The sequence below is a fragment of the Marmota monax genome, unplaced genomic scaffold, assembly GCF_021218885.2.
Source record: "Marmota monax isolate L192 unplaced genomic scaffold, Marmota_monax_Labrador192_F-V1.1 WCK01_AAM20220418_F8-fsc00024, whole genome shotgun sequence".
In the NCBI taxonomy this organism is placed as follows: domain Eukaryota; kingdom Metazoa; phylum Chordata; class Mammalia; order Rodentia; family Sciuridae; genus Marmota; species Marmota monax.
Window position 1 is genome coordinate 16,996,605 of NW_026695224.1, and position 144,179 is coordinate 17,140,783.

General features: G+C 38.0%; 2 long non-coding RNA genes across 2 annotated transcripts; one reads left to right on the forward strand and one right to left on the reverse strand.

Annotated features, from left to right (window-relative positions):
- Positions 1-26,522: 26,522 nt before the first annotated feature.
- LOC124086693 (uncharacterized) lies at positions 26,523-105,193 on the reverse strand. Its single transcript, XR_006849884.2, has 3 exons — positions 105,026-105,193; positions 91,118-91,185; positions 26,523-26,832 (listed from the first exon to the last, which is right to left on the reverse strand). It is a non-coding gene; the product is annotated as an uncharacterized LOC124086693 (long non-coding RNA).
- Positions 105,194-105,967: 774 nt separating this feature from the next.
- LOC124086692 (uncharacterized) lies at positions 105,968-111,198 on the forward strand. The gene is made up of 3 exons (XR_006849881.2): positions 105,968-106,082; positions 109,130-109,262; positions 110,545-111,198. It is a non-coding gene; the product is annotated as an uncharacterized LOC124086692 (long non-coding RNA).
- The last annotated feature ends 32,981 nt before the right edge of the window (positions 111,199-144,179 follow it).

Below are 144,179 nucleotides of genomic sequence, written 5' to 3' on the forward strand. Positions count from 1 at the left end.
ATTTTCTGCAGTAATACGCATGTTTTGGATCATTGGGTACATGTCACAGTTCCTGAGGGAACAAGATTTTCCTAAACTAATTCATGTCTTGTAAAAACAGCCTATGGACACCTCCCAATTGAGGCATCCTACAAAATACCACACCAGTATCACTCAAAATTGTCAAGATCATGGAAAACAAAGAAAGCTTGACAAACTGTCCCAGCCAATAGCCAAAGAAAGGAGACATGACAGCAGAATGTAACGTGGCATACTGAATGGTCTCGTGTAACAGTAAAAAAGACATTGGATAAAAATAAGGAATAAAGTCCAAATAAAAGATAGATTTTAGTTAGCTAATAAAATGTAATTTGGGGTTCGTTAATTTTAGCATATAGCTTAGGTACCATACCAACGTAAGATGTTAATAGTAGGAGACAAGGGTTGTGAGATACATTGAAGCCTGCATCCTCACAAATTTTCTAGGACTCTGCACTGTTTTAAAGTACAAAACAAAAACAGAGCAATGTTGTGTATTTATTTTTAAAATAGCATCATGAAAAAGCTCCAGTTATCTGCTTAACAACAAATATATTTAAAATTGTATCGTTTGGTACTAAATGGGATGAACAAAGAAGCATAGCAAAAAAGTGATAGGGGAGAGAAATGGATAAGGTGGAAAGGGGAGGTTTTGTGGAGGAAAGGCCATTTAGCAGACTTAAATAGCTGAGAGGGATGCTAGAGAGGGTGGCCATGCAAATCCCTGGAAAGGGAGCATCCTGGGCAGAGTGACAGTAAGTGTGAGAGCTCTGAGTCCAGGATGGACTGGAGGTGAACCGAGAGCAGGAAGGAGCCCACTGTCACTGGCAACAAGCCTAAAAGGGTCAAGCATGGGAGCAGATGACATCACTGATGCACCATAAAGTCCGTAATAAGTAGCTTGGATTTTATTCTAAGTATGCTGGGAAGACGGTGGAGGATTTCGTGCAGGAGGGAGGAGTGATGTTTCCATTTCTCAACATTTTAAATGAAAAATTTCAACCTTTCCACAAAGTTGAGTAAATGATACAGCCATAGCCCATGTGTCCATCACTTATATTCCGTAATTATTCTGCCATATTGTTTTACCACATATCTTTCCATCCATCTGTCTATTATACATCAATCCACTTTGTCCTTTATTGGAGTTTAAATAGTTTGAGATACCAGTATAATTCCTCCCAAATGTTTGATTATAGTATTATTAACTAAAGTTCAATCCTTTTATTTGGGGTAAAATTTATATATGTTGAAATATGCAAGTTTAAATGGATTCATTTTATAGATTTGCTAAATGGATACACCTGTATAGTCAAACCCTTATGAAGGTATAACATATTACATCACCCCAATAAGTTTCCTCAAGACCACTCCCATCCCCAGCCACTTTTCGAGGCAACCTGTGACCCATTAACTCTACTTCTAGGTATTTATCTAAGAGAAATGAAAACATATGCACAAAAAAAGATTTATTCAAGAATTTTTAGAGCACTTTTATTGATGGTGCTCCAAACTGGAAATAGCTTAGTTATCCATCAACAGGTAAATCAATAAAAATAAAAAAGTGGTATAAAATGCAAAAGAATGCTCACAGCATTAAAAAGTAAACTTATGAAGCATAGAAGGATTTAGATGAATCTCAAACACATTTTACTTATTAGAAGAAGCCAGACACAACAGAGTACACGTACCACATAATTCCATTCATATGAAGTCCAAGAGCAAAAAAGCTAAGAGTGGTTAACTAACTAAAAAAAATAAGATTCCAACTGTCTATCTCCTGTAGGAAGAACAGACTTCCTCCAATGAAGTAAAGTCAAGAGATAATTTCCTGCTTTGGACCCAGATCTTGATTCTGAAGTACACAGGGCTCAGTAAGTGCAATGAACTAATTAAAACCAACTGGGAAGTAAAACATATGCTTTGGTTTAGATGTGGTTTGAGCATGTCTCCTCAAAGGTTCCTGTGTTAAAATTTAAATCACCACAGTGATGCATGAAGAGGGTGGCAACTTGATCCAACTATTGTGTTTACCAGTGGGGCTTTTGGAAGGTGACTAGAACTTGAAGAAGTCTTCAGGGTAGAGTCCCATGATTGAATTCTGTGGCTTTATAAGAAAAGGGAGAGAGCAAAAGAGACACGCACACATGCACTCCCTATCTCTTCTCACGTGATGCTATAGGCCACCTTGGGACTCTACCAACAAGGCCTTCCCCAGATTTAGGCCATTGACTTTGAATCTGAAGAACTATGAACCAGATGAACTTGTTTCTTTATGAAGCTACTCAGCTTCAGGTATTGCATTATAGTAACATAAAAACAGATGGATACAACATCCTTCTCCAAAGATGCTTCTCTCTCAGCTGAGTTTGCCCTGGAAAATTGGGAAATTATTCTCCAACCAGAAACTCTAGAGGCAAAACTTACACATCCTGTCATTGAGGCTTCTTGTTCGCCTCTCAAATCTTTACTTAGTGCTTTTGGTTACTGCCATGAAATACATATGCTGATTTCCAGGCAATTTTTTGTTTGTTTTCTTGTTGAGACATTTCATTTGTGTCTTGCTCAAGTACCAACTAGGTTACCAAGATTTGCATTTCAGAGCATTTATCAGATTCTTACAATGTACTGTGTCCTTAAGCTAGCCATCAAGGAGACAGACAGAAACTGTGCGTGTTTATTCCATGGGCTATTGGGACAGGCATAAAATAATTATGTGATAAGGATCTGGGGACATCAGAACAGATTCATTTAAATCAGAACTGAGTTGAGATCACAGGGATAGTGAGAAAAAACTTTTATATTTTTAGCCAGGACAAGCCCAAAATATATTCATTAACACTGATTTAAAAACATGATTCTCATATAGAAATTTAACAAGCAAGTATGCAAGGTACATATATTATGGGACTTAATTAGTTATACTTTATATACGTACTATGTTTGAGAAAATTAATATATGGCAAGCTCAAGTCTCGTTAGATCTTCCTTTGTTCATAGGTTAGGTACGACAAATGTTTATTTTTTTTCTTTAAACTACTCACATATGTAGAGATTTAATATATAACTTTATCACCCAACCATGTATAAACTCTGTGGATATTTTATATGCACATACATGTTTAATTATTTATATGAGAGTATATTTTGTACAAAGCATTTTAGGGAAACTATTATTTTGTATCTGATTAATGTCATCTATATTTTTCCATGCAAATTAATATATATCTACATCATCACTTGAATTAATTATATAATAGTCCACAGTGTGGCTATAACATGATTTATGTGATCTCCTATTGGTATATATTTGGGTTGTTTCCAGTTTGTAACTTTCATGATGTGAACTTATTAATTTTGCTTGAAAATGAAATTTAGTTCCATTATTGTTCCTGAACTATTTCCAGAATGCTATTTAAACAATTTTCTTCTGTTCCCCTCAAGTGGATGTTTGTAAGCGGTATTACTTAGTGAATGGAAAAGCCTTCTGAAAGTGCCTGTGCTATCTAGCATCTGATAAAGTTAGGATTCAGCTCACTGAGGAGAGGGTTCATGAATTAAGGCCAAGGACTCCAACCAGGAAAGAGCAACTAGAGAGAAAGGACCCCTGGCTTTGAGTACTGGCAGCCAGTTATTGCTAGCTCTGTGATCTTAGGTAAGTTTTATTTAGTCTTTCCAGAACTTTTTTTCCACATCTACCAAATGGACATATTAATTCTCAATTCTCATAAAGTTTTTTTGAGAAGATCATAAAATAAGGACAATAGCTTAGTCCACATTTCCAAATATACCTGAGGAGATCTATTGCATATGGTAAAACTGCTGACATAAGTTTATTAGACCAAACAAGCCTCAAACTGTATGACAGAATGCTAGTGTGCTAAGTTAATAGATTTCCTGTAGGGATAGAGATTTTCTACAGGACTTAATGTGCAGAGGTCACTACACTCAAACAGGAAGTTTTTATGACCCACACCCATGTCCCAATGTGAATAGGCTGTGTTTTAGTCAGGTGGTTTTTTTGTTTGTTTGTTTGTTTTGTTTTGTTTTTGCCTCTGTGACCAAAAGACGTGACAATAACCATTAGAGGAGAAAATGTTTATTTTAGGGTTCAGGGTTTCAGATGTCTCAGTCCACAGACAGCCAACTCCATTCCCCAGAGTCCTAGACAAGGCAGAACATCATGGCGAAAGAGTGTCGGGGAAGAAAGCAGCTCAAGACATCACACCAGGAAGGAGAGGGGGGCGGGAAGAGAGAGAGAGACAGAGAGCCCTCATCACAGACAAAATATATACTCCAAGGCATGCCCCCAATCCTCTATCCACACCCTACCTGGCTATAGCTACCATCCAGTTAATCCTACCAGAGGATTAATGCAGTGATTGGGTTAAGGCTCTCATAACCCAACCATTTCACCTCTAAGCTTTCTTTTATTGTCTCATACATGAGCTTTTTGGGAACACCTTATATCTAAACCATTGCAAGCCCAGCACTCAAGAAGGCAAGCCTACATCTAAGTCCCCAAGGAAAGGGGAAACACAGACATTGATGCCAGGGCAGAGGGCTAAGCAAAAGGTTTTGCTATCATATCCTTGAGATGGAGGACTTCTTGATGGTCTTTTTCCTTGACATTTGTTATCATGGTAAAAATGACTTACATTTGATCAATTATCAGCTTGACCTCCGGAGTTAGAATGCTTGCTGGATAGAAACCGGGCCTCTTGTTCATCTCCTTCAACTTAGTGTCTTGCACCAGCCCCTGCACTTCTTAGGATGAAGATAAAGAATGATCAAATGGTCATGTGTCTGAAACCGCCTACAACCTCGGTGCCAGGGACAGTCATAAGTTCTTCTCCTTATTGACTCTCTTTGTTTTTCTTCGAGCTAGCTTCATATATTGATAGGAAGCTTTATGATTTATAAAGAATATTTCAGACACTGTGTCATTAAATCCCACATACATGTATTGTGTGCATTATTGAAGTCATTTTACTCATTGTTACATAAGGTCCAGAGTCCTTACAGGATCTGGATCAGGTCCCTGGACTTGCCTCACTGAACTGATAACTTTTCATATCATGTATGTGGGGATATAGTGCCGTGAACCTCTGGAACCTAAGTGAGCAAATGGGTATCAGGGAGCCATGGGAAATGGAGTCCCTAGAAGGGAGTACTTGATAGGTATAGTTTCTGCTTTGCTGGGGGAAAACATTCCTTTTCACCATCTCTCTAAATTAAGAAAAGCTCTATCTAGGCCATGTTACTCAGTCTTGCACTTTCTCTTGTTTTTGGTGGACATGTTTTCCAAAGATAGCCACAGGCCCATGACATGGCCTGAAGATGAGCACACACACACTTGGAGACAATAAGTTCTGCCTTAGAGATGCAAGGGGAGGACTGCAGGAATCCAGCAGTTGTGAGCAAGCTTCACTCCAGCCCACGGACAGAGGCCTCCGTGAAGGAAGAGAAGAGTAAACTCAGAGAAGCCATAGGGAGGGAAAAGGAGAGGAAATTAGGTGAAAGAAAGAGCCCAAAGAGAGCCTCAACATGTCCCTGTGCCCAAGTTGCCATGAGCACATTGGAATTCAGAATTAATTAATCTAGAAGACATCTGAATACTTTCGGGAACTGGTTTTTCATCTTGATTTCTCTACCTGGGTATATTGCACTTAACTCCTACACTCACCATGTGAAATAATTTGAATGATATTTTAATAAACAAACTAACCTAAATTATCTGCTCGTGTCGATTGCAGCACTACTTATAACATTGCATGAGCACAACTTAAATGACCATCATCAGTGGGCTGGTCATATAAATTCCAGTACTGACTTTCCGTTAAATATAATAACACAGCAAAAGAAAATGTGGTGCTCTCCACATGCTGTCTACCTTATTTTCTTATTATTGTTGTAGTTCATTGTATACCACAGTGATATTATATCTATCATATGCAGTAATATTCAAATATATATTATATGTTTTAATATATAATATATAAATATGTGATTTTATATTTACATGTGGAAAGATATCCAATTTAATATGCATTCTAATCTATGGGATATAATAATAATGTTTAATTTTTCTTTTTAAAAACTTTTCATTTTGTTTGTTCTTTTTAGGTATACATGACAGTGAAGTGTATTTTGACATATAATACATCCATGGAGTGTAACTTATTCCAATTAGAATCTTATTCTTATGGTTGTACGTGATGTGGATTTCACTGGTTATGCATTCATATGTGAACATAGGAAAGTTATGTCCTATTCATTCTAGTGTCTTTCCTATTCCAATCCCCCTGCCTTCTCCTCATTCCCCTTTGTCCACTCCAATGCACTTCTATTTTCTACCCCCTCTTATTCTGTGTTGGTATCCACATATTAGAGAGAACATTTGGCTTTTGTTTTTTGGGGATTGGTTTATTTCACTTAGCATGACAGTCTCCAGTTCCATCCATTTACTGGTAAATGTCATAATTTTATTCTTCTTTATGGCTAATGTAATACTCCATTGTATATATATCCACATTTTCTGTATGCATTCATCTTTTGAAGGGCACTTATGTTGGTTCCATAGCTTAGCTATTGTGAATTTAACTGTTATGAACACTGCTGCATCGCTGTAGTATGCTGTTTTAAATCCTTTGGGTATAGACTGAGCAGTGGGATAACTGGGTCAAATGGTGGTTCCATTCCAAGTAATCTGAGTAATCTCAATACTGATTTCCATAGTGGCAGCACCAATTTGCAGTCCTACCAGGAATGTATCAGTGAACCTTTTTCCCCATACCCTCACCAACATTTATTGTTACTTGTACTCTTGATAATTGCAATTCTGACTGGAGTGAGATGGAATCTCAGTGTAGTTTTAAATTCCATTTTGCTAATTGCTAGAGATGGTGCACTTTTTTTCATATATTTGTTGACTATTTATATTTTTCTATAAAGTGCTTACTCAGTCCCTTTGTCCATTTATTGATTGGGTTATTTATTTCTCTTTTGGTGTTAAGTTTTTTTAGGTTTTTTGTATATCCTGGAGTTTAGTGCTCTATCTATCTGAGGTACAGGAGGCAAATTTTTTCTGCCATTCTACCTACAGGCTCTCTGTTCATGTTCTTGATTGTTTCCTTTGCTGTGAAGCAGGTTTTTCATTTGATGTTTGATAATATTTATTGATTATTTGGGGGGGGGGGGGTGACTGGGAATTGAATTCAAGGGTATTCAACCACTGAGCCACATCCCCAGCCCTATTTTGTATTTTATTTAGAGACAAGCGTTTCACTGAGTTATTTAGGGCCTTGCTATTGCTGAGACTGGCTTTGAACTCATGATCCTCCTGCCTCACCTTCCAGAGCCGCTGGGATTACAGGCATGAGGCATCTGTGCTCAGCCCATTTATTGATTTCTTGATTCTACTTCTTGCATTTTCTTGCATTTTAGGAGTCTTGTGGAAGAAGCTGGTCCTTAGCTCACATGATGAAGAGTTGAGCCTATATTTTCTTCTGGTAAGCCCAGTGTCTGTGGTCTAATGCCAAGGTCTTTGATCTACTTTGACTTGATTTTTGTGCAGGGTGAGAGATAGGGTTTCAATTTCATTGTGCTGCATATGGATTTCCAGTTTTCTCAGCACCTTTTGTCGGAAACACTATCATTTTTTCATTGCATGTTTATGGCGGCTTTGTCTAGTATGAGATAACTATCTTTATGTGGGTTTTTCTCTTTGTCCTCTATTCTGTTTAATTGGTCTTCGTGTCTGTTTTTGTGCCAATACCATGCCGTTTTTCTTTTTATAGCTCTGTACTACAATTTAAGGTCTGCTATTTTGATGCCACCTGCTTCACTTTTCTAAGTAAGAATTACTTTGGGTATTCTGAACTTTATATTTTCCCAAATAAATTTTATGATAGATTTTACTATTTCAATGAAGAATGTCATTGGGATTTTAATAGAAATTGCATTAAATCTGTATAGTGCTCTTGGTAGTATGGCCATTTTGACAATATTAATTCTGCCTAGAATGTGGGAGATCTTTCCATCTTCTAAGTTCTTTTCAATTTATTTCTTTAGTCTTCTGTGGTTTTTATTGTAGAGGTCTTCACCTCTTTTATTAGATTGACTCCCAAGTATTTTTTTATGCTATTGAAAATGGGATAGTTTTTCTATTTTTTTTTTCAGTTGATTCATCATTGGTGATTAGAAAGGCAATTGATTTATGGATGTTAATTTTATATCCTGCTACTTTGCTAAATTTATTTATGAGTTCTAGAAGCTTTCTGGTGGAGTTTTTTAGGTTTCCTTATTATAAAATCATGTCATAAGCAAATAGGGATAGTTTGAACTTTTCTTTTCCTATTTGTATCCCTTTAATTTCTTTCTTCTCTCTCATTACTCTGGCTATGGTTTCAGGGACTATGTTGAATAGAAGTGGTGAAAGAAGGCATCTTCATCTCATACCAGTTTTTAGGGGGAATGCTTGAAATGTTTCTCCATTTAGAATGATATTGCCCTTGATTTTGCACATATAGCTTTTACAATGTTGAAGTATGATCTTACTACACACATACACACACACACACACACACACATATGTACACTAGTGTTCTGAACATGAATGTATGCTGCATTTTGTTAGATGCTACTTCTCAATCTATTGACATAATCACATGATTCTTGTCTTTTAAGTCTATTGATATGATGAATTACATTTATTGATTTCCATATTTTGAACCAACCTTTCATCCCTGGGATGAACCCCACTATAGATGCACTATATTTTTATTATATGTTTCTGTATGCTGTTTGCCAATGTTTTATTAAGAATTTTTGCATGTATGTGTATCAGTGATATTAGTCTGAAATTTTCTTTCCTTGATATGTCTTTGTCTGGTTTTGGTCTCAGGGCAATACTAGCTTTATAGAATGAGTTTGGAAGGTTCCCTCTTATTCTATTTCATGGAATAATTGGAAGAGGATTGGTGTTAGTTCATCTTTGAAGGTCTGGTAGCATTTGGCTGAGAATCTCTCTGGTCCTGGGCTTTTCTTTTGTTGGTAGGCTTTTGATGGTGTCTTCAAGTTCATTTCTTGAAATTGATGTTTTTAAATTTTCTGTGTGGTCCTGATTCAATTTGGCAAGGTTGTTTGTCTCTAGAAATTTGTCAATGTCTTCATGATTTTTTTATTTTATTGGGCTATAGATTTTCAAAGTAGTTTCTAATTATCATCTCTATTTCAGTAATGTCTATGGTGATATTACCTTTTTCATCATGAATCTTAGAAATTTGAGCTAAGAGCTTATCAATTTTATTTATTTTTCAAAGAACCAACTTTTTGTTCATTAATTTTTTTAAAATTTATTTGTTTCAATTTCACTGATTTTGGCTCTGATTTTAATTATTTCTTGTCTTCTAATAATTTTGGCGTTGGTTATTTCTTATTTTTCCAGGGCTTTGAAATGTAATTTTAGGTTATTTATTTGTTGACTTTCTATTTTTTTTAATGAATGAGCTCAATGCAATGAACTTTCCTTTTAGCACTGCCTTCCTAGTGTCCAGAGATTTTATACGTTTTGTTGCTATTCTCATTTACCACTAATTATTTTTTTTAATTTATCATTAATTTCTTCAGCTATCCATTGGTCATTTAATAGCATATTGCTTTGTCTTCAGGTGTTAGAGTAGCTTCTTTTATTTTATCATTGATTTCTTATTTCATTTCATTATAATCTGATAGAATGCAAGGTTTTATCTCCATTATTTTACTTGTATTTGCTAAGAGTTGCTTTGTGATCTACTATATGTTCAGTATTAAAGAATGATCCATGTGCTGTTGAGAAGAAAGTGTATTCACTCACTGATGGCTAAAATATTCTCTATATGTCTGTTAAATCTAAATTATTAATTGTAATTTTCAGTTCTGCAGCTTCTTTGCTTAGTTTTTGTTTGGAGGATCTATCCTGTGGTGAGAGAGGTGTGTTAAAGCAGTATCATTGTGTTGTGATCTATTTGACTCCTGAAATTGAGATGGGTTTGCTTGATAAGTGAAGATGCTCCATTGTTTGGGTCATAAATATTTATGATTGTTATGTCTTATTGATGTATAATTCCCTTAAGCAGTAGGAAATGTCCTTTTTTGTCCCTTCTGATTAACTTTGGCTTGATATGCACTTTATCTGATATGAGAATAGAAATCCCCTTTAGGAGATCCATGTGAATGATATGTTTTTTCCCATCCTTTTACCTTCAGTCTGTGGTTTTCTTTGCCTCTGAGGTGAGTCTCTTGGAGGCAGCATATAGTCTATATTAATATTCAAATACATATTATATGTTTTTAATATATAATACGCAAAAATGTGATTTATATATATTTAAATATACACAATTTAATATGCATTCTATTCTATGGGAAAATAATAATTATGTTCTTACAGAATATGATAGCTTTTATATGTATGTGAACATATATTTAATGTATATAAAATTGTTAAGTGAAACTAATAAAAAATTGCAGTGCACACATAAAACAAAACTTTATGCTTCTGTCTATATGTATGTTCTTATAATACCTATAAATAGATTAGCAATACACATTTCAGATTGATAATAGAATGTATCTCTTAGGAGAATGTTTAAAAATGATTGACCTTCACCTGTATTTCTTAGTTTCTGTTTTGTAATGATATGTATTAAAATTTCTTATATATTAAAATCAATCCAAAAAAGTGTTTCAAAAGAAAAACAAGCAAGTGAACCATAAATTACCTGCTTTGCTTTCTTGTTTTTCCTCCTCTAATCCATGCTGCTCTATATGTATTGAACAGTTATTCTGTGGTTCTTCCCTTGGTTTCTAAAATAAGATGATAAGAGAATAGAAAGCTACTCTGAGGTCTATGTCTGCTGAAATTCTTTTTTTTTAAATTTTCAACAATATGGCCATGGATAAAAATACAACACCAAGCTGAAGACTTCAAGTTTTATCAAAATAGTGCCAATTACAGGATAGTTTTCAGGCACAATGGTCCAAAAAGTGTTTATTTTGTCTTCTGAACATGAAAGCACTTTAAAATAGATTTTAGTAATTTCATTAAGCAAAAATAACAGTGGTATTAAGTGTGTTGTAATGTGCACTATGTATTTTGTGTGTGTGAGTGTGTGTGTGTGGTGTGAGTCTATGTGTACCAGTGTCTTCCTATGGATGAGAATTTCAAAACATTTGAGTTAGCAAAGAAGAAATCCTCAGGGATAGAATGTGCCAACTTAACAAGATGTTAAATTTAACAATTTGAAGATGTTTATTTCCATGTTAAATCCTATATGCCATGGACAACATGGTTTTTAAAAATGTGTCTTATATACAAAAGGGTTCAGAGATTCAAACAGATGTGGAAAAAGTTTTCTTTTTTGTATTTTTAATTGAAGTCATTAACTCATTTATTAAAATAAGCACCCTAGTGCCATTATTTTTAATATACCTGGGCACAGTCGAAGAAACTTAACTTGAATCTTCCCATGAACTTAAACCAGTGAGGTTCAGGGAAGGGATGTGAAATCTAGGAGTCAGGACTAGAGACACAAACTCACTCCTCTCCAGAACAAAACCTGAAAAAAACTGCTAAAATATCCAATGTTTGTCTACTGGACAAGTAGGCAAAACACAGGGAATGTAACCCACAGGCTCTGCAGTAAGGAATTACATACATCCTGGCCCAGGGTCAAAGCTGGTTGGCAAAAGCAGAGTTTTTACTGCATTGTACAAGAGTGGGGTTAAGACCAAGGCTAGGGAGCTTACAGAAAGTGGGTGGCCCTGGAAAAACAAAGGCAGAGCAGAGACATTGTTGATAAAATAGGGGGGATGTGACCTGTGGCTCTCTTTATTGGTCAATAGCGTAGAGGGTAAGCATTAATATTTTGGGGAGCCACAACATTGTTATGGGATCACTGTTAACCAGGCTTCCTAGGTCCCCAGGAGCAGAGTCAAAGAAACAAAAATTATTGATGATGAGAACCACATACTGATGGAAAAGAAGTTGCTCATGCATTTCTTGCGCTGTTTATTCTTAATAATGACATGAGACAAGCTTGCAGGAGGTAGCAAAGTGGACACTCAATAGAAACAATGAATATCACTTTGAGGGCTAGATCTTAGATTTCAGACAGATGTGATATCTGTTATTGCCTTAGCATTTTTTAATTACCTGATTGTTCTGATTAGGAGAGGTCAGTAACCTAATGGGTAATAAAAATAAGCTGTTCCAATTGGAAGGACTTGAACTTCAGGGTCCTCCCCAAGTTTCAGAATCTTAATCACTGTTTCTCAGAGGTTCAAAGGCACTGGCTGGTTGAAAACTCTATAATGTTAAAAGACTGATTAAATTCCAGATCAGTGAATTGGCATGGTCTTGCGCACATGGGCAAAGATGTCAGACCAAGGTCTTTAACGCAGACTTCAGCTTTCAGGGAAGGCTTTGTTCTGCTTGACATTGTCACCTTCCTGTGAAACTTCTTTGTCTGCCACCTCCCTTGTTTATTTTAATTGTGTTGGCATGACGTTGGTAAATTCAACTCACTGGTGACATCTAATTAATTTTTTTAAGGGAGAAAAATGATCACCCGAAACAAAGAAGCCCCTTCTGAAGCTTCATCAAAGTCCTTTGCATCCAACATAATCTTTACAAAAACTGCCACCCTATATAAAGTCACTAGACAAGCCCAGCTTGGTTCCCTGTGTGGTGTAGGGATAGTATGCCCCTGACCACACTCCCAGCCTTTGTTCTTGATTCTTAAAAGCCCTGAGAAGCCAGATCCTCTTGGACCTACATGTTTTCCTAACTACTAGCTTGTCTACATTGAGATTGGTTGTTTTAAGTCACTTCCCTATATGTATTTTTTTTCTAGCTTCCTGGATATCTAATGAACCTGCTTTGGGACCAGGTAAAATATATTTTGGGAACATGATCATCCCACACTTTGCAGGTCATGAATTTCTTTATTATTTGCCATGGCAGGCATTGCTACCCAAAAAGTTATTATCTATTCAATCTCAGTTCTAACCTGCAAGCAAATATGTCTGAGGAGCCAATTTATTACCAATGTAACAGCACCAGGGAAGATGAGTTTGCTTGTTTAAAGAGATGAATAGCATGGGCGACACAATCAATTTTCACATGCAGAAATCCCATACACAGGATTTTTGTAGTTATTAAAAAATCATGCATAGCAATGTTTTTCTCCCTTATCATGCATTTGCTGGGGCTATGCATCCATCACAACTTATTCTTCTCCAATTGGCCTTGTCTTTCAGAAATAGGTAGTCTTGTAGGGTTGTTTTTGCCCAGCACTAACTTGTAAGACTGGAAAGGTCATACCTCTACATCCACATCTATTTTTCCATCTCATGGTGACCTTTATGTGTAATTTAGCTTCCCTGGATATCTGTTCTATTTTATCAATCCATACACACTCTGATTTCATTGCATTAAGCATATCCCCAGGCCCACCAAACTGGGAGAGAATGTAGGACACAGAATGACTGTATGGAAGACAGATCAATGTAACACTGGCAAATACACACACATATATATATGGATATGTACATATATGTATACATGTATACATTCACCTACATATATGTGTGTATGTGTGTGTGTGTATATATATATATATATATATATATATATATATATATATATATACACACACACACATACACACACACACACACATGGGATTAAGCATACAACTTATTTATTAAAACAAACCTGAGTACTAACCTTACTTTGTGTTCACATACTGTAGAAACTTTGGTAAGCTAATTAGCCTCCTATGTCTATTTTTATGTGTTTAATCTATAACAGAGAAAACTAAAACCTACTTAATATGCATGTTCTAACAATTAAATTACATACAAATCATTTAGCATTAAGACCTGACACATTAATGTTATTATTAGCTGATAATATTAAATTATTAATTATAACAAATTAAGGATGGTTTCCTTTGGAAAAATGTGATCTAATATTGGATAAGAGGAGGGCTACAGATATATACATGATTAACTGTAAAACTAGGCAGTAAAAGAGAAAAATTCCAATACAAGAGAAATGAAATACACTCTGCCAATGCCTTCCAGCTGAGGAAATCAATGGAGATCCTGTGAAGAAGTGTAAATTGAGGCAAACTTTGAAAGATGGGTTATTCAGGATTTTTTTTTTATTATTTGCAAGGGAGAAAAATTGAATGCCAACTAAACAAAACCAAAAAGGGAAATGTTGGCTCATAGAACTGGGAAGTCTAAGTCTCGTTCAGACACTGTTGGATCCAGGTATTGAAATGAAGTTTTAAGGGTTTTGGCATCTTCTTTATTTCTGAGCTTGAAATCCATCTATGTCAGAAAAACCACTGCATACTCAAGACTTGAACTTTGTGACTCAATACCCAAAGGAAAAGAGAGCCTTTCTAAGAGTTATGTGATAAATCATAGGGAAGACTATGATTGACCCTGTTAAAGGTCATGTGTTTTCATTGCACCAATTGTTGTAGCCAGGAAAGATGCAGTACCTATCATAGCCTAGGTCCTGTTCCTACTTCTAGGATGAAGTTCAGAGTGTGTGATTGACAGCTTCACCAGAACCTCCTGGAATGATGGCAGATGGCTTCTCAAAAGAAAAGCAGAGCTCTTGAAAGAAAAAGTGGGAAAGGGAGCCACAAGACTAGGAATGTTAAGATAATAGATGTCTTTTTTTTCCTCCACATTTTATTGGTGCAATTATACTTATACATCATGGTGTTATTATTTTTTTTGCTACATATTACTACATGCACACAATTTGACAGTATAATTTGATCTCCAGTAAAATAAAGCAAAGGGACCAAGGAGCGGAAAGAGGGGGGAAAAGGATGAAATGCTGGGGAGGAATATTTGCCAAAGACAACAGGTTTCTATTGCCGTGCAGGTGGAGATCCAGTGTGAGGGGGACTGTATGAGAGAACCTTACAAGGAAAGCTACTGAGAAAGGAAAATTTCACAGATTGAACACATCCAGCAATTTATCATGCATTCCACCAAACGAGGCATTTCGACCTAACTTCCCTCAATTAATAAAATAAGTATTCAGTAGATACTAATCAATTTTGGCTCAATGAATGAATAAATACATAATAAAATTGTTTTATTCCCATTTTATAGATAATGAAAACCGATTTAGAGTTCATCAGTGACTCGCCTGAGATGATGAAACTCAGGACTTGGGAGAATTTCTTTTCATTTTTCTAAGCTCTGACTCCTAGTTGAGTTTCTTGCCACCCTCCCACAACTTTCTCTTCTTCCAACAGTGGCTGTTTCCTGGGGCTGACTCACCGAAACCCAAACTCACAGGATTCATGGGCCAAGTTTTATTTCCAACATATTTCTTTTGTTCCTCAACATTTTATGTAAGACTTCGAACTCAATTACCTTTGTATTCCAGTAACTCACCGACTTCTAGACACTTTTGAAATGGAAGGAAACTAAGAAGCCATCTAGTCCAAAGGACATTGTACGGTAAATGGCAGTTAAGTAACCATTCTTGTCAGAGAAGTGAAGGGTGAGGAGCCAGGTCCCCTCCTCCTGGTCTCCAGTGACTGAGTTACTGCTCTGACTATTCAAGGGATTTCTCCAAATGTAACTCTAATAAATGCACAACAGGCTCTCACTTGAATTGAGTTGCAGGAGTTCAGAGAAATAATGAAAGAACATCAAGCCTCTCCCCCCAAGTGCAAATACAAGAACATGGTTCCCCTGGGCCCCAGGAAGCTGGCAGCCACTAGCATCTGACATATGGAACACCCACATTTAAAAATAACAAGATGGAAGTCTGTTGTGTTGCTTTTACTGCTCCCATCCCAGCCACTTCTTCATATCTTAAATCCCCTTATTTAATAAAGACAGCCACCTGTTTGGCTTAACAGCAACAAGAGCCAGCTGGGCTGAAGTGGACGGGGAGCAGGAGGGTGTTGTGTGGACCAGGAACCACTCTGCATGTGGTCTCTCCCACTCAGAATATGCTAAAGAGAGAGGCAATCTGCTTCTTCTCCCTCCCCATCCTCAACCTCAGTTTTAGGGAAATCCTCACATTTTGCTGCTATTAATGGCATGATTCTACATCTCCTGCTTCAAATGGAGTTCAGGGAAACCTTGTGTTGTCTGATAATGGGAGTGTGTTTAAGTATGTTACGCCACTCCCCTTGCCTCAAAAATCCCTGGGTGCTTGTTAAACATTCAGACTTCAGAAACTCATGCCAAAGCTGCTGAAATACAATCTCTGAGCATCCGAAATGTATTAAAACTCCCCAGGAGTTTCTTTAACGAATTAAAGTAAGGGAACTTTGCTTCTCATTCTTCTGCGTTTTCTTTACTTTGAATGGCTCCTCTACGCAGCAGAGGAGGTGGGAAGAAACTCCTTGAGAATCAGGATGAGCATGAGCCGTGTGCTGGGGAAAAGGCTTCATGGAGCCTGTGGCTGTCACAGACAGCAGGTCTGAGCCCAGAACCAAGGGAGAACTTCAAAGTCACCTGTGATACACCCTTGTTCGGGAGCGTAAGGGATTCCAGAAAGACTTAGGAACAAGCTTTGCTTTGACATGATGTACATGTACCTGGATTGCTTTTTGTACCATTTATGAAATTAGGGTTATTTTTTAAATCTTCAGGTAAAGACTTAACTTGTGAGCATGAAATCAGTTTAGTGGGTCCTGGCCATTTTAGAATATAATTAATATGTCATGATAGAATTGAAGGAAAAATATTTAAAAAGCATTTTTTCTTTGGAAGCATAAAAATTCTTGTCTGAAAATTCTGTTCCAGGTGTACATGAATCCTGGGATGAGATTTGCAATATAACTCTTACTGTGGGTTGTCATCAAAGTTTGAGAATCCTTGACCTGGGAAACTCTGATTATCCTTTAAATCCCCTTATCCATTTAACCAAGACAAATTTGCTAACAGTTCGCAACTATTAACTTATAGACACCCACTTTCCAGATGGGAAAACGGGTAGAAATATAGTGGTTAAAGTCAAGACTCAGAAGTTTTACAAGAGCACCCAGCTACCTAGAGACAGAGGAGCATGGAAAAAATAAACATCATCTCATTGTCATAGATCTACCACTTCTCTATGTTGTTTAAAGTAACTTGACCCTCTCTGTCCTAGCCTCCTGGTCTTGGCCCCATGGTGTCCTAAGTACGTCACTGAGAAGCAGTCTACCCTGTGAAAGATCTTCACATCATTGCTATGCGGTGGTGTTGTGCTTTGGTTGCAGTTTGACAGGAGCTTGTGAGGAGTTGATAGAGTCTTGTTTGTTTAGCTTTTACTGAAGGTCAGACCAAGATTCACTGCCCTCCCTGGAGAACCAGCATTAATATTCAGATCCTCTCTCCAGTTTCAAAAGCTCCTTGTTAAGGGCTTTTCCAGAGACCTTCAATGGCAGCTTTGTTTACATCCTTAAGGATCTCTTCAAAAAATTAACCGACACTTACATATATATAAGATTTAGTTAGTGGCAAGTGACAGAAAACTAGACTCAAACTGAAGTTTAAGTATGGAGAAGAATTCTATTTTTTTCAGATAAATTAAACATGATGTGGAACTGACTAGATTCAGGTTTAGGTCTGAGTGGGAACAAGTGATATAATCGAGATGGCTTTCTACCCCCACTATCTTCCAGTTCTGCGTCCTGTGCCCTCAGTCCACTCCAAGAGATGATCACCCTTGCTGGTTATAAGAGGATTATCATAGCATCACCTACTAAGGCACAGAAATCTTTGGTTCTTATTGGGTATCACTGACTTTGGGTGAGCCACCAATCACATAACAATCGTTGCTATGCAACCTGATGTGCTGATGGATGGAGCTCCACAGAAAAACATTAGAGTAAACGAAGAGTAGATCCCCAGGCTCACTCTATAGAACTATCAGGAAGCAGTTACCAGGATTTAAGTGCATCATGGGTGCCAAAAGTTCCGGCCCTTTGCTAGGAATTCTGGGGTATTACTTCTTGCCCTTGCAAAACCTGCAATTAGGGGTTTGATAATTCAGGGGTTGGTGCATGTGTTCTATATGTGAGTGTGTGTGTGTGTTCTATGCGTGGCTGCAGTTGCCTAGCACCATAGCAGCTCTCTAGAGAAATGTCAGAAGTTCTTCTCAGGGGAACATGCACACTCACATCAGAGAAAAAGCATGTACATCATTTGTAACTTAAACTTAATGAGAAAAATGATAGAGCATAGAAGAGTGTACCCAAGAGGCTAAGAAGGGTAATGATGGAAGGGTTAGCAGGAGTTAGGGGAACAGGTAACAAATGACAGTTCAACAGAAGAAAGAAGTTCTAATCTTCTACTGCACAAAAGGGTGTCTATGGTTTTACGACAATATATTATATTGTAAGGAATAAAGAATCTGAGGTTTTTCCAACACAAATAAATACTAAATGGTTAGGGAACTATAAATGCTTTTTACTCTGATTGGATCATTAAACATTGAATTCCTGTATCAAATTATGACTTTGTAAACCCTAAAGACATGTAGATATTAAATGTCAATTTAATAAAAAATAAAGTATGATTCATTTTGCTATCTGGAGATATTGTGGAATAAAGTTCAAGAAAAGCCTTTCAATTCGAGAAGGATTTGGGTGTGTTGGGAAGACAGGTCTATGTAGGTTAAACAATTTGGCAAGTAGAGGGCAGAGCAGGGGCTGAAATCGCTGCTACATGCAAAAGGACAGTGGCAGGGAACAAGGGAGACCTGAAAACAGAGGGCCAGGGTTCAGGTTACTGGGCTTCCCTGTGTGGGCTGGAGTCGAGGTGGAATAGGTCAAAGTTTTACAACAAGGAACATGGAACCCAATAGTCATGACCATGATGGACTTGAGGAATAAATTCAAGAGCAGAGGGAATTATGCATCTATACTAGAGATTACATGAGCACTCATTTTACAGCAAGGACAGAGGAAAATTGTAACCATTAGGTTACAATTAGGACCTCAGACACAGAGATGGTTGCTTCACAGTTCCTTAGAAATGAGGTGTTTTATTAGCTTTTTCGCTGCTATGACTAAAGGATCTGACCAGAACAACTATAGAGGAGGAAAAGTTTATTTGAGTTCTTACAGTTTCCAATGGCTTAGTCCATAGAAGGCTGGCTCTGTTTCTCAGGGCTGGAGATGAGGCTGATCATCATGGTGGAGTGTGTGGCAGTAGCAGTTCACATCATGGTGATCAAGAAGCAGAGAGAGAGAGATTTCTCCAATTGCCAGATACAGATATATATCCCAAAGCCACAGCCAAATTTCCACCTCCTCCAGTCACACCCTACCACTTCAGTAACCACTGGGTTAATCCCTACCAGGGGATTAACTCACTGATTGGGTTAAGTCTCTCAGAACCCAATCATTTCTCTTCTGAACCTTCTTGCATTATCTCACACATGAGCTTTTGGGAGATACCTCACATCCAAACTATAACATGGGAAGCACTGGTAAAACAGAGTTAAAGTTCTGTTTCCATCTTTTATGATTTTTAAAAGCATGGCACTTTGAGTGGTCCCCTCTAGAAGGGCATGCATTTGGTGATGAACTTCCCTACCTGGTTTAAAATCAGTTAACCTAGTTTGCTTGAGGCTATTTCCAGGTGAGGGGAGGTATCGGGGGAGGCATCCTAGGACAATTCTGCAGAAATAAGTCAAAATTTGACTTAGAAGTTACCTGAAATTTGTAGCTAGTCAGATCCCAATTCCATTCTATTTTTTTTTCAGGCTAATCAGCTACTATCTGTGTACTTTTTAAAAAATGGGTCTTAAAAAACAATACCCAGGGTTACTGAGAAGTTTGAATGATATATATATATATATATATATATATATATATATATATATATATATATAAGCAACAGCCATTCAATAAATAATTGATATTATCTAATTTGTAGATAAATACTAAAAGAGAGCTGGACACTGTCTTCATTTTACATTATAGAAAGGGACCAGAGAAGGAGAAAGAGAATAAGGCAGAATGAGACCTAGTTGAATTCTTTGCACACAGTGAGTGGTACAACTAAGATTCCAAGCCACGTGGGTCTGATGGAAAGGTCTGAGTTCTTTCTGCTAATCTCCATGTCTATAATCAAATATTATACAAAGGACTATAAGTTGCCACTTGAAGATGGACACATGGTCTCAGCATTGTGGTCAAAGTTCAAGGCATGCTATGTATCTCTGAGGTCACTCATGGTTTTGCAACATGACATAAGCATTAGCAATATAACTTATTAACCTTGGTGGACTTATTACAATACTGGAACAGCACCCCTTTCACTAGATGTCAACTAACGTCTTTGTTATACAGATGTTCCAGGATTGAAGGAGAAATATTCTGATTAATACTGCCCCCAAATCCTGGGATAAAAATGAGAGTATTATATTATCCACTTGCTGGCCAGCATAATAAATTAGATTAAAAAAAGGAATGAGAAGCTCTCCCTCCAGGCTTAATGAAAGATAGGTTTAGTGGAGGGAGCTGGTTGAAGCTGAGCTTCCTCATACAGACATCTGTTACCCAACAATGTTTTTGTTTGGCTCTGTCTTCTTTTTACTATTATTATTAACCTCAACTGTGACCCAGAGTTCTTGCTGCTGCCTTTGGGATCTAAAGATATAAAACAACCAACATAAAATAGATGTCATCTCAACAGCTAAACTCTGAGAAAAGAGGGGGACATAAGCAGAGGCAATTTATGGACAGGGAGAAAACACAGCATTCCCTTCGTTCCACAAGAGGCAGAGGGAAAATCTTGACTTTCTTGTTTCAAGGGTTAATATTACTCTGTTACCAGGTAAAATTGTATCAAATACATTTTTGATGGATACATAGAGCTCTGAGTAGTTTGGCCTTCCTCAACTTATGTTGCCTGACTTTCCTGTTCCTTTTCTCTCCCTCAGCAACACTGATCTCTTTTTTCTTTCTTCTTTTTTATTTTTATTTTATTTTATTTTTTTGTGGTGCTGGGAATTGAACCCAGGTCCTTGTGCATGCAAGGCAAGCGCTATATCCCCAGCCCCATTGTTTTTGTTGTTGTTGTTGTTGTTGTTGTTTTTGGTTTTTTTTTTTTGTTTTTTTTTTTGGTCCTGGGTATTGAACCCAGGGGCACTATACCGCTGAGCCACATCCCCAGAACTTTTCAAAAAATTTTATACAGGATCTCACTGAGTTGCTTAGGGCCTCACTAAGCTGGGAGACTGGGCTTGAACTTGTGACCCTCCTGCCTCAGCATCCCAAGCTGCTGGGATTAGAGGCATGTGCCACCACAACTGACCTGATCTCCTTTCATTTCCGTCTCCTGAAGGACTTTGCACATAATATGGTCTCTGTCTGGATTTTTCTTTCCCCATATTTTCACTTGGCTCTCCCCTTCTCTTTCATTCACCCCTTAGACATCAACCTCTAAATCACCATCTTCTTGCCTCTGCCAATTATTCTTTATCCTACAACCCTGTTATAGTTTTCTCTTCCAAGTAATTATTGGTAAATATGATGAGATCATCTGTTTGGTTTAAACTAGCTGAGAGTGATTGAACACAAATATGTGTCAGCCAATTTCTATATACTTACTGCTATTAAAATCTTTGATCCTCATTATACAATCATGGAACAGGTGACATAATTAACACACCTTTTAAATCTTTTAAATCCAAGAATATGAAATGTATAGGTGTTAGGCCTAAGATTTTATTGCTAGTCATTAGAGTGGACAGGATTTGAACCCAGGAAATCATGTTCTGAAATCTGTTGTCTTAATTATAATCCTGTTAGCCTCCCATTCCTACATATTATCTATCTCTCACAATTTAAAATAAAAATGTCACAGATTACTATTCATGCATGCATTATTTCCTTACATCTGCATTTAATATGCAGACACAACAATTCACAAATTTGGGGGCTTCCCAATAACTAACATGTTCACTAACTAACATGTAGCTTACATAACTAACTTCATCCTAGGCACAGTTATGTTCACATATAATCCAGAAACAAAAGGCAAATTCAAAAAAGAAGAACAGAATTTACTGAAGAGTTTTAAGTGACTATAAAGCCATGATCAAATGTTCAGTCTTACTACTCATTAGTGAAATCAGATACTAATTCCTACCTCTCTAATTAGCAAGGATTAAAATAAATAATACTCACCATTGGCAGGAGTACAGAGAAGGCACTTGGTCATACATTAGTGGTGGGAGGTAGAAAAGTTTACAGCCCAGGTGCCATGCAAATTTGCCAATATGTATCCAAAAATTGCAAGATTTCCTTAGCCTTTGATCCCTCCAAAATCCACTTCTAATAAATTGATTTTAAAATAGAAAAGAGACTAATACTTGGGCTGAGGAATTTTGACTGTAGGATTGTGTGTGAGAGCAACTTAGAATAATGGCGATAATGTAAACATCCATCTGTAGTGAGTTAGTTAGCCATCACTTAGGAGGTCCTTACTATTGTGTGACCCTGAATGACATAGAGGGGATATGATGACCAGCCAGTGAGGGGGGTTGTGGCCCTTCCCTTATTGGGAAGCAGTGCCTAGTGAGACTGGTCATCTAGATGCCATTAAATCCACAATGTGGAATGTTATGAACTAACTACAACTGTAACATACTGAGAACTCCAAAAGCATAATTTGTGAGAGTATTTAAATAATGCTGATTTAAAGACATATGAAAAAGAACAGAAATGAAGAAAGATTATAAATGGGTCTAATTTTGCATAAACAGGTTATCGTGAAGTATATAGCAACATATAAACAAACATACAGAGAAAAAAATCATAGATAGAAGATGACCAAAAAGAACCTGGTGACTAATTAGTAGGAAATAGATACAATAGAATCTTTACGGGCTGGGGTTCAGTGGTAGAGCACCCGCCTCGTGCTTATGAGGCACTGGGTTCGATCCTAAGCACAACATAAAAATAAATAAAGATATTGTGTCCACCTACAACTAAAAATAAATAAATAAGTACTTTAAAAAACAAATCTTTGTGTTTTCTTTGTTTTTCCCCAAATTTTCCACTGTGAGCCATCTTTATATTTAGAGAAATAATACGACTGATACTAAAACATTCCAATATAAAGAAGGTATTTACTTTGATTCTCTACAAAGCTTTTCTTTCCCCAAACTGTTAAGATTCTGTGTTCCTCTGTGGAAAATGGAGACATTTCTTCCCATGTGGGTTGGAAGGCATCTCATTGCAGTGAATGAAGCAAACACAGAAGCTCCACCTAAACCCACCCCCAACTCTACCTCCCAGACACAGTGAATTTGTGCCAGCCCTCAGCTCCCCTCTTGACCTCACCTTCCTTCACCCCAGCTTGTCCTGCAGTGTGTCTTGACACTTGTCCCTGTGTTCAATCCCCTCCCCCACATTACTTATGAACTCCTAAAGAGCAACTCATCCTTACTACTCAGTTTTTAGGATCAGGTTAATTGCTAGCTAATAGTTCATAGTTAAAGACTAAAACCAAGGACACTTTTTTGAATATACAAAATAGCACATCATTAAAAGGCAGGCAGACCTGCTTAATGAAAAGGCTCTTGGACTCAGGAGTGAGACACAGCTAGGTTACAAACTTGCCCTAGCATCTTATCTCTGTGGCCTTTGGTAAGTTACTAATGTGCATGAGTCTTAACTTTTCTCTTGTGCAAACTGGCTGCGGGATGGCAGGGGGAACATTGCTAGATAACAGAGGTATTTTTTTGGCATATGGGAAGTGTTTAAAGTGTTCTAGAGGGATGATGTTTTCAAGTTTACATTCATCTTAAGAAATCTCATGTATTTTTTTTCACTGTCTCTGTTTTTGATTTTTAACTTCTAAGTTGACTCATTGGCACTTATTTGACAGATTTTTAAGTATGTGTCTCTGAGAATTTAGTTCTCCAGACTGATTTTTAAATTGCAAAATAGCAAACTTGGCTTCAGAAAGAGGTTAAGTGTATGTGTCTGTGTGTGAGGTTTCGTTTGCTCATCTAGCAGTTTTACTGTCAAATAATATTCTATTGGAACCGGGCTCCTCCATACACAGATAGGAAAATGGAGGAATATGGAAGAAAAAAGAGAGAGAATTTGTTTTAATTACAAAGCCATGTTCCAGGCACTGTGTGAAGCACTTTACACACAGTCTCCGAATGAGTTGCCCTTCTTCACTTTTTATATTTAAAGAAAAAGCCTAGAAGTTTCCAGCAGTTCAGAGGTATTCCCCCTGGTTCTGTATTAGACAATATTAGAAGCTGGAATCAAATTGAGCTTATGTCTGGGTTTCAAAGTCAGTACTGAGAGGGGTGAAGTGAGCCACCAGACACACCATCTTAACCCGTCTCATGTTGGCCCTATGCTCTTGCTTTTCCACAATACTGCAGCAGAAAAGAGTAGCTTGTGACCCCACTCTCCACCCATCTGCTAACTATCCTGTTTGGAGACGTGCTTCCATCTGTAACCCATTGTGAAGGCATGTCATTAGTGAGACACTGGGAACAAACAGAAATTGTGCTTCCTCCCGAGGCTCTGCTACAAGCTGCCTAATTGGGATTTATGAGTGTCTATGATAAAATTTCTGCATAATAAAATCCTGAGATTTCTTATGAACTCAAAAAAAGAGCCAAAACTTCAACAACTGAACAGGCATGTTGCCAGGGAGTGGGGGCACGTGTGTTAATGCACATGTGATTGGGGAAGGTTGTTACTATGAATTAGACTTAATACAGTGATCTACAGCTTGCTCTTTGCTAATTCAGACCGGAGGTCAAGCCTTGCACCCAGTATCTTTGAGGAGCCACCTGCCATACCTGGAGCTTGGTGATCTGTCTCTCTATGTGCCATCTTTAACTCTGATTGCTGAGTCTCTTTCCCTCTGAGCCCATCACCGGTGGCACAAACTGGACTAAATGCCATCACCGTCCACTTTGGTGTGGATGATAACTAATAATGATAGTCACTACAACAATAATAACGGCCACTTACCATTTTTGACCAGTGCTAACCAGGTATGAAAAAGCCTTACGTTAATTAAATTGCTATCATCCAGCCACATAATATGAGAGCTCAAAATTAACTCATTTTGTAGCTGAGCTAAGTAATTCTCAGAAATCGGGAGTGACTCTCTCAAGGCCAGAGAGCTGATACATGGCAGTCAGGATGTGAATGCATGTGTCTTCTGTAGGGAACCTAACACCACGACTTAAGAAACCACAAGCGTGTATTAAAATGTTCATTTAGTTAGAGGTAGGTGGATATCACTCAAACTATTAAGGAAAATCCAAAAGGCCTCAAGGAAGAGAAAGTAGCTGAGAATGGCTTGGATTGACAAGGAGAATTTCAGAAAGATGGCACAAGGAATGATAGAAGCGATGAGTAAGGTAAGGATGTACTGACATGTATGGAAAACCCTGTTTCAGCTTAACATATTACTGACACCCCCTCCAGAATCAGCTTTCCTGGTCTAACAACCTCACAGTCATCTATCTGGTCATTCAGAACAAAGCCCTAGGAGTCATCCTCAGTTCCTCTTTTTTCCTTCCCAGATGCCACCACGTGCTATTAATAGGCCCTGGTCAGTACACAATCACTTCTGAATTCCAAGACTTCACAGCCTCCTGGCAATCTCTGCTGTTTTAGTCAACTCTTTTACTGCTGTGACTAAGGGATCTGACCAGAACAACTGTAAGGAGGAAAAGTTTATTTAAGGGCTCACAGTTTCAGAGGTTTTAGTCCATAGAAGGCTGGCTCCACTTTTCAAGGCTGGAAGTGAGGCTGAACATCATGGTGGGAGAGTGTGGTGGGGGGAAGCAGCTCACATCAAGGTGATCAGGAAGCAGAGAGGAAAACTCCACTCTCCAGATACAAATAGAGACACCAAAGCCATGCCCTGGTTCCCACCTCCTCCAGCCACACCCAAACACTTCAGGTACCAGCCAGTTAATCCCCACCAGGGGATTAAATCATGGATTGGATTAAGACTCTCACAACCCAATCATTTATCTTCTGAACCAGCTTGCATGGTCTCACATGTGAGTTTCTGGGGACACTTGACATCCAAACCATAACATCTGCCTTTGACACCTGGATTGGTACTCAACCCTCATCGGATTGCAAGGTGAAGTTTCTCGCAGGTAAGCCAGACCACTTCTGCCTTCTCCATCAAACTCTCCAACACAGTTGGTGGTATTTTACACTTTTTGTTCATTTTAGGTAGAACAGTGACATTAATGTTATTCTTTAAAAGATGTTGTACTTAGAATCTTTAAAATAGAAATATTTAGAGATGACATTTTATAATGTCTGGGATTTGCTTCAGAGGGGTGGAACAAGTGGCCAGGAACATGGGTACACAAAATTCGTCATGAAAAGCCAAACCATTAATGACATTCACAGAGGGTGATTTATAACTTTTATTTTACCTACTTGATTTTGAAATTATGCATTTTTAAAAAGTTTAATTAAAAAACTGAAAAAATATCATTGAAACAAGAATAGAATTTTCAAATTCCTAACCATAGCCTACAAGGCCATGCACAGTCAGAGTCCAATCTGCTTCTTGGGTCTCTTTACTCCCATTTTTTTCCTAATTATTCACTCTTCTCAGATCCACTAAACTTCTTGGCCTTTGAACATGCCAGGTTCTTCCTGCCTTTAGGGTCTTGGATTTGCTTGTCCTTCCATTGGGGTTTATTTATTTATTTTCTGTTAACCTTCAAGAGACTACTTCCTCTTCAATTAGGTCTCAATTCCATGAAACCTGAAAGAACAGAATTTTTCTTATCACTTCACATAAATTTACACTACATACCCTTCAATCTCCAGTATATATCCTGTTTTATCTCCCATAGCGTTTTAAAGCTACTTATCAGTTTGTTTCAAGATTTTTTTTTTTAATCTACCACATTACATTGTGACTCCCATAAAGGCAGAAACTCAATCTTATGCACTAAGGTTATCTAGTGTTAAAAAACTTCTTGGGGGCTGGGTGCAGTGTCTCATACCTGTCATCCCAGCAGCTCAGGAGGCTGAGGCAGCAGGATCACAAATTCAAAGCCAGCCACAGCATCTTAGCTAGGCCCTAAGCAACTCAGCAAGACGTGGTCTCTAAATAAGATATAAAAAAGGACTGGAGATATGGCTCAGTGGTTAAACAACCCTGGGTTCAATCCCCAGGACCAAACAAACAAACAAACAAAACAAAACAAAACAAAAAACCCCAAAAGACTTCTTGTTGTTTCACAGTCATTCAAAGCATAGCCAAGACGTTTTAACATTTTGTTTACAATGAGGCTCTATCTTATCCTAGTGTTGCAAATTTAGCATTACCCACACAGTGACTGGGCAGGGCCACTGGCATTTACAAACCAAGAAATCAAAGGGGCCAAAAATGTTTACCAAGCATGGATAACTATCCTGTCCACGTGGAACTTCCTTGCCCAAAGTTATATTATTTCTTCTATTGAAAAACCCTGGACCAGAGAATAACATTGAGGTAGTAATGAGAAAGGATCCTGGATGTGGCAGGAGGCAGTAAGGGATTAGTCCTAGAGGAAAATCAGAACTAAACCTGGACAACCCTTCTTTACACCATCATAAGGAATTAGAAATTGATTTCTTGAATGATGTTCGTTTTCTACTGGTGTTACAACACATTAACACAATGTTGGTGACTGAAATTTGCTCAACTCTATTGTCCTATAGTTCTATAGGTCTCAAGTCCTCTGCATAGGGTGTCAAAAGGCCAGAGTCAAAATATTGGCTAAACTGAGCTCTTATCCAGAGGCTCTAGAGAAAAATTGATTTCCAAGATCATACAGGTTATTGACTAAATTTAATTCCTTGTGGAATTGTATGAATTCTGAAGTCTGTGTTTCCTTTAGTGCCATCAGCTGTGGCTTGCCTTTGCTTCTGGATGCCACCCCAGATCTTTTGGATGCTTTCCAAAAGACCACCCCAACCCTCAGAGGGTTGAGTCCCACTTGTGCTTTCCGTCTCTCTGACATTTTCTGCCATGATCCTCTCTCTCTGAGATATTTACATTTCTAAAGAGGCGTAATTGGATTGGGGACACCTGAGTGATCTGGTTCCTCTCATTGTTTTAAGAGTCTGTCCCCTTATTGCATCAGCAAAGCCCTTCCTGACATTTAATGTTAACAGGATCACAGGTTCCAGGGGTGGAGGCATGAAAACCTATGGGAAGTCATTCTGCCTACCACAGGAGTCATAGAATGTTTTAAAAGAGACAAATCACATTAGCCAAATCTCTTTAAGTAACTATTTCTTTCTCTTTGGCTACCTTTTAGCAATAGGGATCTTTCTCCTCCAGGACCTATAGGAGTGATTCCTGCAGGGCCTCTGTTGGGAAAGGCATTAGAAGCCTGCAGCTGCACGTGAATCCAAGTGGTGCTGTACTCCAGCTCACACAGACAGAGCAGAGAGGAAGGGATTGTGTCTGCCTCCACAAATGGTGGGTCTCAGCTGCGTCCCCATTACTGGGAGAATTTATGAGCAGAGCACATGCCAGGGGGCATGGAGAGCTTCTCTCCCAGAAGCAGATGCTGCTGATCCCACATTGAAGCAACCTCACTCTTCAGCACTCCCAGACACTGCCTGCCAGATGGCCACAGCTGAATCCACAGCTGAATAGATGTCTGCTGTTGGCACCAGTGTGCCTCTGTGGGACTGGTTGAGGACCTGAGATGGTGTCAGGGCATCAGACACACGCGAGCAATACAAATGCTTGAGGTGTATCAGGCTGGGTACTAAGCAAGCATTTGCAAAGGCTCAAACACCACCTTCACAATATTCTCACGTGGATGGTGCTATGTTGTGCCCATTTTATACAGGGTGAGACCAAGGCTCAGAAAGAATGCGGAGCTTACTGAAGGTCAGAGAACCAGGAATTACTGGAGTTGGACTTAAACAGAGGCAAATCTTTCCAACTCTCTGTGATCTTAGATGCTGTGCCAGATAAATCTAATGTCAAGAGCTTTTTAGCCCTCTCCCCTAGGCTCCATGGTGGCATCCAGTCTCATTTTGCACCAGCTCAGATATGCCCCAATCTAAGCAGTTGCCATCAGATGAACCATCCTCATTTATAGGTCAGTGGCCCAGAATATTTTTCTCCTGTGGAACGGTATGGAAAACTGGTGAGTGGATAATTGAAGCTGACATCCAAAACGATATCTGTAGTCAAGAGAAACTTAAAGCCAAATAAATATAGGCATGGAACCATAAAAGGGTAAAAAATGCATAGTCGGGCAGGGGGAAGATCAGACTCAAGACTCACCTTTGGGATCCCAAGTACATGGTATGAAATTACAGTTGCATGACAGGCATCATCACCCTGAGCACGCACTGAGTGCTTAATCTGCACCGGGAACTAATTCATGCCAACTACACAGACGATTGCATTTAACTCACATCATCTCTATTGCTATTGCTCAAGGGCAAAAGCTATTGCCCTTCACGTATACATGAAGAACATAAGAATTCATGGTTTAAGTAACCTACTCCATGTATCATGGTAGGTAAAAGGCGGCTCTGATTTTAATCTAGGTAGCCTGACATGATAAATGACTTTTTGATTTCCCTATGCTCCATTCCAAAATGTCATGGGACATTTGCAGTTAATTTGGGGAGTGTTGAATTTACTTATAGAGGAGAAAGAGTCTGTCTTGGCACCACAGTGACACTGACCACAGTAAGTGAGACTATCCTCTATGGAATGAAGGTTAATAGGCGTTTCATGTCCTACCTCAAACATAGATGCATTTCATAAATTGTGATTGCATGAATGGGCTGAATCAACCTGAGAAAAGTGAAGCCACTAGCAAGATAAGAGTGTATCATTAAGTTGCCATATCAGAAAGATATTCATGAAAAACATGTGAAAAAATGCAGAGGTAAAGATGAGGATATATCTTGAGATTAAGTTGCTAATTTTTACATACTCTTAGAAGGAGTCATTCAGGTGTGAAATGGGGCTGTGACTGGGTTACTCCTTCAATTGCTAACATGTCCCAGCATGGCAATATGGAAGTACTAACATTGGATGACTGTCTCACCATTGACCATCAGGTTAGGTCAGGGGCATGTGCAGGGAAATGAAAACAACAGAACACTCAAGGCTTCCCTAGAAAGTTAGAGATCACCGTGGTGTGCACATTGCAGAATATATCTGGATGGGTACATGAAAACTATAACCAACAGAATGGGAATTTTAAAGAAATAAAGCATTTGTATAAACACTGATGGAACATGGGGCACAAACATACAGGTCACTGAATTTATACCCAATCTGGCAAACAGAAAGTAAATGTATAGAATTTCTTACCTAAAAATTGGAAGTCGTGTACTGTCTCCTCGGAGCTATGATAGTTACAAGAAATACACTTAGAAACATGATTGATATGCAGGTAATAAGATAGATAGCTTGAATTAGTATCTCCAAAGGAGTTGCTAGGGAGGCATTCAAAGTTGATTTTCTTCTCTCCCTTTTCTTTTTTCCAGTTCCTTGCAAAATGTAAGAGCTTAAAACAACCATTTTCATCTTTATAGATATGTCGATCACCGACGAGGATAGGTGATAGCTGGGATGGGTTACTTCTGCTCAACAATATCTAGAACCTTGGGGACTAGGGAGCAGACTCATTATACATGCTTTCTCAATCACATGGCTGGCAGTTCAGCATGGTTGAAGGATAAAACTTTATAGAGAAGACTGCCAGTTGGAATATCCAAAGATGGGCTCCTCACATAATCTTTGCTTCCTTACAATATGGTGGTTGCAGCCTGTAGGCAAATATCATGAGAGATAGACAGGTCAAAGCTATATAATAACCCTTGTTCAGAGTCCCATAGCTGCATCCTGCTGGTCAGAGCATTCTGTGCCTACTCAAAATTAAGGGAAAGGAAAATAGTCTCCACCCTCTGGTGGAAAGCAGCATGGTTCTGGAAAAAACATGGTATAGAAAAACATACCCTCTGACATTCAAACCTTCATAAGTATGATTGATCTGAATTATTATATGAAGTGGCTAGTAAGATAGCTTTTTGAAAACCTCAATCTTGCATCAGTATTCTTGCACATCTAAATATTGACAAAATTTTATTCTAAAATTCTAAAGACAGATTGAGTTAAGAATGCGTCCTTATCATTTACCAATTCAATGTCATATACATGCCTAACCTGAAAAATTAGAAATGAAAGGGATGGATTCTTATTAAGCAAGCACAGTATGTCTTCGATGAATCACTACAGTTTTTGCCTAATATGCATTTTATAAAAATTCACTGATGTGTTTAGATACATACAGTTATGTTTTCTTTTTAATTCAAATCCAACATTTAGGAAAATGCATATAACTAGTCTCCCTTTGGCCCAATTCTCTCATCTATAAAAGGGAAAAGAATGAGATGGATAAGCTAAGCAATGTGCAATTTTGGCATGCTAATTGTGGTAACATAGAAAAGTCCTATAGTCAATAATTCAGAATGCAACAAGACTTTTGTGTAAAAACTTCTTAGAGCCTTCAGTATTTTCCTTGAACCTTTTTTTGATCATAGGCTTTTTTCTGCAAGATCCCCTTACAGGGATAAAAGTCCCTGGACTCTACTTTAAAAAATGCTGGATGGATCACTCCTTCTTAATGTGCACTTCTGTAGAATAGAGTTTAGCATAACCAGAGAACTGATATCTTTCCCTCAAAATTCAAGAAGCAACACCCAAAGACAATTACCTCAATTTTGCATGTGGTCCTCCTTATTTATTTTTAACCATTTTGGCTTCTGTTATATCTTACTTTTTTAAAGGAAAAATCCATTTTGAGATGGTATCTTCCCAATCTTGATTTTTATAACATATACCATTATTTTCTGCCACACAGCCCTTATTATGGGTTAGCACTATGTCAAACTCTTCACATGCCTTATTTATTTCTCTCAATGACCCTAAATAGGCAGAATTATTAATATTCCCATTTTCCATGTGATAAAATTGAGGGTCAGAAATGTTAAGGAATTTTTCCAAGGTCACAGAGCAGAGGCAGAGGCAACATTTGAAACCAAATTTTGAGGAATCCACAGACTTATGTTAAAAGCCATCAACATTACCTTTTGTCACACAGCTATCACTACAAAAGGGGCCTTCAAATTCCAGAGATTTTTCACATTATTAATAATGAACCTCATGTTCCAGAGCATCCTGTACTCCAAATCCTACCTATTTTCAACCTTCTCAGACTGTGACCCTGTGAATTGGCTGCTGTTGCTGTTACTGCTGATAACAATAATGGTTTATCTTATTTATCCTTGTTGTTGTTGTTTTGTTGATATTATTATTATATTGTTAGTTCTAGAACCTGACTTTTGACATTGCTTTTCTAGCGTCATTTCTGGGATTCCCTCTTTAACTAAAATACAAACCCATTCTCTTGCTAAATGGCTCTTTGAAGTTCTGGGATCATAATCCATCTGACGCATCTTAGCCCCTGGACACTTCCTCTGCGGTGCAGGCTCTCCACTGTGGTGCTCCTGTTTGGGCCCAAAGTAACATCATTTATATTTAAAGTCTCCATACAGCTAGTTCATGGTGCATTCATATTGGTTCATGATGTCACCAACTCACGTTGCCATGGAAACAAAGTTGAGAGTCAAGTGCTAAGTGATTAACTCAATAAATATTTGCTGATGATCAGTATGATGAGGACTTTCTAGGAGTTCATTGGTGAGTGTCTTAAGTCCGTTTTGTGTTCTTATAACATAATACATGAGGCTGGGTGATTTATACAGAGAAGGGGTTTATTGAATTTATGATTTTCATTACTAGAGAGTCCAAATAGCCCAGCATTTGTGTCCTGGTGAGGGCTTCCAGCTGCATTGCAACATGACAAAGAAGAGATGTGTACAAGTTAGGGAGCAAGAAACCAAGGAGGGCTGAGGATCCATCATTCCATTACAACCCACTTGCTTGGGAACAAATCCACTCCTACGAGACCCAACCCACTCTGTGAGACCTATCTTGATCCATTGATGATGAAAGAGCCCTCATGACCTAATTCCCTTTCCCAAGGCTCCACCACACTAAAGACCAACTTTCTAGCATGTGAATCTTTGGGTCAAACCAAGTCCAAATGATAACCATGAGCAAAAACAGAACCAGTCTTTGCCCTCACAGAACTGGCAGGCTAATAGGGAGACTGGCAGTAAGACTCGTGCAGATAAGTTTGTAGAAACTAGATGCCCTTCAATAGACGAATGGATAAAAAAATGTGGCATTTATACACAATGGAGTATTACTCTGCATTAAAAAATGACAAAATCATAGAATTTGCAGGGAAATGGATGGCATTAGAGCAGATTATGCTAAGTGAAGCTAGCCAATCCCTAAAAAACAAATGCCAAATGTCTTCTTTGATATAAGGAGAGTAACTAAGAACAGAGTAGGGACGAAGAGCAGGAGAAGAAGATTAACATTTAACAGGGATGAGAGGTGGGAGGGAAAGGGAGAGAGAAGGGAAATTGCTTGGAAATGGAAGGAGACCCTCAGGGTTATACAGTGGAGGGGGTAGAGAGAGAGGAGGGGAGGGGAGGGGAGAGGTGGGGAGGGGGGATAGTAGAGGATAGGAAAGGCAGCGGAGCACAACAGACACTAGTATGGCAATATGTAAATCAATGGATGTGTAACTGATGTGATTCTGCAATCTGTGTATGGGGTGAAGGTGGGAGTTCATAACCCACTTGAATCAAAGTGTGGAATATGATATGTCAAGAAATTTGTAATGTTTTGAACAACCCACAATAAAAAATTAAAAAAAAAATAATAAAGTAAAGGAACAGGTGTCCTTGAGACAGTAAACCAAGGAAGCCTGATTTTAGGACATCAGAGAGATCTTATTTCATAGAGAGATCCCATGATGGAGATCTGAAAGAGGTCAGTGAGGTGGGATCATGCAAGATGCCAAAGGATAGAAGATTGGAAGCAGAGAAGAGACCCAAGGAGGAATCGAAGCTGAGACCGGGCAAAACAGACACCAACCAGTGTGGTCAGAGCACAGGGAACATGGCTGTTTCCTACCTATCTCTCCATTCAGAGTCTCTTTTTTGCATTATATCCTAAGAGCCCAGTTTGCTCCAGAAGGCCACATGCAGGAAACGGAAGTGAGTTTATTTGCTTTAAAAACAAAACAAAAAAGACTTGGACTACAACCTCAAGAGAACTGGAGGAAGTCATGGGAGATTTGGTGAAACCAGGGAAGAAGTAGTTGGATGCTATTTCCATAGCTCATCTCCAAAGGCCTTCTGCTATTATATTCCCTGTTCTTATGTTAATCCAGAAGAAATTATAGACATTATTGTCTTGCATTTATATGGAACAGCAAACTTTCTTTGAATTTCTGTACTATTGTTCAGGAGACATACAGTACTTAAAATTGGATTACCTATATTGTGTGTATAGGTAGGACAAACTTCATTTATTACAATGGTTAATCAACTTTTTTTTTTTAAGTCTAATCATTGTGTATATGTGTGTATTCTAGTTTGTAACAGAAATGCCCTTGAGGAAAGATGAAATGCAGGAAAAGAAATGTACATTTTTGAGGCAGTGTCTTATACTCCATCACTGAATAAGTATTTATTGGGAATATTTATTAAGCACTTATTATGAGCTTAACATTGTCCTAGGCTCTGGAATGTATTGGAAAGATGGTAGAAAACAAAGCAGATTTCTGTCTTTCTTTTCCTCTCTTTTTCTCTCTCTTTCACTAAGAACTGAATTTTATTAGAAAGACTTCAGTTTTCAATATACACACAGATCTGACTTTTAATTCCAGCTGCATGACCTTGAAGACGTTACCTTTTGAGATTGAAGTTTCTTATCTGTAATTCAAGAAAAATAATATATAAAGATTTTACACATAATATCTGAGAATCTTCCATGAGTTGAGATAACATATTTCAATCATCCAGCACAGTTTTGGGCACACATTTTCAAAATGAAGATATCTCAAATTTCCTGATTTAGACTCTACCATAATAGTTCTGTGCACTTTTATTCATGTTTGGTAATTATTTTAATGACTCCATGAAAAACACCATACCCGTTTGACTTGGAGATACTTAACACTAGATTATTTTAATATTTTAGAAATTCTCATACCTGGGAAAAAACAATTTCCACTTATGATTTATTCCATATTCAGTATTGCTCTTTCTCTTTTTGTAAACTTGAAGACTATGGTTAAAAAAAATTGCATTTAAATGCATGTAAAAACATATGCAAATACATACCTGTATATATTTGTGTATATATGAGTATATGTATATGTACATGAATATAAATGTAAATATATAAGCATACATAACACACATAAGTACACACACACACATTCTAGTAGGGAGGGAATACCTTTGATATTTGAAGTGGTTTACATTTTGAATGCATTATCAAAGTACTGAAGTAATTTCTGCAGCTTTGAAATGGTGATGCTACTGACAATTTAGTCCCTACTCTTTTGCTACAGGCTGTGAAAAGGCAGCATTGTTCATGGGCAATTTCCTAATCCTTCCTGGTGCTAACAAAATGGATAACTTTCTTTAAACCAAAAAACACAATGTCTAAATTGCTTATTTCAATGAGCAATGGGTTTAATATCATCAAAGTCCCAGCCATGAACACACAGATCACATCCCATCCCTTTGACAAAAGCCTCAGAAATCTCTAATTCTCAGTATTATATTTACCAAGGTTTTTAATGAACTTAATTTTTGGCTAGAATAGGTTCAACATAGTCTGTGTAAACTCAAATGTAAGTAGACCTTCTGTTTGTCCAGAGTAGAAATTTATATATATATATATATATATATATATATATATATATATATATATATATATATATATATAAAATTTATTAATTTAGTTGCCAGTCTTTTATCATTTGAATATAACATCAATCTTTTCTTATCTTTTAAGATCAGGGTCTTTATGTCATTTAACACAATCCTCTAGTGAACATATTTTCACTTCTCTCAAAGTTTTCTATGTGACAGAGACTTTGAATCTGCTTGCTTATACCACTAGGAGCTCTGAATAACCATTTATTCTACTCTCTTCTGTTTTGTATGCCTCTCCATTCATCTTGCAAGCACAAATTTGTGACCTCCATAATGTAACTACTTAACTCTATTTCTTTTTAAAAGTCATCTTTAAAAGGATTGTTTATAATAGCATCTAAACTTGCAATTGTGAGATCAGAGCCCCAGAATAATTGCTAAACTGTGCTAAATTACCTTGTCTTTTTTTTTTTTTTAACTGATTCTGCCAGTGACCTCTTTAAGCAATCCAAACTAATATTGATTGGGGTCCTTTCAGGCTAATGTACAGTTCTTTGTTCAAGCTACTGTAATTGAGAAAGTGCTCTGTAATGTGAAATATTTTATTAGGACACAAATATGTATATTATTTTTTTAGTAGGCTGGGGCGTGATGTGCCTTGGGGGGGAAAACCTTGGTTCATATGCAAACGTTTATGGCTCAATGCATACATGTCAGGAAGCTCTTCTTTGACCAACACTTTTTTGTTGTTGTTTTTATTCATTCCTGGCATTTTTTGTCCTGAGGCTGCCCTGCATCTTCTGCAACATTGCTCTAAAGACAGCCAATTTGGTGAGCTATTCTGTGACTTGCTGCTTTGTTGTATTTATCTGTTTAGCATTTACTGTATGTCAGGAATTGTGATAAATGCTTTGTGTTGATTTTTCAAATTTCACTGGATGCTCACAGTAACCTACAAGGCAAATGTTTCTGCTTTCTTCCTTTTGCAGTTGAGAAAAGTTGAGGCGTAGAGAATTCAGTAACTTGCCAAATATCACAACCTAATCAGGGATATTGCCGAACCTCAAATTCAGGCCTGTCTGTTTCTAAAATTTGGTGTTTTATTTAAATATAATGTAAATAGGCAATCCTATTGAGAAACCAGCCTCTACCTCAGAGCAAAGCCTGTCCAAGGAAGGGGACATGACCCTTGTCCTTGGAAAGACCCACAGAGCACTCCTAGGCACATACCCACCCTGCTACAACCCTGTAGTTGTTTATCTACAAATAACAGGAGAGATCTGCGGAGCCAGGTGCCTCTGACTCAGTCAGTCTAGGTGAGGACCCATAGCAACTCCCTAGCAACCACCAATCAGCATGAGACAGGGAAAATAACTGGGATGCCAGATGACCCTCCCAGTAGTTTATAGTGGTTGATAATATGTTGGGAAACCATGTAGTTCAGCATGTACTCCCCTCGTGGCTTAAACCAATCAGTTCAAAGGAATCCCCCTCTTGTACTAACCAATCACCCTTACCCAACTTGTTCCCACCAGTGAATGTGCTAATCATGTTTTAGAGTTGTTATTTGATTTTCCCGCGGTGTGTGATGATTTGCTGAGAGATGCTATGATGTATGTGAAGTCCCTGCCTTCCCCAAAGAGCGTATAAAACTGCTGCAAACCCTGGGCTCGGGCCTCTCAGCATCACCAGTTGCTGTGTGCGCACAGAGGACCGAGCTAGCTCACAATAAACACCTCTTTGCTGCTTACATCGATCTTGGTCTCTGGTGGTCTTTTGGGGGTCCCGAATTCGAGCATAACACTATCATATGTGTATAGAAGAACAATTGTAGAGAAAGATTGTCTTATAGATAGGAAAATTGTAATGTAATGTCTTAGGCTCCTATTTTTTAAAAAGCAAAGAAGGATGGCCCCACAATTCCATTCCTAGATGTTTACATAAGAAAAATGTATACATAAATGTTCAAAGCATTTTTATTGGTAATAGTCCTAAGCTTGAAGTCACCCAGATGTCCACCAATAGGTAAATTGCTTAATGAATTGTGTTACAGTAAGTACAAAGGAATACTCTTCAGAAATATAAAGGACAAAACAATTGATAAATGGAACAGTAGAGATGAATCTGAGAAACCTATTGCAATGAGCAACAGAAGCGAAGCACAGAAGGAATTGAAGAACTGGCAAAACTAACTTACTTACCAGGCCAGAAATCTGATCACTTACTACCTGGGTAAAGGATTGGGAGTAGGTAGAAAAGAGGCCCCAGGGGACTCTGGGGGAGGTCAAGAATATGCTATATTTGATTATGGATGTTGTTTGAGGGGTAGGTATACTTGTTAAAACTCGATGTGCTATTCATTTTAAATGGGTACATTTTATTTTATGTAAAACATATTTTAATAAAATGGATTTAAAGGTCAAAGAGGGCCTATGATTAAAAGTAGGAAAATTTAATTATTAAGAAATGACTAAGGGCAAAAGTAAATTGGAAGTAACTGTACAGAAGTAATAATGAACCAATGGGGTATATTTGACCTTGAAAATAGATGACTCAAAGGAAGAGGTGTCCTTCCAATATAAGACAGGAAGTTATAAGTGAAAGGAAAGGAGTGGGTGGGGTTGGTAACACTATAGTTGTCCACAGCAGTGGGCTGCCCTGGAGGCAGTAAATTCCAACCCAAATGCTCAATAGAAGGCAGATGAGCAACTATTAGCAATGAGGCTCAGGAGAGTTCTTAACTTAGAAAACTTTGAATAAGTGGTTCTATCTATGAGCCAAAAAATTTCAGTCCTTTTAAGAAAGTATATAAAGTCCAATTCAATTCCAAAAGCATGGATGAGATCTATAATTGAGAGGACATCTGTCTAGGTGCCAACATTTCAAATGATTCATTAAATTAAAATGCACAGAAAAAAGTGCCTTAATTCTAAGAAGGCATTTGGGCCTCTTTACAACGAAATACACTAATTCTGGCCCCCCTCACCCTCCCTCCATCGAAGAAACATTTCATTACATCAAATTTTATGGAGTTCATGATAAAGGCTGAAAAAAAATGTGTTCCGAGTCATAAGGAATATACATATACAGAGGATGTATCAATGTTAATATGATTTTTCTTGAAATGCCAATATATATTATACTTCAGTCAGGCATGAACCCAGAGAAGAGCGAATACAATTTTTTTTGGATGATGAGGAGCTTGCAATTTTCTATTTTTGTATCCATTCTACCCCTTGGCACTGTCCAACAAGATATGAGTGACCATTCAAAATTAACAGTGAAAATCTATCTGAATATCTGTTCCATTCAATCTTCTCTTCTCTTCCTCATTTCAACAAGCAGCGCATAAGTCATTCCTGGAACTTGGACCTGGGAGACACTTTGGTTGCTCACTCCCACTAGAGGCTATGAACCATGAATCTTGCTTATTTACCCTTTCTTATTTTATCCTTCTCATATCTAACCATTTCTTGCTATTCTCACTGCCAATAATAATTTTTGGATCTATGTCTAGATCTACTTTTATTCCCAAATCCATGTCATCTTTGTAGGGAAGACAGAGAGTCATATAAATGGCATTAACTCAATAGATACCTCATATTCTGGGGACATCAATTCATCTTTTCATATCTATCATCATAATCATCATCATCATTATTACTACTACTATTATTATTATTATTACACTCAAAGTATGTCTTTGAGCTAAGTCTTCAGCAGATCATTTCACTACTTCTGGGACATGCACTCTTTCTGTGTAATATGATCAACAAGATCCCAGGATATTGGGACTACTGTTGTCTGTCTTTCACCCTAAAGTGCCTTCACTAGTGAAATGTTCTGTGTTTGAGATCCCATGCTTGTAGATCAGGTACTTCTTAATCCCTAGAATAATGGTGGTGATTGAGGCCCTACAAGTAGAAATAGCAAAACCTTATTTGGAATATGTGTCTATCCCATAAAAACAAATGAATAAAACTTCCAAAATGGAAAAGTCGTGATAAAGTCGACTTTCTATCAAGTTGAAAAACCCTCCTTCTTGAGAAATCGCACCATGGCGAGTGTTCAGAATTGGCCTCTCTTGCCGGCAAATGGATAGTTAGAGGAGGGAGCAACAGATAATTTTGGCAAACTGGAGCTCATGCCTTTGGACCCAGCATAATAACATATTCACCATCTCTTGCGGCCACAGCTACTTCATTGGTATACCCAGCATGTGGGCACTGGGGTGGCCACTGACAAACTAGTTTTAATTTGACATCAGAGTCTTCCACTTGTTTCTTCTCTACTGTGATTGTAAACCTTGTCTCACAACCCAAAACCATAATATGTGTGAGCTGAACCTTCTGAGAAGGCCAATCCCCTTTTAGATTATTGGAGAGGAAAAATGACCACTGGTTGGAGCCACTGCCCGATTTTGGACAAGATTCCATCAATCATCTGATTCCCAAATGACCTCATTATTAAAAAGAGAAACTATGATAATGCTTTGGGTTTCTTAGCATCGAAGTCCAGTTGGAGTCTTTGTCCGAATATCCTTGAAGTACCTGAGTAGTTCCATTTCCCCAGGTTGTGATCACACGAGTAAAATGCTCAGAAGCATCATTGGAGGAAATTATTACAGTATGTATGTGTCATCTTGTTACATGGTCCGGTAGCTTAGAAACCCAGACGTTTCATCAATTGGTTGGTTTCAGATCTAAAATCTTGCCCTGAAATTTAGACACTGAATTATGACATTATATAAGAGAAATCACTTCATCCTCTCCTCCTTGCTTTTTTTTATATACTTAGTACATACAGATAGGAAGAAAGAAAAGGGAAGGGATGGAGAGAGCAGTACCTTTATTGCTTTGCTGGGTACTGTCCCTTTGGCTCCTAGAGATACTGCTTTCCATTGACCATCCCTATTACTCTCCTTCATCTTGGCTGCCACTCTGACCTTGCCAGTGGTTATGATAATTTTAGTCTACTGGCTTTTTAGTAGTTAGGAACCACCACTTTGGCCTTGTCATTGTGTCCCTGTAATTCTCATTGCTGTCAATAAACAACATTCTATGACTATTTTTCTTACTATCATTCCTGGGATGCAAAGAGAACCTCTACAGAACTTAATGACATTGGTGCCACTCCCTAATCCCTTCTGGATGACCTTGGTGAATGGTGTGCACTTGTGGAACACAATCCTCAAATGGGTCTTTTGTCATCATCGAAATGCAGCCACTCAAGTGTGTCTCTTCTTCTTTTTTTTTTCTTTTTTAGCCTTTTAATCTTTCCCCCTGCCATCTGCTATAAAAATTCAGGCATTTTAGACTTGCTCAGTATGGATGTCATGTTTTCAGGGTTGTAGAAGTCATTTTAAATACTGAATTCATAGCACCCCCTGGGATTTATAACAGGTTTTTGAATCCTGAGAGAATGCTCTAAATCAATAAACTCTCTTTCATCCAATGTTCTCCTCCAAAAGCTTTAATTTGATCCAGTACCCTGAGAATTAAGTCTCCTGGGCATTCCTCTGGCCCCTGTTAGTACTCACTGGGCAGGTCTGGAATTCCTTTGGATTATAGTCTGCTTCTTCTCTCAGGCATAAATGATTGGGGTCATGATGTTAATTAACGCTTCTAAGAGGCCTAATGCTTAGAAGAGGTGGTGAGGACATCAAGTAGGCAGAGACCACTTGCCTTGCCTTAGAAAGAATAAACTCTTTGCATTATCTTCCTGCCCAGGTAAACAGGTAGGTCTTCAGAGTGCAGTGAGGCAGGCATCTGTTTGGAATTATAAGTTTGAGAGACATCTGAATAGTTAAAAATCTCTGAAGCGTGGCTACCACCAGCTCTCTCCATCTGACATGTTGGTCTCCCATGTTTTCCCATGTAGGGTGCAGGTTTTGTCATAACAGGCCTACCCTTGCTGAGCATTTGCCCCTCTTGATGGTCAATCACTCTGACTATTCAATACTGAGCTTGCTGTCTGCTTTTTCCTGCCCGGCACTGTGAAAGAAGAGGGCTCCTTTCAAAACTACCAAAGAATACAACTCTACACTTTGTTTTTAATTGTCTATGGCTTGTTCTCAGCATTTTATTATCCATTATTGGATAATAACAAGCATCAAAATCCACTATCTTCATATTTATTCATGCCCCGCCCCCAAAGCCTACAGCATCACACTGGATGGTGTATTCCCCTCCACTGGAGTGTTCTCCTAAGTCATCATCAGGAAGATGTTAACATCTGGATGGCCACCATGTGCCAGGGGATGTTTAGGCTCCATCAACACCAGGGGTAGAATAGCCCAATTTTGGAAATTCATCTTACCTTCTGCTACTTTTTCATTCAAATTGGTAGAGACCAGGTTCTCTAGGACAGCCACTGAGACAGAGTCAGGAGGGAAAGTCTTATTGGGAAATAACATCTATGAAAGAAAATATGATGAAGTAGAGATGGGCAAGGAGAGTAACCAGAGTGGATGCGAATCTGATAGAGTCTCTGTTGGCCCAAGGGAGGAGGATCCCTGGAGGAAAGATGGCTGACATAGCATCTTGTGATGAACAGAAGCAGCTACGCCCTCTTTTACCGTCTCCCACAGAGATGTTTGAGGGGGCTTCCCCAAGAAGAATATGCCACAAACTATCACCACCCCATTCAGTCATTCACCAGAAGTCATCATGTGACTTTGGCTTAAAGGCAAAGGAGAACCTCAAAAGAACTGGCAGAGGACACTGTCCAAGGAGCCAACCCATTTACTTAGCAATGGGACTAAATAGAAGTGAAGAGGTTGTAAATACAGGACCAGGAAACTACAATTTTCTTTATACCTGCTTCTCCTGCAACAAAGATCCTCCTACCCTATTCCATACAAAGATTTCTGATTATCCAGTATTCAATACCTTCTCCAGTGCTTCTTCTAAGACACAGGGCAAGCCAATCAATTTCTTCCTCATCACTGTCTAAGCTCAAACCTCAACCATAGAATCGAAATTACTCATTTTTGTTTCTCATCCTAAAAGGGAAGGTTTTCATTCCAGAAAGATCAGCATATTCTTTTCAAGTCTGGAGCAAACTTTTAATAAGTCCAATTATGAGAAAATGTGAAAGACTCCAGAGAAAGTAGAACTGAAGAAGGGTCTTGGAAACAAAAAGCACAGTAAAAAACATCTTTAATTCCAAAATAATATATTTAAATCAAATTTCACCTAAAATAGTGATGTAACTCATGGGTTAAAATTAGTTCTGTGCAAAGGCAGAGAGTGTGGTTCTGCTACTTTTTTTAATACATATCTAGATAGATCACTTCTCAACAAAATTATTGCCTCTTCTGTAAGGAGAGGAAGATAGACTTGATCACATAAAAGATCCCTCCTCCCTCCAAAACCCTCAACTCTTAACTTCCTGAGATATTAAAGAACTTCTTTGAGAAATTTTCAAGAATCTGTGAAACTCTGAAACAGTGTGATTTTAATGAGTTTTCTTGCACATGTTGTACATCTATATATTGTATTCCCTTATAGCTACATGTTGCAGAGATTTTGTATCACTTTTGAATCTCTGCACATTTGGAAAAAAATGTATGTGAAAACTTGGCTTTTTCAAGATATCTTGCCATTAGGATTCAAAGCAAAGTAATTTTCCTGCCAAGATTTCTCCTTTGTTATCTTGTCTTTCCATCAGAGGCTCCATTCAGTCTGTTATAGAACTGGGGCAGGGCTTAGCTTTGCCCCTTTGCATGGAGTAGGAAATCATTGGCCATCTTTCCCAATGTATTTGCACACAAAGGCCTGGGGTAAAGGTTGAGAATTCATCTTGATATTATCACTTGGGTAATCAAAGAAGTAATTACGAAAATTCTGCTGGAAGGCAGTGTGATTCAGTCATGGAAAAGCAATTTATTTGCTTTTTGTTTTTATTTTTAAGCTGATTTGGCAAGGGTCCATGATTAATTTAACATTTACTCAACACAGCAATGAAGGGGGACCTCTTTTTATTATAGAGAAGTTATTACAATCAAGTTGAGAAATGATTGCATATTTAAGCATGTGATTATATCATAGTTCATATGCTGAATATATGAATTAGTAATTAAGATAACTGTAAGGCTCAGGGCATAGCATATATACCCTAGTAATTTTGTTGTTGTTGTTTTGGTTTCAAATCTTTCTGATGAATCATTTCCCACTAAATCACAAACCCCAAAGAATCACCGGATGGAAAGCAGTAAGAACATCCACCCAAGCAATTTTCAAGGTGTATTTTCCAAGATGGAAACCTAGGGTTCTGCAAAATTGACTCAGGAAGACCTCAAGAAGAAAAAAAAAAAGAAAGAAATAAAGACAAGTACATTCCAGGTCACTGTGACCTGCTTATATTTCAGCCACCCTTTTACAATATTTAAAAGCTAGATGTACTACTAAGAAAGGTCATATTTTTTCTATTTTAATTTTTGAAATAAAAGTCCTTTGTCTCACTGTTCTTCCACATGCTCATTCCATCTCAGCTTGAATTGCTCATATGATAGCTTTTTCTCCACTTTTGAGGCCTTCTATTTTACTTTTTGACAAGTCTCAGAATGATCTTTCCTGACTTGGACGAAAAATGTGTTTCCCTTCAGCATACATTCTGTTCTTGAGTGGGTTACTTGGAATCATTTTCAGAGATTTAATTACATGTATTCTCCACAATTATTGATTTAGGGATGAAGTGCATTGTTCGTCAGTTTAGTGTTACTATAGTGAAATACTTGAGATAGCTAACCTTACAAAGAGAAGAAGTTTATTTAGGTCACCGTTTTGGAGGCTGAAAGTTCAAACAGCATAGCTCAAGCTCTGGCCAGGGCCCCATGGTGGAATATGCAGAAGGAAACATCATGTCTCAGACCAGGAAGCAAGGCTCAGACTCCTATAAAAACACCCTCTTGATAACTCATTCCAGGAGGCCAGCATTCCTTTCCCAGGGCAGCACCCCAGTGACCACAACCTCCTTAAAGATTACATCACCTCCTACTGCTACTCTGGGGATCAGGCCTCCAACACTTGAACTTTTGAGGTAATAGCTGACATCCAAACCACAGCATGGAGTTTACAGTGCAGGGCTTTTGTGGGGGAATGCTCCTCGCATCCATGATGGTGTGTGGGTGGGAAAGGGATGGGAAGGGAAAGAAGTCAGGCTCCACGAGGAGCTCTGGAGTGAAAGGACAGCCACCTTCAGTAAGCAACCTCAGAACCCGATTCTACACATCTATCCCAATGTTTATTATTATTGTGTCCTTTTAGTTGCCTTAAGGAATGGTCTCTTACTTCTTTTATTAGGTTTACCATATCCCAAGCTATTAGAGGTCTAGGGCACAGGAGGTAAGTGAGGAACATGGAGAAGAAACTGTTGGTATCTTCTGGAGGTGAAGGCTGTGAAATGTCTTCAAGCCAACAAGACATGCTACTTTTTAAACATGGAGGGTGCATCACTGCCACAGGCTCCGAAGCTTCAGAGAAATGTGGTAAATCAAGATTCTAAGGTTTAGTCAACCTAGATGTTCCCATCCTATTTTTTCATAACATATATTTTACATTCTTGCAAGTTTAATATCTAATATGTGCTGTGTCCAACCAGGTTTGACACTTTTGCATAGCACAATTGCCTTGGTTTTTAAGTTAACTGTTAAATAAATGTTGTCCTGTTGCTTAGCCTTAGTTGCTGTCTCACCAGAGGAAATGAGAACATCTCCACATGCTGGCAAGGATGCCCTCTGATTTCCATACACACTGTCAATGTATATTATTTACTTTCAGCCTTTTGCTATATTTTTTGAGAGAGATGAGAACATAGACTAACATCCTCTTCTATTGTTCTTATAACTACCGTGTCCCTCCTTTTCATCAAAGGTCCAATACTCTGCAGGAGCTAGAACACTCATGTCCTCCATTGTACATCCCAGTTTGCAATGAGTAAATGTTTGATGGTGGATGACCACAGTGTGCCAGAGTTTTCTGTGCTCCACTTAGCACCAGTAGGTGTTCATTACCAGGCAAGCAGCAAGTGATCCTGCTGTAAAGTTCCAGCTCATCAACTGCTATTTCAGACCCCTCCTGCCACCAACTCTGCAGGTCTGTTACTCTGGAAGCAGACTTGATTAAGGAGAGCTTGGGGGAGTCAACAGCTGTAGAAGGCAGGAGAAGAAAGCCAGGTTGTGTAGAGGGAGAAATACAGCTGAAATGTATGCCCAAGGGCGGCCCTGATTGATCTTCCTGGAGTTTCTATTCTTAAGATGGTGCATGGGGGTTCTCACATTGGTCTGTACTAAACTAGTCTTTCTATTTCTTCCTCAATGGGTATTGATATGAACCACCTCAGGAAGGTTGTGACTGTGGGCAAAGAGTTTCATTAATCTATTCAATAATTCACAAAAGTCAATCAAAATCTTAAAAAATCAAAAATAGATGAATGGATAAACACGTGATATATATACACAATGGAATATTACTCAGCCTGAAAAAAAAAAGAATGAAATCGTGGCATTTGCAGGTAAATGGACAGAACTAGAGAATATCATGCTAAGTGAAATAAGCCAATCCCCAAAACCCAAAGTCCAATTATTTTCTCTGTTTAGCAGATGCTGATCCATAGTGGGGAGGCAGAGAATGAAGGAACTTTGGATTGTGCAGAGAAGACTGAAGGAAGAGGTGAGGCAGTGGGGAAGGGAAAGACAGTAGAATGAGATATTATTACCTTATATACGTGTATGATTACACCACTGGTGTGACTCAGTACAATGTATATCTAAAGGAATCAGAAGTTATGCTCCATTTGTGTACAGTGTGTCAAAATGCACTCTACTGCCATGTATAACTAATTAGACCAAATTTTTTTTTTATTTTAAAAAAATAGAAGGGACATCAGTGAAATAGAAGAAGGGCATCAAAGAGAGAAGGGGAGAGAAATGGAAATATTTGGGAAATGGAGTTGACCTAATCATTCTATGTGCCTGTATGAATATATCATAATTCATTCCAATTTTATATATAACTATAATGCACAATTTAAACATGGATGAATAAATATATGGAAGGCCAATCGAGTGGAGTAGGGGGATCAATACAGTGGAAGGACTGGAAATTGAAATGAAGAAAACTATGTTATATGCACTTATGAATGTCAAAGGAACCCTACTGTTATGTGGAACCATATTGCACTAACAAAAAGTAAAATTTTAAAATATGACAAAAATGTCAATCAGAAAATTAAATTAGAAATATTTTAAAACTTTGAATCTACGAATCTATTTTGGGTATTGCAAACCTGGAGAAAAAATGATCTATTTTTGCCTTCCAGTTTCTGAGAGGAGTTGCTTTAGCTTAGACTTCAGCTGGGTCCTGAAGGATAAAAGCCTACCCATTATCACACCCTCACGAACATCCTCACATAAATATTGGAAAATAGACACCATCAGCTGAACATGACCAAATTAAGTCCCTTCCTCCTCTTCATCTCAGTGATGGAACTCCACCTACCAATTGTTCAGATCAAAAATTTTGGATGCCTGTTGACTCCCATAGCTCTTGCATGCCACATATCCAATCCTTCCTGAAACCATGACTGTCCTATCTTTAAAATGGCTCAGGAATCCAGTCACCCCCTCCCTGCCCATACACACTATATCCAATACTACCCTCCTGGTCTATCCAATTATCTCTCACCTGGACTACTATAGGTTTCTCTAACTTTATAATTTAAAAGAAACCTGCACTGGATACCCATTTTACCTAGAGTGCAAATTAAAACATTGCCCCTGATTCACAAGGCCCAACCGATCTACCTTGCTCTACCTGTGTAATATCCTTGTCTACTTTTCCCTTGCTGGTTCATTTTGCCTCTAGCACACAGCTTAGCAAATCACAGGTGTTGGGCAAGTAAGAAGTGAAATCACTGCTGGAGGGAGCAGAGGAGAAAGGGCCTCCTCTGATAGAGCAGGGCAATTGAACATTTAGTTCTATAGGATGAATGGAAAACATGATGTTAAGCAAAACAAGTGAGGCACAGAAAGACATGCATATCCAGTGAACTCACTCATGTGGAATTTGAAACAATGGTTTTCGCCATCTAGTATAGACATCCAAAAGACACTAATTTAAATATATATATATATATATATATATATATATATATATATATATATATATATATATATTTAAGTAGAAAGCAGAAAGATCAGCAGAGCAGAGGGAAAGGAATAGGGGGAGGGAGACGAAGAGAGAGAGGGGAAGTTCTGGGGACTGAATTAGAACAAATTATATCCCATGCTTGTATAATCTGGTCGACATGAACCCTGATGTTATGTGTAACAAAAATGGATCAGTAAAAATAAATAAATAAATAAATAAATAAATAAATGTACAACAAAAACAAAAAAAAGGTTGAGGGTAGAATGGTAGATAGAGATTATGGAGGAGAGTAAGGCAGAGGCAGAGATGTCAAAAGTTTGACAAACAGGTACTAAGTGATAGTTATATAGAAGTAAGAAATCCTAGAGTAGTATTGTATGCTAGGATGATTATAGCTAGCAATGATGTCCTGTATATTTCAAAGAGCTAGGATAAATGAGTTTAAATATTTCTACCACAAGGAAATGACAAATGAGGAGATAGATCTAACTTTAACATTACCCAATATGTGCATGCTATATACATTTATCAGACTGCCCCATGGTATTCCATAAACATGTACAATTTTATGATTTTTGTCATAAGTTTAAAAAAATCTATTTTTTAAAAAAATAGTGAAAATCCTTTGAAGAATTTCAAATGAGAAAGTAAAATGATTAAACACTTGGTTGGAAAAGATAAGCTGATAGTTCAGAACAAGAGTGGACTTGGAAGGAACACACAAGAGTAGACGAATACTGTAGTATGAAGATAAAGGAAAACGAGAGCCCCAGCAACAGAGACAGGACTGATGATCAGACTGCAAATATTCAGGCTTTAAGAGGTGCTCAGAGTATGTTCAGTTGCTTTCCTTTTTAATTAATTGAATGTTTTATAGAAAATATGAACAGAAGGGATTTTCAGGATGCTGAGTTGAACAATCAGGAAGATACGGGCCCCATCATTAAGATAAACTATTAAGGAGGAGGAACAAATTGGAGCATAAGAGGCTTTCTCTTTAGGACATACTGAGTTGTATTATCTTACAAGTTAGATAGTTTAGGGGAAAAAAAGGCAATCAGACAATAGAAATTATTCAGAGGAATATCTTGAAATAGATCAAAGTTAAGCATACTCAATATAGGTATTGAGTATGCTAAAAGAAAAACTTCAGAAAAATTAAATCGAGCAGAGATCATTTGAGCAAACAATGATTCATGCATTAGGCAGTATTCAGAATTTGAAGAGGGTCAGAGAGCTGAGCACAACACTGTGAGCAGTGAGTATTTTATTTTATATTAGATAAACAGAGAATAAAGGGGAGAAATTACCTGATTAATGACAGTTTGGCATTTATCTTCTTTGGGTATGGTGTAATGAGTTGGCTAAGACCCACCTCTTGCAATTGGTCAAACTCAGTTGCATGTAAAACTCCTAAGTTAGGTTTCGGCTTGTTTCTGTAGTAAATTGGGGTGCAGTTCATTATTTTTAGAGCTCATTATGTTCAAAGTTTGGAGGCAGCCTCAGGCAAATGGCCTCCTGCTATAATTTTTCAGGAGTCAGCAGAGAATGGCAACTGCAAACAGGAGGTTGGTCTTGAGAATACCAATGTCTAGGCATAAGTTGAAGTGGAAGTAAAGGATCACTCACTCAAAATAGACACAAGGGAGCTGTTGAAGTCTGGGGTACAAGTTACTTCCTTGTGACCTCTCCAAGTTATAACCAGGAAAGATAGGCACAGATAACCATGTGGGCATCAATACACCACATTATTCATGTCTTGATAACTCAAAAGTTCAGTTTTCCAAAAATCATTTCCTGGAATATTTCCCATGTCAGCACACCAATGAGCTTCTCCTTGTATCAACAGATAACACTAAGGGAGAGTTGAGGGCATAGGAAGAAAAAGGGAAGTAGAATTTTCCTTTATCTCTGATTTGAGGTACATAATGGCTGAGTTCCCCCAATGGTTTCAACTTCTCACTGAGAATTTTCGTTCTCTGAGGAATAAGGCGACCCTGTCTCTGATTCTAGCTCCCCATTCATGGGTTTTACTACTCTCACCCTCTTCTCTTTGTCTATCCATTCCTTAGAGTGATAGCAGCTTCCCAATATTAGTAAAATCTCTCTTTTTCACCATGTTTCATTTGAGTTATCAGCTCTTCCATCACTTCTGCAACCAATTACCTGTATTAAATTTGAATTACCTAGAATAGTCTCTGTTTTCTTGACTCAGTTGATATTGATTCACAGATTTCTTATACATATATATTTGTGTGTGTGTGTGTGTGTGTGCATGCGTGCATGCGTGCGTGTGTGAAGAAGAGAAGGAATGGCTAACATCTTCCTCCTTTGGAATGTTATAGCTTGGAAAATTATTGCATTTTCCTGCAAGTAACTGGAAAGCCAGGAAAACCTGGTGTGGTTGAGCCCAAGGAGAACGTGATCTTCAAAAAGAGGGAGAGACCAATAAGGTGAAATATTCTAGAAAACCTCAAGTTAAGATAGAAACTGAAAATTAGTTGTTGGATTCATCAGCTAGAGAACTTTGATGGGTTGTGATGGGCCACTTCAAAGAGGCATTAACCAGATATGAATAACATGGAAACTGAATAGTGAGGAAGTAATTCCTGTGTGGCTAGACATTTCTTTCAAGCAATTTAGGAAGGAAGAATAAATATGGTGATTCAAAGAATAGAAATAACAAAAGGGAGATTTTTTTGATGTTATTGTTTTAATTGCAAATATTTGTGTATGTTTTCATATTGGTCGGGAAGAACCACAAATACTGAAGGTGCAGGGGGAAAAAAGTATTTATTATTGAAGCATGACTTCTCAAGGGACAATGTAAAAAAAGAAAAACAAGAATGCAAGATACAGTGTACAGATGAATCATGTAAGATGATTCATTCTTTTGAGACAAGACAGTGAGGTAGAGATAGACAAATATTTGTTGAATTTATTTGAACATCATTAATCACTGTCCCATTTAAATTAATTCAAGACATATATTACTGCTAGTCAAAGATTTCTATTTGCATAGAAAAAAAATCTCATGTTATCTTGCTGATTTAATATAATCTCAGCCAGAGGAAAAATAGTCCCAGTGTTCTCTGGGGGATAAAGTCACTTCTTCCTTCTTCTGTCACCTTGCCTGTCCCCATCATTTCCACCAGTGATGGTAAGTGCTCCCTACCACCACCACCCAAAAATCTAAAATTCTGACAATGCAAAATACTGGCAAGAATGGGAACAACAGGAAGTCTTATTTCTGGTAAGAACACAAAATATTACAGTCAAGTAGGAAGGCAATTTGACAGTTTCTTAGAAAACTAAACACATTCTCACCTCAGGATTCAGCAATCCTATTACCATTCATTTTCTCAAAGGAGTTGAAATTTTAGGTCCACATAAAATCCTGCATATGGATGTTGGCAGCAGCTTTACTCATAATTTCTAGACTTTGGAAGCAAACTAGATGCCCTTCAGTAGGAAAATAGATATAAAAAATATATATTGTTAATCTGTATAGTGGAATATTATCAAAGCAACCAAGTATGATTCTAGCAATATAACATTCTAGAAAAGGCAAAGCAAAAGGGGTAAAATGAAGAGCATTAGCTGCCAGGGGTTTAGAGAGATGGAGGGATGAACAAGTAACTCGTAGAGGAAATTTAGGATAATGTAATTATTCTATATAATACCATAGTGGTGGACAGCTATCATTGTACATTTCCCCTAGCCCACAGAATGTACAACACCCAAAGTGAGCTCTGATGTAAGCTATGGACTCTGGGTAATAATGACATGTCCTCACAGAAAAGGTGCCACTGTGGCAGGTGTTGTTGATGGTGGAGGTTACGGATGTGTGGAAATATGGCCTCTAAGGGAAATCTCAGTCCCTTCCACCCAATCTTACTGTGAACTCGAGGTTGCCCATCATCAGAACCTTTTCCTTTCCCTTAGCTCAGTTTTCAAGATCTATATTAAATGATTAAATAGAGGGTGGAAGAAAAAAAAAAAACAAGAAGATGGAGCAGTGGAAAACAGCCAACTCTGCCTCAGGCATAAGGACAAGGCATAACTTCCAAAGTCAAAAATCTCAGTGAAGTCAACCTCACGACTTTACGGCTACCTTTATTCTGCTAGTTGCCTATAGAGCTTTAAAGTATCAACATTGAAAGATTCCTTATTACAATATTTCTTTCTCAAAATGTATTCCAAGAGCCTTTTAAGTTAGAAATGCCTGGATTGCATATTTTAAAGTAGATAACTCTGGTCCTAACAATAACAGTCTCCGGAAGTAGAGTCCTTAAATCTGTCTTAGTAGTAAATACTCCAGGGTTATTTTGTATAAACTAAAGTCAAATAAATGCCATCAGAAATTCCACTATCCACTTTTCCTCACTTATATTTTATTAAGATATAATATAGTCAGAGAAGAACATAAGTCCATTAATTTTAATAAAGGGAATACATCCTGTAACCAGCACCTGTACCGGGAAACAGACCCAAATTGCAACCCCTGAAAGCCCTCTTGGATCCTTCCAACTTGTGCTTCCTATTGAGAATGACCACCTTTCTCACCTACAACATCATTAGTTTTGTTTACTTATGAACTTTATGTAAATGAAATAAAATAATATGTACTGTGGGAGCATTGATTTTGTTCACTCAATGTTAATTTGTGAGACATCTTTGAACCATTGTGTTTGGGTGTGGTTTAATTTTGGTGCAAAAGTCTATTGCATGAATATGAAAAAAATTATCCTTTCCATTGTCAACAGACATTTCAGATGTCTATTGTCTTTCTACTTTGTGGCTCTTACAAATATGGATGGTATGAACAGCTTTATACATGTTTTTTGGAGCACATGAACATACACTTCTCTGTTGGGTAATATGTTTACAATAGAATTGCTGCATCATAAAGTATGTTTTTTGTTGTTATTTTATAGCTTTATTTCTTTATCTTTCAAACCGAATAGAGCCATATGTCACTAGAGTATGCTGACTTTTATTCTTTTGGATAAATACCAAGGAATATTATAGGTGGGTCATATGATAGGTCATTTCCTAGCATTTTGAGAAAACTTACTGGCAAGAAACCACCATACAACAACCCCATGGTGGTTGTACTAATTTGCAATTCCACCAACAAGGTGTAAGTGTTCTGTTTTCTCTGGATACTTGCCAGCATTTATTATTTTTGTGTTCTTAATGATTGCCATTCTGACTGGAATGAGATGAAATCTCAGCGTAGTATTGATTTGTTAAAGATGTTGAACATTTTTTCATATATTTATTGGACATTTGTATTTCTTCTTTTAAGAAAGGTCCATTTAGTTTATCTACCTATTTATTTGTGGGGTTATTTGATTTTTGGTGTTTTTTTTTTTTTAAATGTATTCTGGATCTTAATTCTGTGATAAGAACAGCTGGTAATCCCCCCCCCCCCATTGTGTAGGGTGTCTCTTTATGCTCTTATCTCCTGTGCTGGGCAGAAGTTTTTAGTTTGATGCCATCACATTTGTTGATTCTTGGTTTTAATTGCTGAGCTGTAGGAGTCTTAGTGAGGAAGGTGATGCCTATGCTTTTATGTTGGAGAGTCAACCCCATGTTTACAGCATCACAATTCACAATTGTTAAGTCATGGAACTGACCTAAGTGTCTGTCAACAGATGAATGGATGAAACACACACACACACCCCACACACACGCACATAAACACACACACGATGGAGTTTTATTTTTATAAGTTTGACTAATTTGCAGGAAAATAGATGGAATGGGAGAACATCACATTAAGTGAGACAAGCTAGACTCAGAAAGTCAAGAGTCACATGTGTTCTCTAATATGCAGAAGTCAGAAAAAAAAGAAAACGGATGTCAGGAAAAGAGAAGAGAAATGAAGAAAGTAGAGAAAAGGGAAGAATGGAGGAGAAAAGGAAGAGAGGAAAAGGGGCAGTACTTAGGAACGAAATAGACCAATTTTGCTATGTGCATGTATGAATGTATCACAAAGAACCCCACTATTATTATAATACACTGACAAAAAGTAAATGTGAATTTAAAATAAAAATAAGCATTAAAAACTTATTATAGGACCAAACCAAACTCTGACCATTCTCCACAACTCACTGAGTATCAACTTTCTTTTCCATTCTACTTGTTGTGATTAGGGATATCACATTCTGATATTAATTATATTTCCCTAATGACTGTCACACCATTGTTTCCTGAGTTAATTGGACATTTTAATACTCCCTTTAATGATATGCTTGTTCAAGTTTTCATACATTTTTAAATTGTGTCATAAGATTTTTTTGCCTGTTGTAGGGGTCATTTATACATCTTGGATTCGATTTCATTGCTAGCTAAATGTGTTGTAAGTAACCTCAAATTGTGTGACTTACCTTTTCATTCTCTAAAGTTTTATTTTTTTTTAAACAGTCCTTCTTAATTTGAATGCGGTCAAAGTTATCCTTTGTCACTTTTTGTGTCCTTCCTAGGAATTATTTGCCAACTGTAAGTTAAAGAAGGTATTCCCCAATATTTTTTCAGAAAGTTTCATAGCTTTATCTTTCACATTAAATTAGCCTACAAAACTGGAATTCATTCTTAAAAGAATATCTGTATGGTGTGCCTGAGGTATCTCCCCTCTTTTTTGTATTAAAAAGAAGAAGAAGCCGAAAGAGAAGGACAAACCCTGTGTCGCTCACTTGGCAGAGAGGAAGCTGGTCATGGTGTTAGAACTCACTTTCCCACTGCTTCCTTACTCTGATAGGATTATTTCAGCCCTAAGCATTGATCTCTCCAGGCAAAATATCATCACCAACTTAGGGTTCCATTCAAGATTTTATTTCTTGACCACCCATTCTGGTCTAACCACCTTGAACTTCTTTTATTCAAGGCAAAACAGAGAAACAGAGATTCCAAAAGAAACTTGGTCCCCTGACACATGATTCACATACCTGGTACCTGTAGTACCATTTATATAACATAACTTCAAGTCATGGTCCCAAAATACTCTGGTTCAGTTCTAGTCTGTGTCACTGTTTGATATTATCTAGAGTGATTAGGAATTTCTCTGTTTAATCAACTGTAAAACAGAGGAGGAGGATAAGAGTGGCTTCAAATATCCTTTAATTGAAAAAAAAAATACAAAAAAAAATAAGCTATGATTCTGCTACTTTACTTTCAAAATAGCCTCTCAGTAATTATGGCAATGTATGACACATTCTCTTCCTATTCATTCATTGCAAACTAAGAAGTGCTGAATATTATTAAAACTTAAGGACATTCTGTGAAAGAAACTCAAACTATTTAAATTCTTGCAATCCATGAAAAGTATCTTATCTCCTCATTGCAGTATGCCAAAGGATTTCCATTTTAAAACCCAACTCCAGTCTGACACCTTCATTAACCACGCAGATGTGTTGTTTGATGTGTTATTCGCTTCTAAAATATCCCAGTATCCAACTGTGCAGAAAAGACAGATCAAGAGTGAGGCCAAAGAATGAATTTTATTAATGATTGCTGCCCAGTTTGTATACATATCTCAGCTCATATCCTGAGAAATTCTTTTGCACTCAATCCATTTCTATTACAGTCCTGTATTGTGTTAGCACCTCATTATCTGTCTGAAAGACCAATTCAAAGTGAGGTTTAACATGCTGAGCATTTGGACAGCAAAGAACAAGATTTCTTTTTTTTTCTTTTTTTTTTTTTCTAGCAGGAAATTCCTGGGAGGTCTCTGGCCACTTTCTTTTTATCACTGACAAGTCGGTTTTGATATTTGAGAATGTAGAGATCAATACCAACTTAGCCGTCAAAATGACTTGACAGAAGAAACTCTCTAATACGGTGCCAGGAATAATACCCCATGTCTTAAGACCCATGCTATAAACTTTTCAACATTGCCCAAGTGTCCCCACAGGGACATCCCCTGTATAATCTCAAGGTGTTTAAAAAGGCATATTAACCTACTTCTGGATCAGACCCACTCATGGCCCTCAGACTGGAGTACAGACTTTATTCAGGCATCATTAGGGATCCAGGATATCGTGCCACTATTTTTAAATGACACGAAGAAGGATGATATCTTATGGGCAACACTGTTGCAAATTTTTAACAAATACTTTTAATTTTATTACATCTTTCACCCAGGTGAGAAGCTGTGATTGGAAGATAATTTCTAGTCACAAAAATATGGAAATGAATTAAATTGAAGACAGTTGTGCTAAAAATTAGTCCTCAGTGTTCTGTTTCTGGATTGCAGAGATGGCTGTAGGTATCTAGGTAGCTGTCAAAATACATTGAGTTTGACATACAAACGCATACATTGCATTTATTGTACATAAATGTTAAAGTTTATTTTCTAGTGAGCCTTTCAAAACAAAGTAGAAGTGACTTCGGGAAGCTCTGGAGTTGAAACAGGATCCCAAGCAGCCACCTTCTTAGAAGGGGCACAGAATGCTTTGTACCAAGGCAACATGTTGGAGGAGAGAGCATTTGGGTTGGAGTACCAGGAGCCAAGGTCTTTGATGGGGAAAGGTGACAGGTGTGTTATGATCACACCACACCTAAGATAGCATTGCCCATTAATAGCTCTGGGGGGAATCAAGGCAGATTGATATGACACCAGGAAGCAGAACTGGAAATGTAGTACCACAGTTGATTAGGGACTAGTGTGGCCAGCTGCACAAAGGAAGCTATGAGGAAACCAAGTAACTGAGAAGGAAGGAAGCAGGTGGTCGAACAGCTGCTTCTGCTGATCTCTGTTCCAGGGACCTTCATACCACCTATTGCATTCAATCCTCCCAGATGCTCTCTCTGCAAATGAGGAACTAGAATCTCAGAGTAGTGAAGTCATTGCTTCAAAAGGTCTCCATGCCTGGTGAGACTGGCACTGGCTCAGAACACAATCCTGAGGATCTGTGGCTCTCTTAGGAAAGCCCAGCAGTAAGAGATGAAGCTGAGGGACTTGAGAGAAAAGTCACAGTTCTGGCCCATGTTCTGGGCACTCATTGGGAGAGTTTGTGATCTGTTTTCAAGACCCTCCCAAGGAATTTTAGAGAAGTAAGAGTAGAATGAAATCCAGGGTTGTACATAAAATCACTCCTTGGTTTTTGTACAGAATTGGTCTTAGTACCCCCAAAGAATCAAAATCTCAGGATGCCCAATTCCTTTGTATAAAATGGCATAGCAATTGCATATGACCTATGGGCTCTTTCCTATATACTTTAAATCCTCTCTAGATTACTTATGATAACTAGTGCAATGTAAATGCTCTGTGGATAGTTGTTGTGTTGTATTGCTTAGGGAATAGTGACAAGAAAAAAAAGTTTGTACATATTCAGTAGAACCATAATTTTTTAAAAAAATATTCTTGGATAATTTGAATCTGCAGATGCAGAACCAATATATATGAAGGACCAACTGCAATTCTGATGCAAAGTTTATAGTTTTGGATAAGAACGAAAAAGCCATTCATGCAGGTCACAGGTAATAACTATGCCTTCTTAAAGAAAGTAATGAGTCACGTCCTTGGAATCACAGGGAATGATAGCAAGAGAGAACTTGAAATAAATATTCTCTTCTACTACACACCTCATAGAATATCTAAAACTCCAAATGCTGGAAGAATGTGGAGCAAAAGAAACTCTTTCTCATTCATTCCTGGTGGGAAAGAAAAATGGTACACCTAGTTGGGGAGAGTTTGGCAGGCCCACCCTATCATATAGCAATCACCCCCTACCTATTTACTCAAATGAACTGAAAACTTGTGCACAAATATTTATTGCGGCTTTATTCACAGTTGCCAAAATGTGGAATCAACCAAGATGTCCTTCAATATGTGAATATATAAACAAATTATAGTATAGCCAGATAATGAAATATCACTCAATGATATAGAAGAAATAAACTATCAAGCCACAGAAAAGACATGGAGTTATCTTAAACGCTACTATTGACTGAATGAAGATAATCTGAAAAGACTGTATGCTATATGATTTTAATTACATGACATTTTAGAAAAGACAAAATTAAGGAGACCATACAGTAATTGCCAGGGACAGATGAATAGGTTCATCACAGAGGATTATTAACTCAGTGAAATCATTTTGGATGATACCATAATAAAGAATACACATCACAATAAAATTTTTAAAACTGATTCAATATACAATGAAAACATTGGAGGCTAATGTAATCTGTGGTGTTTAAAATATTATATCAATATTGGTTTATCAATTGTAGCAAATGTACTATGTTGATGCAAAGTGTTAACAATAAAAGAAACCAAGTGGAGGATGGAAAGAACTAAGTTAGTATATGGGACCTCTCTGTAACTTACAACTACTCTAAAAAATAAAGTGTATTTAATGAAAAAAAAGAAAACAAGAATTAAGATTATAAAAACAAGCGTCAGGTTTCCTTTGGGGGCTACCATAAGCTGTTCACCCTTCTTTTGAGGAGACCAGTTCACAAGTGGTATTTGACTATGTTGGACTTGAAGTTTGTCTCCAAGAATCTCAGACTGGTGAAGCCAGAGTCACTTTGGTATCATTCTGTGTGATGCCCATGAGTATGATTACTTCACAAGGGCACTGAGCTTTCCCACTGGTTAGTGGGCATTTCATAAGTGTATCTCTCCAGTATCTTTCCTCAACCACAAGATTCTGATAGAGATGTCCACCCTGGTTCAGGGCCTTCACACTGGCCTGGGCAATCTTGGTATTACATTCCTTCTTTCTGCATACACTGAAATTGGTCCAAGGAAGTAGATATCAACCTTAGCCTAGCCAATCATAGAGAAGACAAATCTGAATGAAAGGGGAGCAGAAATAGGGGAGAGGATCAAAGGGAAGGGGAGGAGCAAGAAAGAGAGAAAGAATAAGAGGGAGCACTCTTCCCAAGATAAAGATCTGAAAGAACATGGCCAACAGGGAGCTATCAGATCTACTTTTTCTACCTGTCTTGTCTGAAAGAGAATAAAGCTAATCATAAACAAACAGTGGAGAGAAATGGAGAAAGGAAGAAGAGACGCATTTTAAGGAAAAGAAGAAAAAAAATAAGATGATTTTTATAATTTTTGTCATTCTGATTTTGGGGGCTTCTGTTACTTTCTAGGTGTGAGTGTCCATCATTTGCAGTAATCCTACCATGCAGTGAGCAGAGGGCAGCACTTATTCCCTGAGTACATCATTACCCAAATCCTTCCCTGTCTGAGATCCTTGCACAGGCTGGGTGCCTGATTTTGTTCCAAATCTCTACAGTCACTTGTGTTTCCAGTAAAGTGGAAGAAATAGGTTCATTACACCTACTGGGAAGACGTGTTCTAAAGGAGTTTTAACACGTATGGGTTGAAGAAACAAACAAGCAAAAATATAATGTTACCTCAATAGCAAATCCCAAAGATGATCAGAAAAATCAGAATAGAGATTTCAGACAAAACATTGTCATGAAATAGTAGCATGGCTTAGAAAATAAATTAGCCTGGCAGTTGGCTGCACATTCTATGAGGGTTTCCGAGGCAGAGAGGTAACTGAGTGAGGAACAATAAGGTAAGGAAGGTACATGGAAAAGAAGTAAAATTAACCCCGACGAAAGGCCTGTTGCTGCTCACTTTCAAATGCATTTTCTAAATTTATTCTTCAATTGTTTGTTTTGTGGCTGTTTATTCCCCATTTTACATGCGATTAACTGAAGTCACTAAAAAGATTAATAACATGTCCTGCTATTAGGTGGCTGGATCAATGTGCTTAATCAGATTTATCTGAATGATGTTTACTGTCTACCGTTGTGCGGTGGAGGGAGACAATGGGTGGTTTGGGATAGAGTTTTCCTACTATATCATCTCATGAAGAATTTTCCTGATTATTTTATCTCTTGAACAGTTCCTAGCTTTTTTTTCTCAGTTTCCTTCCCCTTTTTGTATCCATGACTGAAATTATTAGCAAACCTTTCTAAAGAGGCTACTGTGGTTGATTGTGAAGCTACAGAAGAAAAGACAAAGGAGGATATGGAGGAGACAGGGGAGGAGGAGGTAAAAGAGGAGGAGAGGAAGAGAAAGAAGGAACAGGGGGAGGAGGAGAATGCTGTCTGGCCCTCCCTTGAGCACTGTACAGTATTTCTGGGGAGACACAGCCAGGAAGAGATTGAGTGGGATATGGTATGTGCAATAACGGAAGCACATTCAAAGAGCCAGAGAGCACAGAGGCACAAATGTCTAGCTCTTCTTGGGATTTGGGGGAAAGGTTTCACAAAGGAAGTTATGTTTGGAATTTGTCTTGAAGGGTGTTGACAATTGGAGAAAATGTGACTTCTTGTGAATTTATAATATTAAAGGAATTTCCTCTTTTGATTAACTTCTCTATGGTGAGCAATTGCATTTTTGTTTCTCCAACATAGTGTCTCTCTCTCTCTCTCTCTCTCTCTCTCTCTTTCTATCTTTACCTCTGCCACTATATCTACCTCTCTCTTTCTTTCCTTACCTCTGCCTCTATCTCTATCTCTCTCTTCATTTTACAAAGTTTTTTTCCTTTGGAACCAAACTACCCCTTTTATTCTCTCATCTCATAAATTTTCTGTATCTTTGACTCCTGCTAATAAATCAGAGTAAGACGTTGATTCATTGAGAGATTGAAGCATGACTAAAGTTTGGCCAACTAAGAATCACACTCATAATTTTTGTTTTTATTACATGTCATAGAATAAGGACTTTCTCAGTGCTTGTCATCTGAGAGGATGTGAGGAGGGCTTGCCTGAGATTAAAGTCAATTAGGGAAGACATAAAAGAAAGATTTTGATGAATTTTTACAAACATGAATCTATTTGCACTAGTGACACCTCTATATTCCATAGGCAAATTAACAAATAAAACTCTAACTTGATAGATAATTTCACTTTAATATGGTGAATTCTATGGAGTAACATATTTATATTTTAGTTTGGACTTCCTAGAACCATATTTTAATGAATATTAAGATGTTTCTACACATAGTAGGCAATCAAAAAGTATTTGGCAATCAAATCAACAACAATCCCCTGTGAGCCTACTATGCATGAATTGCTGACCTTGGCCTTAGGATATAGATAAAGAACAAGGAAGCTCACATCCCTGTCTTTCCTGGAGATAGACATGAAGCCATCAATTTTAAGACCACACAGTGAGATAAAATGAAATAGACTTATGGGAGGAAAATGTAATGTAATAGACAGACGGAGAAGGATGACTGGACAGACCTCAGACTGTTGTAACTGGGGTGAGAAGAAGGAAGAGTGAAGGGAAGGAAGAAGGAGGTTGAGAGAAGAGGTGCTAGGTGAGAAGAGGAGAAGAGAGAATTTTATTCTCTTCATTCTTTCCTCAAATGCAGCTAACATGCCAGGAAGTAGGCAAGTCTGCATGACCTTGACCCAAATGCCTCCAAGTAGCCTACTTGGTGCTAGAGCGGATTCAGTGGCAGGCATTGTTTTGAAGTAGCAGGCACCTTCCTTAAGCAGAGGTCACTCCAGAAATCACTGGCCAGCACCAGTTTTCACATAGAATAAAGGACTATAAATCCATGTATCAGGCCAGGCTCCAGTGGGGTTCACAAGCTTCCTCACTTGACCCACACTCATCATGGGTAAGAGGCTGGGCCACACTCCACCAGTGCACTTTACCACTATTGACTTCCTGTGGTTTTCAAAACTACCCTATGATATGGTCAGTATATATTATCTCCATTTTATAAATGAGAACAATCAGGCTCAGGATCAGTTCACATGTGGTTGTTTCTGTTTTCTTCTACTAACATCATCTTGCATACAGACATCAGAATCTTTAACAAAGATCCTGAATAGGCTTCCATAAGTCAATATAATATTTGGAACAGCTTTATAAGAGTTTAAATAATATTGAGTCTAATCATTTTGGAGGGGGGGGCATTGAATTTGCTTAAATTTATTTTATATTGGAAACACTGCTATCATAAGCATCTTTATTTATAAAAGAATGGATCTCTGGTTCTTCCCCTGCAATGAATTCCTAGAAATAGATTTACTAATATGAGTCATGTCATAGTCATGACATTTTTTTCCAAATTTAGGAAAGGTATTATTTTATAAAGCATGTAGCATCTAAGTGATGCTGAGGACAATCCTTTTGAAAACCAGGGTTCTAGGGTTTCTTGGGTGAAGAGGAGTGCTGGCAATCCCATGCATTTCTTACAGATTCCATTCACCTTTTCTTCTCATCAACACTAAATCATAACGCTGCCTTGAACAAGTGAATCTCACTTCCTAAAACAAAACCGTTTGGCCATATATCAGTGATAGATAGTTAAACTCTTTTTCTCCTTAAGTTATGAATGTGTATATATTTTATTTTACTTATTGATAATATGTTTTAACTGTGAATCTGTGAATACTTCATTGATTTGAAAGTGAAGTGAATCCTGTTAGCCAGAAAATCCCACAGCAATGAAAATGATCTCAAAACATGCTCTCTCCGTAGCATAAGCCTCTTTCAAAAAGAAGTTATTTCCATTTCTTCATGAATTAAAAATCATGTACTTAGAATGAATTTTATCCTAGATGTAAAGGATGAAAATCAGTCTTGAAAATGGTTTTCTTTGGTTAGAATTTCAAATCACTTCACAGTTTACTGGCATTTTTTTTCCCTCATCACCAGAATGTTTGGTTTATTTTATAATTATTCATCCTCAGTTCACCTTGAATTCTTTTCATAAACTTTCTAGTTGAGAAAAAAAATGAATTTATAGAGAAGTTGCACAAAAAGAACAAACTTCCTGCCTTCCCTTCGCCTATTTTCCCCTAGATTAACTACATATATAACTATTTCTCCATACTATGATATTAAGATCTATATAATATTATTAATTGAACTTAACAGACTTAATTTGATTTCCTCCATTTTCCCACGAATGTTCTTTCTCTGTTTCAAAGTCTCATCCAGAGTACTGCATTACATTTTGTATAATTGGGCTTCTCTGATTCTTTATACATCTGACCTTGTCGATGACTTTGTCCCTGTGAAAAAGGGGTCAATGAGGTCTCATACTAGAGTAGTTCCTTCCCCTTTGCTTGCCGTCTTAGTGCTATGTTCCATCCATATTCCCTTTCCGAGTATTTTTAAAATCCATACCTTTTAAAATTAATGAATTTAACCAAAACCACATCACATAATCCATAATTCCACGTCACTCATCAGCTCCAAATGCAGGAGCTCACGACACAAAGGCTAAGGAAGAACAGGACCCTTGTGAAGTTTCAGAGCTCTCACCCTTTCATGGGCTACTTCAAAGATCGTTTAAGATCTAGGACTCTCGAAAGAAAGACAGAGAATCAAATGGTGCCCACTTCAATGAATGAGTCCAGAGCTTAAAAACATATATTTTTAGATGAATGGATATAAATCCCATTTCTATATATGCACATCAATACAAGTTCCAGTAATTCCTTTCCGTATCTGCATAGATTGGCTTCTATAGCTCCTGGAGGGTCTCTGACCCCCTGGGGAGACTCCCTAACTTCGCTGAGGCTTTACTTTTGCTGAGGGGAGGAACGAGGGCACACTGGGATTGGTCCACGGTGCCCTTCCCCACAGCATTCCTGTCTAATCCTCACCCCTTCGGTATCTCTTCCTTATTAAACCAGGTTCAGAAGCTCACTGCATCTGCTCCGAGTCACTGAAAATGGTCCTGAAATATGACATCTGCAGTGTTAGGGGGAGCAGGACTTTGCTGTGTGAGATTTAAACTTTCAGCAGGATCATAGAATGTCTGTTATTTCAAGTTGGACTTGATTATTTTTTCTAAACCGCCAGACTTTCAGACCATACAATACCAGCTTTCTTCAAATGGAACTCTTTAGTTCCTTTTATGGTAAAGTTTAATACTGTGAACATATGGAGGGTCTGAACGTCTGCCAAATGTTTTAAAAGACAAGGTTATAAATACCCCAGCAGCGAGCTTTGTTCCTTAATGTATGGCTCTGTTACTCCAAGTCAACGTGGAAGATAAATCAGAGCACAGAGCTGGCTTGGGCATTAACTTGATATTTCTGGCAAGTATTCATAGCATCTCATTTGGAGAGAGAAAGAGAAGTGGTTGTTCTGAGGTAGCGTTAAGAGAGTGCAAAAAAGAATTAAATTTTATAAAAAGCGAGGAGCAGAATAAGAGCATAATTGAAATATCTAAAATGTAAATACACAGTCTAATTTTCTTACCAGCAAAGGGAAGCTTAAGGAGTTATAATACCAATGTCTATGGGGTTGGGGATTAGACTCTTTGGCCCCTTTCATTTAGATGGTGAATTGATACCTCTCAATTTCTTTGTATTACACTCCTGGCTCAGATCTCTGCAATTTTCTACTGCCTGATTCTCAAGCTCTCTGCCTCAACATGGACTTGACCCTGCATGACTCACTTTGGGACATCATCCTATCATCTCTTTGTCTCTTCCATTTCTCTATAAATAGGGATAGGCTGACCTGCCCTCTGCACCCAGCATCTCACATTGCTGGTCCCATTTGTTGCTGGGCTGGAAGCTGGCAGGATCTTATCCACTCCCACAGCATGTGACGTGGTCTACCATGTCTGTGAGATGCAGCGCTTCGGGTGAATGAACCCCAGCATGGTGGGAGGCAAATTCTGTGCATGAACTTCCCAGGTCACTGGAATAACATTGAATAATTCATGGCGTCTTAACAATAAGTACAAATAGGATCCTGAGTGGTCTGATGTAGCTTCCAAAGGTCCAGGGACTACCTGGACTTAGCTCATTCGTGTAGCAAGATATAATTAAGGGAAGAGGACTAAAAATCAGAAGAACTTTGGTAAGACTGTTTATTTTCCAGTTCTTAAATGAAGATATTTTTTTTCTTTTTGGTATGCTCTGTAAATCTGGACTTCTCTCTCTCTAAATTAGGAATACCAACAAATATTATTTTCTTAGAAAATTGATAGGGGACTCAGATGACAATGCATGAGAAAGCTCATAATAAAATATTCTTAGCATTTGTATGAATGGGTTAGATTCTGCTGATATAACAAAGAAATCTCAATGGGTTACAGAGTACTCTCTTTCAGGAGATATACACTGTCAGTAGCTTGCCACTCGGTACCAAGTATCTTTCCATCTCAGGATCCAGGCTCACCCTTTATCTGGGATATTGTTTTCTGACATTAGAGAGAAAGACCAATAATAGAACCTCATTATGGTCCTTGAATCTTGTTCTCAAATGTGACATAGGCCGCTTCTGTTCAGACTCTGTTAACCAAAGCAAATCATGTCTCCAAATCTGACTTCAGTTAGGTGGAATAGTGTACTCACCCCACAGGAGGGATCCTTAAGAGATGGAACTATCACCCCCTACTTCTAGAGAAAACCAGTGACTATTTCTAATAAATAATACAAACATAAATCCTGGGGTGGAATAAGACACCTGAAGGTCCCTTGGAGGTGTTCCTGGTTACTAGATATCTCCTTTAAAACAAAAAATATATTAAATCAAATAGAAAAACTCTCACAGTTGTTTTTCCCCTGCATTACTTTTAGCCCTTGAAGAGCTATTATGAAATTGCCTAGAAAGAAGAAACATGTCTGCAAGAAAATCTACAGGGAGAGTAGAGGAAGAAGAATCTTATGAAGAAAATTAGTAGGGAGTAAAAAGGAAAGAAAATAAAACATCAAACATGAGAACTCTGTCACCAGGATTAGTGAATAACACAAGTATTAATATGGTACCTCCTCAGTGACACCAGAATTCATACTCTCCATCTGCCAATGAATGTGGCACCTGGGGTTAGACTCTGGGTCCCTGAGTTTTCCTCACTTCCTTCTAACATAAGAAGAACTCAAATGAGTACATTTCATAAGTTTCCATGAAGCAATGACTATGAATCGGCAAATCAAAGAATGTTAGACAAATGAATATTAATGCAACATTTTCAGGGGTTGTAGTCTAACAAAATGATGTTTGACTGCCCCAATAATAACCAGTGTATCTATCCTTCCATCCATCCATCCATCCATCCGCCATCAAGTGACTAATTTAAACTACATTTCCCTACATCAATGCTTTGAAAAAAATACAGAGCTCAATGAAGATAAAAGTATTTTCTGAAATGAATGGCTTATGGTCCATTCATAATTGTACACATTTATGTTCAATGAAAGAGGGTAGTCCTCCACATTTCTATCTGTGGAGTTGATGTAGGAAAAAATACAGAAAATTTGTAGTTCTAGATACTTTTTTCCCCAAAATACACTCTGTTCTCTGTTTGTGGCCTCCCTCAGGACTGAGTTTGGGGTCCTTGTGCTTAGAAAACAATGCTGTGCATTATAAACAATGCACATATATAAATCCATATTTATGTATGTGCATATACACGTGTATATGATTTAATGTATACATAATGTTGCTTCCCTTGATAAATATATATACTCTATGAACCCAAACATTTTGTTCACTGATAAAATTCACAGTGCCTAGAGAAGCATCTGGCACAAAGGAGGCACATACAAAATTCTTTGACTTAAGCTAATTGTGGTTTATTACGTTGTTTTTCAGGTTTGCATTGATCAGCTTTTGCTTAAAATAATGCTGTATAACAAACAACTCCTTGGGATTATCAGTGACTTATACTGAAAGAATACTTCTAATTCATCTGCAGGTAGGCTGTGCAGTCAGATTCACACGTCTCTAATACCAATATCTACACTGAAGATAAACAGAGTATGCTTATTGTATGTTTTTCTCATGAGAGAGGGTAGATATGCAAGATGCTAAGTAAACACACACACACACATACACACACACACACAGAGAGAGAGAGAGAGAGAGAGAGAGAGAGAGAGAGAGAGAGATTTAAACCCTTCTCTTGGATGTTTCATTGATCATGATCAATCAAATTCTATTGGCCAAAAAAGTGTGCACATTGAAGCCTAACTTTAATGAAGTAAAAAATGTATTTCTCACATGAAAAATGGAAAGAAACAGATAATATATGCTAAACAAAGCTAAAAATCCACCAAAAGTATTCTCATTTTATAGGAACATTTCTGCCAACTCCTTTGACAACACTTCCCTGGATTTGAGTCTTATCTGAGTCCAAATTTCATCTGCTTTTCTCACAGCTTCTTAACCTGCCGTCTGTGTCTATGTTTCAGTCTTCTGAATAATTCTTCCACCCATCTCTTCTCAGAAAATTGAATCTCAAGTTGGACTACATTTTCGGCAACTCTGGCTTGATGCTTCTGTCTTGTTGGATTCTGGACTGCGAGTGGTTGAGCCCTCCTCCATCCCACAACTCCTTTATGCAGCAAAGGATATCCCTAGGACACCACCAGAAGCAGCATCTCTGAATCTCCAAACAGTCTATGACAAAATAAGCCATATTTGAGTCAGCTATTAGTGTCCTTTAGTTCCCCTGTTATGGATGAAGCAACTTTTCCATTTCAGAACTTTATGTTTTATGCAACAGGATCAAAAGGTGTGAGCACGTCAGATGCAGAGAGGAAAGAATCCAGAGGGTTGCATCGCATAAGCAAAAAAAACCCAAAAATGCATGAAGTTTGAGAGCCAACCTCAAGATTGGAAATATGCGGGGCTTATATGCACTACAAAAAGAGAGTATGGTGCCTCATTCCTCACAGACTGAGAGAGTGTTAAAGCACCTCAAAGTCTGGTACCAAAGTTGCCCATCTTTAAGAAAAGGGCTAAGAGCCTGTGGTTGGTGACCACTGTGAATTAAGAGGGATCCTCCTTCCATGGAGACATAACTGTTTAAGCCTCTGGAGATCTTTATGTGACAGGGGGAAGGAAGAGTCAAGAACGTCTGATATTGAATCTCCCTCCAAAGTGAAAACAGAAGAGATATCTGAGGAGATAAATTTTGACTTACAAAGGTCAAGCCAGCAGGACATTTCAGCAGACCATGATATAGAGGGAAAAGTGCGCCCACAGATGTCAGGGTTTGGGATGTCACTAATTTCATCCTCATAATTCCCTACTCAGTCTCTCTATCCTTCCTTCTCTTACCTTCTTCCTCTCCTCTCCCAACTTCCCTAACCTCCACTGCTTTGCTCTGTGTATCTCTATTTGGTTTTGCTTTCTATTGATTCTCTCCTGCTGCTCTCTTCCTATATCTGGAAAGATGCTTATGGCCAGCAATGAACCTGTATCCTTCTTATAATGCAGTAAGAAGCCCTTCCGTCTCCATTTCTTGGAAGAACCAGCGTAATTCAGACATTCACCATCCACACTCATCTCTGTAGCAAAACAAATGTTTTAACACCGTGTGCATGCAAGAAGAACACAAGATGGTCCCCTGCAAACTATTGACAGGCAGGTGCATCTCATAAGGGAACAGGAACCACACAAATTGCAGATAGCACTGAAAGTGTCTATGATGTACAGCAGTCATCACTACCATATATGCCCTATGACCAAGAACAATCTCTACTACTAAAAATCACCAATAACTTTGGAGCATGGCTGTTCATTTCTTCTACCACTCACTCCAAATTCCAGGGTACTTCAAATTTGGAACAACCTTAGATTACAATTATCAGCAGAAAGTTAGGAGGAGCCTTGTATTCATGTCACATGGATATTTGGTCATCACCATGACCCCTACAGACTATGAGTTCTTAAGATTAATAAAATATCACTTTAATCTTTTTTATTTCTCTCTGGTCTACTACCATGGGAATTGCAAAAACTTAACAATTATAATTTCCTACATACATTAAAAAATTAAATGCAGAGTAAGTTAGGTTATAGTGCAAGTGTTATGGTGAGAAAGTTATTTTTAAAATGCATCAGCGGCTCCCACACAGTCGGACCTTAATAAATGTTTAATAATGACTATATTACTTTACTTTCCTATAATTGTTTCTGCCATTAAAATGCACTTCTACCTTTTGGAAGAAAACAATAAGTGATTCTTTGTTATGAGAGGGTTAAGGTTTTAGAACAGTATGTCATTAAGATGAAGATAAGAGGAAGGCTAAGATTTTGGAGCAGTATGTCATTTAGATGCATATAAAGGACATTTGACTAGCCAGAGCAAAACAGCTCAGGAATGTGTGCTTCTCAATTACTGGTTTAATCACACATATAATGTATATGTTGGGACTTCAAAATTCAATCAGTGACATCTGCCACCACTACATTCCCATTGTTCTTAGTATGGTGATTTTCAAATAGTCAATGAGAAAATCAATTCATTAAGCATTTTCAGAGATCCCATGAACAAACAAAGGTGTCTTGTGATGTAGATAATGGAGAGAGAAAAATAATGAAAGTTCTGATTTTTTCAGAAAGAAACAATTTCTGTGAAGTTTAATACAGAGCAGGTTACAAATATTTTTGATAAGAGTGTTTTGCATGTGTGTTTGTATATGTTGGTTATAAAGGCATGTAACATACCATTCATGTAACATACCAGACACATGTGTTTTGAAACACACTAACAAACACATTCCAGTTGATGCCACATTCTGAACTTAATCACATTGTGAGAGCAAATTCTTAGGCAATGTGATAGATAATTCATTAAATTGTCATCTCAAAATATTCCAATGTGTCGTTATACATGTGCATTATACTTATGTGTTGACCCACACAGGCAAGTAGTCCTTTTAATTTTTTCTTGTTCTTTTATAACAGCCATGTAACTAACTTTCTGAAACAGCAACTTCCAGAAATTATAAATGGTTAGAGAAACCTGGAAACATGAAGAAATCTTTCATATCTTATCAAGTATTAGTTACAATGAACTTTGATTTTTTTCAGTAAACCATATATGGGATATATTATTCTGTTTCACTTATATTCTTGAAATCCCAAGAGAAATATATTTGTGGTATATATTATTCTCCTGGTTTTACTTCTAATTGAACTGCCTCAGGTGCTAGGGTGAGATTGATCACATTGGTACAACAGGAAGTAAGATCTGAAACCAGAGTTTTGAATTTCAACCCCTACATGGCATGTGGTTGAAGTGCTTGATGTCCAAAGAACCCTATATTGTCCTGTTTGGTAACACAGATGCACATGGAGACCTGAGGTAAAAATGATGGATAAGCCTATGCCAGGAATTTTCCACATTACTTTGTGTAAGCAATGGAGGATTCTAAATGTTGGCATGAACCATTGAATCTCAAATATCACCCTGATGGTACTGGACAAAAGGGATGAATTAGACTGATGGTAGGAAGAATGAATGTTGGCTAAAGACATATATATTCATTTTTATATCAAAGGCTGGAGTGTAGACAGAAAGACAAGGGATGTGGGGTTTATTAAGGAGGTATACACTGTTAGAATTATTGAACAACTGGCTATGGGTCTGGAGGATTCCTGCATGTTGGGAAAAAAAAAAAAAACAGTCATAGTAAGGTGGAACCTGAGAGCTTCCTGTATCATCTTGCTTTCCCACCTCCTCTCAGGAATTCTTAAAAGTAGTGTGATACATGAAAGAGAATATACAGGTAAAAGTGAAAGGAAGCCCATTAAAACCACATCTGCCTGTGGTCAGCAGCTGCCCTCACTCTTACTAAGGGCAAAAGGAGAGATGAGATCTTCCCATAGGTAAAAAGAGAAAGGGAGAGAGAGAGAGAGAGAGAGAGAGAGAGAGAGAGAGAGAGAAGGAAGGAAAGAGGAAGGAAAGGAAAGAACAAGACATTTTAGGCTGTGGCTGGGGCTCAGCGGTAGAGCCCTGAGACACTGGGTTCAATCCTCAGCACCACATAAAAATAAGTACATAAAAAGATATCATCTCCATTTACAACTAAAAAAAATATATTTAACAATAAAAGAAAAAACATTTTGCCTTGTTATTCAAGAAGTGTTTTATTATTGTCCAGTTCAGATTTAAGGATATGAAACTCACCTATTTAGTATTAAAATATAGAAACGTTGATATGAGCAGAAATAAAGACCATTATAACCCAAACTCTATGTGACAGAACTACATTAATATAATTACTCCTTGCAACAATTCTGTGAGTTGGGAACCTGTCTGAGACCATTTTCTATTGCTAAGAAAATACCTGAAGTTGAGTACTTTATAAAGAAAAGATATTTATTTGTCTCGCAGTATTACAGGCTGGAAGTCTAAAATAATAAGGCCGGCCTATCAATTTGGCTGCTGGAGAGGGCCTTCTGGTGGAGGTCATCATGGTGCCAGCAGGGTGAGATTAATCACACTGGTAGGACAGGAAGTCAGAGATCTGGGGTGGAGCTAGTCTTGCTCTTTTTATAGTAACTGGGCTTTCATGGTAACTCTCTCTTTCAAGGGCACAATTCACTCTGCAACATCAGCATCAATGCCTTCCAAGGGCAAGGTCCTCAATGACCTAATTATTTGCCACGAGGTCCCACCTCTTAAAGGCTTCCCCACCTCTCCACATTGCCACACTAGGGCCCAAGCTTAAGCACACACACACATACACACACCTGTGGTGACACACTCAAACCAGAGTTAAGCAGTACTATTATTGGGATAAAACCAACTAATTTCACATAAAAATCTTGCATCAAAAATTGCTTGTCAAGAAACAATTCATCCCTGTGAACTCAGAGGCAGGGTCTAAAATGAGCCTGCTAACTTTAGGACAGGCGAGAGCAAAGGGAAGGAGAGTGGGGAACGTGGGTGTTAATTTTATCTATTTTTGAAATTTGCAGTATTAAATGAAGATAGTGACTCTACAATTTTGGACCTTGGGTTGCTGACTTGAGAAATTAAACTTAATAAAAAAATACATCTTAAAACTTTTTTTCTTAATTTTCAATATTCTATGGTTAAATAGAACTCTGTTTTGGTAGCACAGGCTGGTCATTTGTAAAACTCCTCATGTCTATATCCATTTTACATTATCTTGATTAAGAATAAATCTTCCAAAAGTGAGTCTCAAGATCTTGTTCAACAACAGGGTCATTACCAAGAGACTGGAGCTGCTACGTAAGATGAAAATTACTTTCCAACCAAGTGGCACAATGTGCATCCTCCTGGGTGAAGGGGAAGGAACACAAAAGAAGACCTTTGTTAAGATATATATCACTCATTTAAATCAGAAAAAAAGAAATATATATATATATATATATATATATATATATATGTATATATATCCCATAAATGATTTACTGATAAAAATATATATATTTCTGCAAACTTTTAAAGAGAACAGCTGTAGCAAGCCATGGTGCATACTCAGAAAACTGAGTATTTGCAATTCTGTCTCTAGATGTAACCACCACAACACCCTTTGTCCTGACACTGTTAAAAGATAAAGACCTGAGAAAATTCTCTGCGGAGACAATCTCATTCTGAAGCTGAAGACCTATTTTTAGTGTTGGGGGAATTAATAATAATGTTGCCTAGGCAGTAGGTGTCAGATTAAAAAAAGGAAGTCAGTATCTGAGTGTGTTCATGGGTCAATAGACAGACCTCAGTTCCACTGCTGGGCTTGTCTTCACCTGCTGTTTCTCATGCAGGCCCTGCAACAAGTCAGAAACCAGGTGGAAAAAAAAGAATTGACACCCTTATTGGGTCTCTGATCTCAGAAGAGGTTGCATAGGCCAGGAAAACAGACTAGAAATAGAAGTCAGATAAATAAGGTATATACTGGTTGTACTCTTTGCTACTAGTTGTTAAGGGAATATGGGAGGTGTTTTGAAGCTAAGAAATGAAGCAAATGAGCTGTGTTTCTGAGAAGGAAGTTAACCATGGATCTCCAAAAAACTCATGATTTAGATCTCTGGTTCTCTGGATGGCACAGTTGTTAGGCAGGTCTCATCCAAAGGAAGAAGGTGTCCACCCAAAAAGGTGGGAGGAATTAATTTACCCTAAACATATAGGAAATGTGATCACAGAGACACTTGCTTGCAGTGACTGTGTAAAGATGTCAGGAAGAGAAGACTTAATTGCCCACTGCTCTTTTAAAATGTAGGGGGTCAGAATAGCATTTCTAGAATTCAGTGGCCTTCTTCAAATGTATTCAAATAATATCTTCCAAGAAAAGGGAAGTGTCTCTAAGTTCCCCCAAATGATCTTTTTCTTTCCCTCTTTTTAATTTCTTTTTTTTTAAGTCCAGAAATGCACATTTCAAAGCAAGAACTTTAAACCCAAAATATCTAATTACGAATAAAAGGCTACCTCTTTGCTCTTGAAGAATTGTCCTAACTGGGTTGCTCTAGCAGTAAGAACAAATTCTTTTCATCAAAACTTTTGCCTAAAAGTCAGCATTTTATGCTGACGAGGGCAGAAGAATTTTGAATCCCAAGGGAACCTTCCTGATTTTAATTTTTAATTAAATCTTTTCTTGCTGGCAATAATATAGTTTAGGAAAAGGTCATCTACAAAAATCATGATTTTTAAGTGAAGCCAAGAGAATGAGGATAGAAAATGTTCAAACTCTTCCCTGATTTATTGTGATATTTTTAGAAATTAATGCACTGTTTAGTTGAAGATATCAATATTTATTAATATTTACCGAGTACCTACTGTGACCCAAATGCTGGGCCAGGTACTTAATATGTTTAATTGCTTAATATCAACTCAAACTACTTGTAAGATAGATCTCAGTTTTAACCTTCTTTCCCATGTGAGCAACTGGAATTTGAGGAGGGTAATATCAAGTAACATGTCCCTGGTGGGAAACCTAGATAGGGGAAGACTCAGAAGTTAAAACCCAGATTTGGAAATTCAGCACATAATTATGGAAGCATAATTTTTCTGAGTAAAGCGGGGGAAAAAAAACAGGGAAATAGCATTAACACTGACGCTTAGTAATATGTATATCCAGAACTGGGTAGAAAGAAATTGAATTCAGTATACAAATTTCTATGAAATATTATAATCATCCTTATGTGCCTTATGTAGAAAATGAGAATGTATTGGATTAATATAATTCTCATTTACTGATACTTGATATCTTCCTTTTGTCAGTAAATGTATTATGTTTCAGCATGTGTGAATACATGAATGTATAACATTTGCTGCTAAAACAAAACAGCCTAATAGCCCTGTAAATGCCCATTCAATTCAGTGATGAGGTCAGGTGTGGTGGTGCATGCCTATAATCCCAGCAACCCTGGGGGCTGAGATAGGAGGATTGAAGTTACAGGCCAGCCTCAGCATCTTAGGAAGGCCCTCAAAGATTTATTGGAGATGTTGCTTAGTGGTAAGCTCTCCTGAGTTAAATCCCCAGTATCCCCCAACCAAAAAAAAAAATGCGATGGGGGATAAAAAGTTTGCATGGCTACAAATTTATACATTCACTAATTCCCTTAATGCCAATAATAGTGTCAAAAATAACACTATTAAATCCTTTGTTTTGATCTGGAATATACTTAAATATCATTGCTCTATCAAAATACAGAGAAATTCCACATTACTATGAATGCCATTTTTAAGTTTCCAAGTATGTGGCAATGAAAAATCCATTAATGAAGGAAAGTATTTTTTTCTTTGGGGCAGAAAAGCATACCACTCTAAAATGTATAAATGGAATTCCAAAAGAAATTGAAATACTTATGGAACTTAGAAAGAAAGGCCACATAATTATCATGTAATTATAGTGTTTTGGGAGCACTCAGAAACCTGGCAAACACTTAATATATTAATAGGATCATCATTGTCCCTACTCCAACAGGGTAGCTCCGTGTGAATTGCTTTTATAAACCAATCAGGATCATAGTTATCCTTAGGAAATGAAAAATAGTAGCAATGTCTGAGATTCCTATAGTGCTTTCATATTTTTAAGAGTCTACAGTTTCATTAGTCCTCACAGAAACCCTAGGAAGGGCAATAATTGTTCTTCTTCAGAGAATAAAGCAGAGGCCCAGGGACCTACTTTCGCTGTCTACTTGGACTCTGAGAATGGCAGAACTTTTATGATATTGTCATTTCTGACACCAAGTCTAGTGCCACAACTTCAGAGCACAATGTAGTGTTCCCAGTTCCCACACAGAGCACCGCAGTTCAAGTATTTGACCTAATACTGGACCGTGATTTTGTGCATCACTTATCCATTTTACAGACAAATAAATAAGGGCCCACTCTGTGCCTGGGACAGTGCTGGATACTGAGAATTAACTATATTGAGCCCAAACTTTCTCATCTAAAGGGGCATTTGGATATTAGGCAACACAATCCTGAAACAGATGATGAAAAACAGACTGATTATGGAAAGAAGTTGAATAGTGGAGATCTGAAAAATGAACAGACATTAATTAGGCAATGTGTGTAGAGTGCTTATGGGTCTGTGTGCTGGGGACCAAAAGGCAGATGGCACAAAGACCAGGAAATGACCAGGATGAGTGACAGGAGTGTATGTGAAGAAGTAGATGAAGGCCAGACCCTAAGTGGTCCTTCAGGCATGAGAATTCCTCACGTCTCTAAAACCAGTGGGAGCCAATGGATAATTCTTAATAGGTTTGGAAGGGGAGGAGGGGGTCTATGTTCCCATGATAGACTGACAACTTCAAGAAGATTCTACCAAGCTGGGATCCTCTAATGGTAACTAATGAGATCAACTAAAATTTCCATTGTAAAAGTAAACACTACTGGATCAAAAATCAAGCCATCCATTTTTTTTTTTTTAAGAAGAAGCTAGACTCATCGTTTGCAAATGCTAAGAGAAAGTCACAATACTTATTATTAGCCTTTAAATATTAGGAGAGTATAAAATTGCACACAATTTCAGGAGAGATGATTATCTGAGAAAGGCTTGAGTCCCAGCCCTTCTCCTTTCAGGCAAGGAAACCGAGGGTCAGGAAGTGAGTTATTAGAATTCACAGAGCAAGGGAGAGTCAGGAGGGTGATTTCTCTGGCGCCTTAGCATTTTTCATTACTAAGGAGATGTGAGTAAATTTCCAGGGGGTCTAATCTCCTGCACTCTATGCAACCAAGATAATATGGCACCTTCCGATAACAAAGAGCCACAGCTCTCAGACGCCTGGCAAATATCCATTTCAGAACCAGTGGGAAAATTAAATGCAGGAGGCACACACACATTTGTGTATTTTCCATATCAGAAAATGACCTTGTTAACTGTCATCTTCCCATTGAGGCATCTCCCTCCTCACAACATTTATTAAATTTATTGATAACAGGTATAAATATAGTTACTAACTATACATTCAGCCAGCACCTATTCATCACTTGTGTGTACCGGGTTAATAATTCAATTAAATTCAATTCTCTTTTACAAGTATTTGAAAGGCATCAAGACAAAAGACCACAGATGATATTTTGAGCATTGGTTTTGATGCTTCCTGTGATGTTAGGTGAAACCTGTAACTCCCATAACTTTCAGCTTCCTCATCAGTAAAAGGAGGATCATAAATCATAATGACCTCACCATGTATGGGAAATTGTAAATGAAGTCACCCAGTCCCCAGCATGTGGTGTTTAATCAATGTTTCCTAAATGCATGAGTGACTAGAAAAAACACTGTGGAATTTTTTTTTCCCCTGCTTTTAGGTGATTCCGTGTCTGAACAGGTACTTTGGATATTTCTCTACTTGGGGGCCCGTGTGAAAAAGAGCCTATCTATTCTTTGGGTGCAGCCAAATGATTCCATTACTATAAAATATCCCCAGGGACTATGAAGCCAACTTGAAAGGCTGGGCTGTGTTTTCCCAGGTGCTGGGACATCATTACAAGCAGGAAGGAGACAACAATGACACTGGTTTCTCAGGCACTGAGAGATTCTACTCAAGTGATTATATTTTCACTATAGGATGAAACTCACTAGAAGCCTTTGTTTCACTAGAAGTCTTTGTTTCCTTTCTTCCTGACACACATTGATTTGGTCCAACAGTGAACTGCTAACTGTGTCCTCCGTGAGACTGTGTGTGAACCCAGAACTCAGCTCCGCTGGGGAAGTCGAGGTGTCTAAGTGCATTAGGCTTCACTGCTGGTGACAGAACAGCAGAAGCCAGACGCTGCTGGGGAAACCATTTGTGGGTCAAAGTTCATTGACCATATGGCCAGTTTCCATGTGCACCCATTTCTGGCGTATCCTGGGATATGTCTGACAGCACCCACCTTCAAGATGGGGAGGATACTCGTATTTGATCACCGTGTTTGAAAATTATATACTCTCTTTATGCTTTTACATGTGAAGAATTCCACTGAGTCCCAGTGCAATATATTGAGCTTTTTTTAAAAAAAAATCTACAAATTGATGTAACAGAGAAGACAGAGGGTTCAGAATCAGTTGGATTTGGGATTGATGCCAAACTCCTTCTCATGCCAACATCACGACTTTGAGCCAACTATCTTGCCTCTCAGAGCAGGGCCAGAACTAGGGTGGTAGAAGAGAGGCCTCTAAGGCACAGAATTTAAGGACAGTGCCCTTAGGTTTTATATCTAAGTGGCTGGTTTGCCTCACCTTCCTACTGGCCCTGTCTCTGAGCCTTAGAATTTTGTCAACTAAGACACTGAAAGTCTTTACTATTCTACACAGCACAGGCACCTAGAAAAACGGTGGCTTTCACCAGCAGCTTTCAAAAAACACAAGCTCCTGATTGAGCCAGAATGGCACCCAGATGTTACCCCTCTCTCCCCTTCCATGCCAGGGCAGGGTGGGACTCTGGGACCACCCAGGGAAGCATGAGAAAGCAAATACTGAGGGACAGACAGCCGTGCTGAGATCCAGGGTACACATCAAGACAGGGGGTTTTCTGGGGCAATGGTGGTAAGCCAGTCCATTCTGCTCCGAAGGGAGCCCAGTGAGTAAGGCAACAGCATCCACAATAACATTAGGAATAACTTCTGCTCGCTTGAGTTAGTGTTAGGGAGCAAATTAACTCCATACAACAAATCAGTGTTCCCACAACAGAGAGTCACTGTTAATTTCTGAGTCCGTTATTCACTCTATCATACTCTCATAGAATGAGGACTGCCTTCTGCATAAAGGTTTCTTTTTCATTTCTTACTTAAAATTACATCATGACTGTTAACTCCACATCCTGAAGTGTTCGTAAATGGCAAATTTTAATGTCGGATAAGTAGGCCATTTCATAGATGTGACATATAACTAATAATGAATTTTAAATGCTGGCACACAGAATATTTCGGCAACAATTTTGTACCCATTTGTCCATCCACATGCTTATATGTTAACATTTCTTTTTAAAATTGAATGATAAATCAAATATCATGAACATTTTTTAAGGCTTCTGGTGAAAAAATTATGAATTTCTTTTGGGAAAATTGTATCAATTTACATTACCCAGGGTTGGGTATTATGGACAGTTATACTGTACCATGACTGGCAGTTAAGGGAACAGCCTGGGCCTGATGCTGTTTATCCACACACAAACCCTCTGGTGCCTGTGATGATTCATCTCCTACCGGCCTGTCTTCCTCTCTTGGGTAGCACTACTGAGTGCTGTGAGCTTAGGGACATATTCTCCCTGGGTATAGCCAAAGGAGTCTGGGGCATTCCTTATTTCTCCTTTCTCTTCTCCAAATCAAGCTGTGGTGCCCAAGTTCAGCTGGAAAAAGAGTCAAGAAACTTCTGGGTATTGCATTAATACAGTGAAAGCCTATTCTACATCTCTGAGAGACAGCAAGATTGCTGAAAAGGTTTATCTAGGCCCTTCACTTAAGTTACCTTTTATTAAATGTACTGAAGTCTTACAACATGGACAAGTGTTATTATTGCCTCACTAGATGAGAAAATAGATTTGAGAAATTCAACAATCTTCACAAGAACAATCCAGCAATGAACAACCACGCTGGCTTTCAAACCTAGGTCTGGCCCAGAGACCAGCTTTTTCTTGTAGTGTCATCCTATCTCCTAAGTGCCTTTGGCTCCAGGTAAACTGATTTGGACATTGGACTTAGCACACATTTGTTTTTTCTTTCTTTCTTTTCTTCTTCTTCTTCTTTTTTTTTTTTTTGTGAGTGTGTGGTGCTGGGGATTGAACCCAGGGCCTCATGCACATGAGGGAGCACTCTACCACCTGAGCCAATCAGCACATTTATTTTTAATCCTGTTGTTCTAGATTCTGTTTTAAAATAACTATTTTTTTTCAATCTTTGATTTTCTCTCTGAAGTTTTTTAGTTTGTCTAACTTCCTCTGGTAATCGTAATTGGTAACTCAGTATTTACATTGTCCCTGGAACTTTTCCAAGAACTTTGCTTCTAGGAAGTTGCTTAAACTTCAAACAGCCCTACAATGTAAGTACCAGTATTCTCTGCATCTTTTTGTGGAGGGATATCCTGTGGATCAAACCCAGGGATGCTTTACCACTAAGCTACCTCCCAACTCTTTTTTTTTTTTTTTTGAGACAGGGCCTTTCTAAATTGGGGAGGCTGGTCTCAAACTTGGGATCTTCCAGCCTCAGCCTCCCAAGTTGCTGGGGCTACAGAGGTGCACCTGAAGGCGGTAGTTAGACGTAGGACTTGAAAGTTGCCAAATATGAAGGAAACATCAGTTGCTGCTCTATTACCTTGCACTGAAAATACATTCAAAGCTGTCCATGGAAGCACTTTGCCATCTTTTCTGTACAGGATTCATGAATCTGATCTTCACACACACAGCACCTGCGTGACTATGACCTACACCTGGCCCTGCTGGATTGGGCACATGCTTGACATTAATTGCCCAAATGAGTTCAACCGAAGAATGGAAGATGAATTTAAGCAGCCAACCATCCAACAAAGAAATTTCTATTAATATTCACAGATCTGAGAGTGCAGCAGAGCAGAGACTCAAATTGATGCTGGTTTTAATCTGGTGGTGAATACATTCTACGCTTCTTGGTGTCAGAGTGAGTGCATATAATTCCTCAAGACCACTGAAATACAGTGGGTACCCACAGCCTGTTGTGGACACAGCCAAGTTTGTCTGCAATACCTTCTTCCAGTTAAGATAAGAGGCTATTTTTTTATAAGACTATGGTTTTGTCCACTTGCTGGTAAAATATCTGAATGGAAGTAAAAAATGTGTTTTTTTTTTTCCAAGATGTTTTCCCTGTCAAGTTCAATATCTTCAGGTATTTGGTGTCAAATAGTAAAAGAAAAATCCAGGTGATAGATTAAATCTCTCTTTTTACATCTACACATTTTATGATGCATATCAAATGGTGTGTCATAAGGGCCTATTTCTGGTTTGAACAAACAAACTAACACATAGTTCCCAGAAAAATAGAAAATAGTCACACACCACACAATCTCAGAGCTCAAGATGTTGCACCTTGCCATAAAAGAGATAGGTACAGATAGTATTTGGCAGGAAGAATTCAGACTATGTGTGAGGTAAGGAGAGAGAATGTAACTTCTTTTTAATATATGGAAAACTTTGGAAATAGATGAAAAACAAAATAGAGCATTTTGGAAAGAACAACTTAGAAGTTACATAAACCCTCCATTTACTATCTGTGGTGACCTTGAGAAAATCCCAAAGCCTCTCTGAACTTTTACGTAAGCCCAAGACAGGCTAACATTTCTGTTAGTGAGATGGCATATGTGAAGTCCCCACCGATACTGGGCAATTTATCTTGTCATTCATTTTGTATCCAGCACAGTTTTAAGAATTGTCAGTGAATTATCTCACTTCGAATTTCAAAACATCCATACCCAATAGGAATTATCATCTTAAAAATGAGGAAACTGAGTTTCAGAGAAGTTAATATATTTGGCTTGTAAGTGACACAGCTGGATTTGAACTTGGATAACTGGACTCTAAAAGAATATTCTTCACCATTATGTAGTGCTGCTTGTCATGTGTGAAAAATTATTGACATGTGGATGACACCTCAGGATCCTCAGTTGAAGAGTTGGACAATTTTTTTATGAGTTCCTCTTATGATAACACATAGTATGGTCCTTAGTAGTGGCCCAAGAAGTTTCAGACTTGTGATCTGAGCACTTGATAGACTTTAAACCTGATTCAGCTGGAAGTGGGAAATTGTAGCATAGAACTGGAGCATGTGGGTTTTGGAGACAGCCTGTGTCTTGCCACTCAGTAACTGGGTGTCCCATCCAGAGCATAAATTGCTCCTCTGCTTGTTGTGAGTTCTAATTAGTACCATAAAAATAGCATGATTAAAGTTCAAGAAATATTAATAATTGTGATGGAAGGCACCAAAGTGTTTGTAATCCTGGTAATGGTTGTCAAAATAATAGCTATAGATTCAGTAGAAATCACAGAAGCAGTAGAAATGTATATTTGTCAGTTTACTAGGGCTGCCATGATAAAATACCACAGACTAAACAGTCTTAAGTTACAAAAATTGATCTTCTCACAATTCTGGCAGCTAGAAATCTGAAAGGTGTTTCCATGGTTGATTTCTTTCTTTTCTTTTTTATTGGGGGGGTGGGGGGGTACCAGGGATTGAACTCACAGGTACTCAACTACTGAGCCACATCCCCAGCCCTATTTTGTATTTTATTTAGAAACAGGGTCTCACTGAGTTGCTTAGTGCCTTGCCATTGCTGAGGCTCTCTTTGAACTTGAGATCTTCCTATCTCAGCCTGCCAAGTCGCTGGGATTACAGGCGTGCGTCACCAGACCCAACTCTATGGTTCATTTCTACTGAGACCGCTTTCCTTGGCTTGTAGATGATATTCTTCTCTCTTGATCTTTGCCTGGCTTTTCCTCCTGTATCCTAACCTCCTCTTCTTATAAAGACAACAGGTATATTGGATTATAGACCATCCTAATGACCTCATTTTAACTTGATTACTCTTTGAAGACCTTATCTCCAAATACATTCCCTTGGAGAGCAGAGATTAGAACTGCAACATCTAGTTTTGGGGTTGACATTATTCAGACCATAATCATAGGCCTTCCAAATTTCTCATGGGTTCAGGAGAACTTCAGATTTCCTTATGGAACTTAGGACACTCAGCCTTAGAAGTAATGATCTGCATACTGGGTTCAAACAAGACTGGATTTCAGTCCTCAACCTAGAAAGTACCACACCATTAATGTGCATATTAAAAAGTCCCAGTGGTGGTGGGGGTGGAATTTGGCATGTGTGTGTTTCAAGGGTGGTAGACACTGGTATTTAAATGAGAGATGCAGTGCAGAAATAATCCCGTACAATGAAAAAATTACCTTATATTCCATCTGACTTGTGGAAGTCTACCAGGTATTCAGATAGATCAAAAACTTTATGATTATATATGCCTAGATCCAAGTTCATTTTGCATATGGATGAGTGGAGTTTATTTCATTGCTTAAATATACACTAATTTTTTTCAGGAATATAACTTCTGTATAATTCAAGAAAGACAGTAATTTTTAAAACTTTGACAAAAGCTGTTTACCTTTGGAATAACTTATCAGTATGGAAAAGCCCTTACTGGCATTTATGCTTCCAATACAATAGTCTGTTTTAGTCTGCAGTTTCTATAGTCCATTCATGGTGATTTTGTATATGGATATAGGCATATCTTACTACTTCATTATATCTTCTTATAAGGTAAAGTTGGATTTCTTAAGGGATAGAGTTAGTTACTTTTTTTATTATACTCCACATTCCTTATCTTATTTTCTGTATTACAATTACAATATTGCATTAACTTCTTAAATTATGTATGTGTATAGTTTATATTATGTATGAATTTAATTTCAGGATAATAAAAGGGAATGTTTATAAAATAGTTGTTACAAAAATCAACAGAATTCCAAACAACCACATCCAGCAGTCCCCAGGATTAGGAAGGTGTCATGTGGCTAAGGGTCCAACTTTGGACCACTGGCCTTGAAACCAAATCATCCAAAGCCATAGGAGAAAACATCTTCTAAAAGAGGAAAATAAACTTGCTAAGGTCAGAGTCAGAATTGTGAAATCAGACTGTATGCAGGATATAGTGCATTCGAACCTTAATTCTGGACAGGGCTGTCCCACCCTGACTGGTTGACACAAAAATCCAACCCAAACTATGAGCACAAATAGAAGGAGCTTTGGGTTTGGGGAAGAAAAATAAAGTTAACATGCAAAGTTTGAAGACCCTGCTACATCTCTTCTATTGGTTTCCTTCTGAGGACTGGTGATTTTGTTTGTTCATGGCCCTAAATTAATTTTTCACATTTACTCATTCAGTTTAGAGCTCTATGAAAGAAGAAGATAAAACAGAGTAATTAACTTATTGCCCTGCAATTATTAAAAGGCTATGATGGCAGTCCCCATAGAAATCTCCCCTTTGTGTAACACTCTTGGAAGAAAATATTTTCTTCCACTTTGCTTTCTTTCACTTATTTGGTAGCTAGTCATGTGACTCATGCTGTGAGTGAGCTTGGGCAGCAGCATTCTTCTCCTTAATTTTAGATATGTAAATTGAGTCTCTTAGCTTCACCAGGATTGTCATGGCTCCAAAAAATAGATAAATAAAAAAATTAATTAATTAAAGTCATCAATAGGCAAATCAAATTCCATCAGAATCTACAATGATGCTCCAACACACACATAACAAAATCAAAATTCCCTAGAATGACATTTGAGCTTTGCCTGTAATACCTTTTTTCCCTTCCTTGAGCTTCATCTCCCAACCTATCTCCTCCAAACTACATCTAATCCAACCATGCATTACTATAGCCTATCTCTTGTCTATCATGGCCTGTCATCAAACTATTCTCAATTCTCTGGTTCTACTTGGTGAATTATTGAAGACACCTTCTTACCTACTCCTTTGTATTTCATTGTCTTCCCACCATACCACCTGGTATGTTGGAGTCTCATTGGTGAGCCTCTTTCTGGGGATCCCCACTCCATCCGACTGTATGTTCTTCAAAGGAAACACAGTTTTAGCATTTATCTTGTAGTCTCAGTCACTAGACGAGCACTTGGGAAGCTGTAGCATTGTGAGGTTAAGAATAGAGAATGAGTGATGAGTCCAGAATATTAAGCATTCGATCTTCTAAGGTGAGTGGTTGAATTATCTTCTCTTTTTGGTTGTTGTAGATTTAACATTCTCATCCTTCCAGAACCAAGGGACCATGTCTTTTTAAATATACCATAATTGAGCTGAAATCTCTCCACTTGCATTGTTTCACACTGATGACTCTTTCTCTTATGAATTCAGCACTAAAGAATGAGGGGGAGAGGTGATACTAAAGAACTGGAAGTAGCCAATCAGTATTGCTTATAGAGCCTTGTAAACAGTTTCTTTAATTGAAAGAAGAGTTTCCTCAAAGCTATAAGCAGCTAGGCCATCCACTTGAAGGTAAGTAATTTGAATCTTGGGCAGAAAACTGGAGCAGAAGTCTTTGATGACCAATGACATGGTACTTGAATTGTCCTTCCTCTTCCTGCTAAAGTCACCAAAGCGCCTGGGGGAGGAAGAGGCCCTGGCTCTTACTGGCAGAGCTGGCAAGAGAAGGATGGACTCAAAACTTCCTGGAAAGTAGCGTGTGTTTGTGGGTGGAAAATTTATTAAAGAAGTTATGAAAATATTCATTTTTAAGTTCGTGATAGTAAGTAGCTAATGAAGGCATTAAATGCATAACAGTAGCGATGACACATTGTGGAATCATTAAACACTTGTATTTATTAATTAAAAATAAGAACACCAAAAACAAAAACCACAACTAGGCACACTGTAGACATTAGTTGGTTTTCTGCTTTTATCAAGTTTGTGATATGAGTGATTATCATCCCTATTTTTCCAGACAAGAAATCTAAATTAATAAGAGATATGTAAAGTCTCAATTAACATGACATAGCTAATAAAGAGTGAAACTGAGACTGCGAATCAGTCGTGCCACAGACAAAAGTCAGTGTTCTTCCCACTAGGTTGAATAGCTTATGAAAACAACTTTTAGTGACAAGGGATAAGGCTCAAACTAGAGTTCTGCAAAGATGATCAGATGCCTGGATTAAAGAAAAGATGGAGAGTGAAGGCAAGGAACAGGAAAAAAATAATTAGTTGTAGTTTAATTATATGCCTATTTCTCTTTTCCTTTTATTTTAATGTTCTTCCTAAAAGTTTTAAAATGAGCAGGCATTACTTATACAGTACAAAGATTGGAATAATATAAGAAAAAGAAGTATTTCAATTTTCATATGGATACCCAAACATGACGCCATCCACCTTTCATTCGACAGCATGCTGGTATACCTACCGAGCAGGACTAGGGAGGAAGCCCTGTTCTCAGAAAGAAGCACTGGTATAGCTTATTTCCAGAAGGTTCCACTGCCTTTCTATATAGCATCGCAAATGGAAATGAAGCAGAATGGGTTAGGACAGATGGGGTGGCCAATGTGACAAAAGATCCAATCTAGTAGAAGGGAGTAGCAACAAAGAAACGCCATTTGATTTAGTGATTAGAAGGATATTGGTAGTACGTGCCAAATTCAGTGGGATATCAGGGTCCAGAGCCAGACCACAGGGTGTGAAATGAGACAGAGAGACGAAGAAAATGTCAGCAGGTAGATGCCACTTTCAATCAATGGTAGAGGAATAGCATGTCAATTGAAGTATGCCCAAGTTAATATGAAGGTTGCCTGTTGTGACTTCACAATCACTTCAAATTTCTCAACAGCAAGTCTGAAATTCAAACACATTTGACAGGAAGTAGAAATTGGTGTCTATGGTTTCTAAAGAAGGGATAAAGCCATTTGAGTTGCCATCTTAATGCTCCCAATGTGCATGATAGAGTCCAGTTTTGTTGAGTCTTCCAGGGGTTTTATATTAAAAATGGGGATGTCAGTGTCATTGGTGTGGATTAACCACTGATCTGAATCCTGTGAACTAAACATTCTTGCTCCATGTAGTTTTTTGTTTTTTTGTTTTATTAAGAAAAGACCAATTCAGGAAAAGCAATGCCATTAGCTCAGCCTTCCATGGGACAGTTTAATGAGGAGAAGGAACCTAGGGAGAAAATAGCTTTTTTTTTTTCAGGTAAAAAAGCAAATAGCTTATTTCTACCATGTTGCCCGTCCTCACTTGACTCTTCTGGATCCATTTTTCTCCTCTACCCAGCAAGACTTGCCAGTCTGCTTTCTTTTTAAGTGGCGGCTTCCAATTTAACATACTTATTGGTGTTCTCAAGTGAGCCTTCAACAGAACTGAGCCATTTAAGGGTTTGCCCTCGTCTCATTATAAATTAGTTTTGAATATCTCTCAGTATGCACAACGTTCCTCAGCTACCCAAGTTAGAACTCCTTATTAGACTGGAAAGAATTTGCGTTTTAATTAGTTTTACCTCTGGTGTACGAAGCCCACTGAGATTACTACACTTAGTAAAATTTAATTAACTTGACAAAAGATCCTAATTGTTTTCGTGCCACTGGTCCTTCGAAAGTCTAAAAATAATGCCCTCCAAATTAAGCGGCCAAGACAAAGCTTCATTTTGACTGTTCCATATTTTTTAAAAAAATTATAATTCATAGGAAGTTTTTCGGTGTGAGACCCTGGGATTTGGGTGAAGAAGCAGAGGTCTAAAGATTCTTTTAGAAGAGATAGCTGGCAGTGGGGGTGAGAGGAGAGAGAGAACAGGGAAAAGGGACATCCCTCTCTCATTCATCCTAGTGGAAATGAGACGAGGAATGTATTGATTCGTTCAATTCCTCAAAGACTCAAGCAGACATAATATATCATGTGAATTAATAATGAAGGGTTATAAGTAAAAAGTGCTGAATGAATGAATATTCATTTATTTATTCATTTATCATTTATATTACTCTGTTAATAAGCATTTCTGACGGACCAATTTTGGAGTCAAGTGCTCTTGATGACAATATTCCTTCCATGAGAACCCTGGGATCTTGCAATGTCATTTCCTATGTGTGACCTTCCTTTTCCTCTGCTCTTTCCAGCTAAAGTTACATAACATTCCTTGCTCACTTTTTTGTGTTTCTGAAGCATTTTGTCTTTCTCTTCTAGGAGGGAAGAATATGGACATACTGCGCTGTGGCTACTGGCTTTCCTTGGTTCCTTAGTCACAGTGTTGCAAACACAGGTTTTCACCTTGATATTGTTTGACCTTGTGCAAGAAAAATCTTCTCTGTGTTTCAGCCTTCTAAGTGAAGAAATCGTCCTACTCTCTCCCTGGAGGGAGCTGCTGATGGATGAATGAGAATAAAATAAAACAAATGGACACTTCAAGTTCACCTGAAGTTGAGGTTCAATATGATAATTTGAGCATCACCTCTAAGACCTAATTCAGTTACCTTGACCCTGATCCTACTAAACCCAATTTCTTTACTTTTGTCCCACTACACAGTTTAAGATGTACTGAACAGTGACTGTGTCTGTCTGGCAGCAGTATTTTTTTTTTAAACCTGAGAACATGATCATCCTCATCATCATTAATTGTACATTAAACACAAACTTGTATCTATTGTGCACTTTGGCTTTACAAAAAAATAAATAAATAAAGGAAGAAAGAAATAAAAGTAAATGTTAAAGTTGGGCTGTAACATTTCAGAAGTTCCCAGTGTCACTTTATTGTTCAAATGAGGTCATTCTACTGCAGGCTGGAATCTTTTGGAGATGCCCAGAGCTTTATTTGCTTCTTTCTGCTTCTATCCTCCTACTCCCACCAGTTAAAGAAGACACTGAAAAAAATTTTTGCCTACTTCACTGTTCAATGGGGTGAGCCTCTTAGAAGCATCTTTCCTTCATTTTAAAATGTCACTCTCATTCTCATCTCCCGTTTTGTAAGAGCCACCACCAGACACAGCCCATTTGGAACCTACCCCTCCTCCACTCAATGAGGTGCTACTGAAGCTAAAAATCATGATAGTAGTTTGTCCCCGTGAGTGTGGGCACATGACCTGGATCTGAATATTCACGGTATCCCATCCTCTGACCATAGTGACAACAAATGAATCTGCCCCAACCTGGGCCAGACACCTGCTAGCCACCTTCTCTGGATTGTGTTTTGATGATGTAAGCTCTTTATGTCCTTCAAACTCAGGAAGTTACACTAATGGAAACTAAAGCTGGATAGGCCTGTGCTCTCTTTGCTAGGTATATGAATATGTCTCCCTTTAAGGAGAAAGACCAAGGACAGCCCATTGAAAGAATCAACCCAAAGACATGGACAGAGGGAAAGAAAGAAAGAGGGAAAAGAGAAGTGGAGGGGAAGAGGAGGAGGTGACAATATTCTTGAAGTCACTGGAGACCTTTGACTACAGCCTCATACTCTTGCTTAGGTTAATTTGAGTCAGGGTTCTACTAGTTGCAACTGAAAGTCTTTTCTCCTTTCTTTATATCTTCAACTCCCCTTTATCACACCATTTTTCAACTTTCTGACCTTTTTCCAACCATGACATGAGGAGTTTCAAGGAATGGCCTTCACCAGAGCCTGGTTTGGTGAGAACACAGGTCCAGGGCTGGCGGCCATGAGCGGTGCTATTCTCCACCCTGCCTCCAGCCTACAAACGTCCTTAGCACATGGGACATGGGAAACAGTGTTGTTCCAGGGGCCCACTGCATGCATGCTGATGACTACGATGGGGTCCACCACAGAGAATCTCAGCTGCTCCCAGGTTTAAGACCTTTAACAATGCAAAGGACACCCAGAACGAAAGGAAGCCTCTTCACGTCAGCCGCTTTCACAGTTAAGATTTATAGCTCAGAAACTGGAAAAATCTTCAGAGGCAGGTAGAGCCTCTTTGGCAACTTCCCTTCCATATATAAGATTTCATTTTGAGTCATATTTTAAATTGAATAAAGTAATAATACATTTTTTTTCAAATATCATATATTTCTAAGGTTAGCCATTAGCACAATTAAGTTATATTAAGTCCCACCATCCCAGATATGGGAAAAGTATCAAAATTTAATGAAATAGACATTCTTACTGTATGTATATATGTGACTGCATGACCAATATGATTCTGCAACATGTTCACTCAGAAAAATGAGAAATTATATCCCATCTATGTATGATATATTAAAGGGCATAAATGCATTCTACTGTCATGTGTAACTAATTAAAACAAAATTTTAAAAATTTAAATTGAACATCAATTACAAAAACTATTAAAATAAATGTGTTTTCAGAATTCTATGAGAAAAGTAATAATTAAATGATTAGAGCATTTGAAAAATAATTTGCATTTTTCATATACATGATAATTTCATTGAAACAGTCCCAGAATTGCAAACTTGGGACTGGATGGGTTAATCAACTTTGACAAGCACACACTGAACATAGCAGGGGAAATGTGTACGTGTTTGATAGCTATATTCATAACTTTAGCTACAGCAAGGCCTCTATCACTCTTTCTTATTCTAAACTTCTCAGAGATCGGATCTATAATACTTAGATTATAGTAAAACACTAATTGTCCTCAAGCTTTGTTCAATCTATTCATAATCACTGTCATTCAAAAAACATTGATGATCACCAACTATGTGTTTACAACAGGGCCAGGAAAACAAGACACTGTCACACTGTCCTGCCCCTAAATTTATATGGTGCATAGTCTATCCACTATTTATAGCCATACTTTTTTGCTTATATATTTCCATCTCTCATTAATATACTCTGCTGCCTTATGTATAATTCTCCAAGTCCTTCTCAAACTTCAAAATCAATGAAGTCTTTTATAACATATGCAGATGGCAACTGGGTGTTTTCTTTGTCTTCTAAAATCTCATAGTATATTGGCTACATCTTTCCTTTAACATATAACACACTTAATAGACTTAGTCATTTAGTAGTTATTCATGTTCAGGTGATTTCTTCAAGTCAGTGGTTCTATCATATACATATATATGTATTTGCACACATGTGTGTATATATGCATATAATATATGTAATATATGTATTTTTTTATATATCCTATAGGACCTCTGATAGGCATTAAGTACTAAGTCTGATGCACTGTAGGGTTTAAGGAAACAAACAAAACAATGTTCAAACACTTTAAAAATGACTGACTCAAATTCCCTTGGAGCATAGTACCTTCCAAATAAGAACCTCTCATCACAGAAAGTGATTCTTTGAGACTGTTGCATTTTTCAACAAAAATGCTGAGGTCTATTTACGCTGGACAGAACGAATTGCTTCCCTCTGACTCGGACATCTATTTGACGGTATCATAACAAATTCCTGTAATGACCACCAAAAAGGCTGGTATTGATCTCTGAAATTGGCAGGCACATGTCCTATAGATGGAATATTTGTTTAAGAAAATTACAAGGATCGATAGCTCAGAGGTCATCAAGAGAGATGACAGGTGGTAATTTCGATATATGGCCCACCACCACTTAATGAAAAGGGAAAGGGCCCATTTGTCACATCTGGCTGATAAATCCTCCATGTGCCTCTTTATTGAACATAAAGCCATGCAAGCTGTCAGCTGCCATGGTCTGGGCATCCTCATCTGAGAAATGGGGTAAGGTTAACTTTATTTATCAAAAGGACTGTCCGCAGGGAGAGAAGCACAAGTAGCATTTGTTGCCAATAAGAAGCATGTGCCAAGCCTGGCTAGGCAGATCTATTGTCACGACAGCCCCAGGAGGCAAGTAATGTCTTTATGCTGTCCACTGGAGCTCGGAGGGATGACAGGACCTAGCAAGGTCCTGTAGACATAAGAGGACATTAGGATCAGAACCAGCACCTGACAGGCACAGAGCCCATAGTTTCGCCACACCCTAAGCTATGTGGAGTGAAGTGGCTTCCAGAAGGAAATGGCACCTAGACTGAGCCAGAGAAATCACTATATCCCCACCTGGATCTCCCACTTTCTTCCTTCTGCCTGACATTCAGGTGAGTCACTCTCTCGGCCTCAGTTTCCTCATCTAGAAAATCGGAATCCTAAGGTGTGTTAGAAAGGTGTTAAATAATCACGAGATTCTTGGGGCTGCTGCACGTCCCTCTGTTCAAGCGCCAGGAAATTTTACTTAGTCTTTCAATTAGGAGAATATGTTTATTGTAAAGAAGAGAATAATGCCACATATTAAAGAAAGACAATTTTTATGATTGTTACTCATCTATCTAATTTCATTTGTGATCCAGCCCATTAACTTTAACACTAGCCCTGGGAATATAGCCCTTCTTTGCTCTCACAGAGACAACAGAAATAATTTTGAATTCTTAGTTCTTCTAAAATCCATGGATAAAGTGCCACTTACCATTCACTTATGATGAAATACACAGGCGTCCATCACAGAATGTATCCCAGACATTTTTCTGAGCTGTCCTAGAGGAAAAGGAACAAAGATGAGACTCAAGAAAAACTAAAAATTCCAATTCCTCCTATAAAAACCGTGTGAATGAAAATCGTCAAGTTAATTCACCTGTACAAAGTGCTCAATTTCTTCATCTGTAAAACAGGAGCATTATTTGATTCACAGTTTTAGTCTAAGTGTTCAAAAAGGATGATGTATATAGAATGCCTGCTCTGTAATACGCAGCAATCACCTGCACAGTTGTTCTTGGATGGTTCTCATTGATCCTTAGGTGTCAATATATCTGGGTACCCATGAGAAAAATATCTGGATGGTGCATCTTTGGGGCCATTTAGAAGTTGCATTCCTTGTAGAGACTGATTTCATCTGAACTGTCCCCTACCCAAACAGCAGGAAGAATATCTTAGCAGCTGACATACACCATTGGTAGTAGGGAGATTTCCTATAGACAAAGATGAGAGATCAGGTGAGCTAAGAGAATCTCATTGCAAGTCCTTCTGGTCTTCCTGTGACTGCTATTGTGTACCAAGACAGTCCCTCTAGCACTCTCTCCCACAGCAAGAAGAGTGTGACTTCACTCCATTTAGCTGTCATTAACCAAAGTAATTGAGGGTCTTGCTTTTTCCATGATAATAATAGAGATGTATTTGATGATACAGTAATAACAACCTGCTCATTTGTTGTGCTTATTTGGAGCACACATAGATGAGTGTTTCATGGTCATTAGCTCACAACATTCCTCTATTTGAGGCACTGTTTTTATTGCTATTTTATGGAAAACAAAGAAAACTGAGTCTCAGGGGCTCCTCACATTGCTCATGATATCATTGCTGGTTAGTGGCAAAGCTAGGACCAAACAGAGCTCTGTCTTATATCAGTGATGTTGGACACACTGCAGGACCATGATCAATTTTAAGAAAACAGATGGGATATGTGATTGAAGGGAGGATTGATTGAAGGGAGGGTTGTATTCTCACTCTGAGCCTCCATGTGCTAAATGCTTCCTTGAGAATATTTACCAGAATCCTGGATAAAAGCTGTTATTAGCAATGGTTTAAGTTTAGGGGGAAATTGCTGCTCAGAGAGGCCAACAACTTACCAAAGATACCCAGCTCTGCTAGGCAGAGCTAGAGGATCTCGTGAGATGCTACATCCATATTTGGGGAAAGGTATTTTATACTTATTCGTGTACCCTCAAGAAGCCTCTGCCTTGTATAATTAGTCTGCATCAGCAACAGCATGGCCTTGAAGAGTATTGTTCATAACTAAATATGGGAGAAGCTGAAGTTGATTTGGATCAACAAGAATGTGGGGAAATGGGAGGAAATATCTGAGTGGGGCTCTACAGGAAAGCTTCTGCATATCCTTGCTAAATTAATGAACAAACAATTGTAGCTATAGTGTCACAGTGCTGCTCCAAGTGTTCCATCACTGATGCCCTCAGAGGATAAGAGGAGTATTCTCCCCTTGGAAGGGGAGGCCAGTAGGAAACCAGTGCCGCCAGACAGTGGATCCCAGATAAGGGCACAGAGATGCAAGCCTCAGGTGTCAGGACCTTCCCAGTGCAGGCCAAGGACACCAATCTCCTCCCCAGTGTTCTGATGGCACCAGAAAATGGTCAGAGGCTGCAGAACGGAGAAGGTCGAAGAGAACATTTGGAGAAATGTTGGAGTCTGAGATAAAGAGGGACAACCACACACCACACGGAGTCCTTGATTTGTGCCAGCACACTGCATTGTTACACCATTGATCTGTCCAAAAATCATGAAGCAAACTTAATTTTACACATGAGGCCACTAAAGAGCAAAGGGTCAAGATTTTCCCTCAATTGCGTGATTATGAAAACGGGGAGCCAAGCTTTCTAACATCAACCATATGCTGCTTAGGGCTGCAGAGTTCTTTCCAGGGTGGGAATGTCCCAGCACTTCCCATCTTGGCTCAAGCTGATTGTACTCATTTTTAATTCCTTGGGGAGCTGGCAAGAGGTCAGAAACAAGAACCAGCCACACTGGGGTTGATAAGATGGGAGGGGGGCATGGGGTGTTCATTTCTAGGCAAAAGGCAGTAGGAGGTGTTGCGGTTAGAGGTTAATGCTGCCCTTGGTGGAAAAATAAGGAGAAATGGATGAGCAGGTGTCTTTGATCAGGACTGTGAAACTACTAGAACTGCCCAGGTATCTACTGCTGGCATCAACCCTGGGATCAGTTTCACACAGAGATACACAAGTCCTTCTCTGCTCTCCTGTTATTTCTGGATCCTCCACTTTGGATCCCTCTGGCCTCACTGGCCAGTCTGGCTCCATTATCAATTGATGGAGGTTATTCCTCATTCACCCTCCTGCGTTTTTAAGATACTAAAATATTCTATGTCACAGCATTTTCTTTAAATAATAAATTTACGGCAGCAAAATTGGAACAGCCTTCAAAGCACATTCTTGAGATGAACCTTGGCTTGATGTATTACAACATTTGAAGCAGGAATTCCGCACACAAAGTCCTCATCAGGACCTGAAATGATTAGATACGTATGAAAAGGAGCAGTAATGGCAAAGGCAGGCCTCTGGCTGACCTTTGCTTCCCAGTGTCAATACTCATCTTGTTCCCTTTTAATGACACCCACAGTTCGTGCCTAATGAAAGTTTTCCCATTATGAGATTCTGTCAGAAGAAGCAGCCACCAGAATACTGTGCTTGTCCACCTCTGGGTACGTCCAGGGGTGTTTTAACAAAACTGAAGGAAAAGCAGGCCTTCATGTCCCAGAAAGGGACCTGCGCTGTTCCAAATTTGCATGTATCTCAAGGGCAGAATAAATCACCAGCAAATTGGCACACAGAGTAGGATTCCTTGCCCCTGATTTAATAGTGTAGGGGCAACTTCCGAGGCATATTTCTAAATTGCCCTCTTAATACATTTTAATGCATTAGTCAGACATGGCGAGGGAGTAGATATAATTATAACTACTTTTTGGAGATCATACACCGTTTGCTGGTTGACACTTTAAAGTGAAGGTGGCCCTTTCGAGCAAATTAAGGTTTCTTAATTCCATGCTATTGCACTTTAAGTCACCTTTGAAATTTTATAATAACCTATAATTGATTGGTTTGGTGAATTGCATCTTAATTGAAAAATATAATATCTAAAAGCTATTTTAATTAACCATTATGCAGGCATTTAGCTGTGCAGCTGCTGCAGTCTCAATGAAAATAAATAAATAAATGAATAAATAAGTTCCATAAATGACGTGTCAGCACTGTCTGCTGGTGTGTTCTATTTAAGAACAAAGAGTTGTGGTCTGAGGCTCAAGGGGTAGCTACAGAGGACTAAAAAGGGCATTGCTCAAAGGACTTGAATTTCAGTCTTGAAAAAGGGAGCTGATATTTGACCCCAACCATGGCACCCCATTGAATTTCTGTCATCCATTTACCCAGCTGCTGTTTCAAAAATAAGGTCTAGACAAGGCTCAGTTAGGATGTACAATTATGGTTCTTTAAAAAAAAATGGAAGGAGCAATCTTCACTAGGAAATTTTCACATGACTTTTGGAGAGGGGGCATCTGAAAACCAACAAAAATAATGCTTCAAAGTCCACTTTTCTGGAATCTGATTTTTCTCAATCTGGTGGATAATGGCAGCAGGATAATTATGTCTCAAAAGTTGCTCAACTCCACACTAAAATGCATGTTTATTACATGTGAATTATGCTCAGTTAAATCACTACTAGGGACAATTTGAGAAAAGTCCAGTTTACTTAGGTTTCTGTTTCCCTGACTATTTTAATGTGGTGTCTTATTACACAAGGAGAAGTGGGGTACTGTTCAGAGAGCAGCTAACTCACTAGTGAGTGCAAAACACAAAGTTAAAACTTCTCTGGTACTTCATCTTAAAAAGACCATTATCAGATTTCACCTTCAGTATTCATGGTATTCATTTTTAAATGAACTAAGCAAAAAAATGTCTCAAATGGAAACTCTTTCAATGCCCATGACATGAAATTGTACAACTTTTAGTCTGTGGAATTAAGAAAAGGAAAAAAAAAAAGAGAGTAGGATGAGAATTCAAACCCCAACCAGTTTATAATATTGTTAACCAGCCAATTACACTGTTAGTCCACAATGATAAAATTCTCTCCAAATACGGCTTAGCTATTCCTTGTTCTTTGCAATAATTTTCTTCCAATTTGCCACTGTTTCATAAAGTTTTGTCAATCATAAGCATTTTTTAGAAGATTGAAATGGCAAGTTAATAGTTTACTCTGAAAGAGACAAACACTGGGGGGGAACAGCTGCACCATTGCATAGTGACGGAGAATGCCAATGTAATGAAGGAGCAAGCGGGCAATTAAAAAGAAGGAAATGCTCACGGAATGAATTTCTAACGTGCAGGCTCCCTAATTTGTAAATCTATTGAGGATTGTTTAAACATGTTCCTTTTGATCAATAAAATTCCTAATGGCTGTTTGCATTCCCACTGAATGTCCCTAAACTGGCGTCTGCAAGCTTAGCAAAGTTGAACACAGAGGAATTCAAGGCAAACCCAGAATACTGGTGCCTGCACCTTTCCTCTGAAACTTTGAGCTCAAGAGCAAAAACAGAGGTCTTAAAGACAGAGAACTGAAAAGATGAAAGGGAGTAAAAAAGCCATGTCGGAAGCCAGCTAGTCTGGACTTTTCCTACTCCAGTTCATTTCATTTCTTCTGCAATTTAGAGAAGAACAAAGAAGGATATGGAAGTTGAACACCAATATTTAGGACTCTGCTAGGAAGCTTGGCATGCCCGAAATGCATTTGGAAAGAAGGGTGTGTCTGCTACAATGCATTCGCCAAAAAGGCTTTGCCTACTCTATGCCCTTCTTGTTTATTCTAACTCATTCAAGTTATGAAGTCTGTTCCATCAAATAAAATACTTTTCCTGAAGCTCACTTCAAATTTTGCACAGCATTTGCATTAAATTTCTCTTGGCTTAACTCACATGATGGTTGCAAACCTTCCTCATTCTTCCCATCATTTTGATGGACTGTGTGTGTGAGAGAGAGATGACCCTCACAATTTGTTAAGATCTCTCACTTCACTTCTCCACTGTGATTCCTATTCTTCCTTCCAACCCACTACTATCTTTAACCACCCTAGGGAAAAAGCCCTTCCCTGTGTTTTGTTCCTATCTTTGCATATCTCTTTGAAGTACCTTTATCTGGTTTGTCAATTGAAGAATAAATTCACCCAAGGACATTTATAACCAAGGCTGTTCTCACCCACTTTGGAGTAGAGGGAAGATGGTTTGAAACAAACAGGTAAGGAGAAGAGGTTTAGCAAACAGGGAGGATGTGGCTCAACAGAACAAAAAGAAAAACATAGGCTGGTATTGAAGGTAGGCAGTCAAGGGCTCCTAGGACCCTTTTCATTGCAAGCTGGACTAGCATGGCTGAGTGAAGGAGCATGCACACAGTTGCAGCAAGGCTTATTCTTAGCAGTGGGGGTAAAGCAGCAATTTGGGACTTTGAGTGATTTCTGTCATTTCTTCATTTTAAGAATGATCCTTAAAAGTGAATAATACACACACACACACACACACATAAAAGATGTATATATGTGTGTTTGTATGTATGTGTGTGTGTATATATATATAGATAGATAGATAGATAGATAGATAGATGGATAGATAGATAGATAGATCTTAGATGAAGAAGTGTCCCACAGACTGCAGATTGAAGAATAAAAAAACTCTTTTTTTTACAACCGGAAAACTTGAAGACAAATAAATGTAAATGAGGAGACTTCTAACATACATTATATTTTATATACATGCATCCAGTATCAACACAAACAAAGCATTTCACTTGTGAATGCAGTCTGTGACAGTCCCTGTGCCAGGTGATAGGCAGACATGACCACTGCCCTTGTGGAGCGTACAGATAGTAAGGGAGACACTCATTAGATAGCTAAGACAATGATGTGTCTTGATTTGGTTTTGGCTAGGGTGGGGAAAAGAATTTATTTAAGTACGTATTTGTTGGCACTGGAGATTGAACTTAGAGACACGTTGCCACTGAGCTACATACTCCAGCCCCCCTTTTTAAAATATTATTTATTTTGGGATAGGGTCTTGCTAAGGGGCTGAGACTGACTTTGAACATGTAGTACTTCTGCCTCAGTCTCCCAGATCACTGGGATTACAGGCATGCATCACCGTGAGGGGAGTTTATGTTAATTGTCAAAATTCAGATAGCATAACCATTTTTTTTCTGTTATGGAAGCAATGCATGTTCATTCATAAATATGGATCGCAGGCATGCTGCTCTCCAGCCTGCCTGAATCATTCAACTACCTGCACAACACATTTCTCAATGCCAAAATAGGCTTTTTATCATCATTTTAAAAATGGCTGTGTGTTGCTTCATTGCATGAATGGACCACTTAACCTGCTTTGGAGTTCTTTATCTCTTTAAATCACACAATCCCTATTTATATCAGCCTTTAAATATGGGTCTTCATGGGTTTGCTGTATGATTTGAAAGCAAAGTAGACTAAATGAGAGCATTCTGTAAGCCACTAACCTAATGCAGACGAGGACTTTTGTTTCATATAAACCTTGGTCAAATCTTGGTTCTCCTAGCCAGAAAAAAAAAAAAATGTTTCATTTTGTTTTCACCTCTCTGAAACTTAGTGTCTTCATCTACAGAGGAGGATACCTGCAACTCAAAGTTCTGCCCAAAATTAAAGGTATCACTTCAGGTAGAAAAGTTCAGTCCCATATCTGACATGCAGTACATAGTAGGTGTATCAATTGCTGCTTCTGCTTCTTGGTCTGGACTTCCATTGTTCCTTCATAATGCCCCCTGGTTGGCCTCTCCGCTGGGCAATCGGTGTCTCTTCAGTGTAGAGAAGTTTATAATGCTCATAAGCACACTTTGTTTGCATGAATTCATACGCAACAACCTTCATGTGATGTTGTGAACTTTGCATCTCACAGGGAAAGAGGCTCAAAGAAGCTCAATACATTGTCTAGTGTTGCCTTGCCTGTGGATAGTTCTTCATGACAGTGTATAAACCAGGAGAAGGGAAAGTCATGGTAAAAGACTGGAAATGGGGCAGGGGACAAAGAACATACAACAGCTTTTCCGCTGCAAAATGGATCATGAGTTCAAAGAGTTCAGCTCTAGTACAAGAGCGGATAATGGGTTTCAAATATAGTCACCCAATAGTGGTGAGCATATAAGTCAGGTGAAGTACAGGGTGGCTGAAAATCATGGCCAGGTCACCAAGCCTTAAAGTGACCTGACTGACACCTGAGATAATACCACTTATTATTTTTTGAACATCTGTACTGAGCACTGGTAGAGCTGGAGATAGAATTAAGAATGAATAACATAACTGAGCTAGACTGCAAAACTTATAACACATGCCTTAAATGGCCCTGTAGGATATACATTTGTGATTCTAAAACAGAAAATCCATTGTGGTCTCTTTGATTAGAAAGTTCAGTAAAGGAAGAGAAGGAACCAAACCCCTGCTATTTTATGTTATCCACATCCCTGCTTTTAAATTCACAGACATTAAAAAAAAAATCTCTTCCAAATATATCATGTGTTTCAGATCCCTTCAAGAAAGACAAATGCCAAGATAATGTAATCATATGTATCAGTGACTTGATATGTAGTAAGGGAAAGTCTATATATTATGACAGAAGACAGCATAAGGAGGGGAAATTCCTTTGACACATGACAACTTCTGCTTCTCATGATATATTAAGGCCCATTGAGAAATCCCCAAGGAGTGTGGTTTGATGGGTTGAGGTAGAGGAGAGCCCAACATAAGTAACTATTTGTATATGAGATCACATACCAAAGAGATAGTTTTCATTAAGACCGAAATGGCTGACCACCAGCCCATCTGACATGAGAATGGAACAAACCCTTCATAATGCATGTGTGTGAGTGGGGGTGTGTCTCCAGGGGACCCCAAGATAATGTTCTTAATGTAGTTTCCGAGAAGGGTGATAGCAACTTTACCCTGTAGGAAAGCCAGAGTCGCAGAAACTGGGTTTCCCACTTTGCATGCACTGATTATCATCAAGAAACATTTGATTGTGTTTTAAGATGACTGGTTAGGACTGGGATGAAAATGTTATAAATTATTATGGATTCTTTCATGATGGATACAAGTTGGCAGAAAAACGTCCCATGAATTCATTTGCTTCTTTCAAAGAAGATTCTGAAAATGATCAAGAACATCATCCCACTCTGCTGTGTAATGGTGAATGTTGTCATTCTGCTATTCCTTACCCAATATTGTCTGTGCCTAATACTGAAGATTATCATAACTGAAAAGATCCAGAGAGAAGTCAGAATTTATTTTTAAATTCATGTATTTATTCATTCATTCGTCAATTTGAATATGTCCTTGATGGAAAAACTGTGCCCTACAGCGTGGTACACAAACATGATTAAAACTGCCTTTCATGCTCTCAGGGAATGGGAAGACCCACAAATTGACGGTTATGATGGAATGGGATTGGTTCTAGAATGTCTGTATGTATGTGCACGCACTCATATATAAGAGGAATAATAAAGTTTATCTTGAAAAGCAAAGGATAAAAGAAGATAAGATCACAGACTATGGAGTCACTGAGGTCTGGGTTTAGAATAAACAAACTTGAGTACATCAGCACAAGGGAGTTGAATGGAAGTATTTCAAGACAGATAAAAGGAAGGCACATGTCAAAAAACAGCTAGTAATTCTGAGAAAAATTCCTTGCTCTAAAATGTGATACTTCCTGAAAATAGAAAAAAAAGCTTCACAAAAACACCACCTCCTTCTCAGAGTTGTGAAGACACAAGGAAACGTGTATAACTCCCTAGCAAAGTGTCTCATGTACAGTGTATGACTGATATTTATTTCATTTGCTTGTCTAGGATCCCTGCACCTATCAAGTGACTTGGCCCCATGGTAAAACTAAGCTTTTTAATGGTAGCTCTTTCTCCAAAAAGGGTAAAGCTCTTCAGCATCTTTTCACCTCTATGACATTCATATTCTATCAATAAGAAAACTCTTTCAATCCTGTATCCCTTATATTCTGAGCCTACTTATGTCACCAGATCACCAGGTTTACCTTTAAGAATCATGGAGTTCCCAAATATGCTTTTCTTAAAAATGTGAGCATGTTCTACGTCTGTGAATGTCACTTCCTTAAGATCAGCACCTTTTAAATTGTTCAACATCATAGCACATTTACAGAATGAATGGTCCCTTTAGTTGAAACACATCATCTGTAGCTTTTCTTTTTAAGACAGTATTGTGATCTAAATATGTGTCTCGCTCCCTAAAATTCATATTTTGAAACTTTATCCCCAATGTGATTGCATAAACAAGTGAAGGCTTTAGGAGGTGATTATGGAGAAGCATTTGGGATTTAGACGTGTTAGTGACAATACAGTGAAGGTGGAACCAATCATGAATGGGATCAGGGCTGAAGGACCTAGTTTTCCCCTCCCACCAAGAGAAGATGCAGTTACCTTCTATGAAACAAAAGATAATGGCCTTTACGAGACACAGAATTTGTTGATGTCTTGACCTTGGACTACGAGAAATAAATTTATTTTATAAGCTTTTGCCTCCAAGGTATTTTGTGTATTTTGTTACAATAGCCTAAAATATGAACACATTATTTTTTATCCCAACAATTTATAATGAATCAGTACTTACCTGCCCTGATCAATGGTCAATTGGTATTATTCTAAGATCCGCTAATATCTACTGGTATTGATTTACAGCAAAGTTGTGGATAATTACTTCCATTTTTATTAATGAGATAATAGATTCGGAGGTATAAAGGTCAAACCAGATTTAAAACTCATCTTGACCAGACCTCAATGCCTGTGCTCAACCACCATACTGTCTCTTACAGCTCTGAAATCAAAATGATTGTCCAGTAACTTGCCTGTTCTCTAAATGGTCTTTCTGATGCCATGCTGAGTAACCTAAGGTCCTCTCGGCATCTCCATTTGTGTCACATATTTATGACAGTGGCCTAGTATAATATAAAGGATGGAAGGAAGGAAGGGAGGAAGGAAGGAAGGAGGAAAGGAAACAAAAGGAAAGAGAAACAGAAAAAGAAATATAGGTCGGGGGGAACCACTGAGGAATCCAAAGTCACTCTCATTCTCCACCAAATTGCTGCAATAACGTAATTCCAACAGAGGAGTTCTTTGTACCCTTAGCCAGCTGCCAGGTATTATAAACTAAGGGTCATTTACTTCTCTACTTAGAACACTGCTGCCACTTAAGTTTGCAGGTAACTTTTCAAAACCAAAATTAATATGGAAACTGGAGGAATTAGGTATCAAAACCCATAGATTTTAACTTAAACTCTCTGTTTCAACCTTGTTCTTTATTCAAGAAAAAAAAATACTGATTTTTCCTAAAGACACATCTTCCATACTTGTAGGAGATCCAAGCCTAACAAATCCTTTTAGTACTGATCTTAAAATATTATCAGGCAAAAGCTTGAAAGGTCAAGAATACAGAAGAAATTACTAAAATCTTAGATTTTGGGTGAGCTTTTAAAAACAACTGCTCCCATTCTCAAAACAAGGCCCTTTCCATCATTACTAAGACAGTTTTCTAGCATTAAAAAAAATCCAGATGCAGGGGATCCTGTCACCTCCCAAGACAGTGCATATAATTTGCTGGTCAACAACTGTTAGAACGTTCTTAACTTCTGTTGAGATGAGGGTTATCTCTTGCAGTTCTAACCTGGCCTAGAAAGAACATTACTTCTTTTGATCATGAAATACATTCAGTAGTACAATGTGGACATCATCCTCCTTCCCCTGGTACTCCCAAGTCTTCTCTGAAGTCAAGTAGAAGGTTCTGGACTATTTCTTGGAAAAGGATGCATCTGGGAGGTAGGGTGGGAGCAGACTTCAGGAAATAAACCTGAGAGGTCATTACTTGGACAAACCTGGAAGGAGCTGAAAGTAATCACATGTCTTTCACTATGGTTTGTATGGAAAAGCAGCTCAATGGCCCCAAAAGGTGTGTCAGTCCAAAGACAGATGTCCCAGGAGGAGACTTTCATGAGCCCTGTAGTGATGAGACAAATGGTGTTCAGAGGAATCACCGTGCCGATAAGGATAATGCTTCTCCTGCAAACGCATGCACTTAAACTCTTCCTGTGCTTTTCTGGTCTTCCATGCATAAATGTTTAATTTTCCATTTTGCCACCAATCAGCTGGCTGCCCAGGGACGAGAGTCAGTGGATAAAAGCGGCCCAGTGTGGTCTGCCCAGACCTCCAGAAGCACTCAAGGCACCCGAGAGCTTCTAAAGAGCTGATGTCAGGATGGGGCCCTTGATTAATGTTTCCCTGGGACACTCTGACACCCTTGTACTGATAGGAGAGATAAGAGCCTGGCTAAGGCTGCCAGAAAGCCCTGCTTGAGAGGAATGAGGTCAAGGTCAGAAACATCAGGACATCTGCCCAGAAGCATGAGGCCTGGTTTCCTCTGGGGGCAGCGTGTTGGCCTGCAAAGGCCAGGCAGAGAGCAAAAGATCGTTTTGTAGTACTGGAAGACAAACAAGAGATAAGACAGATGGTGTGAAAGGGGAGGCTGGAGACCAGAGGAAGAATCCACAGATAACAGACTGAACGCATCTGGGGATTTGCTGTGGAATGTATGACTTCATTTATCAGCGGAAGGACTGGCTTGTGTCGCCAGCCTCTGGGTCTGCCTACTTGGGAAGGGGGTGGTGTGCTGTACACAGCAGCACCGCAAATCACAGGGCTTTTTGATATGTTGCAGTTCTAAGTTTAATAACTGGCAACAATAGTCTCTATGTCAGTTCCTCACTAAGGAAGTTTCTCTGGACTCTCAAAGAGTGTTCCTCAAGCCAGGTACTGCACTGTCACGGACCAGCTCAGGTACAAGCTACTCCCAAAGAAGAATGCCTCCTGGATGTCACTTCCTGACTGTCTCTCTAATCAGAAGCCTTCTCTTCACACCTTGGCCTGGGCTTGGTCAATTTCAGCTACTGTGATCAAAAAGGGCTTCTGACTGGCCTGCTATCCTCAGAGCTAAGTCTCTGCAATCAGTGATCCTCAGAAGTGAGCCAATGCACCTTGGGAGGGAGGGAGGAGAGAAGTCAGGAAGCATTCAGTGAGTATTCTAGAAGATTCGTATGAACCTGTGCTTGTTTGTTTGTTTAAACACACTCAAGTGCACACACACTTGTATATAAGGACAGAGTGTGTTTATAGGCATACCTATGTGTTGATTAGGATATATAGAGGCATTAAGTCCCATCATCTATCTGTTCACCTATCTCTCCTATTACTCTGATGCACCAAATGACTTTAGATGCTTCTCCTTGTCATTCTGGATATCCATCTATAAAAAGACATCATAGAATTTCTTAAAGGTCCCTCCTAAGTGTCACCTTCTCAGAACTTTTGCCTAACTGAGATTACTTATTTGTCAGAGGAGAAAATGTTGACCCTTAACTATATTGTCAGCGGCCTGGAACTATAATCAATGTTTCTTCATTCATTCATTCTCCCTTCAGTCATTATTTATTTACACGTTAGGCACTGGGTGAGATATTAAAGTTCAAATGATCAAAGTGGTTTCTGCCCTAAGGGGTTCCCAGTTTATTGGAAGATACAGGCAAGTAGATGAGCAAACTTCAACACAACAGGATAGTTTATATAGCACAGGGATGCTCAGGATACTTAAAACTCCCCCTAAAAAAAAAAAAAAAAAAAAAAAAAAAAAAAACAGACCTAGAACATACTTTCTTATGTATGGAAAATGAAATAAGAAAGACAAAGATTGATTGATGGATTTTGGAAGTTTGTTTGTTTGTTTAAGAAAATAAGTTGTAGCAGCAGGTAGTTTAAACCAAACAACTAAATGTGCTTTGATCCTGATTTTTTAATTTGTTCCTCTTAGTTCTACATGACAGTAGAATATATTTTGACATACTTATACAAACATAGAGTATGTCTTATTCTAACTAGGATCCCAGTCTTGTACATGATGTAGAGATTCACCAAGGCATGTTCATATATGTATATAGGAGAGTTATATCAAAATCAGTGAAAACTGTCTTCTTAGTCCTGTCCTTTTGAATTTTTTTTTTAATTTTGGCTGAGTGGGCACCATCTCAGCTAGACCACCTGGAAAGATGGGACAGAGGGAAACAGTTCTAGTCAAACTTGTGAAAGTGGCTAAGCAGCTGTGCTTTGAGTGTTCTGAGCCCCCTGTCCAATGGTGCAGATTTGGTAAGAAACCCTATTTAAAGCATACCACGAGATACTATAAAGCTCAAAGGGGGAAAGTGTCAGATGTGCTACTCTGCCATCCATTCCCCATAGAGTGGACAGGTAAGGCCCATTTCTAAAGGATTCTATTGGACAAGCCACTAAAGCAACATAGAGCCCAGCCCTAAACCATCCTGTCATCTGCTACTTCTGGCCTCAGATGTCCCTGCTCCCATCCACAAGGAGTAAGAGGATAGGAAGGCAGGTGCTCTCTGACACTAAATTGAAGATACCAGTCAATTCCTGATGGAGCCCCTAACCTGCTACGGTTTGGTGTGAAGGGACAGTTAAAGGCAGATAGAATCAGAGTCATATTCAGAACACAGAGCTGAGCTCCAAGCTCAGTTTCATGATGCTTAAATGTTGACTGCAATATGCCACTCTCACCAACCCATTGCAAAGATGAAATAGTGATGTATATAAAACCCATATTACACACTGCAAAGTGTGTGAAAGTAAGCAATAGCCAACTGTCCTTCCAGCAGAATGATGTGTTCCCCTGTGCGATTTAAGTGCTCCTGAGGATGTTCTTTTGGACTCACCCTTGTTGGATCCTGCAGTCCTGGTCTCATTCTCATCTGACTTATCTGGTCCAGCTGAAGCAGGAGACAGCTCAGTCCTCCCATCTTAGTTGCTCCTCCCCTCCAAGTGGGAGCAGCTAAGCCAGGAGGAATCCTGATCCCAGGGGAGCTCTGAAGGAGCTGAGTCAGTGCCCACACAGCTACCAGACAGGAAATGCATCAGACAGGCTTTCTCTTCCCAAGGGAACCTGGCTCACCAGCAGCACTGAGTGGAAGGGTCCACACCCAGCTGAGGATAAGACAATTGGCTGTCCCGGGCTTCCTTGCTGCTTCGCTGTGAGTTTCAAACAATCGCCACTTCTTCTGAAGGTACAACTGAGAGCCTTTGGTTCTTATCATCATCGTGAGCACAAAGCCTGAGATCCCGGTAACAACACAGAGACAGAAGTGAGCAATGAAGCAACATGATCCGGTTGGGAGAAGCACATTCTCTGAGCATGAAAGAAAAAAAAAAACACTAGTCAACAATCCCTTTAAATCTCAGCGTCCCTGAAAATCACGAAAATTAATGGCAGATATGATTTGGTTCTGAAATTGGCAAGTAAGAGTGAGAGAATACATGAATAAGGGACATGGTACCCAGTGCTGGTGAGAGTGTGAATGAACAGACACTCGCATATACTACCTAGGAGCAAAAAGGACATGACTTAACCAGTAATGATACTATGGTTTAGATGTGAGGTGTCCCCCAAAAGCTCATGTGTGAGACAATGCAGGAGAGTTCAGAGGTGAAATGATTGGATTATGAAAGCATTACCCTAATCATTGCATCAATCCAATTGAATGAATTAACTGGGTGGTAATTATACGTAGGTAGGATGTAGCTGAAGGATGTAGGTCTTTGAGGGTGTGCTTTTGGGGTGATTATTTCGTCTCTGGTGAGTGAGCATTCTCTCTCTGCCTCCTGGTGCTGTGTTCTGAGCTGTTTTCCTCTGCCGTGCCCTTATACCAGGATGTTCTTCTGCACCTCTGGCCCAGAGCAATAATCTGCCATCTGTGGATGGAGACCTCTGAAACTGTGAGCACCAAATAAACATTTTCTCCTCTTAAATTACTTTTGTTGGGTCTTTTGAGCACAACAGTGAAAAAAGATGACTAAAACAACTAACATTTTGTAAAAACTTAAAAATATATTAATATGTATTATTAAGCAGAAAATCAGACTATAAAACATGTACAATCTGTCCTATGGAGAGCAAATATATATATTTGTATATCTGCATAATAAAATTATCTAATTATATAACAAAAATGTACCTCATACTTCATTCAGGATGATGTAAAGCCATAGGTGATTTTTAATGCTTTTTAATATTAGAAATAGAGGTATTACACAACAGAAACAAAACATAACTCTTAAAAAAGAAGAAAGCTCATTTTAATAGTTGATCTAACGGAAAAGGAGAATAAAACAGTGGTTACTACAGGGTGAGGGGAGAGGGGAAGAGAGGGATGGGGGAAGACTTATGAATGGGTACTAAGTTACAATAAAATAAGAACAAGAAATTCTGTTGTGTTATTGCACAGTAGGGTGACTAGAGATAACAATAATATGCTGTATATTTCATAAAGATAGAAGAAAGAATTTTGAATGTTTTCATCATAAATGATAAATGTTTTATGAGAGAGATACATTTAACCTGTTTAGAACATTATATAATGTATACGTGTATTGACACTTCACATGGTATCACATTTATATGTCTAAAGTTTTAGTTTGTATGTATTCTGAAAATTTTAAAAAAGAACATTTTGTTAAGAAAAGAGGTAACTGAAAATAAACATTTGTTTACCTGCTACAACAGGCCAGAGATTATGCTAAAGAATTTGCATGCATCATCTTAGTTGAGCCTGACAGCCTCTGTGAGGGCAGGTATGATTAAATATTATTATTATTATTATTTGTATGTAACCCAGACAATTTTATTATCCCTTCCCACACATTTAAAAAATTAAGAATTAAAAAATCTACCAACCAACTAAAAAGAATTCAAGTGATTTATTGGAGTTTCTTATTAATGTGGAAAATAAAAATACAGATGGTGATGAGGAAAACATATTCCTAAAACTTTATAGATAGCATAATCTTAATTGTGTAAAATACCCATATGAACTCATACAGAAGAGATCAAAGAATTAAAAATTCCACCAAAAAATTTATAGGTGTCTCTTTCAGCTGTGAGTTGGAGTGTTTCATTCCTGTTCTTTTGAAACACCAAAATTGACACTCTAATAAGATATTACAAATTTATATTATATATTATTATTTTATAATATAATTTTATAAACTTATAATAAACTATAGTTTTAAATTTAAGAGTGTAAATATACAAGTATATAAATAAACACAAAAGTAAATATTTGCTCTTATTCTATTTTACTGGGACCTAAGTTAGTCTTGTTTTGGGGTCTATTTTTGTTCAGGGAGAAGGAAAGGAGGGGGGGGTCATATTCTATATACCTGAGATTCTAGAAGAAACTTATTGATATTTCAAATGCATTTTTGATATAAGCCTGTCAATCTTGGCTGCACATTAGAATCACTTGGGTGCTTTTAGAAGGTATTAAAGGCTGGGTTTCATCTCCAAGAAATTCCTATTTTATTGGTTGAGGCTTGCATCTACCGCAGTCATCAGGATTTTGTTTCACCTCTCCTAGTTGATACTACTATGTAGCCAGGGCTGAAAATACTTAGGTTATAGCATTTAAATGCCAAAGCCTGTCTCCAGAAACCAAAGCCAACATCTCTGAGAGTAGGTGCTATCAATAAATGCCTCCCCTGGAGTACACCCCATGCAAATACATTCCAGGCCTGGAGCTAATCCTACTTCCAAATGTAGCAATATTCTTTCTTTGTCTCCACTCCCTCCCCTATTTTCCTTTATACATTTCAAACCATGCTCCAAAGAACATCTGGGGCTTTTTGAATTTTAATCCATTGACTATCTTCCTTGATATTAATTTTTTTGATTAGAGCTTCAAAGGATTGAATATTTTTATGACTCTTGATGGTTCCTATATTACTTTCCAAAAGGCTCCTACTGCTTTTCATTATCCCTGATACGTAACAATTTACTTCATTAAATTATTCCATTTTTCTGACTTTGGTGACTATAGCAGGTATAAATATTCTATCTACTTCTTCATTTATGATCGCTACCTATTCTCCCTTACTTGGAAAAATTACTTTACAAATGTATCTATTATCATCTGCAATAATATTATTATGAATACATATAAATCCTATAAATAACTTAGACATGATCACTTTAATGAAAACTTTAAGCATTTTTCCTGTCTGCTTTTTTTATTGTTTTTGTTCCTCTTTACTATGAAGATAGATTTCATGTAATGAAAGATAAAACGGTTGAATTTAAAAATTTATCACTTCAAAACTTGTAAGTATTTTTTCTTCCAATGATCTCATAAAGTGTTAATTCTATTTTGATATGTGAGTGTGTATATAAGTTTTTTATCCAACAAGGATTTATACCAGTTTGTAGATGCAAAGGAGCTACTGAAATTTTCACTCTTCAAAGATTAGGTAATTTTGCAAAAACTGTTTATACACTGGCCCCTTCCCTTCAAGTCACATGAGCAAGTGCACATACAGGTTTTCCCTTCTGTCTCATTGATCCACCTGTCTAGTTTTGTGCAAGTAACATGCTGAGTTAAATCCTGCTGCCACATAATATCGTTTTATATCCAAAAGAGCTGGCATTCCCTAATTCTTTAAGATATTATTTGACATATGCTCAAATATATTTTATAAAATTCTAATTTATTGCATGATATTTCCTTTTGATCTTTTGCTAAGGATTAAATAAAATGTGTAAATTAATTTGTAAACCAAAAATATTTTAATCATATTTTTGGATGCATTGAAATTTCCTAATACTCACAGCCATCTCTTACGGATCAAAGCAAAGGACAATGACCCCATTTCTCTCTTCTCAGGACCTAATTCTTTTACTTTCCTTTTAGCAATAAGTTTCTTGCCAATCACAGGTCCAGGTTTGAGAATTATGAGAAGATCCTAAGATTTTTATTTCTACTTCCTGACAGTGGCACTAAGTACCCAGAAAAATAGCAAATCAATGTCCAGCATTGAATTTAGACTTCACCTTCAAACAAAGCAAGAAGCGCCATGCTGAATTTGGGTGCACAGTCTGGCCTTGGGAACAAGAAAAGGACCAAGGTGATTATTTAGGGCTGTCATGTTGGGCATCCAGACTTTAACCCTGTTCAGTAAAAAAATATTGCTTTTAAATGTATCATATCACCACTGTAAGCATGCATACTTATTTAAAATTTCTCTTCCCTCAGCCATTTCAAGTGGATATCGTTGAGCTTGATATGTGCATAAATTTTACCCAGAACTCTAGCCTCAGTGCTGCTTATATAAGAGATAATCGGTTCAAGAAGAGAATTAACTTCAACTGAACTCCTAGTGCAGGGGAGGTACCTTGTCACACTCAACCCCTGGGCACATTCTGTGAGGGAGGGATGTTTCTAAATCCCCCTTTAAAATCCCCATATTTTAAATGATGAAATTATATTTCAGACTTTGGGGATTGAAGTTGGCCTTATAGGACACTCAAGTCACTGCCTTGACTATTGGCACCTTTTGTATCTTGATAATGTTCCAGAGAGATCTGTCAGAACACACGTCTGAACCCCTTTGAAGATGCAAAGCTCAGGTCTCTTCTTTCAACTCTTCTTTCAACTGTGTCTGGGTTTATTATCAGATGCCTCTTGTCTGACCAGTTAAAACAAGATAAACAAAACAGAATTCCTTTAGATCCAACTTCCTTACAATTTATGACTTTAGGGTATTACTTGAGTACTCGGAAGTCAAAGAGAAAAGGGCTTATCTCTTTACTCAACTAGTTCCAAGAATTTGGAGGGACTATCACTCCCACTCAGTGACAAGTAACACAGAGAAATTGGCATCCTCATAGTTAGGAACCCAAAGTATGGTTGTTTTTTTCAAGGAACCACATTCTTCATAACTGGGGATATCAAGAAAATCTTGTTTTTCTCTCAACTGTCAAAGCTCTTGCAGAAATATCCCTGGACCCTCAATCCAAAGGAAGCTGTACCCTCAACATCCATTTATAATAACAGTGTCACCTTTTCTATTTCTGGGAAAGTGGAGCGAAGCCAGGATTTTTAAATCCTCATTCATTGATCTCCTGTACAACCTCTCAGCTTATACTGTTTAATATCTTGTTTGATTGACCTTTGAGTTTCTGAAAGAATGGATAGGTAACTTGTCCCTTAGCAGGTTTTCCTGAAATCTCATTTCTCTTGGCTTTGCTTGAGAGAAGAGTGAGACACCAGGCCAGGCAAGGTTATGCTCTCTAATGAGGACCTGGAGTAACAGGATGGGGAAGGGGATTTGATGTCAGGAACCATCAACATCCAATCAGGACAAAATTATTTTCTGATTCCAGCTGACCATGCACTTTTCTTTGCAGCTGCAACTTCATTAAATGGAGCACTGAGTCTCCCACAAGAAAAGGTCAACATTTCCATTTGGGCATTCAAACATCTCAAGACGGGTTTGAGGCCTCAGTGTTCTATTGATTCAACCATCCCCACGCTGAGCACAGAACTTTGCACAGAATAGATGGGCGATGTCAATCAAAGCTCACCGTTGGGGTTATTTATTTTCAGCTTGACTCACAGGGCTATCAAATATTGAAGTTGAAGGGGAAGAAAGGTAATTCTACTTTAGTACATGTGTGCAAATAAAGCTTTCACAATTGATGCATTCCTGAAACTGAAATTCATGAAGAACACTTTGAATAAGAAAGTGTCTTTCTGCCTTCATTTGGCCTGGGTTTACTAAATACTCATTGACCATAAAACACAAAAATAGGGGTCTTCAGAGGAGACACTGACTCTAAAACAAACTATTGTAATTAAGTGCCAAGTGACATGGAAATATAAAGCACTGATGATCAAGAAATAGGAGGAATTTTCTTTGGAGTACAAAAGAAATTGGTTGCTTTAACACATGGAGAAAATTATGATATTTTCCTGAGAAACTGTATACACGGGTCAAAAGTTTGCTAAAATTATAATATTAATGATAGCAAAATTGAAAATAATTTTTTTATTTCTTTGAATATTTTATGGCATTAGTTGCATCTTGATAATGTTTTTTATTTAAAAAGTCTAGTTTTGTATTATACATTAAAGCTTCTCTGCTCAACAATACAAGCTATGGTATAGATGTTGTTTATTAATATTTTATGAATGCTATATTATTGCAATTTTGTTTTCCCTCAAGTTTCCTCCTTTTCATCTCCACCAGGTGCACTTTGCCCCTTGAATGGATCATATCCTTTTCCCACATACTCACTTAAAACATGTTGGTCATGCTGGGCACGGTGGTGCACACCTGTAATCCCAGCTGCTTGGGAGGCTGGGGCAAGAGGACTATAAGTTCAAAGCCAGCCTCAGCAACTTAGGGAGGCCCTAAGCAACTTAGTAAGAACCTGTCTCATAATAAAAAATAAAAAGGGCTGAAGATGTGGCTTAGCTGTTAAGTACCTCTGGGTTCAATGCCTGCTACAAAAAATAAAAATAAAAAAATAAATGGTCTTTCTGATTTTTCAAATAGTCTTGTTTCTCCAAATTTGTCTTTGAAATTCCCTTCCAAGAAAACTAGCTTTAATTTTAAAAATATGTAATAAGCAGAAAATAAGTCAAATCAACATTAAATAAAATGATCCAATCACTGTATCACCCATGATAAAAGGCTATCTATAATTTTTTTTTTAATAAAATGCCTCCCTGGCCCTCTGTAAATGTGTTCAGATCTCTCCCATCTCTTCATCTCCAGCATCTTGGTTAACTGGTCTCATAGGTTTTATATTTTACCTAAAAAAAAAAAAAAAGGATGAGGGTTCAATTACTCCCTTTTTCTTAAAAAAAAGATTTATTTATTTTATTTGTTTTGATTAGTTATACATGACAGTAGAATGCATTTATGCACTTTGATATACATGGATGGGATATAATTTCTCATTTTTCTGAGTGCACATGTTGTAGAATCATATTGGTCATGCAGTCACATATATACATACAGTAATAATGTCTGTTTCATTCTACTATCTTTCCTATCCCCACACTCCCTCCCACCCTCTCCCTTCATTTCCCTCTACCTAATCTAAGGTAGCACTATTTTTCTCTAGTGTCCCCGCCTCATTGTGAATTAGTATCTGCACATTAGAGAAACCACTCGGCCTTTAGCTTTTTTTTTTTTTTTTAATTCTATTTTCTTCAAATTTTTCTGTATAGATGGCTGTATTCTACCTTTCCTAACCCAGGATTTAATATGATTTACAGATAAATCCTGTCTTTTCATGAAAAAAATGAGTGAATCTATAAGGAACCTGAGAACACTAAAGCTATATGTGTGAAGGTACTAGAGTGGGCTCATCTTGTCCCCAGCCCATGGCTGTTCAACAGGAGCTACAGTGGTGGCAGCACCTTCCACCTTTTATGGGTTGAAAGCTGGCCATGTCTAATGTCACCAGGAGTTATTCTTGAGTCATCCCCAAGGTTGTGCTTCAAGAGCAAACCCTGACCTTTCCTGCTTCTCTTCTTTTGTTGACTTTTATTTACTCTCCCACAGCGAGTGACCATTACGTAGTCCCCATTTACCTGGTCAAAACTCTATGGTGACTCTATGCTCATCACCCTTCTGCTCTACTCTGTTTCCTTTCTTCCCGTCTTGATAGGCTCTTTCACTGAGAACCACAGAGGGCCACAGAGACCTGGTGTCTGAATGTGTATGAAAATGTGGCTGAAGATTCCTTCACAGTGGAAAGAGATACAGCATCCTGTAACTCAGGCCACAGTGACTTGGCTTTACAGAAATCAGCCAGGTGTCCTACCCTTGTTCTCTTCTACCAAAGATGACTTCTTCCCAGAATGATTCACAACTAAAGTACTCATGGCCTCTAAGAAACACTCTCCCTATTCCCAGCAACATCTACAGAAGTATGATCTGGATCAACCATCCCTCCCCTGACCCTATCAGATTCACAGACATACACAGTCTTAGAGTTTGAGTTACTCGGTCTTATATCCTTGCCCATTGAATGGAGGACCTCATCCCCATTCAAAAGCACCTGTATCAGTTCTTTTCAATTTGTCCCTATTAATGGCTTCAGAAAATGTCAAAACAAATCATTATGACAAAAAGAAAAGAAAAGCTTTCACAGTCAACTAAATTCCTAAGTTCATCTTCTCTCTGCCTCAGGATCCCCAGATCATCTTTTCTCTAACTCTCTTTCTTTTCATATTCCTATGATCTACATGCACATACATCAAACTCAGGGAATATTGTCTAAATACCTGTGATGAGCCTGGGCATGAGAGATGTCTATGGGTAGAACCAATGTTAGCAAAAAGTGGGGGGAGTGTCAGAGGACAGTTTCCAAAGGGATAGCTGTGAGGAATTCCTGATTTCCCACTTCACAGGGAATAACCTGGGAAAGCATTGTGGATGTGGTGTCATGAGGTTTGGTCTTGAATAATTGCTCACTTACTATTCAGGTACAAGCCAGGAATGTTGCCTAATTGTATATTGCTGATAAGATTTTATTTCCCTTCATTTCTTGGATGATAGCTTACAGCTCATTTCATTAATTCTTCCTAGAGATTCTGGCGTCCTCTCTCTATATCTTAGTATTTATCTTCCTAAGGACTTTCATACGCTGCATGGCAATGTAAATTGATGCAAAAGTCTTGCAAAGCAATTTAGCATTAATGGATCAAGAGTCTTAAAAGTGTTTATACAGAGTTATTATGATCCAGCAATTCCACTTCCAGAAATCTATCCAAATGAAATAACCTAAGACATGGGGGAAAATAAATATGTATAAATATATTTGAAGAAATATGTTTATCACACCATAGTTTCCCATTCTGTTGATAAGATAAAAAAAAAACTAAATAGATAATAAAAGAAATTATTAAATGATAACATATGCATATGATGAACTGTTATGCAGCTATTAAAATGGTGCTTATGGAAAATTGGTAACATAAAAATATGATATATTTTATTACATTAGGAAAAAACATGAAAGGTGTAGAATTGTGCATAGAATATGATCATGGCCATGTAGAACTTGCATACAAAATAGGCTACAGGGAAAAAAGAAGTAGACTGGAGAAAATGAGAAAGAAATGTTGACATTAGGATCATCTGGGTTGTTTTCACTCTATTTCTTCTTTATTGAATATTCAAACTACTCTTGGATGAGAAGATTTTTTTCATTGATATATAATATTTTTAATAAGTTTTGTAGAGTACATTTATTTCATATGATACTGGAGATTGAACCCAAGTCCTTGTGAATGCCAGGTAGGCATATCTTCAGCCTCTAAACTATCTTTAATCAACATTTTTTTTTCTTTTTGCCAGATGATGTCATGCAGAATCATACAGCTCAGACGTCTGCATTTGCTTTCCTTTATTATCAGACTTGAATCCTCATAAATTTCTCATGGGTGAAGCATCTTAGCCCACACATGCGACATCAGACAGAGGCCGACTCCCTGCCTCCCCCTTCATGGTTATTTCTACTCCGCCCACACACAGAGCACAGAGTCTGACCACTTTAATGTACAATAAACATATTTCTCTAATTTGTCTGAAGCTCTTGATCTGCATTCAACTAAAAAGGAAGTTCTAGTTTGTTCAATACAAACATTATTCATAATCTAATTTCCACTCCTGTTCCTATAGCCTCTCCCTTTTGGTATTTCTATGATTTGGTGGCCCATGACTGCCAAAATCAGCTCCTTTTGGAAGTTGTCAGAGTCTTGTATTATGAGTCTTCTGCTATCCCAGCAAAGTTCTGCTGCAAGATTTTCATAAACTCCTGCAAACCATCACAATGTGAGTACATTCTCCCCACTTCAGATACCCTGTCCTTCCCACTACCTACCATCCAGCATGAGACTGAGTAAAAGTAATTGAGTAGATTGTTCAAGTGCCTTCTCCACTGTTTGGACTAATGCTAAAAGCAAGTTCAAAAGTTTCTCTCTCTTTCCTTTTGGGCTCCACCCTTCCTCCCTCTGGAAGAACTCCAGTGTGGGCAATTTAATTTCATATGATTAATCAATTAACAGACATGTACCCAGTACCTGATGCATAAAAAGATAGTGTCAGTTTCATGGGGAGTTCAGGGGCAGAAAAACAGGTGTCCTTACCTTCAGAGACGGAGCAGTATAACAAGAGAGAGAGACAAGTCTGCTACCACCTAAACCAAATGCTATAAGGGTTGCAGCAAAAGGAAGGAAGAGGACTCGTATTTATTAAGCCTCTAACTTATGTTAAGAATATAAAATCTGCAACAGAAAAGAAAGCCAAAGATTTAAAAGAACTTGATAAATGATTTCATCTGTATTTATTTTTACAGAAAACTCAGAAAGATAAATGAAAACTGTGGAAGGGATGAATCTGGAGCAGAGTTTTCTAAAACCTAAGCTTAAGGGATAGAAGTTTACATAAATTTTAAAAAGTGAGAAAGTAAGCAAGCAGAGATCATGTATGGAAGTGCATTCACTCCTTCTCTGATTAAGTGTGGGGAAGAAAATAATTTCTTTGGGGAAGAAAATAATGCTAGGACTTCTGAAATAGTGGAGTAGAGAGTCATTGGATCATCTCCAACAATATAAACATAGAACTGGTCAAAATCATGAACAAAACAATTATTTCAAATGTCTGGAAAGACATATTCAAAAAAATAAATATTCATTTGAATAAACTTACTAAATATTGTAAACCAAATGAGAGTCTGTGACATGTGTGCCACAACCTGCTCTGACCAGGTGTATTTAAGAAAATGGAACTCTACCTTCCTCAGTTTATAACCTGAGTGTAATGGTTAATTTGAATTGTCAACTTGATTGAATTAAGAGATGCAGAAGAGTCAGAGCTACTGGGTCTGTCAAGGAGGGTTGGAATGATTGGCATGTGGATTAGGGAATTAAAGTGGAACCTCCCTAAGGTTGAGCAGCACCATCCAATAGGTTGGAGACTTGGATGGAATAAAAGTGGAAGAACAAAGAAGTAACAGCAACTGCAAGCTTGATTGTTCTTGAAGGAGTTCTTGGTGGCTGCTGCAATTGCCAGAGGATATCAGACTCTCATTCCTTCACTCTCCCAAAGCAACAATGCCAGGAATTCTCAGGGAGTTTCCAGAAGCCTTCAGTCTCAGACTGGGGTAGCATCATTTATCCCTCTGTCCTGAAGCTTCATCATCTTGGACTGTGCAGCTAGTGGTTCCTTCAGCTGTCCAGCCTGCAGACAGGGATTGTGGACTATCCAGCTTCCATTTGTGTAATCCAATATAATAAACCCCCCTTTTCATCATCATTCCCCTGGTTGCTCTATTCCTCTAGAGAACCCTGACTAATACATTGAGGTTAAAAAGTTTCACATGGGAGGAGCAGGCTGCCTATGTTTATCATAACCCTCAATCTCCAGGACCATGCTGAAAAGACTTTAATTTCATCAATAGCTGAGAAAAGTATGGTTCTCTTTATTCACCCAGCCTTCACACCCAGGGGTGGAAGCTCTACTCTATTTAATGTTCAGCAGGCCACGAAAGCTGAAGCCTTCGTCACTACTCACCTCTACTCCAGCATACTCACAAGGCTCAAGTTCCAGTCTCAGAGAGTAAAAACGGAGGCACAAAGGCTTCCACTGTCACAGAGTGCCAATCATGGGACAGCTGCATAACTTCAGATAATGTACATCCCACTCTCATTTCCAATGCAGTGGTAAAGGACTGTTGCTCAGGGAGCAATCGGGCTATTGGGCAAGAACTCCCCACCTCTGCCTCAGGAAACTGGTTTTAACAGACTTTGTAGAATTTTATGCCTATTGGTGTGGTGGGAAACAATGAAGATCTGGATCTGGAGAAGAGGCTGAGGACTCCATGTTACCAAAACAAAAAAAAATATTGGCAGAGCCAACAGAAGCCTAATAGAATCAAGGAAACAGACAGACGAGGAGAGCACTTCTGGGATCATGGTCAATTCTGGGGTCAGGATGGCTCTTCACCTGTGCTGGAGTAAATATACTCAACAGCAAGCAGAGGACTTGGGGCCAAGAATTTTCCAAGTCACACACATCCATCAAACCAAGGTAGAAGCCTCACACAACCTTTGATCAGAATGGACTATTCTGAGAAAGAGGCAACTTCAACCTTTTAAAATAAAATCACATTCATCCTGATGAACCCAGCCTAATGCCATCTTAAGATTGGGAGCCATCTCATCACAAAGTCATGAAAAGTTAATTTCTGTTTCACTATAAATTACTGAGATTTCTAAACTTGTTTGGAATTCCTGCCCGTGCTCTGAACTCACCCATGCCTAGCTCTCCTTGACCAGATAACAACCCTCTCTAAAACCTTAGGGACACCTCATAAATCCTGGCTCCCTCTGACAGATAACCACCCTCTCTGAAACCTCAGTGGCACCTCATAAATCCTGATGTTGGGATCTGAATTTACTCCCTACCTTGAAATATCATGTCATGTAGATTATTAATCTGCTATCTGCCTTTGTATTATGCTTGTCAAAATCCTGTTATTTGTATGTTCTCAAGACACCCCCCTTTGGAACTTTTTGTGCTATAAAACCTTGTTCCTGGAGAGCTGGGATGCTGATCTCTAGCCAAAGGGTTGGGAGAGACAGCCCTGGTGACCATCTTCCTTTGTGTACACAATGCAAGTTTGCTTTAATTTGATTTAAAATTGGAGTCAGTGGTCTTTTCTTTGTATGGTGGTTCAACAATTCCAGTCAATCTGGAAAGCTATATGATTCCCAAGACTGTGGCTTCCGAGGAGAAATCAGAGAGGGGAACTTCTAGCTTTTACCTACCAATCTCTGGCCAAATGTGGGGCAAGATTCCATCACCTCCTCCATCAGGGATAATGGCCCCCAAGTCATGCACACATTCCCTAGTAAGGGGTAAAGTATAACTAGTCCCAAAAGATTAAACACAACCTTTGATCAACAAGTGACTTATATTAGCCTAAGGACAAGCCTTAGCAGCCAACAGTCAAAACATGGGGAAAATTTTCTGAGCAAGAAATCAGAGATTGCATACAACAAGCAAAGTAGAGTTCACAGAATCAGTTTTGCCAAATTACAGAAGAAGTAAGTGATAAAATAAAAACCCATAATGGAAACTTCCCCTGGGGGGAATAAGTATCCCAAGTTATATTATCTAGAAATGTCTAATTGTCAACAAAAATTTATGAGACAAGCAAGAAATAATATGCCAATGTAAAGTTATCTAAAAAGTCCTGTTTTTAACAAAATGCCATGAGACATGAAATAAAGGATCATGTAAGTTTACATATTGTATAAGTCCATTCATATTAATTAATCAGATTGGGAAAATCTAGAGGCAGAAAGTAAATTTGTGGCTTCCAGGGCTGGGGTAGGGTCAGTGGCAATGTCCTAGCACTACTATACAGTGTTTCTTTTAAGGGGATCAAAATGTTAAAAAATTATGTGGTGTTGATGGTCATACAAACCTGTTAATATATTTTAAAGGTCCTTGACTAGCACATTTATAATGGATAAACTGTGTGACCTGTGAATTATGTATCAATAAAGATTTTTTAAAAAGCTGGCTGCAACTTGCACTGGTCACATTATAAGGTGGCCACATAATTAGTGGAATAAAGATGAACATTTATTGGTTTTAGGGAAATATAAGTAAAGATACAATCATGCAGCACACAATGTAATAAACCTTTGTTAGGACTAAAATGTTATTTTGGAACCAGGAAGTTGAGATTAAAAAGACGAATTCACTCTACATAAACATTAATGTTCGTTTTTAGGGTAAGTATATTTTTTTCTGATTTTAAATTATCTTCAGGTTCTCTCACATACATGTGGGAGCAGAAAGGATGGTCAGAAACAGATATCGGAGAATATACAAGGAGGATGATTCAAAAAAAAGAAATGATTCCTTGAGTAAGATCTGAAGGGGGAGTGGAAATTTGAGAACAGGATAGACACCTGGGGAAAACATTCAGGCAAGGAAATCTGCATATTCAAAAACATTGAAAAATAACTAAATGGAGCCTGTTCCTGGACAGAGGATTTCTAAAAGACAGGTGCTTCTTGGTTCCTGGTTTTAGATGAAGATGGAGGTCTCAAAACACTATGCATGCTAAAGGTTTGTATCTTATTCCATGAGCAATGGAAAACTATTGAGACTATGAAGCAAGGAACAACCAGAATCAAATGTGCAATCTGGAAAGATTTTCTTGCAACATGTTGGGAAATGGATTTATGAGGGTAGACAAGGTCTAGAGAGAGAGTTGAAGAGGATGTTTTAAAATAATTGGCAGTTGCTATGGAGAAGAATCAAGAAACCTCATTAAGTTATAACCAGTATTTTGGTGAGCGCCTGTGTATGGGAGTGAGAAATTGCAAAGAGTCAAGGTAACTACAAGGTCTAAGGCAAAAAAAAAAAAAAAATTATTATAGTTGTGACTCATGCTCAGTCTGCTGATGAAATTTAGAGCCAAAGAAGGAAAAAAGCCATCAAAATTGAGTAACCCAATTGCAAACTATGTCAGGTTCCTTTGGATATATATTTAAATGTAGGTTGCAGAAATATAGCTTAAAATATTATCTTTCTCTAAACAGTAGAATTGCACTATAATCCTTCTATTCAGCACCCTCTGAAAATGCTCTCCCCTTGTCCTATCTCAATAGCCTCATTTCTTTTTGATCGCCCATTAACCTTTTTTATTTTGCACCTCAAATGCTTCAAGGGACCAGGTTGACCACCCAAGCTCTTTGGAGGGTAGTGTAAGCAGACAATGAATATTCAAAGACAATGTCTATTCAGTCAGGGACAATCACTTGATAATTTGCTTCATCACACAGGTTTCTAACCTCCACATGCTTCATATGTCAGCTGTGTCCACTCCCCTGGAACTACTCAGTACTGAATAGGCACAAAAAGTTCTGCTTTGACCACAAAGCACTCCTCAACCCTACTGGAATAATGCATTTGCCTCAATTTAGGAAAAGTGGCCACTAAGGTGTGATACAACCTGGCTCTCCTATTGGAAAATGCTCTTTTTTTTTTCCCCACATCTGAAATTCTTTTTGAGCAAGGACCACATGGGGAAAGTCTACCAACCTGGAGGGGAACTACATAGACAGATGATGAAAATACATGTTTATCAGCCACATTAGCACACTTCTCCTATACCCCAACAGATGCCACATGGACCTGGGAGTGATGAACAGATTGATCAAGAAAATGTTCCTTCTCACCCTCACTAAAGGTGACTTCCCTAATGACCAGAGCTTTGGCATCAGAATCTTCAGCTGCCCATTTTCTCACTTGGTGCATTTAAGCAAATTTCTCTCCAGGAAGTGAGGGCCTATCTGTTGCTTAGACTACAAAGCAGATGGAGTGCAGTTTATAGTTCATTCAGGAATCCAAATTAAAGTCATTGGCTTGTTCTTAATGGGATTAATGGGAGTTGAAGAATACATCCTGGCAGCTTGAGAAGCTGCCTGGCTTTGGCAGGAGGCCCACCCTGTGTTAAGTACACATAGGTATGCCAAGCAGCTGAGTCCAAACCTTCTGGAATTTCCTATCTACACCAGGAGGACAATACAGAAGAGGTCACAAGATGGTGATGCTCTTGTTTACTGGTGCAAACACATTTTGTGACTTAGTACATTTTTCTTCCATTTATTTTATAGTAGTGTAAGCTACATACAATAATATCCACACTTTCCAGTGTATAGTTCTGCTGTTTAAAAAATACAAGTGATCACATAACCACCACCATCATCCTATGCAGTTTACTTTTCCCTTCATAAACATATTTGAAATCCATCTATTCAGTCAAGCATATCAGTAGTTCATTCTTTCTATTGGCTGTAATATAGTTGGTTCATCTAGTCCCCAAGTGATGAACATTCGAGGCTATTTCAGGTTTTCAGACATTATGAATAAAGTTACTACAACCATTTGCATACATAGTTTTGTGTGAATACAGATATAAGCCCTTGGTTAAATCTCCAAGTGCATATGTCTAATTTTGTGAAAAAAATGCCTAAAAATTTTACAAATGGTAATGTTCTTCACAAAATCAGCAACGAATGAGAATTGTAGTTGCGCCATGTTCTTACTAACACTTGATTTTTTTTTTAATGTAACCAATTTTAATAGGAATGAAGTGGTTTTCATTGTGGCTTTAATTTACATTTCCCTAATGACTAACGGTGTCAAGCATCATTTCATGAGTCTGCCTGCTACCTATGTATTTTCCTTAGAAATACAGCCTTTCAGATATTTTGTTAAATTTTTGATATGGAAGTTTGACTACTTTTTTTTTTCTTTGCAGAACTGAAGATCAAACCTAAAGCCTCTTACATGCTAAGTAAACAGTCTAACACTGAGCTACATCCCTAGTACCAGGTTTTGTAATTTTTGAATTTTAGGAATTATTTAGATTTTCTGGATACAAATCTTTTATCAACTATATGATTGAAAATATTCTATCTCAGTTTGTGGCTTGTTCCTTCATTATCTTAACCATTTATTTTTAAGTGAATTTCTTAATTTTGCGTGAGGACAATTGATCAAGTTTTTCTCTTTATAGCTCAGACTAAAAAACCTGTGCCTGATTCAAAGTGATAGATATTTTTTTCCATGTTTTCTTTTTGACAATTTGCAATTTTAAATTTTACATCAAAATCTTTTCCTTTCAAATGAATTTTGTATAAGTTATAGCATATGAATCATTTTGCGTATAGACATTTTCATTACAATTGAGATTTTCAACCCAGATTTGATTCACATGTTCATGATCTTATTTTCTCTTTAAAAATTATTTATCATTTTATTTAACCATTAACATTTAATTTTTTTTTCATTTTCCATTCATCTTTATCTCTTCCTACTTATTATTATTATTATTATTATTTGAAATTGCCAATACTTGGCCACCTTAACTTATAAAACAAGAAACTCTTAAGATGCAAAGTCCCTTCTTGTCAGATTGATTTTTAACAGTTTTTATATATTACAAATTGATTTTTGTTTTCTTTTCCTTCAATTACTTTCTTGCCTCAGAGTCCTCATTCTAAAACATAAATTTGAGTTTAGCACTCAAATGTAAGGACTTGGAGGCATGTGTTTTTAAAAAAATCTGAAAATTAAATCCATGAGAAATTATCATTTATATCAACAATATAACTGTGTTGCTTCCGCTCCACATCATTAGATGATGACATCGTTAAGGACCTATAGGTGTAGTCTTAATGGGCAAAACCAATTTGAAATTAACTTTCAAATATCTCCATTTTCTCTACTTTGCAAAAGGGAGCAATACCTCCTGACAATGCAAGGTGAGTTAACAAATGTGTTCTGCGAGAGAAGCAGAAAGTCAAAGTATTGAATATTCAGATATTATCAACCCATTTTTTTTTAGCTGAAAAAAACTGAATTTTCCTCAAATGGATCTACATTGACATATTCATTGTTACATTGAAAAAAACCGACACTCAAGCCTTTTAATAATCCATGTAGCCTAGATATTGCTGTGTTTGGTGAGAATATTTTGGATTGGAAAAAAATACAAAACATGATGAACCCTGATATGTATTCAAAAAAAAAGAAGAACCCTTACACAGAGGTTCTATAACATCTGCTTAAAAGTCACAAGTTAGAGGAAGCTTGTTGCCTTCCAAAAACTTAAATTGCATAGTCTTTCCTTACACTGAGAATACTTTTCTCCTTATCACTCTCACCAACAATCCCTCTGGGACCACGGGGAGGTAGCCTAACTCCATGGCACAGGATAATCTCTGGTGTTTTCATTAGTGCTATACTCAGGGCATCCAGACAACTCTATTTTCTGAATTAACAAGACCTTGATGTTTGACTCTTACCCTTGTAAAATGGTTTTAAAGCTCTTTACCATTTAGATAGATGTCACTTTGTCAGTGCTTTTTGACAACTGGGGTGTTTATATCTAGAAAAAATTCTATAGTCCTGGTGTGAACCTGGCATGACAGGAATCTATTTTATTTTTCTTCCTTTTGTACAAATAAGGGGTTTTGCTTGGAAAATAAAGAGATTATAAAAAGAAGATATCAGTGCCATATTGAAATCTCTATTCAGGTTGGCTAGAGTAATGTTGCAGTAAAAATGTCAGAATTTCTATCCCCCCAAGGTGCCAATTTTGTCCTCCTTCTCCCTGTACAGCTGTTCTCTAAGTTACCAATTCTATATGGTACAATTGAGGCAGCCACTCCTCCCATGCTTTGTGGGATTTAGGCTCATACAACAATAATAGTCCAATCCCTGTTCACTGATACTGACTCAGGGATCTCCGTGGATGCCACCCTATGGGTGACTCTCTTGGGTTGTGATGGAACCATCAAAAAAAGGGTGGTCTTCTTGTTCACTGCAGTTTGGAGACAGAGAATAATGTAAACCTGGAGCCGTTCACGACTGATAGTTTTAGGTGTCTACTTGGCTAGGCTGTAGGGCCCAGATATTTGATCAAAAATTATTCTAGATGTTTCTGTGAATATATGTTTTAGTTGTGATCAACATTCAGTTTCTTTATACCAATAGTGACCTATCTGAAAAAGAAATCAAGAGTCCTATTTACAGTAGCAAAATAAAAATAAAACAATTAAATAAATAAATAAGTAACAAATGAAATAAAATACTTAAAAATAAATTTGACCAGGGAAGTGAAAGATCTGTATCCAGAATACTATAAAACACTGAAGAAAGAAAATGATGAGGACCTCAAAAAGCCCTTGTAGCTGTTCACTAGATGCTCTATATGCTATATATCTTTATATCTTTGTTTTTTATAATTGAAAAAATTAAATATGTATTTATCAATTAATTTTAGACTAATGGTGGAAACCCTGTTACAATTCATGCGTACATTTTTGTATCTAGAGATCAGTCATAAACCAATAGGAAGATTTCCTTTGTTTGTGGATTGAAATAATTACTATTGTGGATATACTCATCCGGGCTTTTCCTATCAAAATTCCAATGGCACTTTTCTCTGAAGCAGAAAAATAAAATTCCAGAATCCAAATGGAGCCACAAAAGACTCCAAAATCAAAACAGTCTTGAAAAAGAAAAACAAAGAGGCATCATTCTTCCTGATTTCAGATTAGAAAAGACATAATTACAGTAAGTATGTATAGATGTATGTGTGTATGTTTGTGCATCTGAGTGTGTGTGTGTGTGTGTGTGTGTGTGTGTGTGGTGTATATATATAACCAAACAGTTTTGTACTGGCCTAAAAATTGACACAGAGAATGATGGAGCAGAATAGAGAGCTCAGAAACTCAAGCATGTATAGTCAACTGAAGTTCAAGAAGTCACCAAGAAGACCCAAATGAGGAGGGAGAATCTCTTCAATAAAATGCCAATGGGATAACTAAAAACCTACATTGAAAATAATGAATTTGAGTCCTTATCTGACATCACACATGAAAATCAACTCAGAATGAATTGAGGATATAAGAATAAAACAATTGAATCTTTAAAATTTCTAGAAGAAAACACAGCAGGAAAGCCTCTTGACATTGACCATGACATTGAACTTTTGGACATCAAACTAACAATATAGACAACCAAAGCAAAAATAAACAATTGTTGAGAAATCAACTAATTTTTTTTCCAATAACCATCAACAAAATTAAAAAGCAATCTGTGGATTGGGACAGAATATTTGCAAACCTGATATATTTGCAGATCTGATAATGAGTTAATATCCAAAATATATAAGAAATTCATGTAACTCAATAGCAAGCAAACAATTCTATTTTTAAAATTGGCAAAGGACTTTAATAGACATTTCCCAAAAGAACACACATAAATGGCCATCATTAATCATCAAGGAAATGCAAATTAAAAATAACAATGAGATATCATAACTGTTAAAATGGCTATTATAAAAAATGTGTTGTCTAGGATATAGAGAAAAGGGAAAACATACACTATTGATAAAAATATAAATTTGTATTGTCATTATGGAAAATAGTATGGAGAATCCTCAGATAATTAAAAATAAAAACTCTACATGACCTAACATCCCTCTGTTGAGTACATATCAAAAGGAAATTACACCAGCACCTGATAGAGATATTTGCAGTCCTATATTCATGACAATTATTCAAAAGAGCCAAGATAAGGCTGAGCACTATGGTGCATGCCTACAATTCCAGCAGCTTGGGAAGCTGAAGCAGGAGGATTACCAATTCAAAGCCAGCCATATCAAGTTAGAGAGGCCCTAAGCAATATAGTGAGACCCTTTCTCAAAGCAAAATAAAATATAAAAAGGGTTAGGGATGTGGCTCAGTGGTTAAGTACTTTGGGTTCAATCCCTGGTACCAAAAAAAAAAAAAAAAAGACCAAAGATATGGAATCATTCTAAGTGTCCATACACAGATGAATGCGTAAAGAAATTGTGAAATGTACCAGTATGGAATATTATTCAGACTTTAAAAAGGAGACACTACCATTTGAAAACATGAATGAACCTAGATGAACATTATACAAGGTGAAAGGAGATATAAGAAGAAAAATACAAAATGATCTCACTTTACATGGAATTTAAAAAGAAAACATGCAGAAGAAACACAAGAGAATAGTGGTTACCCTGTGGGAATGGGGAGGAAAAAGGAAAATGTAGTCAAATGGCAGAAGTTTGCACTTAGGTAGGACAACTACATCTAAAAATGCAATGTACAGATGATAGTTCATAATACTATATTTTCTACCAAAAAATTGATGAGAGAATAAATTTTAGGTGCTAAAACTACCCTCCCCCAACACACACATATAGTTATGGAAGGTGATGAGTATCTAAACTTTTTGACCATAGTAATCATTTAACTCTATATATGCCTTTCAAACCATCATGTTATATACCTTAAATATAGACAATAAAATGTTTTTTTAAGGCAAAGAAAAAAATCTACATCTATAGATATTGAGTGAAGGACATGATACTCTACAATGTACATGGGTCTCATCCAGTCAGTTCAAGACCGTACTAAAAAAAGACTAGACTCCCAGGAAGAAGAAACAACTTGCCAGTAGTTGGCCTCTTCTTGCAATTCTTTCCAGGGTCTCCAGGCTGCCAGCCTACCCAACAGATTTTGGACTTCTAAGCTACCACAGTGAAAGGAACCAACCAATCTTTCTCCTCTCTGTATATAAAGATATACAGATAGATAGATAGATAGATGATATATATGCACATTTATACATCTTGTGTGTGTGTGCATGTGTGTGTGTGTGTGTGTGTGTGTCAGAGTTTGTCATTTCTTCCACCTGCAGGGGACATAATCACAAATACTCACAAGAATATACACTTGTAGGAGCTGGAGTTTTAGCTCAGTGGTAGAGCACTTGCCTAGCACATACGAAGCCCTGGGATCAATCCTCAGCATCACATAAATAAATATATAAATAAATAAGTGTGTCCATTAACAACTAAAAATATTTAAACAAGAGAATATGCACATGTACACATATGAGCAGTTTATAAACCTAAACTATATTCCAGATACATGTCTATACTGTGATGCTCTCTATGGACTTAACCTATTTCCACTTAGCAATACATCATTAGCTTTCTCTATGTCACCATATTACTAAATCAATTTTGAATTATCACTTTTAAAATGTAAATATTAATCCATGGTGAGAATGTGCCACAATTACTGGATTTGCTTCTGATATACAGTGGTAGATATTTTTCCATATTTGAATTACATCCTTGAGTGGATAGATTCTTAGGGGTAAGAATGACTACTTTTGTAACAATTTGTCTCTTGATACACATTGCTAAATTGATTTTCCAAATAAACATACCAATTTATACTTCTGTCATCAAAACATTCAATTGATCATCTCTCTGAATTCTTGCCATCACTAGTATTATAATTTTAACATTTTTTGTTTATTTTTATTTTGGTTTCATTGAAATTTATGAGTTGAAATGCTACCTTAGTTTAGTATGTATATTTTTTAGTATTATTTGATGATGACATATTGCTGCTGGCCAGTTAAACTTACATTTTTTTAAGTTGGTTCACCTTTTTTACTCATTTCTCTATTATTGCCTATGGATTCCTAGGAGCCATTTGGATGTCAAAAATCTGGACCCTTTTTCTTCTGTATTTCCTAAAAGTATTTCACCTTCTTTTTCTTTTGTCTATCTAGTTCAGTTCATCTTTTTTGCTTGCTGTTACCACCTGAAATATTCCTACACCAGGACCCCACTCAGGTAGTCACTCTAATATCTACAGTATCCCCATTTCACCAAGAGTTTCCTTGATGAACTATATAAAATATGTGCACCTTTCATCAGTCTGAAAATCTCTTTCCAACTTCCTGCTTTAAGAGTTTTATACTTACTACTTATGCCTATATACCTGTTTATAATTTTAACTGTAAATATGTGTGTGTGTATACATGTAGATTAATAGATTTTAATAGTGCTGGTCATAGTAGGGAATGACTATAATCTCAGAGGCTCAGGAGACTAAAGCAGGAGGATTGCAAGTTCAAAGCCAGCCTCAGCAATTTATCAAGCCCCTAAGCAACTCAGTGAGGCCCTGTCTCTAAATAAAATATTAAAAAAAGAGCTAGGAGTGTTGCTCAGTGGTTAAGCACCCGTAGGTTCAATCTCTGGTACAAAAAAGCAACTTTTATCATAAAAAAGTGGCTTTTTGTCTGACCCTATCCTCTATTAGATGACATAGCACAATACTTTTGTTAAGTACTAATGGAGCTGATTATCCTTATATTTTCTGCTGTACTCTCTTCCATTTTAAAAAGGCTGCCAGGATGTTTTCTGTTTCTAGCCTGCAGGATATTTGCCCTGCAGAAAGTAGACATAGCCTGAAGTCAAATAGCATTTCAAAGTCTTTTTATGAAAGATTAAATCCAATGAAGAGATAATAAGAGTGAGCAGGAAGGCATTTGATGTTGCATTTCTACTCTCAGCTAAGACAAAAAGGTGAGATGTCCATCTGACAGGGCTGACCCACAGGTGACTCTTCAGCAGGATCTGAAGGGATTGTACCTATGTCAGAGGAGCAGGAGCTGGGGTGCGCTCAAATTAGGATGTTCTGTCCACCGACAGCTGAGCCCTGAGAGTCAGTATTTTCTCCAAATGTGACAGGTTTGACTGGGGACCTGAAGGGAATATTTTAATGAGATAATAAATAAGGCTTTTGTTGATTATCTCTAGATACAAAAATGTCCACACGAATTGTAACAGGATTTTCATCTTTAGTCTAAAATTAATTGATAAATACATATTTAATTTTTCCAATTATGAAAAACAAAGGTAATAATGATAAATGCATATAGTGAACAACTACAAGAGCTTTTTGAGGTCCTCATTATTTTTTTGAGTGCACAAAGCAAGAAGATTTGAAGAGTAGAAAAAGCTGCATTCCAAACTATACCATGACCTGGGACCAAAGCAGCGTGTAGACAGCTTTTTAGTGAGGTGGGTGAAAGAGAGATTTCAGTAAACTTTAACACTGGACACCAACGCAGTTTAGAGACTCAGAAATGTGGGTACAATAAACAAAGAAGAAAGAATGCACTGGAGCTGACCTACTGAGGCAGATTCACCACAGACAGAGGGAGGGGGACATGGTCTTGGTATTGAGAAAACTAAGGTGAAAAATTCTGCCTAGTCTTAGCTGATCCAGAGATGACACAGCACACCACTACTTGACAAAAAAAAAAAGAAAATGTTCTGGTGCTTACATGGATGGAGTTGGAGAATATCAGACTAAGTGAAGTTATTCAATCCCCAAAAAACAAATGGCGAATGTTTTCTCTGATATAAGGATGCTGATTCATAATGGGGATGTAGGGGGAGCAAGGGAGGAATAGATGAACTCTAGCTAGGGCAAAGGGGAGGGAGGGGAAGAGAGGGGGAGTGGGAGTAGGAAAAGAAGTGGAATGAGATGGACATCATTACTCTAAGTACATGTAGGAAGACACAAATGGTGTGACTCTACATTGTGTACAATCAGAGATAAACTGTGCTCTATCTGTGTAACATGAATTAAAATGCCTTCTTCTGTCACATATAACAAATTAGAATCAATTTTTTTAAAGTGCTCTTGAGTACTTAAAAAGCATGCTCAGTATCTCAACTGGCCTGGGAGGGCTGCAGTGGAAGCCATTTTGGGGTGAAAGCTGCTACAGTGACTATAGAACCCAGGAGATCAGAAAAAACAAACAAACAAACAAATGGCCACAATATCCTGGCAGGTCCCTATCAAGTGACCCAGGCTGGGCCTGATGGAATGTATTTGAAACTGGCATTGGAAATGGAAGGATGAAGGGGAGCCTGACCCCATTCTCCTATGTGCCTGGAAGATAATGTGAGCAGCTGTAGTGATATGAGCAGGCAGCGGTGAAAACAATCAGGGACTAAGCCCAGGAAGGTGTGCTCCTAGGTAGCAGTGAGTAGAGGATTAGCTGATTCAATTTCTTGGGAGGCTCCTCAGAAATGGACCTGCAAGCTACTGTCTAGACCTAGGGACAGGTCAATCTATTTCTCCCAAGCTGACACCACCCAACAGAGCCCTTGAGACCTGATTAGACCTCAGCCCCACCTACCAGAACTCACAGAAAGCTGAGAAGTATTATCCTAGAAGTACACTGAACGGGTCCAAATGGTCAAGACATCAACTGACTGTAAGTTCTCACCTATCTCACTTTATACTGTGAGAAGGAAAGCTGAGTCGTACATCAAAAAACTTCAATCTTGGTCTGCTCCAACTGGCAGCTCAGAGAGCAGCATAAAAAGAGGTAGGGGTTAATAAAAATACCCTCTCCCAAATCCAAAATCCCCAGGATTCCACTGATAGTGAGGTGGATGAAATGCCAGATAAAGATTATAAAAAAGGATTATTAAAATGTTCAATAAACTCAAAAACGATTTGAGGAGAGAATTAAGGGAGAAATTACAGAAGATGAAAGACCATTTTAATAAAAAATGGAAACAGTTAAAAGAAACCAAGAAGAACTAGAAATGAAAGGCATAATTGAGCAAATTAAAAACTCACTTGAAAGCATAACTAACCTATTAGATTGTGTAGAAAATAGAACCTCAGTCCTTGAAGACAGAATTTCAGGCCTTAAAGATGGGTTATATGATCTTGAGTACATAGAACATAATATAAGAAAAAATTATAGAACTCTGGAACAACAACAAAATACCAAATCTTAGAATCATTGGGGTAAAGGAAACATGGAGATACAAACTAAAGGCATGAAGAATATTTTCAATGAAATAGTTATAGAAAACTTTTCCCATATCAGAAAGGAGACAGATATTCACATACAGAAGAATTGCAAAACTCCAAATAGACCTAGTCAAATGAGAAGCTTGAAAAGGCATATCACAATCAAAATTCCAAGCACAGAAAATAAGGAAAGAATATTAAAAGCCACAAGTGAGAAATATCAGTTCATATTTAGAGGCAAACCAACAAGGCTCACTTCTGATTTCTCAGTTTAGGCCCTAATGTCAAGAAGGCCAGGAAGGGGTTTCACGATGGCGGACCAGAGGGAGGCAGCATTCTGTGTTGCTTTGTGATCCAGATCTCCCCTAGTTGGAATACTGCATCTCTGAGAGTGTTAGAGGACCCACTATACAGCTGCTCTCTGCAGAAATCACCAGCGCTGTGATCCTGCGCAAAGCTCTGGGCCTCAGTGTTGGAGCAGGACCCAAAGCCCTAAGTTCCAGTCCAAGCAAGACTCAGCGAGCACCTTAGCAGAATCTCCTATTAACACATCTGCAGGCCGCCAAGACTTCGTTCTGCTCCCATGCAGGTCACTCAGCTGCTACCTATCCACAGCACAATGCCATCACTCAGCTCCCCCAACCTCACTAGACACCCCGGTGCTGAGAGCAGACTGCCACCATCTTGGCTCAACATTCTCTCCTTATTAGGTGGGGCAGTTCCCAGATCGGATCTCCAAGGGCCAGTGGGTTTTCACAGAAATCACCAGCACTGTGACCACCCGCTCAGAAACCAGAGCCTCTGGGCTTGAGTAAGTCTCTGGACTCCGGACCCAAAGCCCGCAGTCCTATCTCACACACGGCTCACAAGTGGCTCAGCAGAAACACCTCCCAGCACCTCTGCAGAACTCCAAACTGCGCCGCTCCCACGCAGGTCACTCGGCTGCTACCTACCCACAGCACAAGGCCATCGCCCAGCTCCCCCCACCTACCAGACACTCTGGTGCTCGAAGCAGACAGACTCCATCTTGGAAAAGCTTCCTCGCCATTTTGTGGTGGGTGTGGCCATCAGATCAGATCACCATTTGAGCAGGTACCTGGTTTCCAATTCCTCCCCCTCCCCAACGAAGTTAACTGGGCACAGTGGCCACCCAACACAAGATCACTCTCAGCTGGACAGGAGTGCAGTGCGAACAGGGTGCCTCCCACCTGGTGTGGTCCTGGGGGTGAGAGGTCCGGCAGTTGGGACCTGAGGGGAAGGGACGAAGGTCTAGAGCATAACAGAGAGATCAGGATTTGGGAAATCTCCAAGCAAGAGAGGGAGACAATACCAGAGGCTCAAATCAGAAGAGTGGTCACAAAAGAGACCTGTGAAGTGCTATTTCCCCACTTCCAGACACTCCACACCAGGTCTAGTCTTCACACCCTGGTTACCTACACCATCCTGAGGGCAGAGACACCTATGGATGAGACAACCCACCTACTAGAAGAGAAGAGAAAGAAATGGATCTCTAAGAGTATTTTTTTTTCTCTTCTTTCTTTTCCACCCTTCTATCCTCTGGACCTCACATCCCAAACATATGTAAAATCAACAACTTTGCATGAAATAAGACTGTGAGGACTGAGTCACTTTAATAATATAATATAGAGGAATTGCATAAGCCCTTTTTTTCTTTTTTCTTCTTTTTCCTTTTTTCTCTTTTTCTTTCTATTCTCCTTTTTCTTTCATTCTTTACCTTTTTTCTCTTTCTTTTTCCTTCACCCTCCAAATTATACTATTTTAACATCCTGTATTTTTTTAAAAACTTGTATTTGTTTTATGTACTCTACTGACTTCCCACATAATTGTCTACCTCAAATTATCTGCTATCTATTCTCCTGCTACTAACCCTCTTCACTAGAATTCTCCTTCACATTTCCTAAGATATATTAACTATATACCCTCACATCTCCTCCCCTCAACATATCGTCCTACACCTGAATCCCAGTTCATTGTCACTACCAGAAACTATAAACCTTTTTATAAAACTACTGATTATATTTTAAATAATAATTGAATCCAACATTTTTGGACATTAAGACTAAACTGTAAATGTCTTAATAAGAGCAATTTGTTCATAGGTGATGTATTGTTGATATTGGGATCTGTTAACATTGTTCTTCCCCACAAAGGAGAGATCTTGGAACCCTATAAGAGCACTACAAATCTATAGGGTAAAAACAATAACACACCAGATCCATAGATCTGGAAAGGAAGACACATGAGCAACATGAAAAGACAAAGGAAGAAAATACCACAAACAATCAGGACAACACATCATTAGAAGAATTGGTAGCTACGGCAGAAAAAGAAATGACAGAGAAAGATTTCAGGATATACATGGTTAAAATGATTTGGGATCCCAAAGAAGACATAAGAGAACAAATACAGGCAGTGAAAGATCATTCAACAATGAGCTACACAAACAAATCCAAGAAGCAAAAGATCACCTCAACAAGGAAATAGAGGTTATATAAAAAAAAGTCCTTGAAATGAAAGAAATAATAAACCAAATTAAAAACTCAAATGAAAGCTTCACCAACAGAGTAGACCACTGAGAAGATAGGACATCAGACAATGAGATGAAATAAATCATCTTGAAAAGAACATAGACCACACAGCAAAAATGATAAGAAACCAGGAGCAGAACATTCAACAAATACGGGATAGCATAAAAAGACCAAATTTAAGAGTAATTGGGATAGAGGAAGGCATAAAGCTTCAAATCAAAGGAATGAACAATCTATTCAATGAAATAATATCAGAACACTTTCCAGACATGAAGAATGAATTGGAAATCCAAATTCAAGAAGCCTACAGGATGCCAAATGTACAAAATCACAACAGACCCACACCAAGGCACATTATAATGACATAAAATTGACTCCTTATTCTGTATATAATACAGAATAAGGAGTCAATTTTAAAAGCTATAAGAGAAAGGAATCAGATTACATATAAGGGAAAACCAATTAGGATAAAGGCAGATTTTTCAACACAGACCCTGAAAGCTAGAAGATTCTGGAACAACATATATCAAGCTCTGAAAGATAATGGGTGCCAACCAAAAATCATGAATCCAGCAAAATTAAGCTTCAGATTTGAAGATGAAATAAAAACCTTCCATGATAAACAAAAATTAAAAAAAATTATAGCCAGAAAACTGGCACTATAGAACATCCTTGGCAAATTATTTCATGAAGAGGAAATGAAAAGCAGCAATAAAAATCAGCAGAGGGACGTAGTACACTAAAGGAAAAAACTAATCTAAGAGAAAAATCAGTTCAAGTAAAATAACAAAAATAAGCAAATATGGATGGAAAAACAAACCTTGTCTCAATCATAACCCTAAATGTTAATGGCTTAAACTCATCAATCAAAAGACATAGGCTGATTTGATATCAAGTTCCTTGATCCATTTTGAATTCACTTTTGTGCATGGCGAGAGAAAGGGATTCAGTTTCATTTTGTTGCATATGGATTTCCAGTTTTCCCAGCACCATTTGTTGAAGATGCTATCCTTCCTCCATTGCATGCTTTTAGCCCCTTTATCAAATATAAGATAGTTGTAGTTTTGTGGATTGGTTTCTGTGTCCTCTATTCTGTACCATTGGTCCACACGCCTGTTTTGGTACCAGTACCATGCTGTTTTTGTTACTATTGCTCTGTAGTATAGTTTGAAGTCTGGTATCGCTATACCGCCTGATTCACACTTCTTGCTTAGCATTGTTTTTGCTATTCTGGGTCTTTTATTTTTCCATATGAATTTCATGATTGCTTTCTCTATTTCTACAAGAAATGCCATTGGGATTTTGATTGGCATTGCATTAAACCTATAGAGAACTTTTGGTAATATCGCCATTTTGATGATGTTAGTTCTGCCTATCCATGAACAGGGTATATTTTTCCATCTTCTAAGATCTTCTTCTATTTCTCTCTTTAGGGTTCTGTAGTTTTCATTGTATAAGTCTTTCACCTCTTTTGTTAGGTTGATTCCCAAGTATTTTATTTTTTTTGAAGATATTTTGAATGGAGTGGTTGTCCTCATTTCCATTTCAGAGGATTTGTCGCTGATATACAGGAATGCCTTTGATTTATGCGTGTTGATTTTAAATCCTGCCACTTTGCTGAATTCATTTATTAGCTCTAATAGTTTCTTTGTAGAGCCTTTTGGGTCTGCTAGATATAGAAGAAAAAGTTGGCTACGATCTACAGTCGGTGGGGTCGGGCTCCAAATTCCTCAATAGGACACCCATAGCACAAAAGTTAATAACTAGAATCAACAAATGGGACTTACTCAAACTAAGAAGTTTTTTCTCAGCAAAAGAAACAATAAGAGAGGTAAATAGGGAGCCTACATCCTGGGAACAAATCTTTACTCCTCACACTTCAGATAGAGCCCTAATATCCAGAGTATACAAAGAACTCAAAAAATTAGACAATAAGAGAACAAACAACCCAATCAACAAATGGGCCAAGGACCTGAACAGACACTTCACAGAGGAGGACATACAGTCAATCAACAAGTACATGAAAAAATGCTCAACATCTCTAGCTGTCAGAGAAATGCAAATCAAAACCACCCTAAGATACCATCTCACTCCAGTAAGATTGGCAGCCATTAGGAAGTCAAACAACAACAAGGGCTGGCGAGGATGTGGGGAAAAGGGTACACTTGTACATTGCTGGTGGGACTGCAGATTGGTGCAGCCAATTTGGAAAGCAGTATGGAGATTTCTTGGAAAGCTGGGAATGGAGCCACCATTTGACCCAGCTATTCCCCTTCTTGGTCTATTCCCTAAAGACCTAAAAAGAGCATGCTACAGGGACACTGCTACATCGATGTTCATAGCAGCACAATTCACAATAGCAAGACTGTGGAACCAACCTAGATGCCCTTCAATAGACGAATGGATAAAAAAAATGTGGCATTTATACACAATGGAGTATTACTCTGCATTAAAAAATGACAAAATCATAGAATTTACAGGGAAATGGATGGCATTAGAGCAGATTATGCTAAGTGAAGCTAGCCAATCCCTAAAAAACAAATGCCAAATGTCTTCTTTGATATAAGGAAAGTAACTAAGAACAGAGTAGGGACGAAGAACAGGAGAAGAAGATTAACATTTAACAGGGATGAGAGGTGGGAGGGAAAGGGAGAGAGAAGGTAAATTGCACGGTAATGGAAGGAGACCCTCAGGGTTATACAGTGGAGGGGGTAGAGAGAGAGGAGGGGAGGGGAGGGGAGAGGTGGGGAGGGGGGAGGGTGGATGATGGGAAAGGCAGCGGAGCACAACAGACACTAGTATGGCAATTTGTAAATCAATGGATGTGTAACTGATGTGAATCTGCAATCTGTGTATGGGGTGAAGGTGGGAGTTCATAACCCACTAGAATCAAAGTGTGGAATATGATATGTCAAGAAATTTGTAATGTTTTGAACAACCCACAATAAAAAATTAAAAAAAAAAAAAAAAGACATAGGCTACCAGATTGGATTAAAAAAAAAAAAAGACCCAACAATATGCTGCCTCCAGGAGACTGATCTGATAGAAAAAGACATACACAGACTGAAGGTGAAAGGTTGGGACAAATCACACTTCATCTTAAAGCCCACTTACATGGACAGTGGAAGCAAGCAGGGGTTTCCATACTTATATCAAATAAAGTAGACTTCAAGCCAAGGTTAATCAAAAGGGATAAAGAAGGACACTACATACTGCTCAAGGGAACCATACACCAACAAGACATAACAATCATAAATATATATGCCCCAAACAATGGTGCAGCTTTGTTCATCAAACAAACTCTTCTCCAGTTTAAGAGTCAAATTGACCACAACACAATAATCATGGGTGACTTTAACACATCTATCTCATCACTGGAGAGATCTTCCAAACAAAAGTTCAATAAAGAAACTATAGGACTCCATAACACAATCAATAACTTAGACTTAACTGACATGTATAGAATATTTCAACCTGCATCAAGCAGATACACTTTCTTCTCAGGAGCACAGGGATCCTTCTTTAAAATAGACTATATACTATGCCAAAAAACAACTCTTAGAAATACAAAAAAGTAGAGATACTACCATGAATTTTATCAGATTATAATGGAATGAAATTGGAAATCAATGACAAAATAAAAAATAACAATTTTTCCATCACCTGGTGACTAAACAATATGCTACCGAATGAACAGTGGGTCACAGAAAACATCAAGGAGGAAGTTAAAAAATTCCTAGAGGTAAATGAGAATATAGACACAACATATCAAAATCTCTGAGCACTATGAAAGCAGTACTAAGAGGAAAATTCATTGCATGGAGTTTATTCCTTAAAAGACGAAAAGTCAACAAATAAATGACATCACAGTACATCTCAAGGCCCACGAAAAAGAAGAACAAACCAACATCAAAAGCAGTAGAAGGCAAGAAATAATTAAAATTAGAGCTGAAATCAATGAAATCAAAACAAAAGAAACAATTGAAAAAAATGACAAAACAAAAAGTTGGTTCTTTGAAAAAATAAATAAAATATACAGACCCTTAGCCACACTAATGAAAAGAAGGAGAGAGAGAATTCAAATTATCAGCATACGTGATGAAAAATGTAATATCACAAAAGACACTACAGAAATACAGAGGATGATTAGAAATTTATTTTGAAAAATTATACTCCAATAAAATATAAGACATTGAAGGCATTGGCAAATTTCTTAAGTCATATGATATGCCCAGGTTGAGTCAAGAAGATATATACAACTTAAATAGACAAATATCAAGTGAGAAAATAGAAGAAGCCATCAAAAGATTACCAACCAAGAAAAGCCCAGGACCAGATGGATACACAGCCGAGTTCTACAAGATCTTTAAAGAAGAACTAATACCAATACTCTTCAATTTATTTTAGGAAATAGAAAAAGAGGGAGCACTCCCAAACTCATTCTATGACCCTGATCCCAAAACCAGGCAAAGACACATCAAAAATAGAAAACTTCAGACCAATATCTCTAATGAACATAGATGCAAAAATTCTCAATAAAACTCTGGCAAACTGAACACAAAAACTTATCAACAAGATTGTGCACCATGATCAAGAGGGATTCATCTCAGGGATGCAAGGTTGGTTCAACATATGGAAATCAATAAATGTAATTGATCATATCAATTGACTTAAAGAATCATATGATCATCTCAATAGACACAGAAAAAGCATTTGACAAAATATAGCACCCCTTTATGTTCAAAACACTAGAAAAACTAGTGTTTTGAACATAACATGGTAAAGGCTGTCTACGCTAAGCCTCAGGCCAACATCATTCTAAACAGAGAAAAATTGAAGGCATTCCCTATAAAAACTGGAACAAGACAGGGATGCCCTCTATCACCACTTCCATTCAACATAGTTCTTGAAACACTAACCAGAGCAATTCGACGAAAGAAATAAAATGGATATGTATAGGAAAAGAAGAACTTAAATTAGCACTATTTGCTGATGACATGATTCGATAGTTAGAAAGCCCAAAAAACTCCACCAGAAAATTTCTAGATCTAGTAAATGAATTCAGCATAGTAGCAGGATATAAAATCAATACCCACAAATCAAAGGCATTTTTGTATTTCAGTGACAAAGCTTCTGAGAAGGAAATGAGGAAAATGACCCTATTCACAATAACCTCCAAAAAAAAAAAAAGATACTTGGGAATCAACAAAAGAGGTGAAAGATCTATACAATGAAAACTATAGAACCCTAAAGAGAGAAATCAAAGAAGACCTTAGAAAATGGAAAGATCTACCTTGCTCTTGGATAGGCAGAATTAATTATCAAAATGACCATACTACCAAAAGCAATATACAAATTTAATGCAATTCCGATCAAAATCCCAATGGCATTCCACATAGAAATAGAAAAAGCAATCATGAAATTCATCTGGAAAAATAAGAGACCCAGAATAGCTAAAGCAATCCTTAGCAGGAAGAGTGAAGCAAGTGGCATGGCTTACCAGACCTCAAACTATACTACAGAGCAATAGTAACAAAAACAGCATGGTATTGGCACCAAAACAGACTGGTAGACCAATGGTACAGAATAGAAAACACAGAAATGAACCGACAAAATTACAATTATCTTATATTAGACAATAGTGCCAAAAACATACACTGGAGAAAGGATAGCATTTTCAACAAATGTTACTGGGAAACTGAAAATTCACATGCAATAAAATAAAATTAAATCCCTATCTCTCACCATGCACAAAACTTAACTCAAAATGGATCAAGGACCTAGGAATTAAACCATAGATTCTGTGTCTAATAGAAGAAAAAGTAGGCCCTAATCTCTATCCTGTGGGATTAGGCCCCAACTTCCTTAATAAGACCCCTATTTAGCGCAAGAATTAAAACCAAGAATCAATAAATGGGATGGAATCAAACTAAAAAGTTTCTTCTCAGCAAAAGAAACAATCTGTGGGGTGAACTGAGAGCCTACATCCTGGGAGCAAATCTTTACCCCTCACACATCAGATATAGCACTAATCTCTAGGGTATATAAAGAACTCAAAAAGCTAAACACTGAACAAACAAACAACCCAATCAACAAATGGGCCAAGGACCTGAACAGACACTTCTCAGAAGAGGACATACAATCAATCAACAAATATATGAAAAAACACTCATCATCTCTAGCAAACAGAGAAATACAAATCAAGACTACTCTAAGATATCTTCCCACTCCAGTCAGAATGGTAGCTAATAAGAAGACAAACAGCAATAAGTGTTGGCGAGAATGTGGGAGAAAAGGTACAGTCATACATTGTTGGTGGGACTGAAAATTGATATAGCCAATTTGGAAAGCAGTATGAAAATTTCTTGAAAATCTGGGAATGGAACCACCATTTGACCCAGCTATCCCTCTCCTCGGTCTATACTCAAAGAACTTAAAAACAGCACACTACAGGGACACAGCCACCTCAATGTTTATAGCAGCACAATTCACAATAGCTAAACTGTGGAACCAACCTAGATGTCCTTCAGTGGATGAATGGATAAAAAAAAATGTGGCATATATACACAATGGAATTTTACTCAGCAATAAAAAAGAATAAAATCATGGCATTTGCAAGTAAATAGATGGAGTTGGAGAAGATAATGCTAAGTGACGTTAGACAATCCCAAAAAACCAAATGCCAAATTTTTTCTTTGATAAAAGGAGGCTGATTCATAGTGGGGTAGGGAAAGGACACATGGGAGGAATAGACGAATTCTAGATAGGGAAGAGGGGAGGGAGGAAAAAGGAGAAGACAGGGGATTAGCAAGGATGGTGGAAAATGATGGACATCATTATACAAAGAGCATGTATGAAGACACAAGTTGGGTATCAACCTACTTTATATACAAACAGAGATATGAAAAATTGTGCTCTATATGTGTAATAAGAATTGTAATACATTCCGCTGTCATGTATTTATTTAAAAAATAAAATAAATTTTAAAAAGTGAACACAGAAATATATTTAAAGAGGGCAAGGAATGAGATATTCCAATCCCTAAAAGAAAACATGCCAAACAAGGTAGCTGTACACAGGAAAATTCAGTGTCAACTTAGGGGAAATGTGTTTCACAATAATAATAAACTAAAAGAATTCATAAACACCAAGCCAGCACTACAAAGAATACTCAAAGATAAATTTCACACAGAGAAACAACAACAAAACATTCCCAAAAGCTCCCCAAAAGAAGAAGTTCAATAAAAGCATAATCCACTGTTGAGAGCCACAGCCGAAGGGGCCCCAGCAAACTTCCAGCTGCCAGCAAACTTCCAGCTGCCGGCTGATGATTGGCTCACAGAGGCCCCAGCAACATCTAGCTGATTGGCTCCTCGGCCCCAGCAACATCTAGCTGATTGGCTCCTCGGCCCCAGCAACATCTAGCTGATTGGCTCCTCTGCGGTGATGCTCATTGGGCAGTTTCCCTGCCTTTTCAGACCACGGAGCTGCTCATTGGGGGACTTTTTTGGCTCCGCCCACGTGACCCAGCCAATCGGCCATAAGAGCAGGAGGATTGTGGGAGGTGGAGAGAAGCTTGTGTGGGAGAGAGAGGCTTGTGGAAAGCCGGTGGTGGCAGTTGAGGCTCTGAGGGTTTTTCCTGAGAGGCTGTTTTGTTTGGCGTGTGTGGTTCTAAAAATAAAGTTAGTTTCTTTTGACAAGTGGCTCCTGATTGTGCCCAGCCAGACTGCGGCATTTGGTGGCTCGCACGGGGAGCGACTGAGGGTAAGTGAACTGCTCGCCCCTGAGGGCAGGGCGAGAGGATGGGTAGCCATTTTAAGATTCTTCTTTTATTATTTTGTTTCACTTTTGTTTTAAGTTGCCTGTCCCTGGAGATGTGTAAGATGGAAGAAAAACCGCTCACATCTGAGGAACAGATAGGGAGAAAGGACGGATGGACATTTCAGGAGGCTATTATAATGATTTTGTGTTGTTCCAATTTTGTTTCACTCAGTTTCAGTTTTGTTAGGCGTTATCTTGTTGGGTTGTATTATAGTAGAAATACGGGATCAGAAATTAGTAAAAAACAAACTGAAAGAGTGTTAAGTAAATTGTTAGAGGAAGGAGGCATCTCAGTAAAATCAAGAACAATCAGGGCATACGTTGATACAATACAAAAATGTAGCCCATGGCTTTTTAAGGAGGAGTTGTTAAATATATCACAATGGAACCATCATGGTGAAGATTTAAAAAGAATAGAAAAGAAAAGCCCAGGGACTCTGCCAGTTGGCACATTGCCATTGTGGACATTCGTATCTTGTTTGCTTAGTCCAAAGCCTTCAGTTCAGACAATGGTAGAGGAAGAAGAAGACATAATGATTCAAGTAAAAGAGAAGGTCTCTCAAGTTAGTCAGACAGAGGAAAAGATTCAAGTAAAAGAGAAGGCCTCTCAAGCTAGTCAGACAGAGAAAGAAAGTGTAAAACAGAAAAAGCCATCAGGGGGAAAGTTACAACAGGAGACTGCTACTAACACCTTTCTATCACCAGAGGACGTAAGTGTCCAACTAACAAGGCCACCTCCATATGCTGGGAGGTCCCCAACCCCCGCAGTTGATAGTTGGGATCCTGAGACAAGATCTCAAATATTAACATGCCCTGTATTTGAGGCAGGAGGGCAGCGATTTTACCAAGTTTTAAATTTCAAAACAGTGAAGTAGCTAAAAGAGGCTGTAACAACCTATGGTCCTCAAGCACCCTTCACTGTAAGCATGGTCGAATCCATTAACAACTTGAACATGACGCCAGCAGATTGGGCTAATATGTGTAAAGCTGTGCTAAATGGAGGACAATACCTGTTATGGAAGGTTGCCAATGAGGAATTTTGCAAGGAGACGGCTAGGCAAAATGCAGCAGCTGGTTATCCTCAGAGAAATCTAGATATGTTGTTAGGAAAGGGACCTTATGAGGATCAGCAGCAACAAATTGCATATGATCCTGGCGTATACGCACAAATTGCTGCAGATGCAATTAAGGCATGGAAAACTTTACAAGGACATGGAGGTTTACAAGGTCAATTATCTAAGGTAATACAAGGAGCTAATGAACCTTATGCTGAATTTGTAGATAGGCTTATTCAAACAGCTACCAGAGTTTTTGGGAATACAGAACAAGCAATGCCATTACTAAAACACCTGGCTTATGAGCAAGCGAATCGTTGGTGCAGAGATATCATTAGACCATGGAAACATGAAGATTTAAACACATATATTAAATTATGTAGAGACATTAATGAACAAGAGCAAGTCGTGGCAGCTGCAGTAAAACAGGCTTTAGATGCCAGAGACATTAATGAACAAGGGCAAATTGTGGCAGCTGCAATAAAACAGGCTTTAGATGCCAGGCCAAGAACATGCTACAATTGTGAACAAACAGGACATTTTAAAAGGAATTGCCCCATTGGAGGAGGGTTTAACAAAACTAGGTATCAAAGGAGTAGAATACCAGGTATTTGCCCACGATGCCGTAGAGGGAGACATTGGGCTAATGAATGCCGTTTTCAAACCACCATAGAGGGTACTCCATTATCAAAAAACGAACAAGGACCAGGTGTTTATCCACGATATCGTGGAGAAAGGCATCGGGCTCCATTGCCAAAAAATGGACAGGGGGGCCCAATGCTCCGGGGCCCAAAACCACAAATATACGGAGCACTGGAGGAACCCAGCAACCCCATCAGGGTAGTGCCCAGGACACATTGTCCATCAGATCCCTCATCAGACAAACCAGAGGGAGCGCAGGGTTGGACATCTGCGCCTCCGCCACAGCAGTACTAACTCCAGAGATGGGAGTTCAAATCATTCCCACAGGGGTGAAAGGACCTCTTCCCAAAGGAACAGTGGGCTTATTATTGGGACGCAGCTCTTCTACTCTAAAAGGACTTATGATAAGTCCTGGGGTAATTGATCCCGATTATGAAGGTGAAATAAAAATTATAGCCAGTTCCCCAAAGGGTATATCAGTAATTTCACCAGGAGATAGAATAGCACAGTTACTAATAATACCCAGCCTACATGATAAATTTTCCAGTCGTACTGTAGAAAGAGGTTCCAAGGGATTAGGCTCCACAGGTGTAGATTGGGCTATGCTTTCTTTAAATTTAGATTCTCGCCCCATGCTAAAACTAAATATTCAAGGACATGAATTTAATGGGATACTGGATACAGGTGCAGACCTTAGCATCATCTCTCGTCAAGAATGGCCAAAACATTGGCCATTACAACAAGCCACTCAAATGCTTTGAGGCCTAGGAGTGGCGAATAATCCCCATAGAAGTGCAATGGTATTAGATTGGAAGGATCCTGAAGGATGTGAAGGAACTACACAGCCATATGTATTGGATCATCTTCCCATAAATTTATGGGACAAGATGTCCTAGATCAATTAGGTTTGACATTAACAAATAACATCAACCAAAATGCACCCACTATTATGACTAGACAAGGTTTTAGGAAAGGAAAAAGATTAGAAAAACAAGAACAAGGTATAGCAGCACCAATACAAATAGATCAAGGAACAGAAAGACATGGGTTGGATTTTCAGAAAGGGCCACTGAGACAATAAAAATTACTTGGAAATCAGAAAGACCAGTATGGGTTCCTCAGTGGCCCCTGACTAAAGAAAAGATACAAGCAGCCCATGACCTGGTCAAACAACAATTAGCAGAAGGACATATACAACCTTCTGTATCTCCCCATAATACTCCCATTTTTGTCATCAAAAAGAAATCTGGTAAATGGAGATTATTGCAAGATTTAAGAGCCATTAATAATGAGATGGTTATTATGGGACCTGCTCAATCAGGGATTCCTCAGTTGTCTGCTTTGCCAAAAACCTGGTATGTTTTAGTTATAGATATTAAAGATTGTTTTTTTTCAATTCCAATTCATCCTGAGGATAGTCCACGTTTTGCATTTACTATCCCTGCACTGAATCATGAAGGTCCTGATCAGAGATATGAATGGAAAGTACTCCCTCAAGGGATGGCTAACAGCCCAACTATGTGTCAAATTTATGTTAACAAAGTAATCCAGCCACTTAGAAATCAAAATCCTGAACTACAAATATTTCACTATATGGATGATGTATTATTAGCACACAAAGATAAAAACACATTGCTAGAATGTTATGCCACACTTACAAACTTATTAAAAAATTATAATCTAGAGATA